General features: G+C 44.2%; 2 protein-coding genes and 2 long non-coding RNA genes across 6 annotated transcripts; 2 read left to right on the top strand and 2 right to left on the bottom strand.

Moving 5' to 3' along the window:
* Positions 1-33,692: 33,692 nt before the first annotated feature.
* FAM180A (family with sequence similarity 180 member A) lies at positions 33,693-51,197 on the top strand. Of its 2 annotated transcripts, XR_014555658.1 has the most exons (4): positions 33,693-33,990; positions 48,098-48,198; positions 49,449-50,037; positions 50,246-51,197. XR_014555658.1 is itself a non-coding variant. In XM_083701006.1 (3 exons), exons 1-3 carry the CDS (start codon positions 33,915-33,917, stop codon positions 49,803-49,805), a joined length of 534 nt encoding a protein of 177 aa, XP_083557132.1. In that variant the 5' UTR covers positions 33,693-33,914; the 3' UTR covers positions 49,806-51,197. The 2 variants fall into 2 exon arrangements, 1 of the variants encoding a protein (XP_083557132.1); XM_083701006.1 differs by having other exon boundaries at positions 49,449-51,197.
* LOC310826322 lies at positions 51,181-64,907 on the bottom strand. Of its 2 annotated transcripts, XR_014555745.1 has the most exons (3): positions 59,691-59,771; positions 56,239-56,297; positions 51,181-52,050 (listed from the first exon to the last, which is right to left on the bottom strand). It is a non-coding gene; the product is annotated as an uncharacterized lncRNA (long non-coding RNA). The 2 variants fall into 2 exon arrangements; XR_014555744.1 differs by lacking the exons at positions 56,239-56,297; positions 59,691-59,771 and adding an exon at positions 64,691-64,907.
* Positions 59,359-99,295, top strand: SLC13A4 (solute carrier family 13 member 4). The gene is made up of 16 exons (XM_083700332.1): positions 59,359-60,120; positions 70,877-71,005; positions 73,395-73,531; positions 74,527-74,708; positions 75,538-75,592; positions 77,759-77,798; positions 80,221-80,298; positions 82,496-82,686; positions 84,328-84,447; positions 89,884-89,985; positions 91,010-91,111; positions 92,130-92,227; positions 93,775-93,905; positions 95,562-95,723; positions 96,736-96,873; positions 97,803-99,295. Exons 1-16 carry the CDS (start codon positions 60,022-60,024, stop codon positions 97,938-97,940), a joined length of 1,902 nt encoding a protein of 633 aa, XP_083556458.1. The 5' UTR covers positions 59,359-60,021; the 3' UTR covers positions 97,941-99,295.
* A 3,967-nt stretch (positions 99,296-103,262) lies between these two features.
* LOC310826292 lies at positions 103,263-116,031 on the bottom strand. The gene is made up of 3 exons (XR_014555691.1): positions 115,778-116,031; positions 105,260-105,313; positions 103,263-103,867 (listed from the first exon to the last, which is right to left on the bottom strand). It is a non-coding gene; the product is annotated as an uncharacterized lncRNA (long non-coding RNA).
* Between the last annotated feature and the right edge of the window lie 28,148 nt (positions 116,032-144,179).

Raw genomic sequence — 144,179 nt, 5'->3', positions numbered from 1 at the left:
TGATCTTGGTGTGAGAAAAAAAGGAGGCAGCCTTGTTTTCATTCCCATCAGTTCTCACCAGCCAGCGCCACACTGCAGGAGGCATTCCTCAGAGCACAGCACTGATAATGATGTGCCTTTTCCTGACTATGAGCTATTGTGTACTGTGCGGAAAGGGAGATCGGCGGAGATTGTTTTCTGCAGTAGGTTTCCTGAGGACAAAAAGAGACACTGTTCCAATTTCTCTCTCCCAAGCCTTCAGCTTGGGAGGGATAGATTTAGGATTTGGAACTTTTAAACAGCTGGAGAAGTTGGGGTGAGACTTCAGTTTTCAACTTGAAAAAACATAAAACCTTTCAATTTATGCTTTCCAAGTACTTAGGCTGTATACACACTAGTGGTTAACCTGACATTCCCACTGCTGGTTTTTGAGCCGATGTAAACATGATGTTAGCCAAGATCCACACGTATCTCAGAGTTTCTGCAGTCTGATGTGGTTTCCCCAAAAAATAGGTTCATTCTGATTTGAAAACTGTCTGCTTTGTCAGTGTGTGGTGAACCCCAGGTGTGTACAAAGGAAATGTTTGGGTGGGAGTGCTCCTAAATCTCTGGCATCAGCAGGGTGTGTGTAATCCCATGTCCTACCTTCCACTTCCTACCTGCACTTTGGGATTATTTCACTTCTGGCGCTCTATTCACCTGCACTCCCCCCCCTCCCCATCCTTGTTGAGAGAGCACCAGAGGACGTATAGTCATTCCTTGGTGACGCATTGTGCTGGGCCTGTGTGAAACGCAGTCCAGGACTGGTCCAGAATCTGAAGGTTCTGATAGGAGTCAGTCTGACAGGGCCAAGGCAGGACATGAGGCAGGAAACCAGGCAAGGGCAGGTACAGGATCTCAGGCAGGATCTGGCTTACAGCAATGTTGCTCCCACAACCTGGGGCGGGGTCTGACAGCCTTTTATCTTTGTTGGGGTAGCGGCCGGTCCTGATCCCCCGGCGACTCACCTCCCTGTTTTGTCCGAAGGCGAGCACTCCTCCTGCGAGTACTCAGGTCTCTCCTTCTCTCAGACCTTAGTCTCTGTATTGGTGTGTTACTAGACCCAGAGGCTGCCTCAGCCTCCCCTGACCCAACCAGTAGTGGAGCAGCTGTAAGTGATGGCCCAACTGAAGACAACAAAGTAATCCCCGCATCTAGAGCCAGTGCAGGCTCAGGCCCCTGACTTGGCCCAGCTGGTGTTTGTTTCAGGGGAACCTGTGCAGACTGGGACTCTTCAGGATCAGGCCCCATACTTGGTTCAGATGATGCCTGAGGCAAAGGATCCGGTGCAGACTGAGACTCCACTGGTTTCGAATCTGAGCCCGAGTCCCAGGCCATCACACACATGCAGTGTGACTGTTTCAATCCTTATTTACTCCCCTCCCACCCCCACCCCTCGCAAGATCAGAAGCATGAAGGAGGGATGGTCTTAGACTGAAGTGAGACTGAGCAACAGGAGGAGCTCCCCATTCACACTTCATAAACACAAGATGAGCCTGGTGGGTTCTCACAGTGGGTTCTCACAGATTCGAGCCCAAGAGCACTCTCTCCTCTTCTGGTTTCCAGCAGCTGGTATTCAGAAGCATCTCAGCCTCCAACTGTTGAGGCAGAGGATAGCCATCATAGCTAATGACCATCAATAGTCCTCTCCTCCATGAAATTGTCTTCTCCTCTTTTAAAGCCATCTAGGTTGACGGCTATCAGTGCCTCCTGGGTGAGGAAGTTTCATTGTTTAACTATGTGCTGTGTGAAGAAGACAAGAATCACAAGAGCACAAGGAAAGCTTCTGTGGGGTGTCAAATGATGATGATGATGATGATGCGAGCAGAGTGGCGCAGCAGAAGCGTGCTGGGCCCATAACCCTATTGTTGGGATACTGCCGGGAAGAGGGGGCATCAGGCAGGCATCAGGCAGGCCACCAGCTGGCTCCAGCCACCGGCCAGCAGCCAGTCTCCCTTGGAGCAGCATCAAACAGCGACACGAGCCTCAGATACGTTTAGAGATCCGTGCACACTCTGTCAGCAGAGTGTGTAAATCATCACACAGCAGATGAGGCAGACAGAGAGATGTGCAAGCATAATGTACAGCATTTTAGTCAGCATAGTTCAGGAACAAAGGAAAACATGTCTGCTTTCCTTTGTCTCCAGCAAAAAACAGAGGTATAGCAAAAGCAACATGCAACGGAAGTTCCCAGTAGACTGTGCTGGAGTAAACAGGCATGTGACACACAGCAGTCATGCCTGACCCTTTTAAGGTGGAATGAAACTATATCCTAACATGGGGAACCAGATTTCTTATTCCTAGGCTTGATCAAATATATATTAGTGGGTACCACAAGCCAGAGGCATTGCTACCTGTCCACCTGGCACTCAGAAAGACCAGGTGATGTACATCCTTTGCCCTTACAAAATGTGGTTCTTTTGGGGGGGTGTTATTGGGTTGGTGTTTTTATTTCGATTATAAATTTTATGGTTTTATATTTTGAAATAATTTTTATTTGATTTTACAAATTAAATTAATTACAGTACCAAATACATATTCATAAAATGAGATTTCTCTGAATCTCAAGACCTCCCCCCATCCCCTCCATGGGTCCTATTGTCAACATTTCCAACTGCATGTTATTTCATAGTCTATGTTTTATATCTAACTATATTGTCCATTGCGTTTGTTACAAGTAAGATTAAAATCCTGCTAATGTTTTCATCTGCTTACAGTGGTCTCTTAAACAAATTATAATGGTTTTATATCTTGATTTTGTTCTGTGAACTGCCCTGAGACAGTATAGGGCATAGGGCAGTATATGAAGTCTAACAACAACAGCAGCTGCTGCTGCAGCAGCTACTATACCTTTAAAACACATTCCAATCTTATTCTCTCTGCCAAAGAATTCTGGACCCTGTAGTTTACCCCTCAATGTTACAATTCCAGCAACCCTAAACAAACTGCACTGCCCAGAATTCTTTGAGGGAAAGACTGTGCTCCAAAGGTATAGTGTGCACACAGCCCCATACTACTGGTGCCAGCATACCTTCCTTTACCTATTTGTTGTGGATCAAAACACAAATCCTGCTTACAGCATGAGTGGGCAAAAGGTGACTGGTAAAATCAGCACCAGATGCCACAACTCTCTGCTTTACAGCTTTGAAAGGAACAAGCATCATATCTAGAATGGCAGCTGAGAATCCAAAACACTGTCTACGCAGACGAGCAGAAAAACAAACCCTTTGACACTTTCTTCAACATCTCACAATGTCATCTGGATCTTTGTCTTGGCCATCAGCAATAACTGGAATGTTCCAAACATTGCCTTTGTCCCGGTCTTCATAGCTAGCAAAACACTATATTGTTTTGAATACCTGTTGAACTTAAGTCTAGAGCGTACGCCAGCAGCCTGAATCTTTTTTTATCAAGGTGTTAATTCGAAACAGCTCCCAAATCTGTAACAGCCACTCAGAGGAATGGTGGCCAAGGGATCAAGGCGTAACCCCTCAACAAGCCTGAAAAATCATCCCCTAGAATGTTAGGCTAGAGCTGTTTCTCTGTTTCTGAGGTGATAAGTTCTGCACTGTGAGTCATTTCACATGGGCGCATGAGGGGCTGGTGCAACATTTGATGCCAATAGCGCATCCTGCATGAAGGCATAGTGCTTCACCAGATGCACTCCATACATTCACAACAAACCCTCCATCTCCCTGGCTAGATTCCCCAACTTTCCCAGCATTCCAAACCCCTTAGCAACAGTTGCCATGCGCGCCCAAAACTGCCTCACCCGTGACAACTTAACATTTGCTAATCTCCTGCTTTCCTCAGGCTAAACTAGCCTCATGAAATATGTGAAATCCAAAACAGAAACATTAAACAAACATCTCATCGCAAACTCGCATGGATAAACATAGATCATCTGCCACACTTGAATTTCCCACAATGCCCCAGAGCAATGCTAAGACAGGAACAGGACTGTGAATTTTAAAAAGATGGGTAGATCCAGCTGCTTGGTGCGGCTTGGAGTCCCTGAGCAGGAAAATAAAATAAATAAAGGGGGAACAGGGGACAGACACCAGCAGTGGGGGCAGCCTTGTAGCCCTTGGCAGTTGCCTAAGGATTGCAAATGTCGAATCAGTGTCTGATATAATAAAGTCACATGGCTGTCATCTTTTGGAAGCGTGGCAGGGCTCCTATGCCTCTTGATAAATTAGTAACTGCATCACAGGAAGCAGTTTTAACAGGCCCAGATTTTCCCAGTATGACAATGCAGTGATGAGGACAAGCCGCATCTTTTAAATTTCTGCATGCCACCCCACTAGTAGAGTCACAGGTTTACTGTCACAGAAACACACACACACAATGATCTCCATATAGAAGAGCTGTAACTGTTCCCTGTCTATTTGAATCAGCTATAGAGTGGGCAAGGTATCTTTTTACATTTTTATTTTCTGCTTCCACTCATAAAACAAGCAAAACATCTCGAGAATACTGAAGACTCTTATCCGAATGGGGAGAAGCCTTTCTTTGTAAAACATCGTGACATTTCAGGGGGTGGATGGGAACAGGGCAAGCATTCCTCACCAGCCAAGCAATCCTTAAAACGTCACATCTTACTTGCCAATGTGGTGAACTAAATTTAAGCTTGGGTGAATGTTGAGAAACTGAGATTCAAACCTCTCTCCTTCTGCATAGCTATGCATAGGACTGCACTCAAACAGAGCAATTCTAAGAAGGATCAGGAACTACTGCCACATCTAAAAGCCTGCCAGATCATTCTGGCTGGGGCAAAAACTGTGGTTAGTCTTGCCAAATTGTCCATCTTGCCAAGTTCTCTGTGGGCACAGCAGGGCGTCTTCAGTTGTAGACAGTCCCACCCCCCAATGACAGACGAGTCCTTCTATCATATCCTTACCCCCCTCCGTCAGGCAACATCAGAGCATCAGGATTGCTCTCCAGAACACATTTTTGCAATATCATCTTGAATTTACCAACGAGCAAGCCTCGTTGAGAGCCAGCGTGGTGTAGTGCTTAAGAGCGGTGGACTCGTAATCTGGGGAACCGGGTTCATGTCTCCGCTCCTCCACATGCAGCTGCTGCGTGACCTTGGGCTAGTCACACTTCTTTAAAAAGTCTCTCAGCCCCACTCACCTCACAGAGTGTTTGTTGTGGGGGACGAAGGGAAAGGAGATTGTTAGCCGCTTTGAGACTCCTTCGGGTAGTGATAAAGCGGGATATCAAATCCAAACTCTTCATCTTCTTCTTCTTATTGCAACCTGAGATGCTGCTCCAACTTTCCTTACCTGTTTCATTAGTGAAAGGAAGAGCCCACCCCAGGTAACCCTTTGAATATTGCGAAGAAACTAGAAAATCGCTACTCCTTCCATTCGACAAAAATGAATAAGGTATGCTATAAATTAACTAATCAGCCCATCGGTAAATAAGCAGATTTATCTAAACTCATTAAAAAAGCTATAAAGAAAATGTTTGATCAGACAGAACAAAAATGATTAGCTTGCTCTTGGATTTGGTGCTGTTGAATTAATTTTGCATGAATAATGATAAAAGAAAATAGAAGTTCAAATTGATTTTTGAGATTATGCCAAGAGTGTCAGACTACTGAACTTTTTAAAATATGTGAATTACTTTCAAAACGAGTACCAAAGCTACTCAGATCATACCAAATTATTTAAGGCATTCAAGAAGTGGGCACACAACTGGCATGTTCTCTCATCTGGGTTTTATTATCACAAGGCGAAAGCTACTGTTTTCTACTCTGGAGAAAATTAGTTACGTCTTGCTTATGGCATTAACACATGGCTTCAGCCGTCTTCTATCATCACAAATGTTTCATTATACAGAAGAATGCAATGTTCATTCTTAATTTTTTATTTTTAAATATATTTTTATTGGGTTTTATGTAACAAATTTGAATTCAAACATTACACATCAACATAATCATTTAGGATTCCCTGACTCCTTTGACTCCCCTCCGCCCTTCCATGGTTACCGTTATCAATCTTTTTTCCCAACTGCCTCCCTTATTTCCTCTATTTTTAAAACAAAAATCCATTTTTACCAATAGTTCTTCATATATTACAAGCATTACTCAAATCCTGCCAAAGTTTTTAGTCGTTTACCGTCTTCTCTTAAGTACATTGTAAATTTGTCCCATTCCATCTTAAAGTTATTCTCTTCCTGGTTTCTGATTTTCCCAGTCAATTTCGGAATTTCGGCATGGTCCATCATCTTCATCAGCCATTCGTCTCTGGTCAGAACTTTATCTTCTTTCCATCTCTGGGCCACTAGTATTTGTGCTGCTGTTGTTGTGTACAAAAATAGTCATTTCTGCTCCTTCAGAATCTCTGCAGCTAAAATACCTAGTAGAAAAGCCTCTGGTTTTTCCCCAAACCCTTTTTTCCAACTCACTGTAAATCATTTCCCACAATGCATTTGTTATCTTGCACATCCACCACATGTGCTGGAACATAACGTTCATTCTTTATAAGCCCTATTCAATCATTCCCTCTCATGCAATTCAAATTGTCAGGGGGAGGGGGTGTCAAACTTTGGTCCTGCCCCTCCATTGTGTTCTCAGAGGCCTGTCTCTGCAGGTCTCCATGTATTCAAGCTGAACTTCTGCAATGGGGAAGCTCTACTTGTGTTTGATTTCTGAATAGATCAGAATCCTGCATGGGTTCTTAACTCTGATTCTAGAACCCTGAATTATCAGGCTGGTGTGAGGGTGACCCACTAAGAAAGAGGACTAAGGACTGTGAAGATTTGAGTTTGGCTCATAGTAGCTCATTATTTTCTGAACTGAAGGGCATTTATTGTTTCTTCCCCAATTCCAGATTTTGACACCTTCACTAATTATTACCACACAGGCATTCATTAGGCAGCCCTTCTTTGCTTTATTATCTTGGGAATCAGTTGTGGCACTATTCAGAATTATGAGAAAGTCATAGACCAACTTGTTCCTTCACAAGTTCAAACTTAATTTTTACAGATGTTCCTACTTTTAAATAGATACATGTTAGGAGACTTGGGGACCTATTTATCAGCTGCTCTTATTTTCTTTGGTGTGGCTTAACAAGCTTCTAAGTAGTTAAAGGATTGTGACCATATGCTGGTTTGTGACAGAAGTTTGCAAAGCTCATATTTCTTGTTTCTCTTATGATCAAAATATGCGTTAACATCTGGAGATTATGGTATTGTGGCAGCCGGGATAAATACTGTAACACAAAAAATGCATGTGAATAGCTGATTTTGCATTTCTCAATTAAAGCTGCATTTTAAACTCTTAGCAACACTTTTCGTATAAATGTTTTAGATCATAATAAAGTTTTGCCGTTCCTGGTGCAGCGATATCTTCTGCTCACTGTAGATTACAATTTTGTCTTGTTTATGTTCTGGCACTATAATAACTGCAGCTGCTGTGATGCTGATATGCTAACAGCTACCCAAGACAACAGTGATTCCCATAACCTCTGGCTTAAATATTTCAGCTGTTATTTTTCCCAGTTCCAAGAAGTGCAAACTTTAATCGATAATAAACTAATAACAGATCAATCTATTAATAGATTAAGAAGTGACAAGGTACAAATGTATAGAATTTTGCATGCTGTGGAGAAGGTGGATCCAGAAAAGTTTTTCTCCCTCATAACACTAGGGACTCAGCTATACATCTGCAAATATAACGTTTTGAGTGTGTTTTAAGTGCATAATGCAAATGTAACACTGGATGGCGATGGTAAGCTAATGGGAAATTCCATATATATTTTAAAGCATTGGGTTTTTTAAAAAATAATAATAATAATTTTCACAGTGATTTTTAAAAATGTCTAGATTCAGACTTCCCAGTAGTGATGTATGGAAGTGAAAGCTGGACCATAAAGAATTGATGCTTTTGAATTATGGTGCTGGAGGAGACTCTTGAGAGTCCCATGGACTGCAAGAAGATCAGACCTACCCATTCTGAAGGAAATCAGCCCTGAGTGCTCACTGGAAGGACAGATCGTGAAGCTGAGGCTCCAATACTTTGGCCACCTCATGAGAAGAGAAGACTCCCTGGAAAAGACCCTGATGTTGGGAAAGATGGAGGGCACAAGGAGAAGTGGACAACAGAGGATGAGATGGTTGGACAGTGTTTTCGAAGCAACCAGCTTGAGTTTGACCAAACTGCGGGAGACAGTGGAAGACAGAAGTGCCTGGCGTGCTCTGGTCCATGGGGTCAAGAAGAGTCGGACACAACTAAACGACTAAACAACAACAACAGATTCAGCCTAAAACTTGTGGACATGCAATGAAGCTGAATGTTGGAAGTTTGGGGACAGACAAAAGAAAGTCCCTCTTCACACAGCACATAGCTAAACCACCAACTTAGGTAAAGGTAAAGGTAAAGGTAAAGGTACGGGCCAGTCTTGCCAGACTCTGGGGTTGGTGCGCCCATCTCACTCAAGAGGCCGGGGGCCAGCGCTGTCCGGAGACACTTCCGGGTCACGTGGCCAGCGTGACATCGCTGCTCTGGCCAGAGCCAGAGCCAGAGCCGCACACGGAAACGCCGTTTACCTTCCCGCTAGTAAGCGGTCCCTATTTATCTACTTGCACCCAGGAGTGCTTTCGAACTGCTAGGTTGGCAGGCGCTGGGACCAAACGACGGGAGCGCACCCCGCCGCAGGGATTCGAACCGCCGACCTTTCGATCGGCAAGCCCTAGGCGCTGAGGTTTTACCCACAGCGCCACCTGCGTCCCTAACCACCAACTTAGATGGCTTTAAAGGGGAATTAGACAGATTCATGGAGGGTGAGGCTAAGAATGGCTACTATGCCATCCACGGTCAGAGGCAGTAAACTTCTGAATAGCTGGGAATCAAAAGTAAGAAGTGTAATAGCTGGTAAGATGTTGCCAGTGTAGCACCATTGCTTTCCTAGCTTCCCAACATAATAGGTCACTAGCGCTTGTCAAGAGAGAGGGGAAGGGTGAGGCCCTGTGTGGTTCATGGCAATGGGAGCACATATATACATACATCATTTTATTTCAAACAAAAAAAAAAATTCCTTCCAGTAGCACCTTAAAGACCAACTAAGTTAGTTCTTGGTATGAGCTTTCGTGTCCATGCACACGAAAGCTCATACCAAGAACTAACTTAGTTGGTCTTTAAGGTGCTACTGGAAGGAATTTTTTTTGTTTTGACTATGGCAGACCAACACGGCTACCTATCTGTAACTGAATCATTTTATTTGCACGTCACCTTTCCATAGTTCAAACTATGCTCAAGGCAGCTCACACCATGAAAACAGTTCATAATTGCAACAGAGCAAAGGAAGTCATAAACAAAAAGTGAAACATCAAAAAACCACAACCAAATTGAAGAATCTCCACATGCCCTATTTTCCCATGTATAAGACAACCTTTCTTCTCCTGAAACTTTTTAGTAATAAATTGGGGGTCGTCTTATACACAGGTTAATATGGTAAGTAAGTGAGGCCTGCAGCCATGGTGGGAGCAGGGAACATCGGCGAGGAGGCTGCTTGCTCACTCTTCTGGGCTTAGGAAGAGTAATTTTGGGCTCCCCAGAATAGGGGTCGTCTTATACATAGGGTCATGTTATACACGGAAAAATACAGTAAATTGTAAGATCTAAAATAAAGATACAAAAAATTAGTATCAATAACAGCAACTGTCCCTCAACAACACCCCCAATCCAATCCAAAAGCATTGGATTGACTATGCCATCACATGCCACACCAGATCAAGCCCTCTGTGCCTCACTCCTCTCTCCCAGTAAGCCCCAGTTGGGAAGCTGGGAGAGCAACATCGCCCTACCTGTGCTGCTTCACTGGTTGCTATCACACTCAGGTCCTGCTTGTAAGCTTCCCACAGGTGTCTGGTTGGCCACTGTGAGAACAAGATGATTGACTAGATGGGTCATTGGCTCTTCTTACATTCTTAAGTAAGTGAGAGGTCCAATGTGGGCCTCCAGGCCTGTTTATCTGGCCCTTGAGACTCTTTCCAGGCCCAAACCACATCCCTCACCAGATCTGCTTTGCACCTTCCTTGAATGCTTTTGCATGGCTGGAATGCAAACCCTCCAAGTGCCCCTATTGTCCAGGGACAGATTTACAGAAGCCGTACCAGTTTCTGATTTGATCCCAGAATGTCCCGCTTTTCCTTAGGATGTCCCTATTTTCATCAGAGGGTATGGAGTTATGTGATCCCCGAGCCAAGGAGATAAGTAACTATACAACTTTTAGAAGACATCTGAAGGCAGCCCTGTATAGGGAAGTATCTTTTTTTAATGTTCAATGTTTTATTATGTTTTTATATATGTTGGAAGCCACCTAGATTGGCTGAGGTAAACCATTCAGGTGGGTGGGATATAAATACAGTGGTACTTTGGTTGTCGAACTTAATCTGTGCCGGGAGTCCGTTTGACTCCTGGAACCATTCGAAAACCAAGGTGCGGCTTCCGATTGGCTGCAGGAGCTTCCTGCACTCAGTCGGAAGCCGTGGAAGCTGCGTCGGACATTCGGCTTCCAAAGAACGTTAGAAAACCAGAACACTTACTTTAGGGTTTTTGGCATTCAGGAGTCAAAACGTATGAGTACCAAGGCATTTGAGAACCAAGGTATGACTGTAACAACATTATTATATTATGTAATACATAAAAGGTAAAGGGACAACTGACCATTATGTCCAGTCATGGCTGACTCTGGGGTTGCGGCACTCATCTCGCTTTATTGGCAGAGGGAGCCGCCGTACAGCTTCCGGGTCATGTGGCCAGCATGACTAACCTGCTTCTGGCGAACCAGAGCAGCGCACAGAAATGCCATTTACCTTCCCACCGGAGCGTGGGACTTGCACTTTGATGTGCTTTCAACTGCTAGATTGGCAGGAGCAGAGACCGAGCAACAGGAGCTCACCCCCTTGTGGGGATTTGAACCACCAACCACCAACCTTCTGATTGGCAAGTCCTAGGCTCTGTGGTTTAACCCACAGCACCACCCGTGTCCCATATTATGTAATAGGACATTCCTATTTGCATCGGAGAAATGTTGGAGGGTATCAGAATGTGCTTACCTGGATGAGGCAGGTATGTGAGCATGTGTAGAAACTAGCCTCTCTCACAGAAGGTTGCCCAGTAAGGAATGCAGACCTTGAGCTGAAGAAAGCTCCCCAACCTACCCTGAAGGCTGGCAGTACTTTTGAATGTCTCGCGTCCCTAAAAGAGCTACTCTGAAATAAGCATTATGACAAGAGAAGCCTAAATGGCATTTGAATCTTTCTTCACTGTGCAGCGATTTCTTTCGCCGCTTTCTATTATCTAGATAAAGCCACACTTTAAATGAAATATGGGAATGACGAGACTATGGAATGCGGATGGGACTTACCAGAGAGATTTGGAAGAAGAAAAAGAAAAAGGCTCCGTTCAGAATCTCAGTCTTTCTGCCATATCAAAGAGCAAAGCAGCAGGCCAGAGGGGGACTCTGCAGCTTCCATTTAAAACACAAGAAGTAAAAGAGCGCTTGAGGGGACACGGCGCTACCATAATATAAATAGCTTTGGCTGCCAGAAGCAAACAGATTGTGGCATATTTGCCATGCTCTCCCTTGTGTTTCTTTGAAACTTGCCACGATGTTCATTTCAAAGAGTCTGCCGGTTGCTAAAATAGCTCCAACAGCCATTTTGTTGGGGGATAGGGTAAACATAAATATAGAGAGGGTAGGGGAGAAGCAGTATTGATTTGTACAAAATTCATGCATCTTATCTGCTTCTGCGAGGTTTCATTTCAGAAACAGTAAGCTGGTCTCAGGTCATGGCTTGAAGGAACATGGGGCCATCACCTTGCTGAAGCTAAGCGAGTCTGGTCAGTGGCTGGCTGGCTGGCTGACCACAAAGGGAACTGCCTGCTTGCCACATGGGGTTCCATGGCAGATGGAAGGTGGGATATAAATGCAACAAACAAACAAACCAAATAGCTCCCCACCATCATATCCACATCTGGTACCAGCTAGACCAAATGGGAACATCTTCTGGAGCTTCTGAAAAATGCTCAGAATCCAATGATTCATGAGACTCACATGTTGTAAAACAGTCATGGAGATTGCTCTCCTAAATGCTCCGGTGGTGCCAATGGCACACAGATGGTACAGCCACAGCAGTATTGTCTCTTGATCATAATGTTTTCAACGGACTGTGAGGGAGTATGTTATATCTAGAGCATAGATGCTGCCAACCCCTTTAAGGCCCAGTCCTATATGGGTCAAGATAATAGTTAATTATTCCTAATGCTAGGGTCCCAAGGGCCCAACTGTCCCCCTCACCCCAATCGTGGTCTGCCTTCTCTCATACTGACAGAGGTTCAGGTATGCTGCACGGCCAATGCAGAAAGATAGCTGAGGGACCATAGCTCTGTGGTCAAAGCCCTGCTTTCATGTGGAAGGTCCCAGGTTCAAGCGCTGTCATTACCTCTGCTGACTTCCCTTCATTGAGAGATTTTAACTAGAGATGCATGTTATTCAGGTCTCAGCTTGGCAACTTTACAAGGAGCCCTGCATGGACGTAAGAAGATTGTTCTCAGTTAGCTTTGACTTTGATAAGGTATTGATCAAAATATGCAAGCAGCCCAGCCCCTGGTCAAAAGAGCATAAAACCCTATTTGGTCTTAGATCAAGATAGATCAAATGTAAAAAATTATAGACCAATCTCTCTACTTAATGTGGATTATAAAATGTTTGCTAATATATTGGCCAACAGGCTGAAGAAGGTTATGTCAGAATATATCCATAAGGACCAGGCAGGTTTTCTGCCTGGAAGACATATGAAAGATAATATTAGGAATATTGTAGATATTTTGGAAAAGTTGGAAGCAAGAAAAAATTGCAAAGCAATGTTAATGTTTATTGATGCGGAGAAGGCCTTTGATAATGTATCTTGGAGTTTTATGACATACAATTTAGAAAGTATTGGGGTTGGTCAAGAGTTTTTAACTGGTATTAATGCGATCTATCATGAACAAAAAGCTAAAATCATAGTAAATAATGTGGTATCAGAGGAAATTAGAATTGAGAAGGTTACCAGGCAAGGGTGCCCACTTTCCCCCCTGCTTTTTATTTCGGTCCTAGAGGTCTTGTTAAGGATGATAAGGAAAGATGAACAAATTAAAGGTATAGTAGTAGGATCCAAACAGTATAAATTAAAAGCCTTTACAGATGATTTGGTGTTGACATTACAAGATCCAGACTCCAATGCAGTAAAAGCACTGGAGACGATACAGGAGTTCAGACAGGTAGCAGGATTTAAGCTAAATAAGAGCAAAACCAAAGTATTAGAGAAAAATCTGGACAATGAGGAAAGGAAATCACTACAAGAAAAGACGGGCCTACTCTTTGTGAAAAAAGTTAAATATCTGGGGGTTAATCTGTCGGTGAAAAATTTGAATTTATATAAAGATAATTATGAGAAATTATGGAATGAAATTAAGAGAGATTTGGTCGAATTTTAAATTGTCATTAATGGGCCAGGTTTCTGTGGTTGAGATGAATGTATTGCCAAAGATGTTGTTTTTGTTTCAAGCCCTCCCAATTATTGATAATGTGAAATGTTTTAAAGAATGGCAAAAAGCTTTATCTAGATTTATCTGGCAGGGGAAAAAACCCAATATTAAATACAAATTACTAACGGATTCAAAAGAAAGAGGGGGATTCTCCCTGCCACATTTGAAGATTTATTTTGAAGCAGCAGCTCTTTGCTGGGTTAAGGAATGGATACAACCAGATGATGCTGATGTTTTAGACTTAGAGGGATGTGACAAACTGGTTGGATGGCATGCTTATTTATGGTATGACAAGGTAAAGGCCCGTAATGGTTTTAAAAATCATGTAATTAGAAAATCTTTAGATAATGTTTGGATAAAATATAAAGATCTCTTAGAGAGGAAAACACCCAGATGGCTTTTGCCAATGGAGGCAAAGGCCCAGAAAAAATCCAACATGGAAACCAAGTGGTTGAGATACTCTGATCTGTTACTGGAAGATAAACAAGGATGTAAATTAAAACCATTTGATCAAATTAAAGATAAAATAAATTGGCTACATTACCACCAGATTAATGAACTGTATAAATTAGATAAGAAAAATGGTTTTGCCTCACAAAAAACTAAGTTGGAAACAAAGCTGTTGGACTCTAAAGTTAAAAATCTGTCTAAAATGTATAATTTATTGTTGGAATGGCATACAAAGGATGAACAAGTTACCGGTAAATCTGTGATGATAGACTGGGCAAGAGATGTGGGACATAATATAATGTTTGAAGACTGGGAAAGGTTGTGGAGGAAAGGGATCAAGTTCACTGCATGTACGGTGTTAAAGAAGAAGAAGAAGAAGAAGAAGAAGAAGAAGAAGAAGAAGAAGAAGAAGAAGAAGAAGAAGAAGAGTCTCAAAGCGGCTAACATTCTCCTTTCCCTTCCTCCCCCACAACAAACACTCTGTGAGGTGAGTGGGGCTGAGAGACTTCACAGAAGTGTGACTGGCCCAAGGTCACCCAGCAGCTGCATGTGGAGGAGCGGAGACACGAACCCAGTTCCCCAGATTAGGAGACTACCGCTCTTAACCACTACACCACACTGGCTCTCGGAAAGGGAAATATTATGAAGATGATGTATAGATGGTACTTGACTCCTGTAAAACTAGCAAAGATATATCATAATAGTGGCAATCTATGTTGGAAAAATAAAGAAAAAGAGGGTACCTTTTATCATATGTGGTGGACCTGTCCCAAGGTGAAAGACTTCTGGGAGAAGATTTATAATGAATTTGAAAAAATGTTGAAATATACATTTATTAAGAAACCAGAGGCCTTTCCTCTTGGAATAGTAGGTTTGGAATTGCCAAAAAAAGATGTTAGATTGTTTTTGTATGCCACAACTGCAGCTAGAATTTTGTTAGCTAAGAATTGGAAATCACAAGAAGTCCTGACAGTGGAGGAATGGCTGATGAAGATGATGGACTTTTCGGAGCTAGCCGACCTGACTGAAAGAGTCCGCAACCAGGAGGAGGAGGAGTACCAGGAGGAATGGATGAAATTCAAAGACTATTTAGTTAACTATGCTAAGATAACTTAATTGGAAAAACGTGCAAATACCAGATAGTCTTAGGATTTAATTATGTGATGTTAGAGAATAATATGTTTAAAGTCAAAATGAAAACAAAATAAGATGTTAAGTGATTAAGTTAATTTTATGAGAAAATTGGTTTTGGAAAATTGTTACAATGATATTCATTGAAATTCAGCCAGGGGGATTTGAGGAAGTCAGTTAACAATGTTACTAAAATTGGATCAAGTACAGTTAAGATGTATGTTTATTTGTTCAAAAACTTTCAAAAACCAATAATTTTTTTTTGAAAAAAAATAAAAATAAAGCCCTATTTGGTCTTGTTTAGGATGATCTTCCCTTGAACCTTGTTCAAGACACGTTTTACAAAGCTTTCCAACAATCCACCCCCTGCTGCAGAGTTTGCTTAGCAAATTGCCTTGACTTGACGCTAAACTCTTCCCTCTTTTAAACAAACAAACAAATTAAATCGCCAGCATTATTTCACCAGTCCTAATATACTAGAAATGTGCGCCAAAGTTCAACTTCTCCTTTAATGGGGATGCAGTGTAAATAAAAGATGGCCTTCGGCTCCTTTGCATAGCCCAGCTGTTAACTAATGCGAGAGATTAAAATGTGTTTAGGGGCGCTGAGCAAACACCAGATTAAATGCTGCTATGCTGTCCGTTGAAAGTCTTTTCAGCAGCGAGGTGCTTCCGCTGTTGCTTTGACAAGGTTCTCTTTGGGTCAGAGGCCAGACTTCATTTAGTGATCCCCAGGCAGAAGGTTTCCAAGCAACTGGAAATTAATGTATCCACACTGGGTTCTTAAATAAAAGGGCATGTAAAGATGAAAACATGGGACTCGCACTGGAGATTTTCACTTCTGTGTTCAATAATATTGTTGTTACCACTTTTAGTGACACTAAATGCTTGCTGCTGGGTTTTAGTACTTGTTAGCATATGATGATGAGGATGAGGATGATGATGATGATGATGAGATGGGAAGGTTGCCCATCTAGGAGAAGGAAAACTCTGATTCTAAATGTCCACTGCCTTATGCTCTTGGGCAACATGTGTTCAATGTCTCTCATCCCATAGTTGGCCCACTTTCTTTTCCATACCCTCCAACATTCCTCAGATGAAAATAGGGGCATTTCTCACTCCCCAACAATTGACCCACCTTGACTGCCCTTTTTTTGCCCCTGCCTCCAGCAGAGCATTTCCTATCAGAAGATGGACAAGTCTCACCACCACTATACCAATGGGGCACAGCACACATGCCCTCCACTGTCCAGAGAAATCCCAATGTTATTTTATTTTCTTCTTCTAAATCGTTTTGTAAATCTTCTAATTTACAAAAAGAAAAACACACACCAATAAAAAGAAATTTAGAAAGGGGCAAGATTAGTTGCAGTTGCACAAACCATGAAAAAGATCAAGACTCCTTGTGCTCCGCTCCACTCCCCTCTTTCTTCCACCCCAGGGTGCCCTGCCCTCTGCCTGCATCTCAAAACCCGGGGCATCATGTCAGGCTGGGCCATGGCAGCAGCTTCTCTTCCTCCTCACCCGCTAAATAGCAGCCACTATGAGCTGCCCAAGGGAGGAGGCCTGCAGTGGAAGCCATGGAGAGGCCACAGAATGGGGCCACCGCTGCTAGGGCAGAAGTGCCGGCTCATCCTCTTCTCCAAGCTCGGCGGCGGTGGCAGCACTGATGGGGAAAATAGAGATATTCTGGGATGAAATCAGAAGCCAGGATGGTTTTCGTAGTTGCGTGGCAAGATCCTCAAGCCGACCCCCCATTAGGGTAAATATTTAGGGTAAATAAATTCACACAGACACCTTGTTTAAGGTTTTTGGGCAATATTTTGGCCACAACTTTACTGATTACAGGAATGAGAGTGGTATTGGCTTAGGCATTGGCAAGACTATATCTGACTCCTGCCCCCTTTGCAGGAAGTCTGTAAGGGTAAACCACCCAAAGGGAAATTGCTTCAGGGGAACCCACCTGTTCCCAGAGGCCTGCCATGGCCCTCACCCTCAATAGGACAGGAACCAGGCCCCGGCTTCCTTTAACAGAATACCTTTGAAAATGGAGGGGCCGACCTCCCCTCCCCCATTCACCATAAGCCAATGCCTAACCGCCACACGAGCCAATCGCTCACCGCCAATACCCTCACTCCCACAACCAATCTAATAAACTTTTTACAATTCCAGTCAGCCATACATCACTACCGCCATCCAACAGGCGCACACCATCCACCCTAAACAGGGCCGCATTTCTGAAAGCAATTGCTGGGTGCAGAATCAGCCTGCCACCCAAAGCAAGCACCCTCCGAATATCAGTGCGATCAACACGCCTTCTGGCTCTGTCCATAGCAACTGGGCATGAACTCTTGCTCCATGTGCGCCTTGCCAGGAGCTGCGACCAAAAAATGGTTGTGGCAGGAAGGACCGTCACTAGCTCCTCCAAGTCTTTGACAATTCGAGTCCGCAAGTCCAAGCTCGTAAAACCAGGCAAATCATTTTCACATTGGAGGGGATGCTGCCAAGTCACTTGCAGCTTTTTTTCTGGATTCAAGCAGCAATACTTCTTGGGGAAAACAGGATAAGAAAAGCAGGGGCAGAGCAAGGTGGGTGCGGTGGGTGCAGTTCGCCCCAGGTGTCACCTCCAAGGGGGTGACAAAATGCTGTGCAGCACTCAACATCTATGAGAGACGCTGTGGCTTTGGCATGTACAGGCTTTTGTTGTTGTTCTTTAGTCGTTTAGTCGTGTCCGACTCTTCGTGACCCCATGGACCAGAGCACGCCAGGCACTCCTGTCTTCCACTGCCTCCCGCAGTTTGGTCAAACTCATGCTAGTAGCTTTGAGAACATTGTCCAACCATCTTGTCCTCTGTCGTCCCCTTCTCCTTGTGCCCTCCATCTTTCCTAACATCAGGATCTTTTCCAGGGAGTCTTCTCTTCTCATGAGGTGGCTAAAGTATTGGAGTCTCAGCTTCAAGATCTGTCCTTCCATTGAGCACTCAGGGCTGATTTCCTTAAGAATGGATAGGTATGATCTTCTTGCAGTCCATGGGACTCTCAAGGGTCTCCTCCAGCACCGTAATTCAAAAGCATCAATTCTTTGGAGATCAGCCTTCTTTATGGTCCAGCTCTCACTTCCATACTGGAGTGGCTTGCCAGTTCCTACTCTAGGTGGATCACATTTGGTCAAAACTCTCCACTATGACCTGTCCATCTTGGGTTCCCTGCTTGGCATAGTTCATAGCTTCTCTGAGTTATGCAAGCCCCTTCGCCACGGCAAGGCAGTGATCCATGAAGGGGTATGTGCAGGCTACCTGCTGCCAAAACGGTCCTTTTGCCGGCTCCCCCTCTGAAATATACTCAGAGTCGCATAGTGATTTCATGCTCTTTATTCAGCTCATAGTGGTGAGGAGGAATGAATGAAAGTCCCCTCAAAGTATCTGCTTTATATACATTATTTACACAATGGGCTGCACATGATTGGCTAATTCCGGAATTCTACTGTAAGCCAATCAGGTTGTGGATTCACTTCTATCTGGAGCATGACTGGGTGGTTCCTGCTAACCAATCATACTGCTGCATTGTTCTAGGACCAATCAGACTGCTGCATTCTGAATCCTATTGTTCTAGGACCAGACTGCTGCCTTTTGGAGCCTATTGTTCTAGGACCAATCAGACTGCTGCAGTTTGGATCCTATTCAACTCAGTACATAACACCCTCAGCTGTAGGGCAGCCGGCAGACTCCTCGTTGCAAGGCATGCGATCTATGCAAAACAAAGCTCAACAGCTCTGGCTCCCCCCCCCCCCAAATGAAATAAGGTCAAAACATTTTTACAGGTAAAAATAAATAAAATTTCAATGTGGAGGGGGTGATAAGAAATTTTTCGCACTGGGTACCACCTGACCTTGTTACACCACTGAAGAAAAGTGGAGGTTATTATTATTTCTCTTTTTTACTGTGCCTGCTTTCTTGCTCAGAGATGACAGCTAAACATGCAGCAACAACAAGAGGAAAGAGCAGAAGAAGGGCCAGGAGACTTCTGTAATAGTTGGCAGTGGGCCCCTTACTGGAGTGTGGGCCTCAATCATGCCAACCTTTGCTACCAGTCCTTTCCTGCTTAGAATCATAGAATCATAGAATCATAGAGTTGGAAGAGACCACAAGGACCATCGAGTCCAACCCCCTGCCAAGCAGGAAACACCATCAGAGCACTCCTGACATATGGTTGTCAAGCCTCTGCTTAAAGACCTCCAAAGAAGGAGACTCCACCACACTCCTTGGCAGCAAATTCCACTGTCGAACAGCTCTTACTGTCAGGAAGTTCTTCCTAATGCTTAGGTGGAATCTTCTTTCTTGTAGTTTGGATCCATTGCTCCGTGTCCACTTCTCTGGAGCAGCAGAAAACAACCTTTCTCCCTCCTCTATGTGACATCCTTTTATATATTTGAACATGGCTATCATATCACCCCTTAACCTCCTCTTCTCCAGGCTAAACATGCCCAGCTCCCTTAGCCGTTCCTCATAAGGCATCGTTTCCAGGCCTTTGACCATTTTGGTTGCCCTCCTCTGGACACGTTCCAGTTTGTCAGTGTCCTTCTTGAACTGTGGTGCCCAGAACTGGACACAGTACTCCAGGTGAGGTCTGACCAGAGCAGAATACAGTGGCACTATTACTTCCCTTGATCTAGATGCTATACTCCTATTGATGCAGCCCAGAATTGCATTGGCTTTTTTAGCTGCCGCGTCACACTGTTGGCTCATGTCCAGTTTGTGGTCAACCAAGACTCCTAGATCCTTTTCACATGTACTGCTCTCAAGCCAGGTGTCCCCCATCTTGTATTTGTGCCTCTCATTATTTTTTTTGCCCAAGTGCAATACTTTACATTTTTCCCTGTTAAAATTCATCTTGTTTGTTTTGGCCCAGTTCTCTAATCTGTCAAGGTCGTTTTGAAGTGTGATCCTGTCCTCTGGGGTGTTAGCCACCCCCACCCCCCCGTTTGGTGCCATCTGCAAATTTGATGGGAGGCTGATAGTGGATACTTGTTCCTGTCTAAGCAGCTGCTGCATGAAGTTTTCTCAATGTGGACTATTGCTTTTCTTCACTGCTGTGACATCATATCCTGCTTTGGGAGGGGAAGCAGCTCACGGGTAGAGCAACTACTTTGCATGCAGATGGTCCCAGGTTCAATCCTCTAAAAGAGACTCTTGCCTGAACCCTTGGTTTCATATGTGGTGGACCTGTAAAAGGGCAAAAGAGTATTGGGAAATAGTTTATAATGAATTGGAAAAAATGTTTAAAAGCACTTTTCCAAACAAAACAATACCCAGAGTCCTTTCTGTTGGGGATAATTCCCAGGTGTCAAAAAAAGGTTATTTATATACAGTGGTACCTCAGGTTAAGAACTTAATTCATTCTGGAGATCCATTCTTAACCTGAAACTGTTCTTAACCTGAAGCACCACTTTAGCTAATGGGGCTTCTGCTACCAGCACGCTGCTGCCACCCAATTTTTGTTCTCAACCTGAAGAAAAGTTCTTAACCCAAGGTACTATTTCTGGGTTAGCGGAGTCTGTAACCTGGAGCATCTGTAACCTGAAGCATCTGTAACCCGAAGAACCACTGTATGCCACTACTGCGGCCCGTGTTTCGTTATCCCAAAGATGGAAAATGAGTGAGGTCTCAACCAAAGAAGAATGGCAACTTAAACTGATGGAATATGCACAGCGTGCAGACCTAACACATAGAATAAGAGAACAATAAGAACATACATTTAAAGAAGATTTGAAAAGGTTTATTGAATATATGGGGGGAAATTGTGTACATTTGAAAACATTGGCAGCATTAAGATAAATTCAGATGTCAATGCACTGCAACTCCCAGCAGCCTCAGCCAGGGATGATGAAAGTTCCGCCACATCTGGAGGGCCAGAGATTCTCCTAGCAGTTCTGTGGACAATCCTGATTGAGATGAACCAAAGCTCTGACTCAGTAAGGCAGCTTCCTTCATACTGTAGGGAGCCCTGTGCAGAGAGAAAATGAGCCCTCCAGAAAATAAAGGAGTGAAACCTCCTTTATATGGGTGTCTTAATTAGTTTTTAAACAAGTGCATTCTTCCTACTCATTGTGAGCACTAAAATTTAGGGAGTTTACGAAGTTCCAGACAACAGACAAATAATTCATTCTCTTCACCATGGTCTTGTCTCACCAGAGTGCACTTTAAGGTGACTTCTTGTCAAAGGGATAAGATAAATTTTACTGCAGTCATTTGTTCTCTGGCATCCTGAATGACAAAGGGCAACTCATGTTTTCCAGCTAAACAAAACTGCTGAAGTTCAGGAAATGCTACGTATCCATTGTGAATTATAACATGTTTGTGGAATCCAGTTGTTTCAGAGGTTTTCAGTAAATTGCAAAAAAATGTTCTTTGTGTGGTCTGAGCAGGAATATCCCCTCCCCTAAAATTATATTTATTATTTATTTATTTACTTTCTCCCCTCCTTTCTCCCTGATTTGTAAGGCAACTTACAAATAAAAACAAGAACTGCTAAAAACAGGAAAACTGATCATTAAAATACAATTAAACATTGATAGAATTAAACTACATACATATATAAACCATTTAAAACATACCAATGTACAGTGGTACCTCGGGTTACAAGCGCTTCAGGTTACAGGCGCTTCAGGTTACAGACTCTGCTAACCCAGAAATAATACCTCGGGTTAAGAACTTTGCTTCAGGATGAGAACAGAAATTGCACGGTGGAGGTGCAGCAGCAGTGGGAGGCCCCATTAGCTAAAATGGTACCTCAGGTTAAGAACAGTTTCAGGTTAAGAACGGACCTCCAGAACGAATTAAGTTCTTAACCTGAGGTACCACTGTATTATTATTGCTCAAAATGATTCCACAGCAGCCATTTTAAAAGGAGATGTGCATTTTCCAAATCTTAATTTCAACTAGTTTTAGTAATTGAGTTTGGGTCCATTCACTGGGGTCTGAATAGAGACAATGGGTTTCCTGTCCTGCCACATACGTTAAAACATTTAGCTAGGCTAAAATGATTATGTTAGCACCTATTACTGCTATTATTGAATATTCTCTATGGCTATACACCAAGGCTGCTGTCCCATACACACTTTCCTGGGCTGTATACACTCTATACATTTAAAGCACATTTAAAGCATATGGCTCCCTCCCAAAGAATTATGGGAACTATAGTTCACCCTTCTTCATAGAGCTACAATTCCCAACACCCTTAAACAAAGTACTGTTGGCTTTTCTATGGTAAGGACAAATTCTGATTTATTTCTTTTTTTTAAAAAAAAACAACGTACTTCCGCGTAGTGCAAATTCATATGCAACCTGCGTGCTTTTACTTTGCTTTATTCCATTTTGCAGCTTTATTTCAGCCTTCTCCTTGTGTCCTCAGCACTCTACTCTGAAGTAGCATCATTTTCTCTTGGTTTATCAGCTCCATTTACGCCGTCCTCCCAGTAGGTTGTTCCCATCAGTAAGAGCTCTGGTGCTGTATAAAAGGCTTCAGTGACAGCAGTCCATAGTTTGTCTGGGAGAAAATTGGAACTTCAGAAGTATTATCTTGCCGGAACATATGCTTGTGCCTATTTTATCTCTCAAGTTCTTTCCCGTTTCTAGCTATTAAAGACAGGAGAATAGGCACACTCTTCATGGCAAGGACGGGACAAAAGAACCCATTGTTTTGGATGCATAACCTGTGAATCTTGCAAAGTGCCCTTCTAAATGCTGGGCTCCTCCACCCTCTTGCAATGGAGAAGTAGCTCAGCTGTTGGTGTTTTCCGCTGGGCTTACTGTCAAAATAAAAAATAAGAAGGCAAGATAGGAGATGAAATAGAATGGGAGGGAGGAAAGAAGGGATCATCCTTCTTTAATTTATAATTTCAAAAAGGATTATGTTAAATTCCCTTTCCTTTCTCGGTTTGCTAATGTTTATAGTTAATCTCACTTTCAGAATAGCTGGCATCTGCTGTAGCGTAATCCCTCTCTCGCGTTCTCTGCCCCCCCCCCTTTAAATAAAATATAGACATCCATTCTTGAAAGGTAGAAGACGGAACGTTGTTGCTTTAATTCTTCTTCACTTGCTTCCAAGGAAAGGTTTGTGCAAACAGTTGTAAGAAAGTGAAAGGCAGAGCAGCCATAATGCCTGCTGTTTAGATGCTGATGAAAACAGAGCCAGATGTAACTCTTCTTAAATTCTGACATCTAGGATGGGGTAGGGAACCTTAGGCACACAAGAAGAAGAAGAAGAAGAAGAAGAAGAAGAAGAAGAAGAAGAAGAAGAAGAAGAAGAAGAAGAGTAGTAGTTTGGATTTGATATCCCGCTTTATCACTACCTAAAGGAATCTCAAAGCGGCTAATATTCTCCTTTCCCTTCCTCCCCCACAACAAACACTCTGTGAGGTGAGTGGGGCTGAGAGACTTCAGAGAAGTGTGACTAGCCCAAGGTCACCCAGCAGCTGTATGTGGAGGAGTGGAGATGCGAACCCGGTTCCCCAGAGTCTATCGCTCTTATCCACTACACCACACTGGCTCTCAAATTAGATGTCTCTACATCTCTCTGCCTGTCCCTTGGGTTTCAGGCAGATAACATTCCCAATTCTTCCTTGAGATTGCCAGGATTGAACCTGTGATCTTCTACATGCAAAGTATGTGCTTAGCCACTAAAATATGGCCACTTCTCACAATTTTGTTTTATGGTTAAACGAGAGCATGAAAAAACACTGCATTCTCTCCTTAAATATCACATCCTGAACTTGCAGAGTACAGTTGTGGAGAAGAGCAGAACCCACCCAGTCCTGCCTGCCACATCATCCATGAGCCAAAATCTAATATTGAAATGCTGGCGTTTCAGCAGAATGTCTAAATCCGAGATGAGTGCTGAAAGCATGCAAAGAAAAGATCAAAAACGAAAAGAAGCAGCAGAGAAGGCGAGGCAGGTCAGACAAGATGTGTCCTTCCATGTTTGACATGTTCAAGGATGCCTTTAGCTACCACAAACGGTGTGGACGTTAGCAATGCTCCATCCAGCTATGTATGTGCTTAATGCAGGGGCAAAAACAAGGCAGGTATTTTCTCTTCTTTCCATTGCTTTGGAAAGGCTAGGCTGGAAGAGGCTTGGAGAGGAGACAGAGAGGATGTATATTAAGAAAAATGATCATGCAGACACACCCCTGAAATGTGAAAGGTATTTTAGTGTCCTGCCAAAAAAATGCATAGCAACACCCAATGAACACTCGTTCATTCACTCTTCTAACTAATGCCCAAATGAGTAAATCTTCTCTGAGAGTTTAATGTATAGCTCCTGAAAACGTTATGGTAACCTTAGAGCAGAGATGGAGAACCTGTGGTCATCTTGGTGTTGTTGAAACCCTACCATCCTTGACCTTGACCATTAGTCATGGTAGCCACAGGCTGCCCAACCCTGTGTTAGAGTGAGCACACTATGCCACACATATTTCAAGTTTCACAAAGGACGAGCTTTCCCCCAGTAAGACCGTGCAAAGGATTTGCTGCTCGTATTCTAGACTGTATGGTTTGTATTTGTACATATGCACATACAGTTGAAATACATAGCTTCAAGCATTTACATATATCTCTGCAATTGGTTTCAGTCTTCTAGATGACCCAAATCATTACCGTCCATGTAATTGAGAGCCAGTGTGGTGTAGTGGTTAGAGTGTCAGACTAGGACCTGGGAAATCAAAGTTCAAATTTCCACTCAGCCCTGAAGCTCACTGGGTAACCTTGGGCCCATCACCACCTCTCAGCCTAATATCCTTCATGGAGTTGCTGTTGGTATTAAATGAGGAAGGGGTGAACCATTTAGGCCACTGTGGACTCGTGGGAGAAAAGGGTGAGCTATAAATGCAACCAGCCAGTCAATCAAATTTTCTTGTGGCAAACTAGCATGCCATGGTAAACCCTCTGAAGAATTACTGCTCTGTGCTGAGAGTGTGACAACTGTTTATTTGGGTGTATAACAGAACAATCTCAATCTAGTGTAGACTGTAAATTCTCTGGAGCAGCGACCATGCTGTTTCTGAGCTCTGTGAAACACCCTGTTGGCAGTACTATTCAAGGCATTTGCTTCAACCCTGACACCATCTTCCCCATCCTCACACTTAGCATCTCCTGTTGTTGTTGTTGTTGTTGTAGTAGTTGTTGTTTTCCCCTTGAGGCTGAAAAAGTCAAACTAACCAACCTAATTGTTGATAATCTGGCCACAGGCTGCTGCTGCTGTTCAACCTGGTTTCACTGCTACAGAAAAGGCACCACTTTGTATGTCTTTACAGTATCAAATCCCATTCACTTTTAAGGGTCCGACCTCCTTTCTTTGGATTCTTTTAAATAATAAAAAAAAACCCTGCTTGATAGCATTTACTGAAAAGACACGCTGGTGCTCTTCTGAAGAATTAATCATATATGCTTCATCTGTGAACATTTGGAGTGCTGGTTGTTGACTTTGCAAGCTGCAAGGCAGGAAATTCTTCACATTGTTGACCTTCCTTTATGATTCTAGCAGCATTTTGTGGCATGGAGCTTCGTCTGATTTGTTTTGGAACATGTTCCCTCCATAATATCCCTAGCAGCCTTCTCTTTTATTTAGTGATGGGTTGTGGCCTCAAAGTTTGGATTGGCTCTTGGCCACTGGATTCTTGCTAGGGGGCTGTGGAAGATCCCAAGTAGCAGATTTGCACTTCAGAACTTAGAAACCTCCATACACAAAAACAAGGGGGACTGTCACCGTCCCAGTGGATACAGAGACGGGAGTGATCGTCACAGGATGCAAGACGCAAGCAGCAGTCCGTGTCTTAGCCAGACTTTCCCAACCAGATGTCCTGCCTGAATTCATGGAGAGACGCAGCTAGTCAGTACAGACGATACAGAGCTAGATAGACCAATTGTTTGCCATCACATAAGGCAGCAACCTGCATTCCTATGTTCCACTTCCCAGTGATGGCAACCTGGCTGGCATATGTGTGATCACTGCACAGACACTCCCAACTACCTGGAGTTTGTGGGCCATCAAGGTGGCTTGAAGAATCCTCCCTACATATTGAAGAACTGTCCCAACAAGGATACAAAACAAAAAATGTTCAAAGGGCGTTCCGATCCCTTCAGCTTCTTAGGAGTTCTTGTACAGTAGTACCTCGGGATAACAACTTAATTCATTTGGATGTCCATTCTTAACCTGTAACTGTTCTTAACCTGAGGTACCACTTTAGCTAATGGGGCCTCCCGCTGCCGCTGTGCCGCCACCACACAATTTCTGTTCTCATCCTGAAGCAAAGTTCTTAACCTGAGGTACTGTTTCTAGGTTAGCAGAGTCTGTAACCTGAAGTGTCTGTAACCTGAAGCGTCTGTAACCCAAGGTACCACTGTATGAGCTTCCCAGCTTCTCCCTCAACATATAAACACTTACTGCAAGCAACTTTAGGCTGAGACCAAAAACAACAACAACCAAGAGCCCCTGGTTACTAACAGGATTCAGCTGCCAATCATCTGTTTTTCAAGTAACTTTTCCTTGGAAGTCTGTGAGCCATCCTTTTAAGGGGTGAAAAGTTGCCTTTGGGCTGATTAAAGGCATCTGGAGGGTGTGGGGATCCTCTTCCCAGTGTATATTCAGCCAAGCTGATGCTGCTGGAAGAGGTACAGCTAATCAAGCCAGTGCAAAAACACAGGAGTCCTGGGTTTGAGTCGTGGCTTAACCTCAAAGGCTGGGAACATATTTCATCACAAGGCCTGCATTTTCTAGTCTTCCAGAGGCAGTGGGTGGTGTAGGAGGGCTTCCACTCCTCACACACACACCTCTCCAGCCTTCCAGGCAAGCAAGAGGCATTAATGCAACTCAATAACACATTTCAGTATGTCAAACCGCTTGAGAGGTGCGGAGGAGGATCAAGACTAGTGAAAGTTGTGGCCTCTGGAGAGAAGGAGTAGCTTGGGGAGGAGGTTTTAGAATGGTCTTCTGTGGGAGGTAGTGGACTCTCCTTCCTTGGATGTTTTTAAGCTCAAGTTGGATGGCCATCTGTCATGGATGCTTTAGCTGAAATTCCAGCATTGCAGGGAGTTGGACTTGATGAGTTTTGGGGTCACTTCCAACTCTACAATTCTATAATTCTATGAGAGAGCTCAAAGGGCCAGTGAGAGAAGCCCAGAGGGGTGCATTTGGCCCCTGGGCCTTAGCGTTTTCTCACCCCAGCTTTTCAAAGTCATTATCATAAATCAGGCTTCCTCAAACTCGGCCCTCCAGATGTTTTTGGCCTACAACTCCCATGATCCCTAGCTAGCAGGACCAGTGGTCAGGGATGGTGGGAATTGTAGTCTCAGAACATCTGGAGGGCTGAGTTTGAGGAAGCCTGTCATAAATGATTTGATTGTGGGGAGCGCAGAGAGAGGAAATGCAGCAGCAAAATCAGACACCTTCATCTGCCCCAGCTACAACTAAACATGTCTCTCCTGTATCAGTCTCTACTGCCACTTGGGTTGTATGTTTTCCTGAAAGTCATTCAGACAGGCATACCCTCTAATCAGAGTGATGTAACTAACACAGTACCAACCATATCTGACCCAGATAAAGCAATAGTTAAGTTTAATTATAGTTAGGGGCAATTGACCCCCTTTTTCAGCAGCCTGCATTCCTGAGAATTCGGTGATGCTTTGCACCGCACCCAGCTTATATTTGACACTGGTAGAGCTAGAAGAAGCACCTTGTCCAAGGTAGCACCTGGAGATTATGCCCGGTTTTAGGTCTCAGGTTCAGTATCCAGCAACTTCAGGTGTCCCCTGCTTGAAACCCTGGGCATTTGCTGCCAGTCAGTGCGGTATTGAGTTTGATGGACCAACAGACTAACTCAGCATAAGGCAGCTCTCTATGTTCTGTCGTTGATGCAAAATGTGAGTCCAGAATTGTACAGTGGCACAATCTGACCAAGACACCTTTGCTATAGCTCTTAACCATCTAAATAAGGCATAGCGGGCTTTTGATCTGCAGGCCCAATCTTGCCCACCACGGCTCTTTAACCAGCACTCTCCCCAAGGCACAGACCCTTCCAGTGTCCCATTCGTCAGGGGCCTACATAGCAGGCTTCCTTGTTTCAATACTGTGTGCCAAAACATTCCAGGCAGCAGCAGGAAGCAGCAAAGTCTCTCTGAGATACCCATGTGAGATCTCCCTTCCTTCTACTCCTCCTCCTCCTCCTCCTCCCATGCCGAGATAGTATGAGATGCTGTCTGAGGCATGTCATTGCTCTGTTCTCCCCCAGTGGCATATAAGGAGAGGGTGCAGCTGGGGGAGGCTGAACACACAGCTGAGAGCAACTGACTTTGATGCCTAGAGACAGAAGCATACCAGACCCATGAACCACCATGGAAAAGGGAAACAGATTTCAAGTGGGGAATGTGCTCAACTGATAAGAGGACTGAAGTTAACTCCATGATTAGAGGAGCGGAATTGTAAGGGCTTCTGTAACTTAAAACACTGTGCTTGATAAGTGGCAGTGCCCTATAGTAAGAAGAGTCCTCAACTTTTTCCAGGAGGAACAAAGGACTGACCAGAACCTTCCAGTGAATAATAGGGCTCTGAGGTCATGTCGAGCCTAAACAAAACCATTTTACTGAAGGGAATGCACTGAGAAATCTCACGGATAGCATCCCAGGAAGTAACCCGGAAGCATCTGGGTCCATAATATAAGACCTTAGTCTAGACCAGCCTTTCTTAACCTTGGGTTCTTGAAGTTCCTGAAGTACATCATCCCTGGCCACTGTCCGCTGACTAGGGATCATGGGAGTTGGAGGGACCCAAGGCTGAGAAAGCTGGTCTAGACTGAGATGCCTTAGAGAACTACCTTTCCCAGGTTCTCTGATGACTGAACACTGCTAGGAACATAGAAAGAGCCTTCTGGATCAAGCCAGTAGCCCATCTAGTCTAGTATCTTGTTTTCACAATGGCCAGTCAGATGCCTATGGGAAGCCCATATGCAGGACCCCTCCTGCAGTTTCCAGCAAATGGTATTCAGAAGGATGCTGCCTCCAGCAGTAAAGGCAGACCATCAGGGTTAGTAGCGCTTTAGTGGCGCTGAAACAGCAATCTAGTTACCAGGGAGGGAGAGTTATCCCACCAGTTTCCAAAGACACCTTTCTGATTCCCTACTGGTGTCTTGGCCTCCAGATGGATTTGAGAGAAGCAGGCTGGCAGCAATGACAGGTGAACCCCAACATGGGCCAGGCCTAAATTTGAAAGGGTCTGGGTTTGTTCCATATCGGGATGAACCTTCTTGAACTAGGAGAAGGTTGTTTGTACTCCAAACAACCTATCCAGCTTTCCAACAAGCAAATGACTGTTTTTTGCTTCTGTAACTTGGTCAGCTCACAGAATAGCTCCCAAATTTCCAAACATCTGGGAAAGAGTTCAGTGTGCTAAGCAGAGATGAGTTCTGTCTTTGGGAGGTTGGATCAAACCTCTTAAAGAAGGGACTCCTGGAGGCATCTCAAAAATTTATCACCAGCATCCAAGAGATTGTCAGCCTGGATTTAGGGTGTACTTTCTTATGTACAAGTAGCTGGTACTATTAAATGTGTTCCAGTTACACTGACACTCCAAAGTGGTCTATACTTAGCAATTAAAGAGCCACAGAGGAATTGAAGAATTAGAGGCTTCCTTTCAAGGCGCTGCTAACTATTGTTTATGCAGCCTTAAAACCACAAAGCCCATGATGCAACTTGACCAGGAATGCACAGGATTGAGTGCAAGTTCATGCCATTAAGATATTTAAGAAATTTTGTGTGTGGATAAGAGCACGAGGCCTTTGATTAAAGAATGCAACTGAGAACACATTGGAGGCATGGAGACACAATGGGAAACAGATGAAATTGAAAATGGCAGATGAGCCTGGAGACATGAACTGGAAATGAAATTCATCTATGACCAAGTACACCACTGTACCAACCTATCCACTTTTTCTGACAAAAGAACAAAGACACACTCACTTCTGAAAAGCAACAGGTAAAGAATGTTGGAGTTTGGTATATATCATCACAGTAGAGTGCAGAAATAGAGAGTCTAGTAAGAGTGTTGGCTGAAAGAATAAAGAAGATCTATTCCTCATGGCAAACAAAGTAATTCTGTGCATAAGCTTACAGGTGGCTAATATGGAGTCAATAGGTTAACACTAACGCTTGCTAACACCAATGGACGTGGAGAAGAAGTAGGAAGGAAGGAAGCCTGAGAAGGCCACATATCAACAAGTAGTTCTTTAAGGAAGAATCTACAAGAAAAGGATAAGCCACCTTTCTGTCTATTGCCCCCAATAGGTTCAGGTAACTTATTTCAAACGTTGTTGCTTTCCTCATAACTAAGGAAGGTGCCTTGCTTGTTTCTCAAGGGCTCCAAGAAGATGAGGAGAGGCCATAGCTCAGTGGTGGAGCAGGTGATTTTTGCAAGCAGAAGGTCCAAGATTCAACCCTCAGTGTCTCAAGCTAAAAAAGAGAGAGAGATCAGGTAGCAATTGATGAGAAAGACCTCTGCTTAAGACCTTGGGGAATAGGCAGTGCTGGACCAAAACAGGCAAATAGTCTGATTTAATATAACTAAAAGCAATCCTATTTGCAAGGAGCTCAAAGTGGCATCCAGGAAGGTAGAAGAGCCAAACCTGGTTAACTGCAGCCATAGAACTACACCAAGTGCCTATGGACCATTTTTTAACCTGATGGTTCTTAAAAGGCATGTCTTATGGATGTGATCTGGAACGAACTACACTAGCATCACGTGGCTTGCTGGGACCATTGATGCATTCACACACGTCTATTTACACTGGCTCCATGCAAAGGGAAACGTTCTCCTTCTTGTATTTTTAGCTGCAATGACTTCATGCTTCCAGAGCTGCATTTCCTTCATTAAAATGTACACACCTCGTTGAGGATTCCCCAAATAGAACAGTGCCGCAAGACTATATGCTAAGCGGAGTCGCCAGGCAACGGCTGCATCAAGAGACTGAAGGCTCATTCACCAGAGGGTGTTTCCAAAGTAGCTCTTGGCCCAAGGATGGTTTCGCCTGTTTACATGGTGCTGCCAACACCGATCAAGCTACGTGCGCAGCATGTGCTGGAGGCTTGGTGAAGGCAGGAGCTTTTTTCATGTACAAGGCATTTTCTGTGTGAATGCCAGGTATCCACAGCATAGTGTTAGAGGGAGGGCCCAACTAGGACCTGGGAGACTGGGGTTCAGCTCCCCGCTCAGCTGTAAAGCTCATGGGGTGACCTTGGGCCAGTCACTATCTCTTCGTCTAGCTCACAGGATTCTTGTGAGGTGAAAATGAAAATGGGGAGAACCATGCATTGCACCTTGAGCTGCTTGGGGTGACCACAGCTGTATGTTCCACTGATTAAATTTTATATTGATTGTTCTGGTATATTCTTATACTGTATGGTGTTTCGGTGTTTTTATCTTATCTTTTATCTTAAACGGCACATAAGTGCTAAATCAGGCACAGGCAAACTCTGGCCCTCCAGATGTTTGGGACTACAATTCCCATCATCCCTGACCACTGGTCCTGTTAGCTAGGAATGATGGGAATTGTAGTCCCAAACATCTGGAGGGCCAGAGTTTGCCTATGCCTGTGCTAAATGAAATAGTGGTGAGCAGTGGTGGCTTCCCCTTTCCGCCCCTGTTTTTTAACAGGGGGGAAATGTAGCTAGACTGCTGCTTGGGACAACAGCAGCAGCACAACGCTTCTCAGTAGCCAGCATAGGGCACCCTCCTCAGCTGAATCTCTGTAGAAGGATGGCAGACCAGGAGTAGGCACCAACACAATTCAGATTTGTGGCATCTGCTTTGGTTCCTACTAGAACCATGAGGCCCACCAACCAGTGGCGTAGCGTGGGTTGTCAGCACCCGGGGCAAGGCAAGTAATTTGCACCCCCTAACCCGTGGATTTGCGCCCCCTAACCCATGGATTTGCGCCCCCTAACCCTAACCCCCAAATGTGGCGCCCGGTGCAGCCGGCCCCCCTGCACCCCCCACGCTACACCACTGCCACCAACTGGAGCCAAATGCAAAATTGTGGCCCAGCTGGGTTGCATTCGACTAACTGCTACTCAGAGTAAACCCACTGAAATTAATGGAGCAACATTACTCTTGGCTATTAATTTCAGTGGGTCTACACCACAGACGGTTCTTATTAAGAAGGAAGGGTGAGGGTGCCTCTGAATACATACTCACCCAGGGAATTTGTGATCAGGGCAGTATACAGTATACTTTCCCCAGCAATCTAATCTGGGGGAGAAGGTGCGGGGAGTTTTGGTTTGTTGCTGTTGTTAGAGAATAGGGAGTCAGAAGGCCTTGCCAATCTAACAAACATCACCCAGAGATTTACCAGTAGATCCCAATCTATGTTCTGCCAGGCTAGACTCTGGACAGCGTGTCAACAATCTTTACAACTGCCTCTACAAAAATTGGTTAAGATCCAGGCACTGTTTGTACTCTGCACTGAAAGGGAAATAAAAATTATGCCACAAGGTAATCACATGGTTTCAAGAAAAGCAACCTTCCTCTGCTTCATGTGTATATTTTGCACATAATAAACATGTACGGCTGTTGTCATGCAGCAGTTCACTAGGCCCCTGACTCATGGTGCTGTGAATGACATCAAGATGGCAGACTGGGTTCTCAGAGATGCTGCACTATCAGAGGCTGAGGAGGAGTGAACTAGAGATGGAGGCTTATTATTTCCTATAGAATTCGCCAAAAATCTGCAGGGGGTGTCTAAATCCATTTTCATAATGGCACTTAACATTTGCAGTAATCTAGCCCTGGGTTACCAATGAAGTGCCCACCCAAAGTTGTTGGAATACAGTTCCCATTATCCCTAGTCAGCATGGCCAATGGACAGAACTACAATGGAAATTGTAGTTCAACACACACACCCAAAAATCTGGAGGGTGCTATGAATTCAATGGGAGAGAATTAAGCCTTGCTTAAAGATGTGCCAGCAAAACCAGCAAATCTATAAGCACTTAACTTTGGCTGGATCATGCTCATTCTTCAAACTGCATGCTGTGAGAATATGAATGTGGTCTCACTAAAAGCTCACTACATCTTCCATAAATGTGTCCGGTTTGTTATTACATATTGTTTTACAAGAGCATCAATCCAAGTCAAGGATTGACTTCTACACACCTTCCACCCAGTAGTGACCTGATTGGCTAAAGTCTTTTCCAATGTTCTCTGTAAAATAAATTGGCACAGAGAAAACAGAACATTCTCTCAATGAGCACGACCCACTCCCTCATTTATGCATCCAATATGTCACTCCAAGAGCTCAGGCTTTGATCACGAGGACATGCGTATAGCAGACTGCAACCCTAAAGATTTAATAGTGCTCCTTAATACAGCTACTTGTGTCTGTTGACACAGGGAAATTCCAACTGGCCTGACTACTGAATGGAACTGAAATACAAAAATGTAATGATATTTATATACCCCCACAGCTGCCAGCAAACTCACATGCGTCATGAGTCATTCCAGATGTGGATATAAAACAGAGCCCGTCTGTGCAAATGAATTCCCTGATCCCAAAGAGACTTGGTTTAAGGCGAGGTGCCGCTAGTTTGTCAGGAAAAAAATTGCGCTCAGCAAGTTTTTCCTGCTACCAGGAGGGAAGAGAAGAATTTGCTGGCTGTTACAGATACAAGGAGAAGGTTGGGAAGAAAGGCCTAACCTATAGGCACTGCTAGGGCACTATTTTTGGACAATCAAGGATGCACTTGAAGACGGTGCTGCTGCTATTGTTATATTACAATGCTCATGCCACTGTGCCTCCCAGGTGGAACCGAGGTAAGAGTTATAAATATAAATTGCTTACAGTAGAGAAACAGAGGTGTTGCACAGGAGAGATCAATTGAGGGCTCCCTCTCCCCATCTCCCTCTACCAGCTCTTGAGAGTGGTCTGCATATTTGTTTGTTTGCTTGTGTTCGTCTATTCCCATCCACTTCATACAACAGCCCCCTGTTTTCTTTCTTGCAAAAAATTAACTTTAACATAGATTCTCTTCCAGCTGTAAAAGGTGGACATTGAAACCACAGGGTCCCTATCTGGAATTCAGTCCTGTAAACGAACACTACTAATTGGTCTCATATGTTTTTACATGGACTCTGTTCACACAAACAGAAACCCTGCAAGCCAAAGACCTGAACTGAATTTTTTTTGCTACGTTCAACCACATGCAGCTGTGCATTTGAGTCTGGTTGATTTTAAACACATTGCGGTGGAATCCTATCTTGAGCTCTGCTTTTACTCGCAATGTAAAGGGAAATTAAGGAAGAATGGTTGATTCCTCTTTTAAAGAAATGTTGGTGTGCCTCTTTTATTTCAGCTTAACTTCACACGCACCCGGCTGCGACCATTATTTATTATATGTATATTTATTATACGTATATCACCATTCTTTTATTGATCTCAAAGAAGCTTGCAAAACCAGAGCCAGAACCGCTTAGCTTCAGCAAGGGCCATGTGCCTTTAAACCCAGCTCTGGGCCTCATCTTATCTTAGGAAAGCTAAGTAGCAGCATTTCTTAAAAGAGGAGTGTATATTATTCATCCACCTCTATTCATATAATACCGCAGTAGCTTAGAAGCAACTTCCCTATAGCTTCATCCTATGTCACCACCTAGGTGTGAGCACAGAAAGGCAGGCAATGGCCCTGATACATTGCACCTTAAAATCATCGACTATAGCATTGCCCCATTTGATGACACCAGAGCAATACTCCAGATTGGCTCCTGTTGTGGGTGCTGGTTGCAAAAACTGTGCTGTTGTGGCAAACCTTGTACTCCATCTAATACATTCACTTGCTGATGTACTTGAGCTGTCCCAAAGGAGGACTCCAGAAAGCTTCTGGAGTTCTTCTGGGAATTTAAAAAGGGAGTTTAAAAATGGATAATACTTTTTCACTATTGAAAGTGGAGATGTAACCACCTAGGTGTGAGCGCAGAAAAAAGGCAAGGCTAAATTGGGATAGAGCCATACAACTCCCCTGACATAATCTTCCATTTTTCTCAACCTGGTGCCCTGCAGATACTATGGACTAGAACTCCCACCAGCCTCAGTCGCCAATGACCATTATTTGCAGAACATACAGCATGGACTAGTTGGGGGGAAGGTTGATCGACATATTATTAAGATGCTGCTGCAATCCTGTATAATTGGGACCAGGTGGGACATGAATCTGCCCCAGAATGCTTACATGCAAAGTGGTGGTACAGAATGCATTGTATGCCAGCGAACCAACAGAATCATTCAATGCTTCTCAAAGCTTATCCTGCTGTGTTGCTTATTGCTATCAGTTCCAATAAGAAAAGTTGATTTACTTCTGAACGCATAGTACCAAAGACATTTGCACCAGGTAGCCAAAATAACTCTTGGTTATGGTGTGCAAGCTCCCCAGCCCTGCCTCTGTGCGTCCATTCACCTGCCACATAACAATTTCTCATGGCACTGATACATCACACCTTAAAATGATCAGCTATAGCATAGAAAGCTTCTGGAGTTCTTCTGGGAGTTTAAAAATGGGAGTTTAAAAATGGGTAAAACTTTTTTACTTTTAAAAGTGGAGATGTCGGAATGAGAACTTTTTACTTAATCCAGGTTCAGCCTGGGTTGTTACCATCACATACCTGTAAAAAAATAAATCTGTAGCAACCCAGAGATCTAGATTCCTTTCTAGGTTATCCAGAAATCAGTCAGGCCAGACACATGTGTAGAAGATGAATAAGTGATATGCAGGAGCCATGCTGCTTAACACACATGAGTCAGTGTTCTCCGTGCCAGTTGGGTGGCCATGAACCAATTTGGGGAGCCTGCTGGGGAGCTAGCCTGGTTAGCTTTGGCTCCATCAATGGCTCTTCTGGTGACTCACTGACAGACAGACAGTTTTTTTTGCCAAGAAATTCTGAACGGAGGAAGGAGATCCAGCAGTTGGGGCTCTCACACCAGGGGCGGCGACTTATAAAAAATATTGGGGGGGCGGGGGCCCATACCGACTTATAAAAAATATTGGGGGGGCCCAAGACCTCCAAACCACTGCTGCTGGGGGAACGAAAGGGGCGAGCCCCGGGCTGCCCCGACCTTAAGTGAACCTGTGAGGGCCCGCCCTTTGCGGCAGCCGATTGGCTGCCGCTGTGGGCGGTGAATATTAATGAGCTAGGGGGAATCCCCGCTTCTGGCGGGGCTGACGCCAGCCCCGCGAGATTGTTGATGGGTCGAGAGCCCGCAACCCCACCCCCTCTCTAGATCGGGAGTGGCTTTGTTTTAACTCATTACTGAATGTATTTTAAAAGGTAACTATCGTCAAACAAGGAAAATAAAAAATACCAACATAATTTTGTGATTTTACAAAGCATAATATAACTAATAATTTTCTTAAATTATTGGGGGGTGGAGCCTCCCCAAACGAATTTTTGAGGGGGCTCGGGCCCCCTCAGGCCCCATGGAGTCGGCGCCTATGTCTCACACTTGAGTACAGGGATGGGAAACCATTTTCAGCCTATGGGCTGCATTCCTTTCTGGGCATTTTTCCAGGGAACCATGCTGTTGGGGGGTGGGGCCAGATGCAAAAGTGGGCAGGGAGACAAAGGTCAGTTTCCCCTTTGTAGCACAGGCTGGTTTCTACACCCACCCACCCACCACACCATCCCGTACCCCTCAACCATCTTGACTTGAGCCAGACATCTCAGAATTACAGGAGCCATCCTGGCTTCTGATTGGATCCTGGAATGTCCCGGGTTTTTGGTCCAGCGCTCTGGTGCAAGTCAGCTGGCTCCCGTGAAAACTCAGGGGGGGGGGAATATGAGCATCCTGGTTTTGATCAGTGAGATGTTGGAGGGTTTGCCATCCAGTTAAGCCAAAAACAGGATCAGAGTCCAAGGTCACGGGCTGGTCAGGCCAACCACTCCCCACAATCTCAAGGAGGATGCAGAGTCGGGGCACTGATGTGTATGAGCTGGGGAGACTCCCAAGGGCCACATTTGCCCCCTGGAACTGAGATCCTACTTCCCTTCCTGAGTGCACAGCAAGGATGGCATGGGTGGCCTTCACAAGAGTTGTGGTGCGCTTGGCAGTTGCATGGTGCTAAAGTATATTCTTTATTTTTAATACATTCATATCTCACCTTTTCTCCAAAAAGCTCAAGGGGGAATGCATAATTTTCTTCCTCCCCATTTTATCCTCACAACAACCCTGTAAAGGTAGATTAGCCTGAGAATGACAGGCCCAGGATCACCCAGCGAGCTTCTTGGCTGTGTGGTAATTTGAACCCTGGACTCCCAAGTCCTAGTTCAACACTCCAACCACTGCGCCACCATCTGGCAAGCAGACTGGGCCTCTCGTTCAGTGGCAGGGGCTAAAAGCCTCCCTTTTGACACTGCTTGTCTCTAAGGAATATTAGCAGGACCCCTTCAATTGTCACTCCATATCACTCCCAGTGTTGGGGTACCGTACACGTTCATTTCTTAGGGTTATTGAGGATTTGTGAGAATCATTTAGGGGAAAAAACAAGCATGGTAACTTATTTGTGTGTTGCACTGTTTATGGAGGCAGGCAGATGAGCACTTGCAATAATCATCTTGCTCATCTACAGGGGGCCGGATCCATCTCTACTCACGTGCAAGAACCAATGGCCCCAAATAGGAATGCCTGACCCCGTCTGCATGAACAGGCACATCCGGAGACGTAGATTGGGAAGCAGATGACTTTCAGCTGGATGTGCTTCTGTGTCCTCAGATCCCCCTTAGAGAACTGGATATTTAACTAACGGGAGTTTCCCTTTTCATTTCTGCTGGGATCAAAATGTTCCACTGTGTTCGAAAAAGCTCCCTGGAAATGTTTAGAGCTTGGTATGGAATATGGCAATATCTGGTTCATTTTGCTGGTGATTAATAGTGGGGGCATTGTTAAGGGGTGGCCAGGAGCCAGATTGCTTTCCCTTCCCCACTTTTTAAAGTAAAATGTTGCTTACAGGGCAACTGATCACCCTGCAAACCTCAAGGCCAAAGAGACCCCAGTTTCTTTAAGGTGCCCAAAGGCATCTATGCTTGTAAATTAGCATATTCCAGATGGCATTTTACCAGGAGTCCTTTAAACACTGCTAGGTAATAGGGAAAGTTAGGTTCATGGGTTACTTCAAGGTCATTGTGGCTAAAATGAAAAAAAAGAAGTCTGTAATAATGTCCTAACCTGTTTGATCTCTCTGCTGTTATTTGGCGCTGGGTCTGTGTTTGCTTTGATTGCACTGTCTGTAATGGAGAAGAAAAACGCTTCTTATCCAAGATTGTTGGGACTGCCCCAAAATCCGCAGGTTTTCGAGAGAACTTTGGCTTACAGCACAAGTTTAATTTGTAATATTTTTTAATTAAAAGAGAGAAAGCCTTTGCCTGATTTGGATTTTGAAACAAATCTGTCCATAGAATTATACAGTTTTATGGGGTACCGTAGGTCAACTAGTCCAACTCCCTGCTTGTTACGGGAAACCCAGAGATAGAGAGATGACACCCTTTAGGTGTCACAAGATGGCAACTTCCATCATTCTTGTCCATTGGTTGTGCTGGTTGGGACTTGTGAAAGTTAGAGTCCAATAACATCTAGAGGACCACAACTGCTGCCCAGCGCCATTCCACTTGAAGACCTCCAATGAGAGAGTCCACACACTCATTCACTCGCTAGCTAGAGATGGGCGACTCTGTCAACTTCATTTCCCCCTTGGTTTCTCATTTTTCTAATCTCAAAATTCAGTTCTCTGCACTTCCATATCACTTTGTGGGGTGGGGGCGGGGGGGTGGATTTAGTCCTCATGAAAACCCTTCGCCTTTTCCATGCAAATTTCTCCTAATATAAACATTTTTGTATGCACTTTCCCCTGTGAACTTTGAAGGATAGCTGTGTCTCAGAGAATGCAGATCTGGCATAGCCGTGTTCACACATTGTTTCTGAGAATTTTGGCAGGTTCCCCTTTCAATGCAAACTGGATCAAATTTCACCCCTCCCCCCATCCCTACCGCTGGGTAATTGTTTCCATTGTCCATACTGCTTTTTTGCTGTTATCTTACTGTTCAGCTGAAATCTGTCATCCTGGAATTTAAGCTCCTTAGATCATGCTCTGTTCCTTGGGGCAACAGAGAACAAACAAGTCTTTGCCCTCTTTCTAGGTGGAATCCTTTGGAGGGTTGGGACTAAATGATCCTTAGGGATCCCTTCCAACTCTATGATTCTATGATTCAGGTATCCAAAGTGCCTACACGCGAGTAGGACCCTGGCAGAGACACATGCCCGACTGGCATGTTCTCTCCCTCCTGGTCTTTCGTTCGGGAGCTTCAAAAGCTTTCTTCAGCCTGAGCATCTCAGCGACCAATGCCTACCGACACAGGCACACTTAAGGATCCGCAGAGTTTTTGCAGCATTGCGTGACAGACATCAGCAACTCAGCATTTTGGCTAATCTAGTTTATTTACATATAAACACACACGGAGCACTGCAACATGGCCCCCTCTCTTTCTAGCATCAGACAGCAGAGAGAAAAAAGACAAAGAACACTAGTCCCACTTCACAGAACACAGTAACACAAACATCCTGTCTCTGTCACTTTCCACTTTGTGGAGTCAAAACATATACCGTCATGTGATAGACAAAAATCCCGTGACTGCAATCATGGAGCAGAAGAAGAAGAAGAGTTTGGATTTGATATCCTGCTTTATCACTACCCTAAGGAGTCTCAAAGCGGCTAACAATCTCCTTTCCCTTCCTCCCCCACAACAAACACCCCATGAGGTGAGTGGAGCTGAGAGACTTCAGAGAAGTGTGACTAGCCCAAGGTCACCCAGCAGCTGCATGTGGAGGAGCGGAGACACGAACCCGGTTCCCCAGATTACGAGACTACCGCTCTTAACCACTACACCACACTGGCTCTTAACCACTGCACCTCACTGGAGCAGGAATTCTAACAGTTCCACCTCACCCTGCTCCACTTCTCCAGGTTAAACATACTGAGCTCCTTTCCCTCCTTTCCCTCTTCACAGGATTTCTTTTCCAATTTCCATCTTTGTTGACCTCCTTTGGACCACTTTTTCTACATCAAAGATGGGGAGCTTGTAACCCCCAGATGTTATTGGATTACCTCTCCCATCAGCCCCTGCTCTATGTCCTTCTCAAAGTACAGTGCCCTTATTTATTCCAAGCTGGTTGCTGAATCAATGAGACATCGTGGCTTGGTTGCAGTGCAGTGTGGGGAAGAGGCAGGTGGGATATTATTATCCCCCATATTTTTAGTGGCCAAAATTTGGTGCAGCACTAATTTGAACACTTAAAAATGTACTTCTTCCTCTGTGTGGCTCCCCCCCCCCTCCCCAAGAAGCTGTAAACGAACAATAATTATCCATTGTCAGTTGAATCAGGGCAGGATATATTAAGGACAGATGTCTGTAACGAGCCATATGCAGCATTCTCCATGGAATGAGGACTATACGGTCAGTGACATCTGAAAAAATGGGTTGCCTGCACACGGCAAATCCAGCTAATTATTAACATTTAGGGTTCATTGTGAATAAGTGCAGCATGAAATAACCACAGAGATGTGGTAGATATTTTTGGAACGACTTGTCTGCCAATCCTGGCTAGGGTTGCCAAATGTCAAGGTTTTAGCCTCCTTCTCAGTGTCCCTAGGAAAAGGAATAAAATCTCAAGAAGAAGCTGTTTTTTCTCAGGCCATCTCTATCCCAACCAACCATTCGGCTGGTTCAAGTATCCTGAAGCTTTGCAAAAAGGTTACATTAGGCTAAAATGCAGTCAAAGCAGTGTATATTTGGACTAGGTTTGCACTAAAATGCAGATGTATTTTCACAAAGGCTTTTTTTAAAATTGCAAACTGATGTGGAAATGTGGAGGATTGAATTTAAGACTGGAAAAAGAAGAGACAGGGAGCAACCTAAACTGTCAGATTTGCCCATCTTTATGTGGCAAGATGATTGTCAGATTTACTCACCCCTATCTGAATCATAGAATCATAAACTTTTAGGGAACTCTGAGGGTCATCTAGTTCAACCCCTGCAATGCAGGAATCTCAACTAAAGGATCCATGTCAGATGGCCAGCCAATCTCTGCTTTAAAACCACATGGGAATAAGATCACCCATCCCACTGAATTCAGCAGGAATTACCTCTGAGTGGACAGAGTTAGTCCTGCACTTTTAGTCTGGATCTAACCCCAGTTCAGTCTGGAACAAACCCAATACCTCTAATTCCACATAAATGCAAATATTCACAGACACTTACAGAAGCTTCTTGTCTACAGGATCACACTTTTGACTTGCCTGAGGTTATGATTATCTTTTCCACAGCTCTGCCCCAAGAATAAAAACAAATCATGCCCAGCTAGAATTGGCACTCAGCAAAGTTCCATAGACCAGTTAATATTCCAATTCATTTTTAAATAAGAGTACTGCTTTCTAAGATTATGAAAGAGCTGAATTCATATAAACAGCTGTACAGTAGACTCTTTTTGCAGCACAAAATCTGCTCCTCCTCCTTCTAGAGGGAGAAGAGGGAGTGATTCCACCCTCAATAGCCCAGGCTGCTGACCACTCCCTTCTCAAACCCACCTAAGGGCAATTTTTGCCAGACGCATGAGAGCCTGAGGGCTCTTAGCCATTAGGCTCATTGCCAGGGCCTCACCTTCTTTAAGAGGAAAAGAGCAGAGAACACTGTAATGAGAGCAGCATTTGGAGAGATCGCTTGTTCTCTGTCTGGAGTCTGGCTTTATGTCATGTTCTCTGAAGAGATCATTTGGTGGAGCTTGGTTTTCCTTTCTAGACTTCCTGGAAAATGGGGGCACCCCACCCTTAATTCCATGATGGCGGGGCTCATCTGCTGAGCCAAACTGCCCCGTGATGTCAACAACCTGCTTGGAATGAATTCCTTACAGTGAAATAATTTTGCATACATCTGTGCTGTTTCAAAGGATTTGCAGCACAATCCTACGTATTTTTCGCTCTATAGGATGCACTTTTCCCCCTCCAAAAATTAAGGGGAAATGTGTGTGCGTCCTATGGAGCGAATGCAGGCTCCTTGGCTTCAGCGATAGCAACATGAATCCTCCGAAGCGCAGAGGGAGCGCTCCCTCCGCGCTCTGGAGGCTTCACATTGCTTTTGCTGAAGCCTGGAGAGCGAAAGGGGTTGGTGCGCACCAACCCCTCTCACTCTCCAGGCTGCAGGGATAGCTGCCTGAAGCCTTGGGAGCGCAGCACGAGTTCCCGCTGCGCTCCGCAGGCTTCGGATTCCTTTTGCTGAAGCTGGGAAGAGCAAGACTCTCCTGGCTTCAGCAGAGAGGGAGAGCTCTGCAGCGCTCCTTCAGCCAAGCGGGAGGAGAAATGGAAGGGGCTCTGTTTCTCCTGCTGCTTCGCTGAAGGGGCGCTGAGCTGAGAGGGGGAGAAATTTTTTTTCTTGTTCTCCCCCTCTAAAACCAGGTGCATGCTATGGTCTGGTGCATCCTATCGAGCGAAAAATATGGTAATTCAGTCGGGCTTATACCCAGGTAAGTGGAGTTGGGGCCTCATCTTTAAATCTGCATCTTCAGATTTCAAAGCATTCTACAAATTGTAGCTGTGATTGAATTTGGGAAGGACGCGGGATAATTCTCCCCCTCCCTCTTCCATTCTCCGTCCTTTGAAAGGATATTGCATGATCACTTCATCTAATAGCAATTTAGGTGTACTTACCATATTTTTCACTCTATAAGATGCACCCAACCATAAGACACACCTAGTTTTTAGAGGAGGAAAACAAGAAACAAGAAAGTAACGCAAAGCCTCTTGAGTGAAGAGGGAGGAGTGCTCTGGCTGCGCTCAAGAGGCTTTGTGTGGCTATCCCTGAAGTCAGAAGAGCAAGAGGGATTGCTATACACCGATCCCTCTTGCTCTTCTGGCTTCAGTGATAGTTGCACAGCCTGCGTTCACTCCATAAGACGCACACACATTTCCCCTTACTTTTTAGGAGGGAAAAGTGCGTATTATAGAGCAAAAAATATGGTAGGTAATTTGAGACTCTGGGCTTAATGGCCTCTCTTTAGATTAGGGATGGGGAACCTATGGCCCTCCAGATCTGGCTGGACTACAGCTCCCATTGTCCCTGGCCACTGCTGCATTACATCACTTCCTTCAAATGTGGCACACCAGCCCTGCCTGTTGCATTCAGCGGACCCTCTTGCCCATTCTGCTGACTGGGTTCCTGGGCTTGTGCTCCCAAATCCTGCTCTGGCAGCATCAGCAGACATAGAAACACATTTTTGCTAGTCAGGACCAGTTCCTGCATTCTGTTTCTTAGAAGCATTAACTTCTAAGCAAAACAATTGCCTTTTTAAAATAAATGACTAGCTTCCCGCTCCAGACACCCTGTTCATCGAGCATTCATTCCGATTTGCTTGCGCAAATCGGGATGAATGCTCGATGAACAGAGATGAGATTATATGCAGTATTTATTGAGCATTTGTTCTGATTTGTTTGCTGAGTGGTTATATGGCAATGAGCATTTGTCCTTCATTCATTTTGATTTGCTTGCAAGGTGTTTATGCCTGTTGGTCATTCAGTCATTCCACACTTTTCAGTGCATGCCCCTGTCGTTCTCCAAACTGCAAAGAAGCCTGATTCTTTTTGAAAGTGGATTTGTTGTGCTAGAGCAAGAGAGCAATTTAATCTATTTTGAGTGTGGAAAACCAAAGTTTTGGTGTGTGGATGAATCCTTTCTGCAAAATAGTGACAGTCTAGAGGCACCCCAGCAAAATGCCTATAATCTATGACATAATACCAGTGAGATCACGGTCAGGGCGCTTACCACCTAGTGCTCAGAGTGGAAGGTAGATTTATCTTCCCCATGGGAGTGAAAATCAACTGTCCTTTCTCCCATATAAGAAAAAGAAAATGGATGTATTTTGGGGTGCCATACTGCAACATTTACATTCTGATCCAAGAGGTGCAGTTAAAGGCAGTTAGCATTGGAATTTGCAATGGTCAGATTCTGTCACTGTGCCAACACAAATAGTGGAGGCCATGTCAACAGCCCCCACCTGAAAGTACTGTCTGATGCAACCAGCATCTCCATGTGATGCCCATCAGGAAGAGTGGCCAGTTGTCCTCTTTCATGCTGGCTTCCCACTGCTTGTCTTCTTTCGCTGCGTGCCTAGCAGGCAGCAAAGCCAGTGCACCTTGAATTAAGCAATTTCCCAGGGCCATTTGAGGATTCACATGGTGCACAGCACAGCAGCGGGCTGACAGTGGCTGCAGCAGGATGAAGTGTGGGCTTGCTTTCGAATTGAAAGCACCCACTATGCCTTCGCCCACTGACCACCTCCTTCCATAGTAGAAAGAAACAAACCAGAGCTGGTCTACGTTATTGTGCAAGCTACACCTGATGTTGCTAGACTCTAAATCCTATCAGCCCTGGTCATTGGCCATGTTGGATGGGCTTGATGGGAGTTGGAGTCCACCAAAGTAAGGGTAACCACTGGTTCCCAATCCCTACTTTAGCAGGCTTGTTCGATCTGCCTACAGGCAGACATTCCTTATAGTATGGATGTGGAACCTATGGCTATCTGGATGCTCTTGAACTCCGAACCCCATCAGTTCCAGATAGCATGACTGAGGGAGGTTCTTCAACAACACCTGGAGGGTCAGACATCTGGTTAAAATATTAGAACAGTAAGAAAACCACCAAGAAGCAGTGGGGTCAGGGCACAGCAGAAGGGCACAGCCAGGTTCAGTCCCTGCCCTCCCCAATTAACATAGGGATTAGCAGCTGGTGATGGGAAAGACTATATACTGGAGATCCCAGAAAGCCATTGCAAGTCAAAGTAACTGCTGCTTCCCACATTGTTTTTGCTGCAATAGAAAGTGACCAGCACTGAAGTGAGCTCTCTGGGATGCAATCTTGGGCATCATGTGTGGAGGTCTTGGGTTGCCCAGACAGCAAGACTCTTTGGACTCTTTGGACTCATTGATGTGGTCCAGAGCATTAATTGTGCTGAGAGTTTCCCAGTTCGATGTATTTTGAAATCCAGTCCTATGCTGGATCAGGGATCTCCTGTCTCCCAAGCAGTCACAATTACTGTATATGATATGAGTCGGAGGCATCATTAAAATAAATTAGTGCATGTTGAGATGAAATAATTGTTTTACATAAACTCCTCCAGGGAAAGAAGATGGGGATGGCAAATCGCATTAATCCTGCCATCCTATTCTCTGATACGGAACAAGTGTCACAGCTCTGCGTTGGTGTAGGGGGAAGCCGAGTCAGCAGAAAAGTTTCTGCGTGGTTTTGTAAACACTGCACCAAATATTGTCGGTACATCTTTCTCCATCTCAAGACCGTTTTTGTTTTTGCACGATTTGCAAAATGAATCACTGGCAATTGGTGATGATGCATTTACTGAGTAAAGCCTGAGTAAAGCAAGCTAACGAAACAATAAACCACGTGCATAAATAGGAGGCGATAGAAGTCTTAATGTGCCCAGTGGCCTAGGATGGAAGGGCATGAGATTTTCAAGATCGCCTTTCGGCAGCAATAAAATAAAAGCCATAAATAATTAGAGAGCTAGGGAATACCCAACAATTCCGGGAGCAAATCAGAAACTGGGATGGCTTCTGTAAATCGGGGGCTGTCCCTGGAAAATAGAGACACTTAGAGGGTCTGGAAACGGTGGCATGAAAGGAAATCTGTGTGAGCCCTTAGTCATTTCACAATGGATTAATTCATCTATCCCTCAGGAACAGACCTTTCCATGAGCTATGTTCCCCAAAGAATGGTGTTTTAAAAGTTATTAATTTGATCATTGTAGCCTGGATCCCTGCCAGAGGTTGTTTAGCAAATAAACATTGTAACTGTTGGGTGATTGAAGTTTTAATTACTAAGCAATTAACACTTCAAGATTTCAAGGCAGAACATTGTGCAAAAGGTGCTGCAGCTTAGGCAGGAGGGAAGGGAATGCAAAGGAGAGCAGAACCTAAAAGGAATGGAGGAGGAGGAGAAATGGAGGCCTGGATTGCAACCCCCTTCCTCACAGGGACATTGTGGGGATGACATGGTGTGGGGGATGGATGGACATTGATCAACCTGAATTATTTCTACTCCAACATCCTGTTTTCTCAGTGGCCAACCAGATATATAAAGGATAATAAAAAAGGACTTCTGATTTAAAGATCTCACCTCCATAGAGTAGGTCCAAAGAGTGAAAAACAATGGGCAAAATCTTTAACCCCCTACAGGAGATAGAGATGGCCATCAATTTGGATGGCTCTAAAAGAGGATTGGGAAAATTAATTGAGGATAAGGCTGTTGACAGCCAGTAGTCATGACAACCAAGCTCTGCCTCCAGGCTGAAAGGCAGTCATGCTTTTGAATGCCAGCTGTTTGAAACCGCTGGGTGGAAGAGGGAGTGCTCTTTCGCTCAGATCCCGCATGTGTGCTTCCTACAGGCATCTGGTTGGCCACTGTGAGAACAAGATGCTGTTAGAATTCCTGCTCCATGACTGCAGTCATGGGATTTTTGTCTATCACATGACGGTATATGTTTTGACTCCACAGAGTGGGAAGTGACGGAGACAGGATGCTTGTGTTACTGTGTTCCGTGAAGTGGGACTTGTGGGAGCCATGAAGCCATGGCAGAGGCTTGTAGTGCCGCATGGTGCCTTGCTGACCTCGGTGACCGGCATGTCCGTGCTTTGCAGTGTATTGAGTGTATTGACCTTATATGGAGTTGTGTTCCCGCTGGGCAGTAATACCTTATATGGTGATGAGTGTTGTAAAGCCATTATCAGGCAATGTGATGTAGGGCATTGGCAGATGGCCACGGAGGCTGTTAGAGGGAGGAGAGTATAATAAAAATACTGGAGAGGAGGAAAGTTCGAGCTGAGCTGCCCTCCACCCTGAAGATACTCGCTGCCTCTGTGTTTTTTCTTTCTATGCTGCTCACCACTGTTGACGGCTGGTTTCCGTCAGGGACTAATGTCCTTTGTCCTTTTTCTCTTTGCTGTCTGATGCTAGAGAGAGAGGGAGCCATGTTGCAGTGCTCCGTGTGTGTTTATATGTAAATAAAGTAGATTAGCCAAAATGCTGAGTTGCTGAGGTCTGTCACACAATGCTGCGAAGACTCTGCAGATCCCTAAGTGTGCCGGTGTCGGTTGGCATCGGTCGCTGTGATGTTCAGGCAGAAGAAAGCTTTTGAAGCTCTCGAACTATCGACCAAGAGGGAGGGAACATGCCAGTCGGGCATGTGTCTCTACCAGGGTCCTACGTGAGTGTAGGCTGAACTCCTGACAGATGCTAGACTAGATGGGCCATTGGCCTGATCTAGCAGAACATTATGTTCATATGTTCTTACTGTGCGCCCATCAGCAGGGGTGAGGAACCTCAGGCCTGGATGAAGTGAATGAGGCCCCCTGCCTTGTCCATCTGGCCCTCAGAATTCTCCACCGGCCACACACCCCTCTCCTCAAGCACACCCCTCAATGCCTCTTGTTACACACCCCAATTGTTTTTGCCTGGCAGGAATGTGTCCTTGAACTCCCATAATGCCTTGTGCTCAGAGGGGAATTTGGGCCTCAGACTGAATAATCTTCCCCATTAGAACAAGAAAGAAAGTATTGGAATATGGTGTTAGAAGGAAGGAACAGAATGGCTAAAAAGGGAGCGATTATTTCAGTTTGAGCCAAGGCTTCTCAGAGCTCAGATACCAGATTTATTATCAATGCCGGGCAGAAGTTCAAAAGGTATGGTTTAAATGAAAGGCTGCATTTCTGCCTGATGAGCAGCAGCTCTGAAAAACAGCAGCCCTACCAGGCTGGGGTGAGTAGCGGGGGCAGCTGCACAGTGAGCGCAACAGCTTCTTTCTTATCTCTCCCTTCCTCCCCAGCGATGCTCTTCCCATCCGCTCAGCGAGTGAAGAGGTCTTCAGCAGCTCTCCTCAACCCAGTGCTTCAGAAGTCTCAGGATGATGTGGACCTTCTGTTTGAGGTTCAGTATACACCAGAGAACCATCTTTCTGTGTAGAAATATACCAGATATGACAATATCTTCAAGGCAGCACAGAGAATAAGGAGCTTGGTGCAGAGCGGTGTCGGACAGCCTGGTAGGACAGAAGCACTTGTTGACTTACTGCTGTTTACAAAGGGAACGGGTGAGGTGGCAGAGCACAAATGCACTGGCAAAGCCAACCTGGTGCTCCCGCCAGTGTGTTTGCACCATGCTGCCTTCCTGCTGTTTCACCCATCCTCCTCCTCTCAGTAACCAGCAGTGACTCACCTGCTCTATGCAACTGGCGGAAAGATGCCATGGCATTTATTTGCAGGCTTTTGCTCTCATGTTTAAGAGCAGCCATCCACGCTGCTGAAATAAAGTTACAGGCATTAGGGGGAAAACCCTGAAGAATCCGTTTACTGTGATTAGAGAATATGGAAAGGCTCTCTCCCACATCAAATATAGAATCACAGAATCACTGTGAAGTTGTCACTGTCAATCTGCAGCTTCCTTGCTGAATCCAGTAAGCATGCTTAAAGTTGTCACCATAAAGCAGGAATAGGGAACCATCGTCCCGCACAGCCTGCAAATGTCCCGGAAAAAACAGGACATCCCGTTTTCTCACGCGAGAGCATAGCAACCATTTTGGGTGCTGTGACTCATACAGGAACATGGGTGGGAAGACACACGTCTTGGGATTCCAAGATGTTGTTGTTGTTTTGAATATTTTATTAGTTGAATATAAGAACAACATATAATCAAATACAAGCAATTTAATACAGTGGGATTCCAAGATATTGATGGGTATGCACCCCTGGCTATTGGCTATGCTGGCAGGGGCTGATGGGAATTGAAGTGCAACAACATGTGGAAAGCCATAGGTTCTGTGGCCCAGCCCCAGAGCAATATTTTAACAGAAATCGTAGACCAAGTAGATGGTGGGTTAGATGCTGGCTTCAGAAGAACGTGGTCTCAGACACAGCTGAGCGATGGACTACAGCTGTAAGGGCTGCTGACCTGCCTCCTGCCATTTTATTTTTAAACTAATCAGTCCCTTTGTCTGCTTTATGTTCCAATAAAAACAATCTAAATTTAACCTAAATGTTATGCATTGTTCCTGTGGGAGGCTGGCTGGGTTCTCCCAAACAGCAAATGAGCCAAGTTTTGTTTGGAAGGTACCACTCCAAAATACGGTTGCCTTTTGGGACAACTTTGCCTCATTTCTCCTCTGTGTGTTTCTGCCCCAGCTTCTTCTAAGTGAGCTGCAGATCAACGATGACCTGAAGATCTCTGTCAAAGACGAGGAGCTGGCTTCGATGAGGAAGGCGACTGCATTTGACACTCTCTGCAATGACATCATCCCTAAAAGCATCACGGACATTCGCCGACTGAATGCCAGGCTGCTGGGCCACCCTGGGGTGCTGAAGAAAGAAGATTTCGAAAGGACAGTGTTGACCATGGTCTACACAGCCTATAGGGCAGCTCAGTCCCAAGGTCACCAGAAAGACACGTGGGCTGAATCCTTTGTGGGTCTCTACAAGGCCCTGAAGCACGACTTGACATTCTCAACCAGCCAGACGTCCTCATCTCAACGGACTTTGTAGTCCAGAAATTTACTTTAATAGGAAGCACATCTGCCTCTTTGCTTTGTTTTTCTATGTATATAAAAAGTTTAGGACTGCAGGCGTGGAAAGATTCTTTATTCTCTAGCTCCTCCTAGAGGGCACCTGTTGAAAAATCTTTTACATGCTTCTGAAATTTCTCCTTGTCTCAATTTCTCCCTGGATTTTGGGAGTTACAAATTGCCTGTGCCTGCTTCTGAAATGGAACCAATGAGTTAAGAATCCTCCTTTCTTATTCTTTTCTCCTTTAAATAATCCAAATTTTGTATGAAGCACAGTGAATGCAGAGTTTTCCGCAGCCTTTCATGGAGATAAGTGATTTCCCCAAAGCTCCGATCAGATTAGTTTGGAAATTAACTGAGTTCTCCCAGAAGGAAAAATGAGACACCTTACTTTTTTTCCTTTTTTTTTTTTTTTTGCAGAGCCAGTCTGAGGACTCAAAACACCTCATCTCGGTCCTGCCAGCCTGCTGTCTCCCAAAACTCTCCTTGCAAGCTGAGCTCAACCCCCAGACACACTTCATTTTCTTTGTCTGACAATCAGTGACCAAATGGGGAGGGCATAGGAGAGAAGGGAATATTGCTCTGTTTCCTTGTTCCCTCCCCAACCTTATTCACATATTACTTCTCTGTAGAGTGCTAATATCCTGGAGTCCCATCCCAGGCTAGGCCTGCTTCAGTTTGTTTCTTATTTTAATGCAAGCCTGCCTGGTTCACATTTTCTGAAACGATGCACCAGACTGCCCTTAAAATTGGGTAAGTGAGAAAGTGGGAGAAACCAAAATGGACAGATGCACCAATCTGTCCATCCCAGCTGACATTAATTTATATAAAGAACCAAGGACAGTTCTCTGGCACCCAACATGCCCCTTTGTTTTCAGATACTATGGTAGCCGCAAAGCCCAAAACACCACAGCACACATTTTCTCTCCCGCTCACTGGCACGTGGAATTAGTATAAACCATGCAAAATCTGTATAGAGAAAATTAATGTCCATAGACTTATACATCAAGATCAGTTAACTTTTAGGGTACCCTCATTTTACTTTAAGTAAACGACTCATTGGTTCTTTGATATTCCCTCTTGTTACTCCCTCTAGGTTTATGTGAATGTGCATACAAAGTGTGGCAGTTGCTTTGATACACATACATCCAGGGTCAAAAAGCCTCAGAGTTGTTTGTGCAAACAGTATTGCAGGACATTTTTAAGCATGTCTATTCAGGATCATCCTGTTGTATTTTATGGGTCTTTGCCCCTCATAAGTGTGCATAGAATTGCAGCCTTATTTTTTTTTCCCTGACTTGAAAACTGGTGAATGTTTGGGATCCACGGTGGAGAAAATACCCATTCAATAAAAATCTCATTGATGAATTCATTAGCTTTTCAGCAGGGAATAATAGGGTTATGCATTGGCTCTGTGTGCACCTCAAGTAATGAGGCAAATTGGGTGATACAGGACCCGATATCATGCTCCTGGGTTAGATCAGGCTATTAACAGGTGAATTAGGGAATCTCCAGGGAAGTAGTTCTGTTGCCTCGGTTCCCCCATCCCAAAAAAGTTCTGTGCATGACCTTCTTTTCCTTTCCTTTCCTTTCCTGAAAAATGAAATCAAGTTGAATGGTAAAATGTCTAGCACTTGAGAGGAGAGGGAATATATAGGAGAGGGGAGATGGGAGATCTTTCATTTTGATGGACATTTTGATTATCTTTTAATCAGTGAATTATTTTCCCAGTGCACTTCGCTGTCAGTGATTTAGAGGAGGAATGTTGAAGTAAACATGCGGTCTGCCTTTCTCCTCCATATTCTGGCTGCAAGAACAGGGCATAAGTAGTAGGGTTAGACTACTGGGGTCTAAGAAAATAATCCCTTTTCCTAACAAACCATCAGAAATCATAGTGCCCTCTCTTTTTTCTTCAAGAGGGGTACTTCTAGGAAGTGAGGAGTGGGGAGAAAAAACAGTGACTTTTCCATTTTGTTATAACAAGATAAAATCACCTAGTATGATAGCCCCTGGACCTATCTGTCCGAACTTTGACAGGTTACTTGTGTCCCCATTTCTCAAATGGATTGCCCTGATCAAATTAAGGGAGGGAATGTGATTTTTTGTTTTCCCACCTGAAAATGGTAGTCTGACCTTGTAGGAGAACTGCTGTAGCTACCTGTCAGAAATTTGGCAGTATTTGTTCCTTCAGAAGTGGGAACTGTGCCTGCAATTTGCATCCACTCCTGGAATAAAATAAAACAGTTAAATACTTTATTTCTTTCAGACAACAAACAAACAACAAACCACCTGAAATGTTCCCTGCATGGAAACCCCTGGATGGATCTGTTTGAACTTTGGCAGACTTGATCCATTCTGCAAGGGCTATTTGGCCTACAAATTACATCCACTTGTGTGAAAAGAAGTCATAGCTGCTTTTAGATTTCCCATTCTAGTCAATGGGGGCTAAACAGAGCTTTGGACATAACAGGTCAGATATTAAAGGAATGGGGAGATAATCCCACAATTTCTGCAAATTAAACGAGGAACCTTAGCAACAGTGGCTTTTGAAGCCCCTTGGCACAAAAATGGTGGAGAGTCAGCATTTATTTTCTAGGAACACTAATATTTATATATATCTCCAAAAACAGAGCACTCGCAGTCAGACTGAAAGGGCCCAAGCAGCGTCAACGTCCTGGTATGGCTCCAAGCCTAGAGCTGACTCTGTGTGGGCTCAGACATCTGTTCAGCAATGGCAGATCAAAGATTCTACTAGCTGTGTAATTACACCATTCCTGGCTGTTCCTGTCCTGTGTTTGAGTAACTCTGTGGCGTGAGTCATAATTTTGCTGCATCCCTGCAGAATGAATAGTTTAGTTTAGGTCACATTTGGTCAGCCAGTCAGAGAACCAACAGCAGGCAGCTCATCTTGTTTGACATGCAGCGGGGAAAGGAATCCGACTACATGTGTGTAGCAGGACCACATCTGTGTCACGGGACTCCAGTGATGGGACAGCATGCTCCATTGGATCTCAGAGAGTAAAATACCAGTTTGGAGGTGCCAGGCAGAAACAGCTCTGCCCTCTCACTCCTCGTCACCACTCTGCTCGGCTTCTGTTCACCGTCCACTCAAACTAATGCAACAACATGCCATTGCCACCAAGTGTCACACTGAATAGACCAGCAATGTCGAACCAGTTGACTGTGGTCACCTGGTAGATCGCCAGGGTTCTCCAGATGCATCGTGGGAGTGAAAAAAGAGATTGTCTGTTTGCTCCTGAGCGATCGTGACGTGCCCGGCTCCCAGCGCCATGTTTCATTGGCGCCACTTGTATTCCCCTCATCTGTGGTAGAGTGGGGGAAGGAGGGATGGTTGTGGACTGCTTGGTGAGTGATTTTATGCAACCCTTTCTTAAATAAAGCTCAACAACTCTGAGCAATGACAATGGGTAGATCACTGCCAGTTTTATTATACAGTCATACCTCATGTTACGTCCGCTTCATGTTACGTTCTTTCAGGTTACATCCCGCAGTGACCCAGAAGTATTGGAAAAGGTTACTTCTGGGTTTCACCGCTCGCGCATGCGCAGAGGTGCAAAATGATGTCACGCACATGCGCAGAAGTGACGAATCACAACCTGCGCATGTGCAGATGCACCGCTGAGGGTGGCATTCTTTTCATGTTGCGAAGGGGCCTCTGGAACGGATCCCATTCGCAACCAGAGGTACCACTGTACAGTGGTACCTCGGGTTACATACGCTTCAGGTTACAGACTCCACTAACCCAGAAATAGTGCTTCAGGTTAAGAACTTTGCTTCAGGATGAGAACAGAAATCGTGCTCCGGCGGCACAGCGGCAGCAGGGGGCCCCATTAGCTAAAGTGGTGCTTGAGGTTAAGAACAGTTTCAGGTTAAGTACAGACCTCCGGAACAAATTAAGTACTTAACCCGAGGTACCACTGTACTGGGAGTAGATCGCATCTCTATAGATTTGGATGTGCCTGGAGTAGACCAATGCAGCTGTTCACACATTGCCTGCTGGAATGTACAGCCTGCCAGGGATAATTGTGCCTCTGCCTGCCCACTTGGTTAGGGGGGTCTTTCCTAAACCTATTTCAAAAAGTAAAAACCAGGAAACCACCCAAATTGTTGAGCTTTTCTTTACAAAAACGCCAAAAAAAAAAAACCACACCAAACCACCTCGGTTTCTCGGTTTACTTCCCAAAGATCCAGGACAAACCACTGCCTTCTGGAAATTCTCACTGGATTACCAGAGAGGGATGGATAACAGAGAAATGGTGAAAGTAACCAGGAAGATCAGAAACCAAGCAGATTATAAATTTAATAAAGAATGGGAAAAATTTATAAGTCACTTAAAAGAAGACTGTAAGCAATGAAAAACATTGGCAGGATTTTTTTAAAAAACACCACTTGCAATCTAACAAGAACTATGGTATGAATTGAGTTCATACGATGCAGTTGGAAAATAACTATGGAACCCATGGAGGGGAAATAGAGGGAAGTCTAGGGATTCAGAGAATCCTATTTGCATATAATTATAATCTACATGTGAATGCAAATGTTAAATGTAAAACTGAATAATAATAATAATAATAATAATAATAATAATAATAATAATAGAAATTCCCCTTGGATGTCACTTTCCCCTTTGAAATCCTGGTAATGTCTGGGATTTCAGTCCTACCTAAACATGCTGTCTGTGGTGCATTGGAAGAAGGCAGTTAGGAGAGACAGACAGCCCAGGTCAGCAGAATACAAGAATCGCCACCACTAGGGTGCTGACTCTGCTGAAACTGCTCCATAGACCTGAGATTAGCTGCCTAGATGCCAGATTGTTGTGCGTAGGAATTCAGAGGTGTCGAAGCGACTGCAAGTGTTCCCATTGACAATAAAGAGCTAACTCTTTGCCATGTGTACTCCTTGGCTGCGAAGCGCCATTCCCTTCTAGGCAATCTTACAGGGAGTCACATGCCAGTGCTGGGCAGGGCCAGAGCCAAAGGTAGACCGAGCAACACATGTATATTTTAAACTCATACAACCCCTCTATCCCCCATTGAGGAAAGCAAGAGGCATTATCAAAGTTCTAGGACACATTCCGGACGGACAAAAACACTTGGGGGGGGGCAAAGAAGGGGGAGAGCACCAAGGTCCAGAGAGAGGGGGGGGCATTTGGCCTTCAGGCCTGGGCTTCATCACCCCTTCTTTATATAGAGAGCCATGTTAAACTCTAAAGCACATTTCCCAGCACAGTGGGATTTCTCCCACAGTCAAAATGGAGTGTTGTTGATTTAAGAGCCGGCGTTGCTAGCTCTCTGAATAATACATATACAAACAAAGCATAAAACACCCTCAGGCTCCCAGTGGATCAATGAACCTTAGAAATAACTCTTACAACCCTCTGCTTCTTGCTTGTAAAATAGAGCTTTGTAGGCTTCCACTCTCCTCTTTTACTGTGGGTAATGTCAGAAGCACAAAATATGGGAATGACATCCATAAAGGTCTATTTTATTTACTAAAGCATCTCTAATGAAGAAGCAAAACACCCGTGCTTTGAGGCATGCTTGAATTCAAGGTACATTTATCAGTGGAGATAAGCAACAAGGCCAGCAGAAAGTGCACACAAGGTATTAAAAAGCCCTTATCACCACCATCTAATTTAGTTTTCTTTTTAAAAGAAAAGTCTTTCCAGGTGCTCAGGAAAACTAGGGAGGTAACCAGGAGATAATGAACTGGTCACCAAGCATATCCTTAGAGCAGGAATGCAGGCATACCCTCCAACATTTCTCCAATTAAAATAGAGGCGTCCCATTCCATAATGATAATTTTACTATTTATACCCCACACAACTGATTGGGTTGCCGCAGCCACTCTGGGCAGCTTCCAACATATATAAAAACATGACAAAATATTAAATATTGGGGGGGGGACATTCCCTACACAGGATTGCCTTCAAATGGCTTGGGAGCTGAACAACTCCATCCCCTCCAACATTTCTCCAATGAAAATAGGGGAAAGTGGGACATTCTGGGATCTAACCAGAAACTGGGATGGCTTCTCTAAATCAGGGACGTCCCTGAAAAATAGGAACACCTGGAGGGTCTGGAAATATAGAACTTAGGGAAGGGAATTCCACAGAGGCTATCTTGTCCAAAATCCAGAAATGGCATTAGCAGGCTTAAGTTACAGAAAGATAAATGTCAGCTGAATGTTGTAAGATACTTCTTGATGGTAAGAGTCACTTGACAATGGAACCAACTATCTAAAGCATTGGTCTTAGATTAGTGGGTGGACCGACTACCAGATCATGGCCTGATCTAAGGCGTGTTGCAACAGCAGCATCTCTCTCCCTATCCCCAAATGCATTTCTGGGTTAAAAGTGGATCCCACGTCAGAAAAGGCCAAAGACTACTGACATAGAGGGATGATGAGCTGTCCGGTGCTGGAAGTCTTCAGGTAGGTTCCTCTGGATTTCCTACTTTGAGAAGAAGCATGCACACGAGATGACAATGATGCAGCTAACCTTCAGTCAAAAGATGCCGATTTTACTCAAAAACAACAACACATTTGCAACGTGCCCCAGATTCTGGCCATTAATGCAGTTGCACACATAATTCAGGCAGCAAGCACAGAACCAAGAAAGCTCACCCAGAATTTTATTTTATTTTTAATTCCAGTCAGTTGAAAACAACCCTAATTTCAAGTTTCACTGATTTCTAACTAAATGCCAGTCCTCTATGAACTCATCTACTCATTGCTTGGGAGTGGGGGAGTCACTTTCAAAATATATTAGTACTTTTCCTCTTTGGAATGGGGAGGTTTACTACTTCACATCTTTTTGCTATGAACTGTTTTTTAAACCTTTCTTCTTTGGTACATTAAAAACCTCTGGCACATGAACAAAGAAGGAAGCCATTAAGGGAGTCGCAAGTCTCATTTATGCATATATACATTTAATAAATTCATTGGTTTACATGATTTTTATCCCACTCTCCAGCCAGAAAAGGCTCCCAGAGGTGGAAAGTCATTGCCCTCAAGTTGTTGTTGTTGTTTAGTCGTTTAGTCGTGTCCGACTCTTCGTGACCCCATGGACCAGAGCACGCCAGGCACTTCTGTCTTCCACTGCCTCCCGCAGTTTGGTCAAACTCAAGCTGGTAGCTTCGAAAACACTGTCCAACCATCTCATCCTCTGTCGTCCCCTTCTCCTTGTGCCCTCCATCTTTCCCAACATCAGGATCTTTTCCAGGGAGTCTTCTCTTCTCATGAGGTGGACAAAGTATTGGAGCCTCAGCTTCAGGATCTGTACTTCCAGTGAGCATTCAGGGCTGATTTCCTTGAGAATGGATGCGTTTGATCTTCTTGCAGTCCATGGGACTCTCAGGAGTCTCTTCCAGCACCATAATTCAAAAGCATCAATTCTTCGGCGATCAGCCTTCTTTATGGTCCAGCTCTCACTTCCATACATCACTACAGGGAAAACCATAGCTTTTACTATATGGACCTTTGCTGGCAAGTGCCCTCAAGTAGGGTTGGGCAAATCCGTCACTTTTGGTTTCTCTCACTCTCTCACTTTTCCAATCTTCAATTCCATTCTTCACCTTTTTGCATCAGTTTGCTTTTTTAAAAAGAAAAAGAAAAAGTTCTCAAGAAAATTCACCAGCATTTCTGTGGAAATTTCTCATCACATACACATTTCTGCATGCAATTTTCTCTAATATACACATTTCTCCTAGGCATAGTCTTCCTGCAAAATTCAGAAAAGTTCAAATTTTGATCAGGGACTGTGTTTCAGTTCACATTCTGTTTCAAAAAGAGAGAAAGAGAGAATCAGGTAGATTCACCTTTGCATGTGAACTGAATTGAATTTCTCCTCCATCCCGGCCTACATCCCACACTCAGGCTAGGAATGAGTAAATTTCAGGGTAACAGGCAAAGTGTGGTGTAGCCATTAAATAAATCAAAAATAAAAGCTAGCTAGGTTTTTTCAGTAGCATTACTAAGCGTGTGTAAACAGGACTCAAGCTCTGGAAGGAAGGCAAACCCATCCCTCAAGGGGTGAACTGCAGTTGACTCCATGCACCAGGGTTCAGTGTACTTTCAAGCCCATCGGAATATAGGAAGCTCTCATACTGAGTCAGACCACTGGTCCATGTAGATCAGTATTGTCTACACTGGCGGGCAGCAGTTCTCCAAGGTATCATGCTGGGCACATTCCCAGCCGAACCTGGAAATGTTGGGGATTAAACCTGCAAAAGCACATGCCCTCTAACATTTCTCCGGTGAAAATAGGGATGTCCCATTCCATAATGATAATTTTACTATTTATACCCCACACGTCTTTGCCCCAGCCACTCTGGGCAGCTTTCAATATATATAAAAACATAATAAAACATTAACCATTAAAAAAACACCTCCCTATGCAGTAGTACCTCGGGTTACATACGCTTCAGGTTACATACGTTTCAGGTTACAGACTCCGCTAACCCAGAAATAGTGCTTCAGGTTAAGAACTTTGCTTCAGGATGAGAACAGAAATTGTACTCTGGCGGCAGCAGGAGGCCCCATTAGCTAAAGTGGTGCTTCAGGTTAAGAACAGTTTCAGGTTAAGAACGGACCTCCAGAACGAATTAAGTACTTAACCCAAGGTACCAGTGTGGTGTAGTGGTTAAGAGCGGTAGTCTTGTAATCTGGGGAACCGGGTTCGCGTCTCCGCTCCTCCACATGCAGCTGCTGGGTGACCTTGGGCCAGTCGCACTTCTCTGAAGTCTCTCAGCCCCACTCACCTCACAGAGTGCTTGTTGAGGGGGAGGAAGGGAAAGGAGAATGTTAGCCGCTTTGAGACTCCTGAAGGGGAGTGAAAGGCGGGATATCAAATCCAAACTCTTCCTCTTCTTCTTCTTCTTCTACCACTGTACAGGATTGCCTTCAGATGGCTCGGGCATCAGATAACTCCATACCCTCCAACATTTCTCCAATGAAAATAGGGACGTCCTAAGGAAAAGTGGGACATTCCGGGATCAAATCAGAAACTGGGATGGCTTCTCTAAATCAGGGATGTCCCTGGAAAATAGGGTCTGAAAGCAGGTGCTCTACCACTGAGTTGTGGCCCTTCGTCAAATATTTCTCTACTATAATCGTCTCCCACAGAGACTGAACTGCTTGAGAACATGAGGCAGGAGCCAAAGGTTACAGAACGATACGGCCCCTGACTAATATTTATTATGGGCACCACTATTTGCACAGGCCTGCTTTATCGGTTTTAATGGCTAAAGTTGCAACTGGTGAACAACGTGAGGTAAAAAGTGAATCATTTCGCATTGCCAGTGGGGAGTTTATATTTTCACAGCCATTCCTTGGCCTTGAAGCAGTCACACTGCCCAGCAGCTGAGGTGGGTGGTGGGGCCAGGGGTTGAGGGGAGGGAGGGAATAGCACTTGTCTTGGAAGGATATTGGTTTCCTCCAATGCCATCCTCTTAGCAGGCGGAGCCGGGGCTCCTTTCCATCCCTCCCATTGGTGAGCTGCAATAGGTCGGGACTTCCCCTCAAGTTTTTTCTCAAGATGAAGGTAATCTGTGTAAGAATTGCTTCTCTGTGCATTCCCTGAGAACTGCTGATCTGAGGGTAGGGAGGGAAAGGAGCAGAAAGATAATCTTTAAGCAGTTGAGAAATGTTACAGGAAAGAATGCAAAAAGCATAAAGGGAGAGTGAGGGAGAGAAAATAGTTTTTTTTTTAAGCTGTGGATTTTCTTCCCTATTTTAATTTGTGCTAAACTGAATGCTAACTCTTTAGTTGAGGTGCACCTGAAAGTGGGCATACCTGCAAGAAGAAGAAAGCGAGGCTCAAGAAAACGTTTGGGTTTCTGCCTACCTGATTCATACTCCAAGCAAACAAACGTGATGCGAGGCGAAAAGAAAATGGACTCCACGGAGGCCGCCTGGTGATTTTCCTGGTGGTGGTCAGAAGCAAGAACATTATGTTCCTCAGACACTTATGGTGCGATGGTCATGAGGAGGCACTAGGCAGTCCTACATAAAGGCAGAGACTCTCCAATGCATTTCGCAACGTCCCCTTGAAGGAGAAAAGAAGCAAGAGCCGCCAATCACTCTTCCGTAGAAGGAGGGAACCATTTTCCCAGGGCTGGAGGAAGACCCTGAGGATTCCCATTGGGTCATCAAGGAGATACACCAGGAACAGAAGGATGACAGTAGTCAAGGAGCTGCTCCGTGCCAGAAACCTGTTGCTGGTTATCCTGATTCCACTCTTGTTGCTTCCTTTGCCTCTCTTATATCCCAGCAGTGTAAGTACTTTGCTTCCCCGCCCTCTCATTTTCACCATAACTGGATTGGGAGCCAGTCTGGTATAGTGGTTAGAGTGCTGGACCAGAACCAGGATTCATCCCATTTCCTCTTAGCCATGAAACTCACTGGGTGACCTGGGAGCCAGTCACTCAAGCTCAGCCTAGCCTACCTTCACAGGGTTGTATTGAGGGAAGAGGAGAAATATTTATGCCACCTTTCCTTGTAGGAAAGGTGGGTTATAACTGTGATAAATAAATTAATGTGCTCAAGAGTTAGCAGGCCAACTAGGCAAAGCATTCTTGGCAAGCGTAGTATGTATGGTGTATGCAGGGGAGCAGGGAGAGTTGCGGTGCAATCCTTTACTCAGAAGTAAGCCCTATTGAATAAGTGGGGTTCGAATGCAACATTAAGGTGGCAGCCCCTTTGCCTCCGTTGCATGGGAACTCCATAGGACGCAACTCAGCCTTGATTATTTATTTCATTGATGAATCACTTCTCGAAGCAACTTCGCAATGCAACAAAAACATCTCTAAGACAATTGTGTGTGCAAAAGTAGTTAAAACAGTTGTATATATAAAAACAAAAACAGTTTTAAATATATAAATTAAATTCTTATAGCAAATTGTTCTGGATTCCAGCTTTACTCCAATGAAAATGATGCTGTTTCCAGGGTGGACTCATAGAAATGTAAAGTTGGAAGGGGATCAAAGAACCCTTGACAGATGACTATCCAAGCTTTGTTTAGAATCCTCCACTGAAGGAGGCAGTCCGTTCCACTGCCAAACAGCTCTTACAGTCAGAAAATTCTTTCTTGTAATTTGGATCCATTGGTTCAGGTCCTTTGGAGAAGCAGAAAACAAGCTTACTCCATCATCCATGTGACAGCCCTTCAGATATTTGAAGACGTTATAGAGCTTTGAGGATGGAATGCTCAGGAGGTCTTTGGTTGTTGAAGCTAAGTGATGCTTGTACTATATTCTAGGTCACCCTTTCTTAGCCTTGGCTCCCCAGATGTTGTTGGACTACAACTCCCACCATCCCTAGCTAGCAGGGATGATGGGAGTTGTAGTCCAACAACATCTGGGGACCCAAGGTTGAGAAAGGCTGCTCAAGGTTGAGGCCATGTGGTGTTAATGTGTCCCACGTTGTTGGATATGTTGCATTATCCGTAGCTTCTCAGAAATGCTCAGCAAACTTGCTTGACGTGCTGTTTGATGCTTTCATTGTCTGCCAGCCTATCTATTTATCTATCATCTACAAGCTAAAACAAATATATAAACACATTTTCAGATCCAATACTGAGACTCACTTGTAATGAGAAAAAATGTGCTCTGTACATGCCCAGAAACATGCTGTGATTACATGCAGGACTGAGCTGCCATGTGGCTTTTTCCAATTAAGTCCTGTTTACAGTCTTGGATTCTAAATTTAAATATGCAGCTGTGAGTGCAAAAATACATGAGGAGAGGGAAACAGTTCTCCTTGGTCTCCTGTGATAATCTTAATCAAAGAATTGAAGCTGAGTTGCATTATCATTTGAACTGAAGGAAAAGGCAGATGAAATTTCCTCATTAATTTTGGAGACGAGTTTCCTTTCGCAAATGAATTTGCACTGCCGCAAATGCTCTCTAGGAAGGCAGCATCGCTAACTTGGCGGTGTTTGTTTTAATGAAGTCGAGTTGCACCTTTTGATTAATTTGTTTGCAACTTGTTTAATTAATGGTGTCCCCTTGTTTATCAGGGTTGGAGTGAACAAATGAACAAATTGGCAAATTAGGCAAAGTCGAAGTCAGCTAAAACAAATTTCAACCTCATTAAACAAGTAAACGAAGAGCGAGGCAAAGGAAGATAAATGAGGTTTTTTTCCTTTCCTTTTGCCTCTCTTGAGCTGACAAGAGTTAAGCAATTACAAGCTTACAGACCTGGTGCGATGATGAAGATGGAATGACGGCATGATGAATTTAAAAAATCAAATTAGCCAGCAGGTAGTTACTTAATATAGAACTAAATAAGGGATGGGCAAGTCTGCTTCCAGTCCATTTTACTTTTGTATGCTTTTGCCCACAATTCTGTTCCATTCCTGCATTAATCTGCATTTCATATTCATATTTAAATGTGTATTTTCCTCTGAAAATATCTTTTGAAATTGGGAGTGGCAAACCATTTTCAAGCTCAAGGGCTGCATTCCCTCCTGGGCAATGTTCTGAGGGCCACATATGAGTGGTAGGCGGGGCCAGAGGAAAAAGTGGGTGGGGCAAGCAGGGAAAATTTTACCTTTGCACAGTAGGCTAGTTTCACCCAGCCCTCTGTCTCCTCCACCTGAACAAGCAGTGGGCATTACCAGTGCTTAAGGGCACATTCCAGCCTGGCAAAAGCATTCAGGGTGCAAAGCAGAGCTAATAAGTGGGATGGCCCAGAGAGAGGGGGTTGGTGGCCTTGGGAGGGTTACGAGGGACAGAGGCAGAGGCCTACAGGGCCACCATGACTTAAATGCATATTTTGCTATATTTAAACCTCTGAGAACTGCATCACAAAATTTGGAGAAATGCAAAATCTAGTGGATTGCTATGGGCTGATCTGCACCTTAGTCCGTAGAGTTACAGAACAGGAAATTCCATATACTTATTTCATGGAAACATTTATACGCTTCCCTTCCAATGCCCACGAATCACTCATGATGCCCCACATACAGCTTAAAATCACAATTTTAGATCAGTGGGAAAACAGCTGTTTGAAACACCCAAAGAATAGTTAAAATCAGCCACAAGCTGGAAACCAGCTTAAAGCACATGCCAATATTCCACATGCCTGGATAGATTTGCCGAAACATAATTGCTTTTAGCAGGTGCTGAAAAGATTACAGTGAAGGTGCCTGCCTCAGTTTCCAAAGTGCAGGCGCAGCAACACCAAAAGAGAGATTTCTTGCAACTGCTGAATGAGTATTGTGTGAAACCTGTAACAGTTCCAAAGGGGTTTGAGTGGGCATGCATGGAGTAAAGCAATCCTGCAGGTAAACTGTGACAGGCTTTATATACTAGTAGTAACACCTTTGAACTTGGCCAAGCAGCAGACTGACAACCAGTGCGGGTTTCTGGACTGAGGTGCTCAATGCTCAACCTCCCCTTGTTCTTTGGCTGCAGCAGTTGGTTGTCAGGGATATAGTGCCCCTGCAGATGGAAGTTCTCTTTGGCTATCAATGCAGAGAAGTGGTAATAAACCTCTTCTCTGTGGTTTTGTGAATTCATGGAATTGTCTGAAGCTGTGCCGATGAGAGTGGAAGGGCACCAGGTTGGAAAAGATGGCCTTAGGATTGGGAACCGTAACTCAAGTCAGAAACATCATGCTATTAAATGTGCTTGATCCGATTCAATTCAACTATAGGCCTTGGTACCTCTCTTTCTCACTCCCTGCTCACTTTAATTCTTTTGTAAAAGCCTAAAAATTCAATTTAACCATTCCTGGTTTTTCTCCAGTTTTCTCCATGCATGTCTCTCTTGCGCAGAGCAAAACACAAGATGGATGTTTGCACGCTTTGCTCTCAGAGCTTTCTACAAGCTCCACTCATATCTCCATCCAGACATGCAAGAGATATTATTATACTTCAAGGACACATTCCAGCCAAACAAACACACTTGAGAAAGTTGCAGGGCAGGGACAGTGTGTATTTTTATGTTGTGGACTGTCCCATGCTCTTTGGATAAAGGATGATACAATATAAATAATATAATATACAGTAAACCCACAACTTACGTGCCTTTAACTCGTGTGCATTCAGCTTTACATGCTTGGCAAAAAAAAAAAAAAGATTAAAGGGGACGAGGCTGGCAACGACTTTGGCAATCCCACCCATTATTGAACCCAATATGTTTTGATGATATGCGATTTTGGCTTTAGGCACAATCCCCAGAATGTAATTCCCAGATAAATTGCAGGGCTTCCTGTTATATTATGTGTTATATTAGGGGTTATGTAGATTTGCAAAAATGTGTATATTAGGGGAAATTGCTTACCGTATTATTATTTATTAAATTTCACCCAAAGACCACAGGGCAGTTGACAACATAAAAGCACAAAAATACACAACATAGTAACAAACAAAAACAATAAACAAAATGCAGAATGATGCAGAAATGTTGAGAGCTGAACTTGGGAGAAATGAGAAACTGAAATGAACAGATGGCCATCTGCCATGGGTTCGTTAGTTGAGAGTCCTGCATTGTAGGGGGTTGGACTAGGTTTTCTTCCAACTCTACAGTTCTATGAAATAGGCAGATTCTCTCATGCTGAATGATAAGGCATCGAACCAGCACCCAGGTATCCCATGTGTCCACTGGTTTCCAAAACACCATCTTTAGAAGTGAAACACAGCTGCAGTGCTCCCCTCCCTCTGGAGGATCATAAGCTGCAGTTTAGAATGACTAATCAAACTGATCCTTTTGTGTTCTGCACAAAGAATCGAAGCACAGACAATAATTTAACATTGCGTAACTCAATCAGAAAGAAAACCCTGCGGTCTTTCTCGGTGGATCAAGTGGAATGGAAAGAAATTAGCACAGAGTGCCTACTCACAACAAGCTGGCTTCTAAGCACTTCTTCATTAAATAGCCCAGTTATCCGATAGCCTAGTTACTTGATCATTAAATAGCCCCACAGAGGCCGATTATGGTTTAGCTGAGATTAATAAAACGACTGTTGTGAATCACTTTTCTTCCTGACGGCTTGCCAGTCAGCCCTTGGCTGTTAGTCATCATGTCTGCATGGCATCTTGAGGTCCAAAAGTAGTGTGGCAGTGGGCAGCTGCTGCTGTGAAGAGACAATGGGAGAGGTTTATTGTCCTCATGCCCTGACTGTGAGCTTCCTGGAAGAACCTGATTAGATGCTGTGGGAATGAGATGGTCAATGGTTTGGTCTGATGTAGGAATGTAGGAAGCTGCCTTATACAGAGTCAAACCACTGGCACATCTAGTATTGTCTATGTTGATGGACTGCAGCTTCCCCAGGTTTCAGGCAGGAGTCCTTCCCAATTGTCCTTCCCAAATCTGGAGGTGCCAGAACCAGGGACCTTCTGCATGCAAGACCACTCTACCACTGAGCTTCAGTCCTTCCATGTAAGAGGATTCTTTATTATTATTATTATTATTATTATTATTATTATTATTATTATTATTATTACCTTTAACCATAGCCGTTCTAAAGCTGCTCAAAAAACCAGCCACAATGTGTTGATTAAAACCTGAGAAAATGTAGCTCTTTAAACCACCTGCCTATATTATATGAAGCAGGTGCCAGGCAAATGTCATTTTACATGATCTTAAAACACCCGCAGTCCATATAGGTTCTCTGCAGACAGGTTTGTGAGGCTGGTGGGAGAGCTTTGCTTTCTTCTTCCCTTACCTATGAAAAGAAGGAAGACAGACCAGGTTTCTTCCATTCACGATTCTTCTAAGCCCAGTTAGTCATTCTGAACTAGCCAGATCCCAAATATTATTGAATCACATCTCAAGAAGTAGCTCCACCTGGGATTTCCGGTGATACTATCACTAGACGTCTGGTGACCAATAGAAAAAGTTTTGAATCTTTATGCTGGGGCTGCCATATTAATTACAAAAACACAAAAAAGCAAGATTTTTTAATTGACTTGCCTAAAATCCAGGACAAAGCACCACCTTTCAGAAATCACCCCCCCCCCATGTCAATTTCGCCTTTGAAATCCTGGACCTATGGCAGCCCTACTTTATACTGGATAGTACGGTAGTAGGGGTCTTCTTATGTTTAGCCACTTTGATACTTGCTTTGGTTTATTGTTTCATTTTTGACATTCATAAGCTGCTTTGCTAGTAGAATATCCATTCTTTACATACGAAAGATGCATACCTTAAGCCTCATTTAAATCTGTTCTTAAAATCCATGTCTGCAAAGTCTTTCCTGGCTAAATGAATCTTTCCTCTCCCCTGAGTATCTGTTGCCACTTAATGAGCCCCTTGATCCATTCTCAGTCACATCCAACCTCTAACCTTATCCTCCCTCTTTGGGGTGGGGGGGCAGGGGGGTGCTTCCGCAACAGCGTGGCAGGAGAATGGATCCTTCACCTTTGCACCCCTCTGCTCTCAAGTTCTAGGCGTTTCCCCACTCAGTTTAGTTTCATTTCCCAGAAAAGAAGGTGAGGGGATGAGATGAGGCAACATTCAAGACTTGAAGCATCACCTCTCCCCACGTGAACCAACCGAGACCTTACAATCATCATATGTGTATCATATGCCTTGGAAGGTCAGGAGGGTGTCAACATGACAAAAGGCCTTCTCAGTGGTAGCTTCCTGCTTGTGGAATGCTCTCCCTGGGGAGACTCGCCTGGCACCATCATTACGTAGCTTGAGGCCATGCATGAAAATGTTTCTTTATTGTCAGGCCTTCGGCTCTTAATTATCTATGGCCTGGTGGGGGTGGGATGTTTTAATCCTGTCTTTAAATAAAAGGATTGTCTGTTATATATTTTTTCTTTTATGTCAGTTTCAATGTATGTGTTTGTTTATATATTGTAAGTCCATTCTGGCGAAAAAGCAACTGTTGAATTTAATTTGTCGTAATAATAATAATATTGTCTTGAAAGATGGGGAATCTCTGATCCTCCAAAATGGTTCTAGCTAACAGTACCACCTAACTGAGCAATGTGAGAGTTTGCCCAGAAGCACCCAGATTTGCCTCATTATTTGAGGGACACACAGAATTGATGCACACCCACCTCCTAGAATCTGCACTATAACTGCAGAGAATTCATTCAGCTCCTCTGCCCTATTTTAGCACACCCTTCACTCCCTTGTCATCTAGCGGTCCAGATGCTTCCCTGCTTCTGATTCATTGTTGGTCTTCATGCTTTGATTTAGTGCGGTTTGCACAGTGCAAAGGTGGCTTGTGAATATTTTTGAATAAAGCTGTTTACATTCAAAATATCTTTCCGCTTGCCTTAAGGTCAGCTTGCGCTCCTTCGGCCAGATTTTTGTGTTCCTCTTTTGTTTTCCTTTTTCACTCTTCAAACAGCGAACCTCCATCCCATCGCTGAACTCCATATGACAAATTGCTCTGGAGCCCCTCTCCGATTTCAATTTTTTGCAGAAGAGTCAGAGAGTGCTGTTTGGAAAACAAGCAGAATATTCTGCGGCATGCACAGCTCTAAGCCATGTGCTTTCCTGAATCGCAGCCAGTGTAAATATCCTGCCACATAGCCAAGTCATCAATGCTAGCAGTGAGTTGAAAAGATCAGAGGAAGAAATGTCTGCAGCAAATAATTTATATTCCCTGCTGTGTGTTTTGGGGATAATCTTCATCAGATGTACACTGATGGCGTATCATCACCATCAGTTGTGGACATGTAGCGGGAGTTCCCACTGAATTTCACTTAAATGGGAAACATGGATAGCTTTAAAAGACAAATTCATGGAGGATAAAGGATAATGGTGGCTACTAGTCATGGTGGCTGTGCCCTGTCTCCTTGTTGAGGGCAGAAATGCCTATAAATACCAGTTGCTGGAAATCGCAGGAGGGCAAAGGGCAACAGTTTGGCGAATGTGAGAACAGAATGCTGGACTAGATGGGCCAGCACACTCTTCTCAGATACTGCTGAGCTACGACTCCCATCATTTTGGACTATTGACCATACTGGCAGGGCGGCACTGCTTGCCCATCCCTGACTTGAAGGTTCCTGTTCAGATGAAAAATCTGAGGGAAACAAAGACACTTAAACAGCAAAATGTCTTGAGGGCAGTAGGAAAGAATCCTGTAGATCCTTGATGGTCACTAAGGACTCAGATATACAGCTGCAAATCAAACGTTTTAAGTGTGTTGCAAAGTGCAATATAGAAATGTGACACTAGGTGGCGATGGTTAGCTATGGCAAATACAATATATTATTCAAAATGGTGTTGTTGTTGTTTTTTAAAAAAAGCATTGCCACAGCGTGTGTTTTTTATATGTGTGTAGATTCCACCTAAGTTTTGCCCTGAAGCCCAGGGCAAATTTGGAATTTCCTGCTTGGTTGTGAAACTTCTGAGGATTATTGAGACAAAGTGGAGGAAGGATTTCAGTGACACTAGTGACATATCTTAGGGATGCTCTGCACATCCTTAACCTGGTTAGCATTCCATAAGGATAGAGTCAGGTGCTCTGGAGTGAAATGGCAATTGTTTAAATCAGTCTTCCCCAAATTGGTGCCCTCCAAAAATTTTGGACTCTGAGTTATAGAATGATCTCCTTAGCCTTATTTTGAGTGCAGTCCTATTCATTTGTTCAATTTCCATCCTTCCTATGTTTTTATATATGCTATAAGCTCCCCAGAGTGAATGGGGAAACCCAGCCAAATGGGCAGAATATTATTATTATTATTATTATTATTATTATTATTATTATTATTATTTCCATCAATCTGTGCTCAAGGTGGCCAACAGCTGCAAAATATAAAGCAAAAACACTAGAAAATTACCAAAAACTGGCAGAGGAAAGCATACCTAAAACCAACAAAAACATCCAATACACAGAATAAACAGCAATTTATTTACGATGTCCACAAATGATCAGCTTCAAGCTGGTGGGAAGCTGCCAGTCAGAGCAAACAATAGTGGACTAGATGGACAAATAACCTGAATCAGTAGAAGGCATTCCTGCCAGTTTATTAAACATCCATTGCGTTTGGCCCATTGACTGCATTCTCTTAAACTGGGGAGAATGGGGCAACCCATGATTTTCACACGCTTTTATTTCATGCATGCATATCAGAGCTTGGGGTCACAGCAACTGCCAATTCTAATTGCTTCTGCTTCTACAGGCACTTGAGAAATGGCCTCTGTTCTTTAATACAGTCAGATCCCCTAACGAAGGAATAATAATGGACCCTGTGCTGGAGAGCTTAACCGTTTGAATCAGAGTTACATAATGGCTAAGTACCAAAACAAAGTTACAGATGGAAGATTATAGTACCTTTCCAAGAATGGCTGTGTGCATGTCTAAAGCTGCAGCCACTAGAGCAGCCTGGCCTGGTTTTTCATCTACACAAGCGATGAAGCCAGTTTCTTCTGTCTGGACCAGGATAAAGGTGGTGATGATGTTGGGAGAGATGGGCGCCCCTTAGCAAGTGGATTGCACACCAGAAACTCTCCTTTCTACACAGGTGCATCAATGCAGACTGAAGGAGCATCTCTCCCTATATAATCCTGCCAGGGCTTTCAAGTTGGTTTGGAAAGTTCTTTCAGCAATGCTGGCATAGAAGGAACTGTAACTCAATGGAGAGTCTTCTCAGCAATAGCAGCCAGTTATCAAATACCCAAGGGACGCGGGTGGCGCTGTGGGTAAAACCTCAGTGCCTAGGACTTGCTGATCGTATGGTCGGCGGTTCGAATGCCCACAGCGGGGTGAGCTCCCGTCTTTCGGTCCCAGCTCCTGCCCACCTAACAGTTCGAAAGCACCCCTAAGTGCAAGTAGATAAATAGGTACCGCTTTATAGCAGGAAGGTAAACGGCGTTTCCGTGTGCTGCGCTGGTGCTGGCTTGCCAGAGCAGCTTCGTCATGCTGGCCACGTGACCCGGAAGTGTCTTCGGACAGCGCTGGCTCCCGGCCTCTTAAGTGAGATGAGCGCACAACCCTAGAGTCGGACACGACTGGCCCGTACGGGCAGGGGTACCTTTACCTTTATCAAATACCCACCCCACAGCACTTAGGTTATATATTCTTTTTGGCAACCAAATGAAGACTGTCTTCTTCCACCTGGTCTTCTGTGTGGGCAGTTCCAAGCCGAAGAGATACTTGAGTTATATACGGAATAGATACAGATGTTCAAGTTTATTGGGTTTGACACTGCTGTAACCCACCCTGAAGTCTGAGTGATGAGGGGCAGGATTTAAATCACCTAATCAGTGATGGCCAAATTTGCCCTCCAGCTGTTTTGGGACTAGAACTCCTATCATCCCTAGCTAACAGGACCAGTGGTCAGGGATGATGGGAATTGTAGTCCCAAAACAGCTAGGGGGCCAAGTTTGGCCATCACTGACCTAAATAAATAAACAATAAACCCCCTGAGCAATTTGCCTGCAACAGATCTTCAGTCCTTCTTCCATCCACAGCACCATCAGCCCTGAATAATTTGCCTGGTAAGTAACTCCCCTAAACATGCCGAGTAAGTAGATAGGAATGCCTTGTAGCAATAAATTAGAGGATGCTCTCAGTTGGTTGTGCAATGTCTATTTATTGTCCTTGCATTTGGACCTGCAGGTTCTGTTTCTTTTAAACACTGTATAATTTGGATTGGCGGATTATTCTATTGATTGCTGTGTAAACTGACTTGCAACCATCTACAGTGGTACTTGGTAGTGGAACAGCTTGGCTCCAGAACAAAATGGCTCCTGAACGCCACAAACCTGGATGTGGGTGTTCCGGTTTGCGAACGTTTTTCGGAAGCCAAATCTCCGAAGCAGCTTCCACGGCTTCTGATTGAGTGCAAGAAGCTCCTATAGCCAAACAGAAACTGCACCTTGATTTTCGAACCATTTCAGGAGTCGAACGGACTCCCAAAAGGGATTAAATTTGAGAACCAAGGTACCACTGTATAGCAAAAAGCATTCTATAAATATTGGAAATCAACCAATCAATAAGCCATGTCTAGCTTCCACTGATAGCCTTTTCCTCCATGAAGTTGCCTAAGCCATCACTGTACCCTGTGAGAGAGAATGCCGTTGCTTCCCTACAGCTCAATTGCTCCTCTCTTTCTTTCAGGAAGCCTCGTGTGGCTATGTGCTGATCGTGACGGCAGTGTACTGGGTTTCAGAGGCAGTGCCACTTGGGGCAGCAGCCCTTGTTCCTGCTTTCCTCTATCCACTGTTTGGAGTCATGAAATCCAGCGAGGTCAGACTTACGTGTACTTTTCTTATCCATGCTACTGGGGCCTGAGTCACCTGTGCATGCAGGTCCTTCAAATAATTGCAGGGCGGACATAAGGAAGATGGAGAAGCTGTGCTCTCTGTTGGGCAGGGATAGAACCAGTGGGCAGAAATGGCAAGGAATCAGATTTTGGCTGAACATTAGGTAAAAGGTAAAGGTAAAGGTACCCCTGCCCGTACGGGCCAGTCTTGACAGACTCTGGGGTTGTGCGCCCATCTCACTCAAGAGGCCAGGGGCCAGCGCTGTCCGGAGACACTTCCGGGTCACGTGGCCAGCGTGACATCGCTGCTCTGGCGAGCCAGAGCCGCACACGGAAACGCCGTTTACCTTCCCGCTGGTAAGCGGTCCCTATTTATCTACTTGCACCCGGAGGTGCTTTCGAACTGCTAGGTTGGCAGGCGCTGGGACCGAGCAGCGGGAGCGCACCCCGCCGCAGGGATTCGAACCGCCGACCGTTCGATCGGCAAGTCCTAGGCGCTGAGGCTTTAACCCACAGCGCCACCTGCGTCCCCTAAACATTAGGAGCAACCCCCTAATGTTCTGAGTTATCTGGCAGGGCAACAAATTGCCTCAGGAGGAAGAGAAAGAGCTGTCTGCTGCAGGTATTTAAACATTGACCAGGGAGTAGAAATACTGAGCCTGTAGCCTGCATTGCAGATCTTGCACTGAGCACGGGAGCTGGGTTAATTGATCTCTTTAATGTTGTGATTCTATTATGTCGGATCATTCCTTGACTTTGTATTTGAAGGTTGGGGCCAACTGTATTACTTTCTCCCTGGGACTGGGGAGCAGCAGACACGCACATGTCGCTTTTCGGCACATAACACCTGCTTTTACGACTAAGTAATGTGCACTGCAAAATTCATGCTCCTTGACTAATCTGTATTTTTGGACAGAGCAAAGAACACTTCATTCATTATTTACATCGTGTTTATGCTTCCCATTAACAACAAGTTCTCAGAGTAGAGTTTCCTTTAAAAAATATGTGCAAATGCAACATGAAAATAGAGTTGAAAAGGTTCCTCACAGACACTTTCATGTTCTTTTCTCTCTCTTCTTGGCTTGTGTCTGCATCATAACCTTTCTCTCCGACCTCCACCCCAACCCCTGGTTAGCACATGCAACCATTGTTTTAATAAGCGTACTCTTGAATGGAAAGAAAAGAATCCATGTCAACCAGAAGCACAAAAGCCTTTATTATTCCACTTTATCCCTTTCATACTTCTTTGCAGCGTGGCAGATACAAAGACTAATGTTCTTACAAGCACAAGGCTCTGTGCAATAGGCAGCAGGTTTCCCCAGCTTGAATGGGGAGAAAACCTTCATCATGCTTTCCATTTTACCATAGTGACTTGGCCCTGATTTTCCGGAACTGCCATGTGCTGAGGCTGCTGAGGCTGGATCCACACCTTTCCTTCAGAGCACATTTAAAGCACATGGCTTCCCCCCAGAATCTTGGGAACTGTAGTTTGACAAGGATGCTGGGAATTGGAAATCTGTGAGGGGTAAACAATAGGTCCCAGGATTCTTGTGGGGGGATGCAATGTACTTTACATGTGTAGTGTGTACGCAGTCTCAGTTTTTTGGGGGGAAAGCTGCCAAAACATTGTCAGCATCCTTATTTGGTAGCCAGTTCACACGTTGCCAGCAATGGCCTGGGCGTCCCTGGGGCATGGGTGGCTCTGCAGATTTGCTGATTGGATTTATGGATGACTTTCCATAAGTCCTAAAGCAGTTTCCAAGAATGTAATACAGGAATGAAAATGCATATTAAAAAAATATTTGCTGGCACCGAAATGATGACAAAGTTGACACTGGGTAGGCCTTCCCGTAGAGAGAATTCCATAAATCGGGGGCTACCAAAGAAAAGGCCTGTTCTCTTCAACGGCCCTTTGTGGTGACTCACAGAGAAGGGCTTCAGATGATGATTTCAGGGTTTGGGCAGGTTTATATGAAGAAAGGCAGCATTTTAGATATTGGGGTTGGAAGCTTATTAAGACTCTAAAGGTCACTTTGGGGGCCTGTTTCTTGAGGATTTCTTAAAAAAAATAAATCAGAAATTGTTGCAGAAACATGGAGAGCTGATTTTAAGACTGGAAGAATGAGAAATTGAAAGATACCCAAACCAGGAGATTTCTCCAGCTCTAGACAGAAGTCTAATTCTGCTGTGGTTTATGAATCAGACTGAACAGGGGACATAGGGGACAGGGGGAAAATAAAAATGATTGAAAGTCTAGGCAGGGACAGGAAAAAGCTTTTTCTAGCTGTTTCTACACCTGCTCCTGGGATGTTTCTCTGCCAGCAGTCAGCTCTCCCTAGAGGTTTATCAACCCTTACCTCGTCTTTTCTGCAGGTGGCTGCTGAATACATCAAGAATACCACCTTGCTCCTCATGGGTGTAATTTGTGTGGCAGCCTCTGTTGAGAAATGGAATCTGCACAAACGGATCGCCTTGCGCATGGTGATGATGGCCGGAGCGAAACCAGGCATGTGAGTGAACCTGCTTTTTCACAGCATGGAGGGAAAGAGGAAGATTATCACGGGCCCTCCAGCAGCAGGTGGAGTCACTTCGCCTTCTGCTCCTTCAGGCTGCTGCTCAGCAGGTGAAGCCGACTCCTGGCCCATGACAGGAAGAGGGAGAGGGAGGGAGAGCAGTTGAACAGAAAGACACAGCACTGTCATTAAAGTGTCAAGTGGTGCTTATTAGCCAGCGAGAGCACTGCTTCAGGAGCCCAGTGGGCTGACAGAATGCAAGGCGCACACTTAATAAATAAGTCACTAGGTTTCCAGATACATCACTAGGACAAGTGTGGAGTCTGCTTCAACAGGATGAAAATATTCTTCCCTTCCTCTTCCTGCCAACTTCTTCTCTCTTTCATCCATCATCTTACTGCTTTGTTAATTCTGGTTTAATTTCTGCTCTCAGTTCATCTAGATCAGGGTGACTGGGGCAACCCAGCCAGTTGGGGAGGGTAATAATCATGATGATGATGATGATGATGATTCTAGCCCATAGGTCATTTGTAGTCCCTCAGACTCCCCTTTCTGGCCCTCAGGACTCTTTCCAGGCCACGCTCCCCTTGAACTGTGTGATAATGTCCCTTGCTTCCCTGAATGGAGAGTCGTGTATTTGTGTGTCGGACCTCCAACTTTTGCATGGCTCAAGTGTAGCCTACTGTGCAAAGGAAAGAGCCACAACTGTTGCTGCAACCACTTTTAGCTCTGGCCCATCCCACCCTTGGGTTTGCCCCCCGAAGGATGACCCACAAGGGAGGGCAACCCTTAACTTGGACAGGGCTACCCACCCTGGCCTCTTTCCTCTTTGACACCTCTTTAAGTTGTGCAGGGCAAGTTCATGATTTCACTCAGAGCTTCCGGAAATCCCCACCCAGCCCCATTTCATTCTAAGTCACATGCATCTAAACTAGGCTTTCCTTCGTGAATCTGCAGTTTCCCCCAAAGGGCTTTCCTTTCCCGTTCTCTAGGCTGCTCCTTTGCTTCATGTGCTGCACGACTGTCTTGTCCATGTGGCTTTCCAACACGTCCACCACAGCCATGGTGATGCCCATTGTAGAAGCAGTGCTGCAGGAGTTAGTGAATGCCGAAGATGACCGCGAGATGAATGGTACCGCTGGCAACACCATCCTGGAAGAACGGGAGACTATAGGTACATGATGGTGACACCCACTTCTGTTCATTTATTTATAAGCATTTACAATCCGCTTCACGTTCCAAAAATCTCTAAGCAGTCGGTGTGCGGCCGGTCTAAAAAATCAAGCAATATATTATTATAACAGAAACAATAATGCAAACGCATCTGTTTTCCATGCAAGAAGCTCAGCCCTCTGACTCTCCAGGTAGGGCTGAGGGACAACCTGGACTGAAGCCCTGGACGGCCTCTGCCAATCAATGTGGGCGATACTCAGCTAGGTGGACCAATGGTCCGACTCGGTATAAGGCAGCTTAATGTGTTACTGCGCAAAACTAATGAAATGGCAGTATAAAAACACCCACACAAAAGCAAACAGAACAGAAATTCAGAGGACTCGAGACTTGTAAAACTGGATCCAAATTGGGAAAGCCCAGGCAAAAAGTCAAGTCTTTATAAGATGTCTGGAGCTGTTCCACATATGGCAAAGGGAAGGACATTTCACAGTGCAGGGGCAACAGCAGGAAATGCTCATTTTGGGGTCACCACTCTATGATATTCTGTAGGGTGTAGTGCCATGAGTATAATTTCCCTAGATGAACTAAATGAACGAACAGGTCTATATAAGGATAAGCAATCTTTGAAATAATTTAACACTCCCTTGTTCATTTCATTTGATTTGATTTGATTTTTTTAGAAACTCATAATTATATTTATCTTATTTAAATGCATTTTTAAGCAGGGAGGGAAGGGTTGAAGGCTAAGTCCAATCCTAGCGTACAAAAATTCTGAAATGCATATGGGAGAAACAGACGCCACCACTCCACCCCTTTTTCTCCTGCTACAGGTCTCGGCGAAAAGCGCGGGCAAACGTCCCTGGAGCTCTTTTTCATCAACGAGGAGTAAGAATGAAGCCCGTCCAGCTCTAATGGACATTTGAACCCTTTCAGGTCACAATGAGATAAAATATAAAAGCAGGACCAGCAAATGGCATGATCACAAAGATTTTATTTTATTTTAAGGGTTTTTAGATGTTAAGGGAATATATAATGGGATGTATAACATGAAGCAGACACACTTAGGAATGGTTTGTAGTAGTGGTGGTGGCTGGAAATTTGTGTGCAGAGTGGCATTTCATTTGTTACATATATTTAGGCACCAGGTGAAAACACTCCCCTTTTCCCCAGCCTTTGGCTAATTAAACAATCTATGGCATTTCAGACTGGGGGGTGGGGTATCATTTTTGTATGTTACTACCTTATGTATTTTATTTTATTTTATTTATTTATTGTATTGTAAACCACCCTGTGATGCTTGGATGAAGGGTGATATAGACATTTAATCAACAGCAAAAATTATTATTATTATTATTATTATTATTATTATTATTATTATTTCAAGTGGAAATTAAGGCTGTGTACACACTATACTTTTAAAGCACATTCAAAGCACACACCCCAAACAATCATTCTGGGCCCTGTAATTCACCCCTCACAAAGTTACAATTCCCAGCAACCCTTAACAAACCTCAGACTTCTTTGAGGGAGGGAAATGTGCTTCCAATGTGCTTTAAAGGTATAGTGTAGATGCAGCCAAGTAATTTGCTTTTCTTTCACATCATTTGCTTATTTTAGAGCTTTTGTAGTCTGCCCATTGCCAGAAGGTCCCAGGGTGGTGAATGCATACATATGAATGCCTACAGTCAGTATATACATTATGTGTTTGTGGTGGCAAACACCAATTGGCTGGGCTGGTGGGATGACTTGGAGGGCTCAGTTTGCTTATAGAATGAAGCAGTTTGCAGTCAAGCTTCTCTGAGCACAGGGACAATTGTCAGTTGGACTAAAACCTCCCACAGGTGATTGCCAAAGATGGGAGGTTGAAATCCTGAGAGATGCACAGAAGCTAAGTACTAGCTCACTGGTTCCCCTTCCCATGGGCCTTATCTTGATTCCAAAAGCCCACTCTCCCATTCTCTTTAAAGATGACTTACCAATCAGCGTACGGAACACCGAAAGCCCAGGAGAAGTGTTATGTACTGAGTTGAATAGGATCCAAACTGCAGCAGTCTGATTGGTCCTAGAACAATAGGATCCAAATTGCAGCAGTCTGATTGGTCCTAGAACAATAGGATTCAGAATGCAGCAGTCTGATTGGTCCTAGAACAATGCAGCAATATGATTGGTTGGCAGGAACTACCCAATCATGCTCCAGATAGAAGTGAATCCACAACCTGATTGGCTTACAGTAGAATTCCAGAATTAGCCAATCATGTGCAGCCCATTGTGTAAATAATGTATATAAAGCAGATACTTTGAGGGGACATTCATTCATTCCTCCTCACCACTATGAGCTGAATAAAGAGCATGAAATCACTTTGCGACTCTGAGTATATTTCAAGAAGAATGAAGAAATGAAACCAGTCCTCCTTTCTCCCTTTCTCTTGCCCAGGCAAGCTCCTCACTCACCATACTGGCAAGCTCCTCACTCACCATACTGGTTCTGTGCAGCAGGCTAAGAACCAGAGCTAGGCAAACAGAAGCAAAGCTATGGCATCTCTCATATTTCAACCTGTGACTTTCCTGTAAAATAAAGAGGTGGTGCCATGGACATATCTCTAACCTACCAATCTAGGGAAGTTCATATAAAGCTATGGTCTTCTTCAAAGAAGCCTGGGAACTATGGTATAAGGGTTTATTATGATGTTAGTCTCAGTGGTGAGGAAACTGGTGCAGGGCAACTCCTTCCTGCCATGTCCACCAACATTGGAAGCCCCACTCCACATGAAGCAACTGGTTTCCCATTCCAGCATTGTACCTTCTCAGAACTGGACAACACTTGGGTGAAAAGAAAAGCCACACTGTTCTTACAGTGGTGATCTGGCTTGAACCAAGTCTCTACTCTGCCAGGAAACTCCTTTGGGCCAATCATTGTCAGCCTAGCCTTCGTTACTGGGTAGTTGTGAGCATAGAATTGGATGACCCCATCTAGAATGCCATATTTCATTTGCATGGTATGCAATTGTACAGCGGCAAATCAACATTAATTATCCTCTCTTTTTTTTGCAGTGCTACAACTGCTGACCTCAGCTCTCTGATGCATTCGAAGGTATATTTTTGTAGGCTGAATCCACTCTGTAAAATAACAAGTTGATTCTACAGAAAGCAACACAGGATTGCATGGTTTTCTTCCATTTAATGGGTCTGGAGGAGCACAACATTCTATGCTTAGAGGAATGCTGCACTTCTGTTCTGCTTACAGAGGTCTGATGTGGCTGCATGCACAGCGCAGGCCTGTAGTGTGAATCAGGGGGAGACCAGAGGTCAGTGGTAGAACCCACTTGCTTGGCATTCAAAAGCTCCCAGGTGCAGTCTCCATCATCTCCAGCCAGGGCTGCAAAAGACCCCTGCCCAAAGCCCTGAAAAGTCACTGCCAATCAATATAGAGAGAAAAATACCAAGCAAGATGGGCCGAGAGGATTGGTGAAGAAGATATTTGTTTGCCTTTTAGGGAGAAATGACTTGATTTGAGAACAAAACTGACATACCTGGCCTCCCGTAAGGATCAGTGACCTGACTTGGTCTAACGCAATTTCTTAGGTGCCTTGATATCTTCCCCAGGTTGTGCTACAGTTTTACTTTAGGTCGGGGGGCATCAACTGATTAATGGGGTGTTACTACCATTGTGGAGTTAGAATGTGTTGGTGGTTTCCAATTCCCATGTTCACATACAAAACTTGATCTCTTAGTACTTAATGAATTAACAGATGAATATACGAATTACCCCCATTGAAATTTATCGTGTTTGAGGTTATGTAAACGCTCTCATTAGCAAGCCTTCAGGTACCACAAAGCTTGAGAGAGAAAGCCAGTTACGCAATGTTTTTATTGGACCGGCTAACATTGCATTCACTTGGGAGTAACGCCTTTCATATTCCCCCTTCCTTTGGGTCAAGCAGTGTGCATTAATGTGTGGGTAGATTGATTTACCACTGGTCAGGGAACTGAATCTGATTCCTCCTGAAGCCTCTGATCCTAATGTACAGGGAATGTGTTAACAATCCTTCTAATCCACTAACCAAACCATCCACAAATGGAAGCATTTTTTCTCATAGGCAGTGATTGCTCTTTGGAGATGGGGGAGGGCAGGGGAACCTCTCTTGTTGTGAGTCACCAGGTGTTTAAGGTTTCAGATGATCAAGTGACAACCTGATAATTACAATACTTAACATTGGGTATTAGGTGACTACATAAGCAGTGGTTCTGTGAGGGGGCTGGCAAAAGCTGATTTTCGAAAGAATTGTACTAGCAAACACTTGAAGGTGGCTTAATCCTGTCCCCATTAGCACTCCACTTCTAGATCCCTTGGTGCTTAAAAGTAGAGATGCCTGCTTAAGTTATAATTTAAACCCACATGTAGAATTTTAATACAAAATGCAAACATATCTCCTGAAGCATGGGAAAGGAAGTAACTTTTGAAGAGCAGTCAGTTTCTTTGTACCTTTTCTATTTCGGGCAAAAGTGGAGAAAGGATGTTCTGATGCTGGCTGTCTCATGCCCTGTCCACACCTGAGAGAAAAAACGCCCCCTTCAGAAGCATGGGATGTCTTGCCAACCCATGCATTACATAAAATTATTGCGCTCACACAACCCCTCCTCCTCTCATGCACTTTGATTCACCCACTGACTTCCTGGTCAATGTGGCTGCATGGTGTGCATTAAGAATAACATTTTATTTGGCCCTAATTGTTTGGTAAGTGTTGTCTTGACTTGAAAAGACCTAAAAGGTAAAGGTAAAGGTACCCCTGCCCGTACGGGCCAGTCTTGACAGACTCTGGGGTTGTGCGCCCATCTCACTCAAGAGGCCAGGGGCCAGCGCTGTCCGAAGACACTTCCGGGTCACGTGGCCAGTGTGACATCGCTGCTCTGGCGAGCCAGAGCTGCACACGGAATCGCCGTTTACCTTTCCGCTAGAAAGCGGTCCCTATTTATCTACTTGCACCCGAGGGTGCTTTAGAACTGCTAGGTTGGCAGGCACTGGGACCGAGCAACGGGAGCGCACCCCGCCGCGGGGATTCGAACCGCCGACCTTTCGATCGGCAAGCCCTAGGCGCTGAGGCTTTTACCCACAGCGCCACCCACGTGAAAAGACCTACTCTACATCAAAACTTATTTTTTACTGGATCAGGCGGCAGCTTTGATAGTGTTTCTGTAATTGCACCAGTGGCGAAGCTGCATGCTCTGGCACCGGGGGCGGAGAGCAGGCTGGTGCGTAGCTGGTGTGTGTCCTGGGGGGTGTGGCGTGTGTCCCGGGCGTGTGGCACCTGGCGTGGTGGGGTACCCCCTGATGGTGCAGGGGAGCAGTGCGCTCCCCCACCCCCGTTCTTCCACCAGTGAATTGCACAGAATATTTCCGATAACATGAAATATCCACACAGGAATTTCAAACTGGCTTCCATCCAACTGGTGTCCTGGAATGGCACTGAAAGAGTTGTTTTCTAATAAAGGGGGATTTCTCTTCCTATATATAGAACATGAACGGCGTACACATGATTGCCAACACAATTGGAACTGTGAGCTCCAAAACCAACGGGCAGCATCTGCCTCAGGTAAGAACATTCTCCGCTATTGAGAGAGACAATGAATAACCCCAGGTTCATTTATTACCATTGCTTGGAAAAAGCAGAACATTTGATGACAGGGACTGTTTGTGTTTGTGGCCTACTTGCTCTGTTCCTGCCACGGCAACTATGCAGTTCGAAAGCTGTCCCTAGGGGTCCAGGATAGGAACATTCAGCTTAGCATGGGAGCTGTCCAGTGCAGAGCCCCAGGGAGCACAGCAAGACAGATGTTGTTTCAGCGATGCTTCGGCTGTGCATGGGAAGCTTAATCTGTATTGTGGCCCTACCTTACCTGACCTATCTTCAGCATAGCTGTCAACTTTTCCCTTTTCTTGCGAGGAATCCTATTCAGAATAAGGGAATTTCCCTTTAAAAAAGGAAAACGTTGACAGCTATGAACTTCAGAGTCCTGATCCAGAACATGTGCCTTTAGAGCCCTGCTTCCTCCTCATGCATAAGACTCGGGAATGTTTGAGATGCTGCCAAAGAAGCACTGTGCTTCCAGCTCTGTTCTCCAGCTCTTTTCCTTCCCTTGGACCTCTGTACCTCGGAGTGATCCTGCAGGGTACGAAGCAGGGTGATGAAACCAGTGAGGGCAACTTGCTTCTTCCAACCCTATTATTATTTATTAAAGTGGTTAGTCACTTTATCTTGCCCAAGGCAACCCAAAGCGACTTGTAAACAAGCAAACAGACAACAACCCCCCACATAAATACATTAAAACCAAAGGGGAATAGAAATACATCAAAAACATCACACCCAGCATCTGACAGTATCCTCAAGCAGGACACCGCCCTGGGTGATGATATTGGAAGGGTTCTTGGTGCCTGCTGACTCCCTTTTCACCCTGGCAAGCACTAAGCTGCTTGTCCAAAGTTTCATTCATTTCTGGTCTGATCCCACCAGGAAAGTGGTGGGATATGCCACTACTTTTCATGTGCACAATACTCCTACTATTTCTTAATATTAAACAGTCTATCATAAAGTGATATTTCCCTCAGTGTGTAGGGCTGGATCCTGACTTGACAAAGTGCCCTGTTGCAGGGTTCTCCTGTGTTGATAACCCCACCCTTCTTTGACTTAAGTTGTGGCTGTAACAGTGTTCCTAATTAGTCATCAACACCAGATGATTTGTCTGTCATATACTATAGTGTCACTCTTCAGCGTTGTGGAGAACTAAAATGGCAGCTGGAAGACTCAGTCACCCAGTGTTGATCAGACTAAAATATTTTAAAGGAGACCCATTTCAATGTCAGCCCCTACTGAAGTGTTGAGGCTCATGTGGCGCTAGGCTTGGCTTGCATCCCATTTGAGAGATGAATGTTAGATTGAGAGAATGAGAGAGCAATTTGCCCAAGACCATTCCAGACATGATTAATTTGAGGCGGAAAGTCTGCCAACTATTGCCCTGGACTTCTCACGTGACTTGAGGATTATGAGCTCCCAACAAAACCCGTCTGAACTGAATCTTTCCCGCAAGGCTGCAGCCTGATTACTGTTGAGCCTTTATTTCTGTCACTGACGAAGCAGTTTTCAGGGAACTGGAGAAGACACCTGTTCTGAATCTTTCTAGTTCTTAGAGAAAATAAGCTGTCTGCAGAACACAGGCATCCTGGTACACAGAAAGCATATTTATCAACCCATCAATGAAGCTCAGAGAGCCCTTTCTGCTCTTAACTTAGCTTCAGTGGAAACTTCCAGTTAAACCCTTTCACCAATACTCATAGCCATTCCTATTTCAGTGTGAATTAAACCATTTATGCTTAACAATATCTGCCCTGTGATTTTCTGCAGTGCTGGTTGGTGTGGACCGCCCTGCATTTTGCTTTCAATTTAAAAATGTACAGTGGTACCTCAGGTTACATACACTTCAGGTTACATACGCTTCATGTTACAGACTTTGCTAACCCAGAAATAGTGCTTCAGGTTAAGAACTTTGCTTCAGGATGAGAACAGAAATTGTGCTCCTGTGGCGCGGCGGCAGCAGGAGGCCCCATTAGCTAAAGTGGTGCTTCAGGTTAAGAACAGTTTCAGGTTAAGAACAGACCTCCGGAACAAATTAAGTACTTAACCCAAGGTACCACACTGTACACCCTGCTTTTCACGGTGTAGGTCTCAAAGCAGCTTACAACACCCAAGAGTCACAATATACAAACATGTGTTAAATGATGTGGTTTCTTTACAGGCTCAGATCCTTGTTCTGCCACCTCAGCCTCAAAGTTTAGACCTAAGCAGTAAGCCTCGGTACCCAACCAAGCATGATCAGATGGTCTGCAAGTGCCTCTCATTGAGCATCTCCTACGCGGCAACCATTGGGGGACTCACAACCATCATAGGCACCTCCACAAACCTCATCTTCCTGGAGTATTTCAACAAGTGAGTAATGCATGCGCAGTGCACATTTAGCAAGACCAGTGTATAGACCTGGCAACCTGGTGTGGTTACAAGCCATCTGAAGTGAATGGCAGGAGTTGGCAATGCAGGTGAGCTGTGCACAAGCAAGCTGCCAGCTAGCTCTGCTGAGGCTCTTTTTATTAGCACAATATGCAAATCCAGTCAGATACATTTTGGACTGTGACCTTTACACATCTTCCAATCCCGAGATCGTGGGGTGGTACAAAGTTATTTTGGCACCTGTTTCCACTGCGTCATATTCCCCTTGAACAATGTATGATGAAGGAGACAAAGGCATGGCAGACCACCAAAAGAGCAAAGGTTAAATAGAGGGCCTGGTGTTCTATGGCTTGTCTGCGGGTGGAAGTGTGCTCCACACCCGGCGGTCATTCCTTCACCATGGAGCTGGTTCCTGGTGACCCTTATAACAGCCCTGAAAGGAAGCAAAGACAGTCCCCGTATAACAGATGATGAGCAAAGACTGAGAAATAGTGACCTGCTTCAGGCTCCTCAAAAGAGAGTTCTCGCTGAAGTACACATTTGAACCGGCAGACTTTGTCACTGCTTTTTTAACCATACCCTAGATGGAACAGGCTTCTTTTTTCATTTCTATTTACGCTCTTCTCTAATTCTTTATCACTACAGGCTCTGGAATTAAAGGGGAGGTGGCGGCGGGGGGGGGGATCTTTTTGTTTCTGGGACGGCTCCATCTGTTCTAGTGATTTGTTCCCCCTGCAAAGTAATAATCTTCCAAGTGCAACATCATTATGCTTTTTAATGTAGCAAATTATGTTAACAATAGATGGGAAATTAATGAAGCCAAAGGCATGCCTAAACTACTTCAAAAGAAAAACGATCTGATTTTATGAATATTTTCATGCAAATTTACTGTTTAACGATTAGCAGGGGGGGGAGAGGAGGAGGGAATAAAATGCCTGAGAGGGGAAAACAGAATTTAAGGACGGTGCTCTGAATTCCCCCCGCCCCCTCAAGATCTCTTATATAGAGTTCTCCACAATGGAACCTATTGTGTTTGCTCAGCCAACCAAAGAGCCAAAACTTGCTATCTCTCAGGTTACCCTGAAGGCCATTTCACAGATTACACATCCAAGGCTGAAACTCGGTGTTATGGCCCATGCTTGGCATGCAAAAGGAGCCAGGTTCAATCCAGGTAGGACTGGGAAAGATTTATGGAGAGTCGGAGTCACCAATACGGAGCAAAATTAACTAATGCTCTGACTTCTCTATTATGGAACTTACGTCAAGGGAGTTCTGCATAGCAACTTCCTTATCCTTCTGATGCTGGCAGATGAAGACTTTTCATAGAATAATAAAATTGTAGAGTTGGAAGGGATCCTGAGGATCGCCTAGTCCAACCCCCTGCAATGCAGCTGTCCCATATGGGGATCAAACCTGCAACCTTGGTGCTATTAGCACCATGCTCTAACCAACTGAGCTATACTAATCTTTTTGGGGGCTGTTCGTTTGTTTACTTGGTATTTTAAAGGCATCCTAAAGCAGGCAGTACACAAGGTGAACTTGAAAAGGGAAAAGCATCGTATAGGTCCCTGATGCTGCCTGAAAAAGCATACTACAAAGTGGCTGTTTTTGATTTCCTTACAGCCATTATCCCAATGCTGAAGTGGTGAATTTTGGAACCTGGTTCTTACTCAGCTTACCCATCTCCCTCATCATGCTGGTGCTGACCTGGTTTTGGATGCATTGGCTTTTCCTTGGATGCAAGTAAGTGGGGTCTGCAAGATCTTCGTAAAAGCTCAGCACAGCTCAGCAGTAGAGCATATGTTTTGCATGCAGAAGCTCACAGAAACGTCCACCATTTTGCATCATTGGATGTCCAATACTTTTGTCATGGGAAGACATCTAATGGAGCTGAATGTTGGGAGATTCATGCATACTTAAACCATGGAACTCACTCCCACAAGAGGCAGTAATAGCCACTGTCGTAGTCCTGTGCTGCCAGCCACAGCAGAGCTCAGTGGAGGGAGAAACCAGCCAGCCAGCTGTGTCTCAGGGGGGAACTTGCCTGAAGGCAGAGTCTGTATACAAGGTCCAGTCCAGTCCTAAGGTCAGGACTACAACTCCCATCACCCCTAGCTAGCAAGGCCAGAGCTCAGGGATGATGGGAGCTGTAGTCCAACAACATCTGGAGACAACGCCCATCATCCCTGAGCTCTGGCCTTGCTAGCTAGGGGTGATGGGAGTTGTAGTTCAACAACATCTGGGGACCAACAAGTTGAGAAAGGCCAATGTAGTCAGACGGTCCAGGGGTCAAGAAAGCTGAGGGTCCAAGGTCACAAGAAGCAAGAAGCAGCAAGGTTTGGCCAGTAATGACAAATGTTGTTTCCAGCAACTGAATGAGGCTCGAAACCCTGCTTAAGAAAGCTGGAGCCAGTTGGTTCTCACTAGGAGCAAGAAGGCTGATCAGTAGCGGGTGGAGTCACTTTGCCTCCTGCTCCTGCTCAGCAGATGAAGGTGACTCCTGGCCCATGACAACCACTAACTTAGCTTGCTTTAAAAGAGGATTAGACAAATTCATGGAGGAGAGGGCTATTAATGGCTAGTTCCCATGAAGGAGGCTAAGCTCTGGTCCCACTGTCAGAGGCAGTATGCCTCTAAATACCAGTTGCTAGGAATCGCAGGAGGGAAGCATGCTGTTGTTCCCAGGTCCTGTTTGTTGGCTTTTCACGGGCACCATGTGCTTGCAAAAGTGCAGCTTTGTTCTGGTTGACTGTTGAGATGCTCATGTATCCTTGCTCCTCAGATGAAAGATTGGAAGGTATCTAAGGTAGGACCTTGTCTGCGTTGGCACCCACTCTTTGGAATTCTTTGCCAAATGATATCTGCCTAGCAACTTCCTTGTCCTCATGTTGTTGGCAGGTGAAGATTTCCCTTAGAACCATAGAACTGTAGAGTTGGAAGGGACCATGAGGCTCCTCTACTCCAACCCCTGCAATTCAGGAATCTTTTGCCCAATGTGGGGCTCATGACCCTGAGTTTATTAATCAATTATATTTGGAGGTTTTATTTTTTTTAAAAAAAACCAGAGCCTTCTGTTCTTCAAGTCACATTGAGAACTATGCTAAATAAAGAAATAGTTTTCATGCTAGTACATGAATAGCTGGAAGATGTTAAAAACCTCTGGTTGCCCCTGGCTTTTTCTGGCATTAAATATGGATCTGTTCCATGTGCTTTACCATTCAGTCCCATAAGTTGTCTGTTCCCTAGCAAAAAAGGGGGGGCTATAGTAAATCAGAAATAATTTAAAATCCTACGACAAGTCCTAACATGATCCACAGTTCTTTCACAAAGAGCATTTGCATTCCACATTACAGTTCCAAATATTCTCTCTAACGAGGGTTGGTTTTTTTAAAAAATCCGTAAGGGAATTAAAGTGTTAGCAACCTATTATGAAACATTAGTGGATTCTGAGGCTCATTAATCTCTGACTCCTGCTTACTGCAGTTCATTCAGGAATATATTCCCCTGGAAACCTGATGCTGCAATAGTTCAAGAGGAGGGAATATGTGAAGACACCAAAGACTATTCTTTCTGACCTAGACAGTGGGTCAAAAGTGTAGGACAAAGCAAGGGAGAAGATGGGGGCAAGAAGGTCTTCTGGAACAGGGTTTGTTTGAGCAGAAGCTTGATTCGTATCGTGACAGTGTCAGGGTTTGGTGAGATGCCCCTGTGCCATCCTGGCATTGCCAGCATCAACCCAACCCAATGTGGCTGTGGGCACTGTCATTTATGAATGACATCATGGGGAAGAAATTCAATTCAGTTCATATTTGAATGTGAATCGACCTAATTCATAGTCATCCTTAAAAATTTGCCCTTCTCTGAATATTGCAATGCAGTTCTCCGGTCAGGCAAACATATACAAAAATGCATATGCTGGGTAAACTGGGCATAAAAAATTGTGCATGCATACAAACATGCATTATATTAAGGAAAATTGCTTGCAAAAACTTTTCATGAGAACTTAAAAAGAATTTGCAAACTCATGTGGAAAACTAAATTTAAGGCTAGGAAAATGAGAAACTGAGTGAAACCAGAATTGACAGATTTGCTCCTTCCTACCTCAGATTGACTTAGATAACAACAAGAGGCTTTGGAATTGTCACAAGTATGTAGAGGGCAGAGCCAGAGGTGAGGCCAGACCCCTTTAAAGAGGAAAGGGAAACTGAAGGGCAGGAGGCAAGAGAGAGTGAATGCAGCACAAGAAGAAGTCAGGCTAGGCAGGTTAGGAGAAAGAAGACTGGGACGCCCTGCTTGATTCACCTGCCACCCAGAGATCAGGCAAAGAAACCTGGACCTTGCATGGCAATACCCAGAATTGAAGATGATGAGCCCTAGTTGAGTAGGTAAGTGCTGAGAACCACATAATTAAACTACAACTATTGCACCATAGGGATGTGGGTGGCACCATGGGTTAAAACACAGAGCCTAGGACTTGCCAATCAGAAGGTCAGTGGTTCGAATCCCTGCAACGGGGTGAGCTCCCGTTGCTTGGTCAATGCTCCTGCCAACCTAGTAGTTTGAAAGCATGAAGTGCAAGTAGATAAATAGGTACCGCTCCGGCGGGAAAGTAAACAGCGCTTCTGTGCGTTGCTCTGGTTCACCAGAAGCGGCTTAGTCATGCTGGCCACATGACCCGGAAGCTGTACGCCGGCTCCCTCGGCCAGTAAAGCGAGATGAGCGCTGCAACCCCACAGTTGTCACCATTAGGGTCAGGGGTTCCTTTACCTTACCTATTTTACCTATAAGTGATATGTAATGGCCACCAACTTGGGTGATTTAAAGAAAGGATTAGACAAATTCATGGAGGATAAGGCTATTGGAGTCTACTAGACATGATAGCTAGGTTCTGCTTCCATTGTTGGACACAGTAGGCCTCTGGGTACCATTTCCTGGCAATCGCAGGTGAAGAGTGTGCTGTTGTGCTCACTTCCTGCTTGCAGTATCTGGTGGATCACTGTGAGAACAGGATGCTGAACTAGATTGGCCCTTAGTCTGATCCAGCAGCTTCTTTTTATGTTCCGTGTCCTTGTCCCCAGGTACTTTGTGTAACTGGATTTCAGCCCTTGGTTCCACAAAATTAGCCAACTTTGTGGGAGGCTGCATCAAGGGCAACTTTTCCTTGGTTCCAGCTGCTCTTTGCAGCATGGAGGAGCAGGGGTTGTGGTGGAATCCTGCTTGGAGAAGTACAAAGAGGTACAAAAACAAAGACGCACCAGAGGAGGAAGCTACCCTGTAAATAGGGTCACTCCTGTGAAGCTTCAAAACTAGCCAAGACTTGATTCCCTGGTGCTGTTGATTCAGAGAAATGAATATATATTTTCTGGCTGTGAGGCTAGGAGATAGAATGTCTTGGCTCTCCCAAAGGATGACTTGTTTCCCAATAAGTTGTGCGCTCAGAAAGAAGGACACATGAAGCTGTGTCATCCCACGTTGTTGCTCAGTGGTAGCCAACATGGTTTCCTCCTGATGGCTGGACTGCAACTCCCATCATCTCTGACCATTGACTATGCTGGCTGAGACTAATGGCAGTTGGAGTCTGACAGTTTCCGTGTTGGCTATCCCTGCTCTAGCCCTTTGTTGTTTGCTCTGACCAGCAGTGGCTCTTGAAGGTCTCCAGTAGAAGTCCTTCTCATTGTCTGCTCCATGACCATTTAAGTGGAAATCAAACTTGGGGGTTTCTTCATGCAAAACATGTGCTCTGCTACTGAGCTGCCCCTTTCCTGAGGAGGCTAAAGAGCAAGAACAGGTTTATCGTGAATGGAGAAGCATTGTCGATTCCGTGAGTCACTTGACCGATTGCTGAGTCAGTGGAGTTTGGAGAATAACAGCGGCATTATGTTTGAAGTTCTGCCTTTTGGCCAGCTGCATCAGCAGTATTCAAGAACTGCGGCCAGCTGGCTTGATGTACTTTCTTCTGATAAGCTGCTACTGCTGCGGTAGAGTCTTGTTGCTAGAGTCCTGACCTGAGTGCTGTGGGGCTTACTGTGATATGCCCTTTGCTCAGGTGCAGATTGCACCAGCTTTTCATGCTGGGTTCAGAACCATTTCTTGCAAAACACAGGTGGTAGAGATGTAGGGGCCAGCTCATTTTAGCTCAGAGGTGAGGAATCTCTGGCCCTCCAGATGATATTGGATGCACTGCCTTCAGTGTTGACTATCGGCTGCTGTGTCTGGGGCTGGTGGGAGCTGGACTCCAAGAACATCTGAAAAGCCATCCCTGTTTCAGTATGCTTTTAGTTAAGGTGCTGGGCTGGGTATTTTAATCACTTAAATTATTGGTAGCCAACATGTTAGTCAGATGTTGTTGAACTACAACTCCCATCATCCTTTGGTTGCTAGTCATGCAAATACATGTAATATAAGGGGCTGGATTGGTGATGCTGGACCACAACTCCCATTATTCCCAACCATTGGTCAGACTGGCTGGGGCAAGGGGAGCTGGGAATCCAAAAACATCTGAAAAGCACCACATTGACTACCCCTGGTTTAAGTGGTTATCTCTGTAATTGTTAAAATATGTTTTTAGGTGTGTTTTATGTTTTCATCATGTGTGAGAGATACATCAGGAGGGCTTGCCCTGAAATATTGGGAATGAGCAAAGAAACAAATTAAAGTTTGCCAACAGCAAAAACCCCTGCCTTATTTTGTGCAGATCATCTACAGAAGTGTTGTCATCCATGCTTCACTTTGGGGATGTGATAGTCTTTGCGTAAAAGTACACTGTATATTGCACACTGCTCTGCAAATTCCATTTATTTCTGTGGGATATCTGCAAGAGATTTTCTTAGTTTATTCACAGTTTTTCCTTACATGCCCATGATCCCTGACTTTTGGGCACATTGGCTAAGACTGATGGGAGTTGTAGTCCAGCAACTTCTGGAAGGCCACAGGTTCCCCACCTGTGAAGAGAAACCACATTTCAGTGGAAACTATGCAGAAGGGGATCTACCCCCGTTTATTTTCACTATCACCCAAAAATGGTACAGTTTGGGTGGGTTTGAGAGAGGGATTGTAATTGGCTCACCTTTATCCAGTATATGGATTTCAAGTTGAGTGATGAAAATAGAGAATATTTGGTGCAAACCGAGTTATACAACTCTAATTGCTTTCTGTTTCCATGCCTCACATTATTTTCAGTTTTAAAGAGACATGTTCACTAAGCAAGAAGAAGAAGACCAGACGGGAAGAGATGTCTGAGAAGAGAATCCAGGAAGAATATGAGAAACTGGGAAATATTAGGTAAAATCATAGAGTCATAGCTTTGGAAAGGACATTAAACATCACCAGGTTTAGCACTCACAGCATTCTGTCTAGTTTCTGCTTAAATGTCTACAGAAAGGAGAGATCCACCACCTCCCGAGTCAGTCTGTCAAACAGCTCCTATCAGTAGGAAGTTTCTCTTGAGCTTCAGCCACAATCTGCTTCCCTTCCATTTTCACCCAAGGGGAAGGGCTGTAGCTCAGTGGTAGAGCACCTGCTTTGCATTCAAAAGGTCCCAAGTTCAATCCCCGGCATCTCTAGGTAGGACTGAGCATTTTCCTTGTTTGGAACTTTGGAAAGCCATTGCCAAGTAGCGGAGAAAATACTGTGTTCAATGAACCAATGGTCTGGCTAGGTATACAGGAACTGCCTTTGTTACCTCTTGAGTCTGTTCTGTCTTCTAGTCCTTTAAATATTTGAAGAACTGTATAGGTTTTGCTTCTCATGCATGGGCATCGGAGAATTTGATTCGATTTGCATTTAAAGGCAAAGTTATATAATTTGTACTTTCTATAACATTACATGAAGCAAAACTCAGGTGTTCTTTGAAGTTCACACTTCTCTGAATTTTGCAGTACAGTTCTCCAGCCAAGCAGAAATGCATGTATCAAGTTAGAGTGCAGCTAGAAAAGCATATAATTAACATTATGAACATGACATACAAAAATGCATTATATTAGGGGAACCTGCTTTGTAGAAACGATCATACTAGAAAAGAATTGCTTACAAAAAGTGCATATTAGAATAAATTATGATGGATTTTCAGGCAGACTCTTTACTTTGAAAAAAATCATAAACTAATGTGGAGAATTTAAGATTGGGAAAATGAGAAACTGAGAGGATGGAAAAATTGCCCGTTGCTACACATGCACAGCTGTCAACTGAGGAGCTGAGTGTTTGTTTTTTTAACTAAAAAAAAACACGCTAATTGCTAATCGGTAAAATCTTTCTTTATTGGCCTCTCTAGTATTAAATGTTTCCCCTTGTCCCATTTCCTTTCTAGTTATCCAGAATGGGTGACAGCGTTCTTTTTCATCTTGATGACTTTGCTCTGGTTTACAAGGGAGCCTGGATTTGTCCCAGGCTGGTCGTCCTTCTTTGGAAAGTAAGTTCCTACTTCATAGCAATAACTTTTCCAAGTGGAGTTGGGAGGGGCAGTGTGGGTGAGAAGGACCCGTGTGATATTTGGTGCAATATTTAATACTGAAATGTCAATGAGGCCTCCTGTGCCACATTTGACATCAGGCAAACACCCCACCACCACTGAGAGCATTCTATTGTAACTATCCAACCTCCCAAAATTTCAACACCTCTTGCGATGGTTTGACCCCTTTCCATTTTAACAGTTCAAATTCTACAAGCACCCTCCATATCTCCTCAGAATCATTTCTCCTGCATATTCTCCATCTAACCTTAATGACACATTTTAATTTATCATTAATAGATGTATCCCACACCTCTTAATACCATTCTTCCATTTAAATTATGCTTGCCCCTTCCACTTCCTAGCTATAATAATGCGTGCAGCTGTCAATAAATTTGTGGACAAGTCCTTCGGTCTATGCTGCACTTAAGCCATTTATGGTGATAAATGCGCTGGCACAGCTTACAAGCGTAGTTTTTCAGTTTTTCTGAGGATACATATGTGAAGCTTCAGCCCCAAATATCTGAAGGACCATCTCCTTCCCTCCAGACCCCCTCAGGTTGTAAGATTTGAGACCTTTGTTGTTGTACCACCTTCAGAGATTTGAGGGGTGACAGCTCTGGAGAGGGCATCTTTTGGGGCTTCCCCCATGCTGTGGTATTCCCTCCCCACAGAGGTAGATTTGGCACCTTCGTTTTGTAGTTTTCCTAGCATTTTGAAGACACATCTCTTTGTCATGGCCTTTGACACTTGAGATATATATTAGGACCCACCCTGGTGTTACTGTTCCTATAACATGTATAAAAAATGTGGCATGGTGTTTTGGGGATGCAACATGGAGTCTAAGAACTGCAAGAACATGAGCAGCATGCCAGTAGAACTTGCAACAAGCCATTAAGAGGAAACAGGAGGAGCCACACAGATCTCTGCTGCCTGTTTTCCCTGCCTTCTATAAACAACTCCCATGTCTTTTCCCTAGGAAAGGCTATCGGACCGATGCCACAGTCTCTGTTTTCCTTGGGTTCCTCCTCTTCTTGATTCCAGCAAAGAAGCCATGCTTTGGAAAGAAGGGGAAAGGTATGAGGGACTCAAACATAAGAGCACTCAACACATTTTGTATTAGCTCCTTTCGTCTCCAGCCACACACAAAGTACCTGCAGGGGACACACAACAGTGAGCTTCAGATAATACTTGTTTCCAGATTGGCTCCCATTGGGAGCATTTGCGTAACATACGTAGGTAAGAGGCAATGATGTATGATGATTAACCACATGGGGGCAATTCCAGCCATTTGCATTCTAGTTTGCTTGTGAACTCTGAGGCTTTCTTGAAAACTGGCTGTCAGATGATGGTGTGGTTGCTCGAGAGTAAACAGGCAAGACTCCGACCTGTCTTTTCCAGACTTTATTCTTCGTGCAAACTATTTACAGTGAAGAGCGTTGTAAGTTCATGTCTGGCTCAGTCGCTAGCAGAATCTGGGAGTGGTCGGTTTTTGTACCTCCCCCAGTATAAAAGTCACATCGCCCCCAACCTTTTCCATCCCTCCCTGCACCAGAGCCTACTGCACAGAATGGGCGCTGGCAGGGGTGAATTTCCCGCCTCTCTGGTTTGCTCAGCTTGGTGTTGAGGCTCTCCCTAGCATCCCCTGGTCACTGCACCTCTTCTCCACTGGAGCTGGGGCTTTCCTCCTCACCAGAAGAGGAACTGCTTCGCAAGATTTTTGGAGGCTCCCTGTAACACAACTGCCCTTCCATCTCTTGCCTCTGAGCTGATGGCAGTTCCCTGACACTGGCCTTACCTAAAATGATGCCCTCCTGATGTTTGGGACTACAACTCCCATCAACCCCAGCATCATACAACCATGCTGGCTAAGCTATATGGGAGTTGTAGTCCAAAACATTGGGTAAGGCTGCTGTAAAAGAAGGTAGTGGTCTTCTGCTAGATTAATAAATTCTTACTTTTTATAGGAGGGCCAGACTTCTTTCCCTGAAGCTTTTCTTTTCACTAGACTCTGGCTGGGGTCAGCTTCCATTTTCTCAGCTCTTTTCTCCCATCAACCTCCCTTCCCAATATATAGCATCAAAGGCCAGGTTAAAGAGGTGTATCTTCAGCATATTGCAGAAGCTAAAGGTCTAAACAAACCTTTTGGTGGTGGTGGGGGGATTCCACAATTTAGGGGCTGCCTCTTCCTTACCTCAGATTCTCCAGGCTTGTTTCAGCTGGGCATGATCACAGTTTGCTTCACACACTCACTTCAACAAATTGAAAGCATAACAGGAACAACAATTTGCCCCTCAGAAGAAAATGTTGGCCTTTTGCGACTGCTAAGTGAGACTACTTTTAACCCAAGCCTTCTTTTTCGGCACATCCTCAGTGTAAGTGGTTTCATATAGGCTTCAGTTTCTAACAAGATTTGTGGGTTTTGTTTTTTTTAAAAAAAAAAAAGTTCAGAGCAAGCAAGCAATGCAGAGGGAGGATGTCTTCATTCCTGTCAGTCCTGTTCCAGGACTCTGTGTTTCTTTGTGAACATTTCCTGACAATGTGTTCCACGCCAATCTGAGTTTGCAAAAGAACCTGGGGAAATGACAATTTTATTTTTCTATGTGTGTTTTCCTTTGATGCAGGAGATGTTCCGAATTCCACCAGTGTTAACGCAGGGGAACCAATAATCACCTGGAAGGACTTTGAGAAAACCATGCCCTGGGAGATTGTCGTCTTGGTTGGAGGAGGTTATGCTTTAGCAGCTGGATGCAAGGTAACACCATTATCCCCAGATAACCCCCTGTGCTATAAAACTGGGATCCACACAGGTCAGAGCTCCTTAACAATGATGCATCTCTCTTCAAAAGAATGCTGTTTTATCTCAGGTCACACACCCCCTAGTCACTCAGTTTCACTCTCCCTGGTGCCCCTAAGGTAGTATTCTTTGAGCTTCCTCCCTCTCTCTTTTTCTCCTTCCTGTTCTACAGATGTCCCTATGACACTGGACTGACATTATATGGCTGGATGACTTTCACTGTAATATTGGGGCCTAGTCACAGTTAGAGATGAAGTGAATTCAGCACTGCAGTGAATTCCCTGCAGTTGGAAATCCTCACCCCATTTTGAGACCCTCGGTCCCTCCCGAATTTAGGAGTGGGTCAAAAACATTGATTTAGTTCTATTAATTTGTACACCACCCTTCATCATGTTGACATGATTTCCAGGATGGGTTCCAGCAATACATAAAAATGCATTGAGCAAAATTTATAAATGAATGTTAATGCAATCCACTTAGTAAAATCACAATAGACCAAAAGCATGATGCCAAAGAATTCCTGGTGGCTGCAGGAAGACCCCAGGCTCAATCCTTAGTTTATTTTTATTTATTTATTATTTTATTTTATTTATTAGATTTATATACCACCCATCATACGATCTTAGGGCGATTCACAGAATAAAATACAGGATAAAAACAAGTAAATAGCTAAAACTAAACAGCAAAACAAAACCCCCCACTTCCCTACTCTACTCTGAAGGCAAGATTAACATAAGCATACTGAAGTGGAAGCAACATGAAGATCATTTCTTTCAGCAATCTCCCGTTAGGATGAGAGATCCCCCACTCACTATTCTGAACCACTTTTTAAAAAATAAAAAATGCAAGAGTGCACTATACTAAGAGCACACATACAGTTTTGCAGAAATTGATTACTGTACAGGGATTGCCAAATCAGAATTGTAGGGTCATCTTAAATTTATGAGGAAAACCTACTTGGGGAACAAAAGTTCTTGTGAGCATTTTAATCTAAATATAATCATTGCTGCAATTATTAAGAAAACTATAGTAACCAATGTCTTTTCTCTGGCTTCTGGCCCATGTAAACTCTCTTTCTCCACCAGGCATCAAGCCCACTGCCTCCTCTTGCTCCATGACAGGAAGGTATCGAAGAAAGTATCTCCAAGCAGGGCATTTGGAAGGTGGGGGCAGAGATGAGAGAAAGCCCCATTGTGTTATTGAGGGTCCTTGTGCTATCTTCTGCTAATTTAGCAGAACCCAGACCACATAGCCCAACTTGGTACAGTGGTACCTCGGGTTAAGAACTTAATTCGTTCTGGAGGTCCATTCTTAACCTGAAACTGTTCTTAACCTGAGGTACCACTATAGCTAATGGAGCCTCCTGCTGCAGCCACGCCGCCACTGCATGATTTCTGTTCTCAATCTGAAGTAAAGTTCTTAACCCGAGGTACTATTTCTGGGTTAGCAGTCTGTAACCTGAAACATCTGTAACCTGAGGTACCACTGTATTCAGTTATATGTGTATTCAGTTATATATTCCTGCAGAGTAGTGAGACTGATGTCGTGAAAAGATGCTGATGGACTGGAGATGTCCAACTTCAGTTTTTTTCACCCAATGTCTTTCCCCCACAGACTTCCGGCCTTTCCACATGGATTGGGCGACAAATGTTATCCCTGAGTAGCCTTCCCTCTTGGGCTGTCAGTCTGTTGGCCTGTGTCCTGGTCTCCATAGTAACAGAGTTTGTTAGTAACCCAGCAACTATAACCATCTTCCTACCTATTTTATGCAGCATGGTGAGTACAGACTTTGGATCAATTTATTATCAATCAATCACCTAGTTACAGATATGTCTCAAGGCAACTTGCAGACATGTCTTTAAAACAGCTAAAATGGTTTTTAAAACAGTACAAATACAACTGAAAAATAAGTTTGAAAACAATACAAAATGAAAACCCTAAAACGTGCTGAAACAAACTTATTATTGCAGAGTAATCCTATACGTGCGTACCTAAAAGTAAGCGCTCTCAGGTAATTGGATATAAGATTGCTGCCTTAGTCTTGGAATCAGCAACCTCTTAGGACCCATAAGCTGTTGTGGACACTACAAAATACCCATTTCACAGAAGAAAAATGGATGGTGCTCAACCGCCCCTCCCAAATAGAAGGCAAAACACCAAGTCCCCTCACACAAAACAAATAAAACACAGACCAAAAAAAGTAACGTTCTGCCCCCAACCTAAGGCAACCCCTCCCCCAGGGCAAACAACCAGAACCTGCACCCCCGCCAGCCCAAATTTTAAAAATGAAAGGACAAGGGGACTTGGGTGCAGTGGTGCCTACAGGTACCACTTTGGAGGCCTTGATCTAATACTCGATCCACTAAGGGATGTGGGTGGTGCTGTGGTCTAAACCACTGAACCTCTTGGGCTTGCTGATCAGAAGGTCAGCAGTTTGAATCCCCATGATGGGGTGAGCCCCCTTTGCTCAGTCCCAGCTCCTGCCAACCTAGCAGGTTGAAAGCACACCAGTGCAGGTAGATAAATAGGTACAGCTGCAGCAGTAAGGTAAACAACATTTCTGTGCGATCTGGTTTCCATTGTGCCAGAATCGGTTTGCTCATGCTGGCCACATGACCCGGAAAGCTGTCTGTGGACAAATGCCGGCTCCCTTGGCCTGAAAGTGAGATGCGCACCGCAACCCTGTAGTTGCCTTTGACCGTCCAGGGGTCCTTTACCTTTTACCTTATTCTATCTACTACCTGACATATCTACTACAAATGCTCATATCTCCCCTTTCTCTTTCCAGTCAGAAACTCTACAAATCAACCCTCTGTACACCCTGATCCCTGTCACCATGTGCATCTCTTTTGCGGTGATGCTGCCAGTGGGCAACCCCCCAAATGCCATTGTCTTCAATTATGGGCACTGCCAGATCAAAGATATGGTAAGTACCAAGAGTGATGCATCCGGAATGATCAGTGATCAAATTGGTTAGATAAGGGGCAGTGATAATAATCACTTAACACTGCAACTGTTTTGTTGTAGTGCTTAAATGATGGTTTCCCCCCAAATTTGAAACTGGGTAGCATATTTCATTTCAATTGTGAGTTCAGATTGGATGTCAACATTTCTGTGAATTGCACAAGGAGTGTGCTTGAGGAATCTTCAATGGGGACCAAGGAAGAGCCTCTTACCTCTGTACAGTAGGGTAAATAATTTCACACAAGTGCCAAAGGTTTCTGTGCATGCACCCCCTCCACCCTCCATTCAGATATTATCCCAGTTCTGTTACATGTGTATGTCGGAACCCACATGCCCATGACCCCAACACGCACTTCTACAAGAGCAACAAAAACACTAGCATAGAGACAGGCATGTGTTGGTTTAAATGCATGCATACCTTTTACCTTGGGTCTGAGGTTTCCTGAAGTAAGGCAAAACTTAAGAGTCAGGTTCTCAGCCAGGTGTTGTGCAGAATGAGTTACCTGGCTATGGCACAAAGGCAAAACCAAGAGAATTACCCTGCCCCATTATCAGCAGCTTCATCAATGAAGTTACTAGCACAATTTACAAGCAGACTGAATCAGATGGAGAAGGGCCAAAGGAAGGTGTGGTTGTGGATGTGCTTGTGTTAAAATGTGGAAAACCACCACAGTACAAAAGAGATTTCTCACCTGCTCTAGGATGAACTGAAATCTCAGCACCCCTTGCTAACGTTGAGGATTTTGTCCAGACCATTTTAGAAAAATGATTAATCTCATAATTTCATTGAAGGCATGTCTACCTGTATCCCTTGCTACCTTGAGAGGAGAAGTCCTGCCTTAACTGATGACAATTAATGTGGTCTGTTTCCCTTGTTTTTTTCATTCATAGATCAAAGCTGGCTTTGGTGTCAATCTGATTGGCCTAGTGGTTGTTACAGTGGCAATAAATACTTGGGGAATTAGACTTTTTCACTTGGATAAGTTTCCAGACTGGGCAGCAGCCAGCAATGTCACTGGTCCATCATAGTCAGCGTCCACAGAACTTGCTGGCTCACAGCAAGTTGGGAGCAAAATATTTGCACAGCTGTTAAGAAAGGAAAACACTTGAGTGTATATTTGTTCCATTAACCTGAACTAAGTAAGAAGTAACTCTGTTGGAGGCTTCCCTAACGATCACCATATCTCTGCCATCTGGTACTGAAGGGGTTGGGAAAAGCATGCATTATTCTTGTCTTTCAGCAATACCATGGAATTGCTTTGATCCCTCACTCCCCCGTCTTTTCCACAGAAAACCCATCTTTGTTCTACAGAACACTTGATACATAAATCACAGCGCCCACAGTCCCAACATCCAAAGTGTGTTTTGAAGACTGTATCTATATGTATATATCTATAGAACATTTTTTTAAAAAGAAAAAGTTAAAAGTTGTATGTGGAGTTATTTATTTGGTAACAAGGAAGAACCAATTAGATCAGCCAATTGCTCAAGCCCGGAGGGTTATCTGCACAGCTGCCCTTTGGTCCAGGGAGAAGACCAGGTCCATGGTAGACCAGGGTTCAAATCCCACCTCGGCTGTGAAGCTCACTGAGTAATCTTGGGCCGGTCATTGTACCTCAGTCTAACTTAACTTAACAGGGTTCTTGCAATGATAAAACGAAGAGGGGAAAGAACCATATAGGCCACCTGGAGCTCCCTGGAAGAAAGGCAGGGCATAAATGTTATAATAAATTAAACAGAAAAACAGCCAGAGGGCACCAGGCTGCATTATGCACTCTTGCGATGGAGTGTTACCAAACTGCTAGCATGAAGAAGGAACCCAGTGATAGAGAAAGCTGGGGAGGCAGATATCCAGCCTCTGGCTAATTATTTACCACATTCTCCAACTTTGATGCTTATCTGCCTTCTGTGGCAGATGATGTTTTTTCAAGTAAAACTTGAAAGCCTCATCAATACCACATTCACTTGCCAGAGCAAGGAGCATCCTTCAGATGCCTGGCACTCTTGCAGATGATGCATCATTCCTGTTCTAAATATATATATACATTCCTAGATCTCTGTTCTCCTTCCACTACACTACACTACGGGGGCAGCCTTGAGGTGGCAAACCAGACTCCCAGAGAGAACACTTGACACCTGAATCTCTCCCAAACTAAATACCAGGCCTCTACAATAGGCATATTATTTTAATAACTGATGTAACCAGAAACTCTTGGATGTGTACAGAAATAGAGCCTTTGTTAACGACAGTAACTGTACTAGGATCAGGTTTTTTTTGTGGGGAGGGTTCCCTATTAAAGGGGGAGGGCTCCTCTGACACTAATAAAAATGTCTATGCTGTAGAAATTGCTTGTGAATAAAATAAATTATTCAAGCTTCGGAAATTATTGTGATCTGTAGACATATTAATGGAGATGTTGAAAGCCTGAGTGAGTACTCTGCGGCAGTGCTTTCCCCCCTAGAAAAATAGGTGCCGGTATTCACCGTGAAGCTGTTACACAGTAAGTGCCAAACTTTTTAACAAAACAAAAAAGAAAGGTGCCGGTACTGCGTACCATCTTGTACCCCCTTTGGGGGGAGCACTGCTCTACGGCCCTCTGTGGAGATGACATAGCAGTGCCACAAGCCTCCACATGTAGAGATGGATGGCTTGGCAAGTGACGGAGACCCAGTTCACACTTCACCTCATCATCTTGGGATCCACTTCCCCTACAGTGACTTCTTCCCACACTATTCCAGCAGCATGTAGTACTAGCACCAGAGAGACCCCGGTTTAAATGGCCACTCAGGCATGAGCACACTCAGTAGGTCAAGGGTTCCCCAATTGGGGCTGTGAGATTCATTCTGTTGGTCTATGGCATGTCTGTGACCAGAAGGGAGTTGGCAGTCATGATGGGAGAAGTAGAAGTGGCCACCCACTGAGTTGTTAATTTAAGTGGATGATTGACAACAAAGAAAATTCTCTGCACATATAGACCAAGTTGCAAACAAACAACAAAATGGAAAACAGCTAAACTAGTAATGTCTTGAGCAATATACAGGAAAGCAACTGAATTAGAATTGCCTTGGGTAATTTATTAGGACACTTGTTTTGATTATCCCAAAGTTAAAGAGGCAATTCCAGGGCAAACCATTTCCAGATTCAAAAGTCCTGTCCCAGCTGGACACAGAATGTCACCGTTTTTGCCCAAATATATTATATATGTTCTATTAAGTGCATCTGAAATAATTTTACCATTCTGCTAAAAGAGAGAGAGAAGTGGATTTGAGCACCGAATTAGCTTCAGTGTGACAACTGTACGTTATTGATTGTTTATAATGCCACAGCTCCATTAAAACAGCAAGTTTTTATCTGATGTTTGGAGTGTGGCAGGAACAAGATGATCTCTCATATTCCATTTAGTTCAAAGAAAAAGGACTATCTCCCACCAGCCCCAGTGAGTCAATAAATATGGGTGGAAAGAATGGTCATCCAATAGCATCTAGAGGGCCACAACCTCAATTCTAGAATTCATGTTAGGAGAAGAATGAGAGCAGAGCAAATCGGAGAATTAACTAGCTTACGGGTGGAGAAGTTGTGGCCCTCTAGATGCTATTGGATGACCAATGTTTGGATGCCTCAGTTTGCTACAGCTTCCAAGTCCTTCAGCTTCATTGGTATCTTTTCCTCATTCAGATGCATTCATAAAACATGCAAAGTAACTCGGACATGACAGTACAGATGGAAGCATTCAGGCCTGGGATTTGCAGTGTTTTAGGAACAGAGGCTGATAGGAAGTTGCCAATACCCTGAGTTAGACTACTGGCCCGTCTAGTCAGCCATGTCTACACTTCTTGGTAGTGGTTGTTCTTCAGGATTTCAGAGTGAGTTCTTTCTCATCCTTACCTGGAAATGCCATAAACTAAAGGATGAGTTCTTTCTCATCCTTACCTGGAAATGCCATAAACTAAACCTGGGACCTTCTTTGCAGAAAGCACACCAAGCCAGAACCTTTCCATCATTAGCAATGACTAAGGCTATTTTACGGATTCCCAAATACACTCCTAAACCTTGGTCAAAGACAGCAGAAAAAGAACCTTCATACAGCCAAGTATCCTCTTTTACTACATTATAAGCTGTCCTGAGTATTGCTATAAAGTACTGTTTCTACCAATACCTCTTGCTAGACCCTCAGATGAAAAATCACAGCATGGGAAAAACTGGTGTTCGTATAGACCTACATTTATTTTAGTTTTTAATTATCTTAACTGCTATTTTTTTTAAGTATAACAACAAACATACATATCCTCAACCCTGCCTGCTCCCTTTCTTGCTTTGAATGCATGTGATTTCAGCCACAAATTCAGCACTGACATTTTACATCTCCATTGCCTCCCTTTTCATAGAAATGGGCATTGCCAATAGACTAGAAGAGAAGCATACCTATTTCGGATTTCTAAGTAGACAAACATCCCTGGTATTACAATTTTGTTTGTTTTCTTGCAATGAGGAGCAATGTGGAACCACTCTTCAACGAAACTGGTAACATTAAGAGCACCTACTCTATAGAGCCCAGGTTCAGTTCTTGGCATGTCCAGGTAGCGCTGGGAATGCCCCCTGCCTGAAACCCTGGAGAGCTGCTGCCAGTCAGTGTAGACAATATTCAGCTAGATGGACCACGGGTTGGGAGAATCTCTGCCTGCAGGCATGGAAGTAGATGGAGGTTTATGCTAATCCTGGTCTGTGTTTGCTACTACTTGAACCTTCATAATTATGTCAACACCACAGACCAGGGTGCCCTTCCCAAATAGTTCTGGCACTTCTGAAACCCATTAGCGACTTTTGAAAGCCATCACCACTGATGTACAAAGGATTGCAGATCTCGAAAGAGATGTAAGAAGTCCGCTCAATTCACATTAATGGGTACTGACATCAGAATGTCTCTTGGCTTTGTTTAGAACCAGCTTTGTTTGCCTGAAAGTTAATTGCTTGGCAGATCTGAATAAGCAGGAACCTTAAAAATGAGGTTGGGGCAACCCCTCTGTTTTTCCTTGTACTGTATACAGAATGGACACTCTGCATTTCTGGGAAAGGAAGCAAAAACATTCTTTGATAAAAATGCCTGTGAAGGAATTCAAGTTCTTTTAGCCCAAAAAAATCTCATCTGAAAGGATTTCACACACACACACACACACCATGACCACCCAGATGTTTTCAAGAAGTCCATGAGAACAGCAACAATGGCTACAGAGATGGCAAGACTCTGGTTGCACTCGGGCTTCTGTGATGGGATCTTTGGAGCCAGAGAGTGGAAACAATAAGTCCGTGGGATAGGGAGCAATGACACCATGGGTTAGTCCTATCTGGGGCTGATCCTGGGTGCAGTTCCCCTTCTGACGTGGAGTCCTCAACCTCACCCACTGAAGGAGCATTTGCCCCCAGCATCATCACACTCACACATACTTCATCCTCCCTCTAGGGAGGAATTGTCAGAGTTCAAGGACACATTCCAGCCAAGAAGTTGATATGGGAACAAAGGTGTGGGAAGAGCACCAAAGAGGCCACATTTAACTCTCAGGCCTCAGGCTCCACACCCCCGACTTCCAATGTACCCATGCTAATGCCTCAGAAATCTGTCCAGTGGAATGCAACCCATGAGTTTCCATGGTGACTGCTGCAGAGAGGGATCCCATGGACCACCTTGATGCAGATACCCTCCCAATTGTATGTACAACTTTGGGAAGGGGCAAGCATGGGCTGAACAAGCATGGGCCCTGTATTCCCAGTTCACACAGTATTAACTGCATGTAAATGAATGTATGAATAGTGGACACTCGTTCATTAGGGTGAATGAGGCACTGCTCTGCCCACCTCAGTCTGCTCTCACCCCCTCATACCTGCTAACTTGCCACATATCTCGGGAGAGGCACCCTTATGGAACTCAGCAGAGAGCAGACCAGGGACAAAACAAGAATTAGGCCACATTCACACCATGCATTTAAAGCACTGTTAGGCCACTTTAAACAGCCATGGCTTCCCCCAAAGCATTCTGGGAGCTGCACTTTGTTTACTGGTGTTGAGAGTCGTCAAATTCTCCTCAAAGAGTTACAATTCTCAAAGTAGTTTGACAGACAATTCCTCTTCACAGGGAACAACTTTGTTATTGGGCATGTTGTAAGACTTTTAAAAAAGCAACCAATGCTGAATCTAAGGAGCAACCATACAAAATGCCTGAGAGAAGAAAATGGGTGAAAGCAAGACCAAAAACTATTTCAGAGTTCTGTGATTTGCTCAATAATTCACACTCCTTTTGCATGGAAAATACACAGCACAAGAATCAACAAGGTTAAAATAAAAAAAAAGCCTCTCACTTCAGAGGGGGGAAAGAGAGGAGGATTTTTATACGTGATTTAGTATGTTACAAATAGGTTGTACAAAAAAATACTGAATTAATTTTAAAAATACCATTAAAAATCTTTGGATGCTAATTCCTGACACATTTTAATTTCTTTCATGAGTCACTTCTACAGCCAGACCATTACTGATTGTCACACTGGAATAATTAATTTCATTACTCTACTCCGAAATCAAATTAATACTGAATAGAAAATATTATTGAAAACAAACACTGAGAACAATAGTCCAATCTCTCAGTCTCTCCCTGCATGGTTTTTCTTATTACACATGGGGTAAAGAGAAAGAAAGAAAAATAAGTCAAATATCCAGAAAGTGCTAGAAGGTCCCTTGGATGTGGTGACACTTCAGCCTGAGGGCAGCTTGGTTTTTCAAGACTATACATCTGGAGGAAATCCAGAAAAGCCACATGAAGGTTTGGCATCTGCGACCTAGTGGCAAAACTACATGATCTACATTTAATACAGAGACAGCTAGGCAAACATCATTTGTCGTTCGGAGGCTTCTTTCTAGCTTCCACGTCTCTCTTGATGTCTTCAATCTTCTTTGAAATGTTCGGAACCTATTTGAAAACACAACAGGATATCAGAATCTTCTACTGTTCACAGAATTCCTTGTCTCTGGCATGGCGATACCATCATTAGGCCAACCAAAATGTCACAATGCAGTGAGCAAGCTTTCTATTTACCATATTTTTTGCTCTATAAGACTCACTTTTTCCCTCCTAAAAAGTAAAGGGAAATGTGTGTGTGTCTTATGGAGCGAATGCAGGCTGCACAGCTATCCCAGAAGCCAGAACAGCAAGAGGGATTGCTGCTTTCGCTGCACAGCGATCCCTCTTGTTGTTCTGGCTTCTGAGATTCAGAATATTTTTTTTATTGTTTTCTTCCTCCAAAAATTAGGTGTGTCTTATGGTCTGGTGCATCTTATAGAGCGGAAAATACGGTATCTTTATCAGTCTGTGTGGTAAGAAAAGCTGGGTGTTTGGCGGGTGGGCAGGGGGAAGAGAATTATTGTTTGGTTCTGAAACCCTACAACAGGGCTCTCTCTTTCCATCTCACTTTTGTTCTGATGTTCTATACGTAGTATGCTTAGTGTTAGGGTTTACACTTATTATAAGTTATTTTAAGTTTAAGTTAAGTCTGCTGCAACTGGATTTCTTATGGACAGTGCCAATCCTGAATGTATTGGATTTGTGACCATTATGCTCATTTGCCTTCAGCAGCAGTAAAGCTCTACTGGATGAAATACAATTGCCTCTGGTCTATTTTTGGGGAATCCTGCAACGTGTTTAAGTTGTTACTCTGCTAACTATACATTGGAATTTGCTCTGGATTATATTGAGTAGAATTTCAATGACATTGCGAACCTTTTTGGGCCAGCAGAAGCACTGGGATTTTGAGAAACTGCTGTGGGCACCTGTTACAAAATGGCTGCTGTGGAGGCTACATCACACAAAATGGCTGCCAACTCTAAAAGGGCAGAAAAAGATACTGCACAATGAAATGGTGTGGGCATGCCTCCATTTATCAATTGTGTGAGGGGGGAAGCACCTACATCAGGTCCTGCTTGTGGGCTTCATCTGGATGGCCACTGTGAGATGTTAGATTACATAGACCACTGGCCTGATCCAGCAGGCCCTTCTTATCTTTTTATGTGTGTTAGATAAGGGTCAATGCAGCTGACTCTGTTTTTGGACTCTCCATAGGGGTATGGAGGGGTATGGAGGGGTCTGTCATGATGGGATCCTGCACTTCAAAATTTGCTGACAGACAACTGGTACTGACCTTTAAAATATATCAGATTAACGAGGAAACAGGACAGAGTGGATTTCTAAGTGAACATGTGAAAATAGTATGAACCATAACATGGATCTGCCTTAGCACAAAACTGCAACCCCATAAACAATGTTAATAGAAGCTCAGCAATAGGAAACTAGCAAAATAATACTTACATCATAGTTCTGGGCCAGATACATCCCAACTACATTGCCAAGTGCAAAACCAACCTAAAGAAGAAATAAAAAGGATAGACAAGGTATATACTTTTCTCCCATCTGGTGAATGTGCTTAAGGACACAGCTTCTTTTCCATTAAGCTTTTTTAAAACAAAAACAAAAAAAAACAACTTTTTGCCAGTTTCAAAACAAACCTGATACTCATTAAAGTGTTTGTCACATTCTCAGCTGCTGGTTTTTGCCAAGTGGTTTCTGCTGCTCATAATGCTTGCTTCGGAAGTTAAGCTACGTAGCAAATACTGAAATTAATTCCTTCAGTCATGATTTTCAGTACAAATGCAGGAATTTTGCAAATTTCCTAGCACTTGACAAGCGCCAGGGGATTTTTTTCATGGGAGTGGTGATGTTATGTAACATGCTAAAGGCACTGGAGGGGGTCCCCCTCCTTCTCCTTACTGCCATTGCTGCTTGCAAAGGAGAAAGTGAACAATGGCCGCTGCTTCCTCTTTGCTGCAATTGTCTCTCACTAACTCATCCACTCCGGGCTGGAGCACAGGCGATCAAAGGGGTGCCAATAATTAAAGTGAGGGATAGTAGAGCAGGCAGGGTCTCTGTGGTGGGCCCCTTCCCAGGTTATGGATCTTGGTGGACGTCCAACCATGACATGCCCTGACCCCTGACACTGGATACAATATGACTGCATGCCCACTATGAAATTGTCATAGATCTAGGATGGGGAACCACAGACTCAGAGGCCAACTGTGGCCTTCAAGACTCTTGTCCCAACCACCACTGGTATATGGCCCTCAAAAGACTACCCATGAAGAAATGTGGACCTCAGGCTGAAAAAGATTCTGAAACCCTGACTTGAGACAGACTAAACGTTTATCCTAACCCAGCAGTGACCACTCTATGCAAAAGGGTTTTTGTTTTTCCCAATCCAGCATCTGAGAGCTTGGGCCTCGTAAACCTCTTCCATCTGGATGATAAAGTCCTCAAATCTTGCAATGTTAAATGGATAAATAAATGTGTCGCCAAGTGGTGAAAATATTTCAATGCCTGTGGTTGCTGGTTTAACCACAAGGGGATCTATTTTTCAGCCACAAAAGAAATGCAGATTTTATTGCCACTGGGTGTAGAAAGAGCTGTGGAATAAACAAATATGTACAGTAAAGTTAAAATTGCCTTAAACAATTAAACTTGGAAAAGTGGGGACACGATTTCAGTAGCTGAGAATTCATATATCACACTTTGTAGGAGCTAGTCAATCTAGTGCTTGCAACAGGAGAGCAAAGCCAATTTCGGATTGTGTGCTCCATGAAAAACGCGGTTTCACAACCCCTTTGGCCCAAGGTCACCTAGAAGCTTCATGGCTGCATGGGGTTTTGAATTGTGGTCATCTGGGTCCTGGTCCAGCACTCTCAACCACTACACCAGATTGGCTTGAAGAAATTGTAGGTTATAAACCATACATGTTACCCTCACGCTAGGCACCTAAATGCCTCTCCAGTCATCATCTGAGAAGAACAAGTATGCAGTGAAGTCCTCACTCACTTCTAGTTCAAGATTTTAGGGACTGGGGTTGGCAATAGCATCTTAACACGTGGGTGGAAGGAGGAGGCTAGGCTAGAGGAAGATGGGAACTTCTCTTTCTGCCCACATTCACTTGATTGCATTGTGCCGCTTCCCCTCTGGAGATTCTGGTGCCACCACTTCTTAATCTGCTGCCATTAGGTGCTGGGAGAAACTGCCTTCAAATGGGGTTTCTTCCCACCTTGCTAGAGTATCATTTCTCCCAGCAAGGAATGAAGTGGTCATCCTCCAAGTCCTTGGCAGGAGTGGAAGAACAAGAGGCAGCATTTGGGTCAGAGGAGAAATAAGGGGAGGTGACAGGAAGTGTGCCTCCTCTCCCAACAATGTCTCAGGGCAGAACAGATTTTAAAAATGTCAGATTGCTAGCAAACAATCTGCCTAACCCTTAAAATCTTGCACATAAAGTTGCTTGTGGATTGGAGCTTGGTGTGCCAATATCGGAATGCCAACTTTAAGAAATAATAATTAAGTATGACTTGTTTCCTAATTAACATCCGGCTACTAGGCAGCAAGCACGCAACAGAATAATAAAGAGAGCTGGCGTCTTCTGTCATGGTCATAAAACACATACTTTGGGGGAAAATACCTTGATTTAGAAGGTTCTATGGAAAATTAAAAACTGGTTGCTCACTTTTCCATACCATCAGTTATTAACTTAAGATATCACTTTTCGGGAGGATGGTACGTTGCACTTATTTTCGTCAATTGGCACATTAACAGGCAACATTCTTGTTGTGCATTTTCTTGTACGGGTTAAATTTTACTTGAAAAGCTAACAAAGCTTCTGCCCGCCCCCGCCCCCCATGTGGGTGTTTTGATATTAATTAATTAACACATGCTACATGCAGCTAAATAGTATTTAATACTAATTTCAGTGCTACACAAAGATAAACATGGTCTAATACTCATTTCAGTGCTGAAAGTCAAACAAACAGGTTGCATGGCCATGTGCTTGATAATAGCTCCTATAAAACTGCCTTGTTTTTTAAAAAAATGAGTTTGTATTACATCCATTTTACTTTGTGTAATATGGTAAAGGTAAAGGGACCCCGACCGTTAAGTCCAGTCGTGATAGACTCTGGGGTTGCGGCACTCATCTCACTTTATTGGCCAAGGGAGCCGGCGTACAGCTTCCGGGTCATGTGGCCAGCATGACTAAGCTGCTTCTGGCGAACCAGAGCAGCGCACAGAAACGCCGTTTACCTTCCCGCCGAAGCGGTACCTATTTATCTACTTGCACTTTGACGTGCTTTCAAACTGCTAGGTTGGCAGGAGCAGGGACTGAGCAACGGGAGCTCACCCTGTCGCAGGGATTCGAACCGCCGACCTTCTGATCGGCAAGTTCTAGGCTCTGTGGTTTAACCCACGGCGCCACCCGTGTCCCATTGTGTAATATGTTATTTTATGCATATATGCGACTTTTGCTACCCTTGAAGATGCTCTGCGTGTATATGTATGAATGAAGCCAGTTTGAGGACGGTGCCGGAACTTGAGTCTGATTGTCCTGCTACAGCTCTCAAAAACACCCCTAGTGGCTTGCATGGTCTGGTGGTCACTTACGAATCACAGTCTCAGGACAGTCCAGGACACAATGGCCAATTTCCAAACAAAAAAAGCCATCCTCTTTCATACAGCAAAACCAACCCTCTTGAGTTTCAAAAGTAAAATAGGTTGTTGTTTTTCAAGTCACTGGCTTCTTTTTACAGTCACATTAAACAAAGAACATTGCCTTGTTTATGATTTGCTGGACTTCGCTGCATATGAATGTGCAGTCACAAAACACACAGTGTACCCCAAAGTTATTTGCTGCATTCCTTGCTCTGAAATAGTGCAGTGCCTGAAAGAGGCCAAGAGACATTTAGTCTAGCTGGAAGCTGAGACATCATTTGCATCCAACTCTTCTCAAAAAATGCTTCACATCGACACCGTGTCTCTTTTAACTAACATCCTAACAAGATTTCCATTTCATGATCCAGCTCCATCCATATATATATATATATATATATATATATATATATATATCCCTACTCTTAATCCAAACTGCTGCTCCTTGCCCATCCAGCATTTCAGTACATCTGTCCTAATTTATCTTGGTTCCAACACAGTCATGCTTACCATTCCACTCTTAGAAAACAGATTTATGGACCTCAGTGTCCTGCTTCGCTTGCCATGTATTTGCGGGTATCGAGGGGTGTGGTGTGGGAACAGATTGCATCTCAAAAGCCGCACCCACTCACTCCTCCTTCCACCCCTCCCCAACTCTTTTGCTTTCAGGCCAACGGAACATAAAATGCGTACCGGCACCATTCCATTGATTGGTGGTCGGAAAAATTGACTGCTCTGAGGCAGTTGCTGGAGCATGTCAACGGGCAAAGCTAACCACAGATCAAATATCTATATGACAACAACATGGTCTCAGCTGGCTCTGTCTATTTTAGGCGTGGGGAAAACTTTGGCCACCCAGATGTGGCTGAACTACAACTCCCAGCAGCCAGGGAAGAGGGGAATTGTTGTTCATTGACATCCGGTTTATTTGGACACACCTATCTTCATGTTGATGGGACATGGGTGGTGCTGTGGGTTAAACCACAGAGCCTAGGACTTGCTGATCAGAAGGTCGGTGGTTCGAATCCCCTTGACGGGGTGAGCTCCCGTTGCTCAGTCCCAGCTCCTGTCCACCTAGCAGTTCGAAAGCACGTCAAAGTGCAAGTAGATAAATAGGAACCGCTCCGGCGGGAAGGTAAATGGCGTTTCCATGTGCTGCTCTGGTTCGCCAGAAGCAGCTTAGTCATGCTGGCCACAAGACCCGGAAGCTGTATGCCGGCTCCCTCGGCCAATAAAGCGAGATGAGCACCGCAACCCCAGAGTCAGTCACGGTCAGGGGTCCCTTTATCTTCATGTTAAGAACATAAGAATAGTAAGCTAGATCAGGCCAGTGGTTAATTTTGGCCCAGTTCTCCATTCTGTTAAGGCCATCTTGCATCCTGATTCTGTGTTCCGTGGCATTCTGTGTCAGGTGAAGCCTGGTAACAGAGCATGCAGATGGGGAAAGGGGTGGTGTTTCTATTTGGCAAGCTGCGATGCTTTGTGCAAATGGAAAGTTCATCACAACACAACACTAAATCCCACCCTCAGAGTTTAGGGTAGTGGCAACCATGTACTCTGGCACATTTATTTTGGAGTTCATAAAAGGTCAGTTCCTGAAGCAATATACCCTCCCCCTGTGGGGCCTACACACAGCTCATTTTCCGATATTTTAAAGTACTTTTTACTTGCTGTGGCATCTGCAAGTGGATTTAAATAGTCTTAGGAGGGAAAAAGCTGGCAGCCCGTTTGACAATCGGCAATTTGCATGCCAAGTGAGGACTGCAAAACATTGGCTGGAATGTATAGGGCTTCCCACAGTTATCCTAATTTTATGCATAGTCCTTTAAAAAAGCACATAGTTACTTTGGTCTTTTGAAAAACAAAAGCCCTGTTTATGAGATTATCCCTTTATCTGCCTGCAACAGTCTTAACTAGGAAGGAGCAGAGTCCCGACACTGTATGTTACCAAAACAGGGAAGGGAAGGCAAGGCTGAATATGTCAGCTTTTCCCTCTTCCATTCTTCCGGTTCTCAAACACTAATCAGAAAGTCTTCTAGAGAAGTGATTTTTATTGTGGATTTGCAATGCAAGAGAACATCAGACATCTACTCCATCAAAGAAGAATACTTAAGGATGCCCTGTCTGTTGCGAGTCTTATCTGTCATTTTGTCAGAGGAATAAGAGACAAAGCCAGAGAAATAAGAGACGTCCTTCGAACGATTCCGACTTTGCTTTGGATTGTGAAGCATTAAAAAAAGAAAATCAATAGCAACAACAACAAAAGGCCGGCTCTCAACAAAGATCAGCATCTGAGCTAGGTAGCTGTATAAATAAAAGAGAAAAACAAATTAAAGTCTGATTTACTGTAAAATTACACAAACACCCGCAATAATTTAATTAAAAGTCTGGACTTGGAATTAAATATGGACACGGGATGCCGTTTACAACAGCCTTCCCTAGTCTGGTTGTCCTCCAGATGTTTGGGACCATAGACCCCATCAAAGCCAGCTAGCATGACCAATGGTCAGATGCAGTCCAAAAAACACCTGGAGGAACCTGGTTAGAGAAAGTAGCTTTAAAGGTTGCAAGACTCTCTAAGCATGTCTCTGAGCCACAATCACCAGGAGCATCACATACAAAGCCCAACAAAAAACAGAACTTTAACATGTAGACCCTCCACACAGAGCAAATTTATTAAAATTGGACAGAGAGATGTGCTGCCTGGGGGCTGATTTGTAGGATTGTGATTTCCAAACTGTGCTGCAAGAAGATAGTAAGATCACCTCCCAGGGAAAGCCTAGGTGAACAGATGAGTTTAAAGTAGGTACCTAAATGCCAGTAACTACCGTATTTTTCGCTCTATTGGACGCAGTTTTTCCCCTCCAAAAATTGAGGGGAAATGTGTGTGCGTCCTATGGAGCGAATGCAGGCTTGTGCCTCTCCGGCAGGGAGAGGTTGTGCACAGCCTGTACGCTGCTCTTTGGGGCTGGGGGGGGGGGTATTATTTTTATTGATTTCCCCGTCTAAAAACTAGGTGCGCCCTATGGTCCGGTGCACCCTATGGAGCAAAAAATACGGTAGGTACTCGTCTGATGTTCACTGGGAGTGCATTTCAAAGGGAATGTGCCGCCACACCCAAAGCACAGATTGCCCAAACTTCAAAAACCTACTGCGCATCAGTTTGCCATCCTATGCGTCTTCCATGGAACTCTTGCACATTTTAGAGGATGCTGGAGGGCGCAGACCAACTGTTCATTCTACACCCCCATTTCCGGACTGTTTTAGCTGATTAAGACATATTTTATTCTACTTCCCTGTATTTTCAGGAATCCTTTTTAATGGTTATGTTGAGATTATGTTGCTTGGGCATCTGGTTGGCCACTGTGAAAACAGGAAGGTGGACTAGGTGGACCCCTGGCCTGATCCAGCAGGCTCATCTCATGGTTGCCTTGGGCCAGTCACTCACTCTCAGCCTGATCTACCTCGCAGGATTGCGGCAAGGACATAGGATGCTGCCTTAGACTGAGTCAGAGCACTGGTCCATCTAGCTCAGTATGGTCTATCTATGCTGACCAGCAGTCGCTTTCAATGGTTTCAGACGGCTGTATCTCCCAACCATATGTGGAGGTGCCAAAGACTGAACTAGAGACCAGAATACAAAACATGTTCTCTTCCACTGACCTATGGCCTTTTGTGTCCCGAGTTCCCAGGAGGAAGGGTGGAATGCAATTCAATTGCCTCTTGTACTCCGGGATCTGTGTTCAAGCACACAGAATGTCTTTCAATAAGAAACCCGGTAGCTCTGTTTATGGGACCATGGGCCTAATGTTTACTGGAAAGGAGACATGTGAACCTCTGAACTTTACATGCACCTTACTAATGCCTGATCAAAATATAGCCAAAGCTCAGAAAGCAAACATCTGTGTGGCACTGTATTTCAAGAAGTGTAAGAATCAGGGATGTCATAAGCTGCCCAAGGGAGTCCCAGGAATACAGCAGGAACAATCCAGTGGAAAATTAAAGCACGTATTTCCATTTCAATGGGACAGTTAAGCATATGCTTGATCCCTCCCAACAGAAATGGCTTTAAAGTGCTTATGTGGCCGGCTCAAGGGTGGCTAGGATTAGTATTCTGAGCCATTATAGAAGATCTTGACAGGGAGGTGAGTAATCAGGTGATTGAAGGGAATCTCTGGCCTGCCTGGACTATAATGGCCAACCAGCAGACATCCAGACTTCTACTGACTATGGATAGCTCATTCGGTAGAGCATAAGACTCTTAATCTCAGGGTCATGGGTTTCAGCCCCACATTGGGTAAAAGATTCCTGCATCACAGGGGGTTGGTCTAGATGACCCTCATGGTCCCTTCCAACTCTACAAGTCTGTGATTCCGGTTCTCAATGTTTCACTTGAAAATGCTGGAAAGTTGTTCAGCTCTTGGTGCAGATGCCCTGGCCAGAAACCATTCCGTCTCCAGCATCCCACCTTTCCTTTTTAACACAGCACTGGAGCAAGCAGTAGTTGTTTTGCAATAGGGTAGCAACTATGCATCACGACAAACAGCAAGAGAGAACACCAAAGTGCGTAAGATTTGCATTTGCTAATATATATGTAATACAGTGGACACTCGGGTTGCGAACGTGATCCGTGCGGGAGGCACGTTTGCAACCTGCAGCATTCGCAACCCGCAGCGCCGCGTCTGTGCACGCGCAGGTTGCGATTTGGTGCTTCTGCACATGCGCCGAAACCTGGAAGTAACCCGTTCTGGTACTTCTGGGTTTTGGTGCATCGGTAACCCAAGGTATGACTGTACATTATTTGCAGTGCACTGATACATGTGGCTGATTTACCTATCCACATGAGGGTGTGACTACATTTCTGAACCAATATTTAGAAATTTGAAGTTTCATTAATTCAACATCCAGGTTGAAACATAAGGAAAAACTCTGTCGGATCTGGCCATAGGTCTATCTACTCTGTCATCCTGTTCTCAGTGGGCAACCAGTTGCCAGCAGGAAGCCTGCAAGCAAACAGGACCAGAGCACAACAGCCCTCTCCCGAAGGACTTGAGACGACATGCACAGAATTATGCTGTTCAGTCCCACTGATTTCAAATGGGGATTATTCCCAGGTACGTGGGTCTAGGATTGCAGCAGCAGCAGCTCAGTGAAACAAACAGGAGAAGAGTGGAAGGCATGCACCTTATCAGGCATGAAACGAGTTGAACTTTGGATATGGTATGGGTATCTTGTTTTTCTAGAGACAGCTAAAAAAAGAAAAAGGAAACCCACAAGCTTGGGAACTTCTGGTATGTTGTGGGCACTAACAACCACTGGCCCAGCAAACTGCCTCACTGTGTCACAGGGATAAATATGTCAAAATGCATCAACAAATATCAGGCACTAAACCAAAACACTTAAGCAAAACTGGTGCAAAGATATTGTTGCATCAATCTAAAAGGAAACTGCATAGGCCCCCAAATGGATCATAGTCCTGGGAATCTCAAGGGGAAATTTGACAGGCACTTAGTAATTGTGTTGGTCCCCAATAATGAGGAATGCACTGTTAAAATGGTGGAACACCCAGTTTTGAGATGCGCTATTGAACACATCAGGCATGATCTAGCCTACTGCAGCAACCAGCAGGGCAGAGGTGGGGAATCTATAGCCCTCCAGACACTGTTGGGACTACAGCTCCCATCATCCCTCACTTCTGGCCATGCTGGCTGGGGCTGATGGGAAATGAAGTTCAGCAACATCTGGAGACCCACAGGTCCAATAGTTCCAAAATATATACAGGACACATTTAAATGGCTTTATTTGAAACAACCACCAGTGTTGTTTTCTGAGATATGTTAAGGGGTTGTACGGCTTCTGGAAAGCGTAGTCAGGCTGCATGAAATAGATAGCTTAAGGCAGAGGGCATACAAAGATGACAGTGTGGGAAAGCAGCTTGATTTGTTTGAAAAGACAAAATAAGCCCAGGAATGTATCAAGAAGGTGCTAGGAACAGCCAAGGGGAGATGTCTGCTATCTTGATGCCCTGCTTGTGAGCTTCCAAAGACATCACTAATGGAAAGAAAACATTAGGCTGGCCAGACCTTCCTCAGAGCAGTTATTCCGCCCTTATGATTCGTAAGTGGAACAGAAGAGCACATAACCCGTGTGAAATGATGCTGAGAAAATACTGAACAGTGTGATTACAACAGCAGTTTACAGACACTGCCAAATAGATGCCATATTACTGAGCTGCTGTCAGCTGCCACAAATGTGGGTCAGGAGAAAGCTTTCATCCTTAGAACAATTGGGATGGGGAAACATTAGACGCCTCTGTTTTTGTCTCTGTTTGTTTGTAAGTTGCTTTGAGTTGGCCTGGGCAAGACAAAAGTGACCAACAAATTTAATAAACAACAGACCTTGGGCGTGGGAAGGGATATACAGTGGTACTTCGGGTTACAGACGCTTCAGGTTAGACTCCGCTAACCCAGAAATAGTACCTCGGGTTAAGAACTTGCTTCAAGATGAGAACAGAAATCGTGCTCCAGTGGCGCGGCGGCAGCGGGAGGCCCCATTAGCTAAAGCGGTACCTCAGGTTAAGAACAGTTTCAGATTAAGAACGGACCTCCGGAAGAAATTAAGTTCTTAACCCAAGGTACCACTGTATAAGTTTCCAGGCTCACAACACAACCTTCTTTGTGTATCTACTCAGAAGTTTGAAGTCAGAGGGACACACTCCCAAATAAATGTTTTACGGTGCAATCCTACACACACCTACCCCACTGCTTTTCTTGGGGTTTACTCCCACTTACAGGCTTGCCCTCTCGATGCCTTAGTTTATTCCTCTGCTCATTTAAAAGGTGGGGGGTGTCTTTCGTAGGCAAACCACCCTCTTTCTCTTCTAGAGGCCCAACGTGACTGCAAATTCGCCTCTCTTCCTCTGCCCTCAGTAGATCGCGGGATTAACTGGTCGAAATCCGGGTGGCCGAAATCGGTAAGAGTTTCTTGACTCCCACTCTGTTTTACAGTGGCAGCGACAGAGAGACCTTCCCAACTAATAAAAGGAAGACAGTTAACCGAGGGGACACTTTACCCTGAAAGCACCGCGAGTTGAGTTCAAGTTCTGGAACGGAAAACGGGGATCTGTGCCCATTCTAACTATGTGCTCTTTTGCGCTCGGCCCTGGTTGGGGGATCTGAGCAATATATATATATATATATATAGAGAGAGAGAGAGAGAGAGAGAGAGAGAGAGATCCAAAGGGCACCTTCGATCCTGACGCCTGCCCGTCCCTGCTCCGAGCCAACCCAGCCTCTGCGCCCCTGAGAAAAGACTCACCAAAAACTGAAACATGGTGCCTGCGCGCAGCCGCCTTTTTCCGCCCCTCCGTTTCCAGTTGGAGAGCCTCAGGCGCAGCACAGAGCATCTTCTCTTCCGGGTGCCCGCCTCCCAACCCAGCTCCGGCTTCCCTCACTGGCTGAGCCTTTAGACGGGCCTCTCAAGAGCCCTATCCGGGGCGCTGCTTGCTCTCGGCGGCGCGCACCTTAGGCAGCCTCGCTTCCTCCTTTCTCCGCCCTGGTAGCTCCGGGAGGGGAGGGAAGCGCGCGCAGGCTGATGATTCAGCGGCGAAGGTGGCGCTTGGCTAAGCTCAGCTGCTTCCGTTACGTTGCTTGGCCAGGACCTCCATGCACGCAATTCCCAGGCTTGCATCCTGGGGAGGAAGTTGCTTGGGTGCTGCTGGCGCAGTGATTTGACTTCACCCCCCCAGAGGCGCACGGCATCGCCTCTGGAGACAGACGGATACCAACATCAACAGGGAGGTCTACAATATAAAAACGCAAAAATGCACAACAGTAACAATCATAATGATACGCGCGCACACACACACCAGTTTAAAAATCCATAGATGGTTTAGTTAGCCAAAGGGCTGGGAGAAGAGGAATGTTTTTGCCTGCTGCCTAATGAAGACGCTGCCAGGTGAGCCTCCCTGGGGAGAGGATTCCACAAGCAGGGAGCCAGCCTTCATCAGTTTGGTGGTTCATTTTCAGAACTTTTCCCAACTCTTACAACTGCCTTTTTGAAGCGAGGTGACCAGAACTGCATCCATGCAATCCATGCAATCTGTTGTTGTTTAGCCGTGTCCGACTCTTTGTGACCCCATGGATCAGAGCACGCCAGGCTCTCCTGTCTTCCACTGCCTCCAGCATTTTGGTCAAACTCATGTTGGTAGCTTTGAGAACACTGTCCAACCATCTCGTCCTCTGTCGTCCCCTTCACCTTGTGCCATCCATCTTTCCCAACATCAGGGTCTTTCCCAGGGAGTCTTCTCTTCTCATGAGGTGGCCAAAGTATTGGAGCCTCAGCTTCAGAATCTATCCTATACAGTGCTACCTCAGGTTACATACACTTCAGGTTACATACGCTTCAGGTTACAGACTCCGCTAACCCAGAAATAGTACCTCAGGTTAAGAACTTTGCTTCAGGATGAGAACAGAAATTGTGCTCCAGCGGTGCAGCAGGAGGCCCCATTAGCTAAAGTGGTGCTTCAGGTTAAGAACAGTTTCAGGTTAAGAACGGACCTCCGGAACGAATTAAGTACTTAACCCAAGGTACCACTGTCATTATATGTTTGTGTGTTTCTGTTAACAATGTGCTTTACTGTCCCAATCAAGGAACTTGTTAAAAATAAAAGTTTTTTGTAATTGTAGAATGACAAACAATGCCATTTTGCTGAGGACAGAATAAAGTGTTTGTGTGTGTGTGTGTGTTTTGTTCCACCACTACATTCCACAAATCTCCCATTTTTGAATGGAAGTAGCCTTGCTACTTCAACAAAGTTGAATGAGTCAATGGAGGGCACAGAGGAATTTAGTTGTTATTATAGCTGATAAACAGGATTCATGTATCAAAATGGTCATGTTTTGTCTTAGCTGTTAGAAATGCATTCAAGTTTGTTGAATAATGAAATTTTACAAAACAAACACAAGATGGCACCAGAGACCCACATTAGTGGATTTTTCTCAGTGGAGATACTTTATTCATTTAATGACCACAGAAACGGAGTAATAATCTCCAATCTACAGGGGGCAAATTTGAACATTTTCCCATCCAGCTATATACCTGTGACTCTCAAGGAATTTTTGGACTCCAACTCCCATCAACCCCTTTCATTTCATGCTTACATTTCCTTCAGTAATTGATATAAGCAAACTTTGTAAATAAACCTAGCACAATGACATTTTGGGCAATGGAAGCTAGATGGCAATGTTTCCCTTTGAAAATAGTTTAATCATTCCTCCACAATAATTAGGAACATGTTCAGCTTTTTCAAGTTCTGGGGTTTTTTGTTTGTTTTGCAATTCACATACATGGATGGTAAAGTGTAATAACAGCTGAAATATGTTGTGCTTTCCTTCCCAAAGCCACACCAGACTTTCTGTTTATTCTGGAACAGGAGACTTTGTTCTGCCGGCTTCCTTGAACCTAGCAGATCAATAACTCTGGTATTCAGCGACACATCACTGAAGTGACTTAGCAAATGTGCAGATCCCTCTGGGGAAATTTCACTGGTCTTATGCAAAGTGATTTGGTATTTTTCCAAATTCCTCAGGTGGTATTCATCTGAAGAACCCCCCCCCACACACACACACACTTTATACTTTGGTTTTGGCTGGTATTTGATTGGCAATGTTCACCTTACACCCATGAAATTATTTATCCAGGTTGGCCTTTAACTGCGGAGAAGGACAAAAGGCTCAGTGGTAGAGCACATGCTTTGAATGCAGAAGGTCTCCGGGTAGGGATGGGACAGAACCCACTCTGAAACATTGGAGACCCACTGCCAGTCAGGATGTGCAATATTTAGACTTCCGGGTTGGCGCCATCGCCGAATGGCGGACTCCCTCCGAGCTCCGGAGGGAGCCGGCTTGGCAGGGGCTGGGTCCTACCGCACCGGCGATGCGGGGACCCTTAAAAACCACGGCCAGAGGAGGCCGTGGACATGGAGACTCGGCTGGCACCGTTAGCGCTCTCCCGACTCGTGAAGGAGCCTTTTTAAAGGCTACGGATCGGGTGCCGGGGAGAAGCGTGGTGCTTTGAGTTCTCTGCTATCCCTGCCGAGCGCAGCCGCATGCCATCCGGCGGAGAGCGCTGACTTCTTCTATTGAAAATTCGGCTCTAAAGAAGAACCCGTGAGTAATTGGAATATGGACTAAAAAAAAGGGGATAAATTTTTAAAATTCGGAGCGAACGGGGGAGGCGGAAAAAAGGAAGTCAGCCCACCCCTAAATTGTAGAAGAGCCAAAACAAAGGACTGGACAACTAAGATCGAGTGTAACCTTATCTTGCCGAATCAGCAACTTCGCGAGGGAAAATTATAAGATTGAGCTGGAGGAGAAAAGTGGAATTGTTTTAAAAAAGCAATCCCCCCCCGGAATCCCTGGAGCGATTCGTGAAACTGCCTGGAGAAAAGCGATGGAGGTTTTGACAGCTGTCAAAGAGCTGTCAAAAAGGAAGATTAAAATAGAGATTTTGTTATGAGGACTTTGCCGGTTATATTTGTTATAAATTGAATATAAACTGTTTTAAATATCGGTCAACAAGCTACTTGGTCTGGTGGATGTGATTCTGGAAGGGAACTTTGCTACTGCAATCCATCTAGAGGAGCCGAGGGATATTGCATGTGTTTTTCACAGGAAACTTGAACAGTTGAATGGAACTTTTAATCTCCTGGGAAACTGCAGGAATGGAACATTATTTTGTCTACAGAGGTCTACACACTACAGGAAACAATGGAACTATTTGTTGGAAAATGAAAGGAATATGATGTAATGCTTTGCTCTATGAATAACAAGCCTCTGCAGAGACACTAGAAACTTTTGGAAAAAGAACATTTCTGTGGGAGAACAGAGAAATAAAAAGGAGGAGAATGATTGACAAGAACAAGGAAATAACAAGAACTGGACAGAACTGGGGGAACATTTGGGATATTCAGGTTTGACAAGCTTATGGATACAAAATTGGAGTTTTTACTCCTGGATATAAAAACCTGGATAGAAGAAATGGGCCCTTATTTGATAGACTCCTTCTACGATTGGACATCCGTAATAAAAGACTGGCAAAGAACCTGAGGGACATAGTGTAATGTGGGAACTCCAGGAAGATATTAGAAGTGGAGGGATAGGTGAAACGCAAAGGGGAAAGAGGGGAGGGAAAATTGGAATCCAAAGGCTGTAAAATTACTATTCATATTTATCTTATTTCCATCTGTACTATGTTTGAAAGGGGGAAACTCGTGGAAGGGTATAGATCGATCTTAGGGGATGGGAATTTGGATAAATTGGGTTATTGATGATGAGTGTAATTTGGGGATAAGAACTTGTTGAATTTAATTGCTTATTTGGAAGATTTGGAACACAAGAGGGGGTAGGGAGGGGAAGTCCTAGTTATTGGCAAAAAGTTTATAGATTGGATTTAATTTGTTTTGATTTGTTTTAATTTGGAAAACCTTAATAAAAATTATTATAAAAAAAAAAGGATGTGCAATATTTAGCTAGATGAACCAAAGATGATCTTACGTTCCTGTTTAAATCAGTCCTTATTTAAGAGGAAGGGCTGTAACTTAGGAGCAGGGCATCTGCTTTGCATGCCAAAAGTCCCAGGCTCAATCCCTGATGTCTCCAGGTGCAAGATCACCTTACATGTACCCACTTGACCATTTAGATCAGGCATAGGCAAACTCGGCCCTCCAGATGTTTTGGGACTACAACTCCCATCATCCCTAGCTAACAGGACCAGTGGTCAGGGATTATGGGAATTGTAGTCCCAAAAACATCTGGAGGGCCAAGTTTGCCTATGCCTGATTCAGATCAACAGAATTGGCACTACAAGTGCCACATAATTCTCATTCAACATTTGTAAGAACTCGATCATTGGGCAGCCCCTGCACTTTGGAACTCCCTGCCTATTGAGATTAAGCAGGCTCCTTCACCATAATCTTTTCGGTGCCTGCTAAAAACCTTCCCGTTTAGACAAGCCTACCCAGATGCTTAGAAAGCTGAGGTTATTTTAATCTGTTTTAGTATTCTAACTTTTGTATGTTTTGCAGTAGGGTTGTAAAATCTGTTTCGATTTTATTGCCTTGTCTTTTTGTAAACCGCTTTGAGGTTTGTTTTTACAATTCAGTGGCTTATAAAGTTAATGAAATAAAATAAAGAAAAAACGAACCAATATGCCTCTGCTAGGCAATGTAGCATTACTGAGGTAGGTGTGCAGATTCCTTTTTCCAGCAGCAAATCATTATGAGCATAGGGTGGTACAATTTCTACAATTTCTTTAATTGCTCCAGCATCAAGATCCAGTATCAGGCATTTCAAAGATGCTGCAACTTGACCCAACATAATAAATGGACTGGTCCCCTCTGTTCTGCTCCAGAGTCCACTTTTCTTCTGGCTGTGCAAAGCAAATAACTGATCTCGGAAGTACCATATTCTCAGTTTGGTATTGCCACAGGCAGTTTTCTATTTTGTTTTGCTCATCTGACTTTTTCTTTCTTTCTGCCACCAGCTTAACTGTGCATCCCCCCCCTCATGCATATTAAAACTGTGCTTTGTGGCAGGGGATGGGGGGAGCAGTTGAGAATGCAATTATGCACACAATTGGATCAGCAAGGAAGAGTGTGTGCGCTCATGGTTGCCAAAAATTAAATTTAGTTTGCTGTCTCCCTCCATGAGCTGAAAAATACAATAAAAACAGACTATTTCCTGCCTTTTCATGCAACCCAAAATCTGCCTGAGGTAGCTACCTCACTCTGCCTAACAGCAGAGCTGGGCCTGAGAAGGAGTCCCTGGGAAGGACTTCCTTGCATGAGATGTGTGGTCTTCCCAAGCTATCATGTTTTGTCCTATATGCTTGATTATTCTTTGTTTCTACATCCTGGTTTGGTCCTTGTAAAAAAGACTCCTGCATTGCAGAGTTTGGACTAGATGAGCCTCGTGGTCCCTCCAACGCTACAATTCTACAATTCTATGACTCTATGATTCTACAGGCTTCTACACAGTGGTTTCTGAACATTTTGGAAGTCGAATGGACTTCTGGAACCGATTCCGTTCGACTTCCGAGGTACCACTGTACTTCTTAGGAAGCAGGAAGAAGTGCTCTAAGATCTCCTAGCCATGGCACCACGCTAGATTTCTGTTTATTCCTTTTTGCAAAGACAAACGGTCCTTTGCTTTTGGACCTTCCTACACCAGCGCTGCCCTAGAAAGTAAAAATGCTTCTAAGTGTGGGGGGGCAGAGGGGAGTTTGTTTATTCATTTATAACCTGCTTAACATTCAAGCAAAGTCTCTAAGCGGTATACAAATCTCAATATAGAATAGCAGCAATGTTATTACTAACCATATCATTTTGATGAAACAAAATACAAATTTAGCAACCACATTCCATGGTCAGAGAAAGCCTGGGCAAATAAATGGGTGTAAAACCAATCATAGAAGGAGCATCTCCTATGGCAGAAGGGAGAGCTGTCCAATGTTTGTGTGCGCTCCCCTCCACTGTGTGTGCAGGTGCTGGCATGCGGATCTTGGGTGAAGCTTCAATGTGGCCCTCAAAGCACTCTAGTAAGCTGGGGGAAAATGGAGTTCAGCTACGTTTGGCTCAGATGGTTCATGAATTGTGGATATCTGATGCAGAAGAACCATAGGAACACAGGAAACTGTCTTATGCAGAGTTGGACAATTGGTCCATCTAGCTCATTCTTGTCAACACTGACTGGCAGTGATTCTTTGGGATTTCAAGGGAGAGTTCTGCCTGGAGATGCTGGGGACTGAACCTAGGAACTCCTCCTCCATGTGATGTAGAAGCTCTATCACTCAGCTGCAGCCCCTCCCCAGCAAAAGGGGGATACAATTTTTTTTTTTACAATTCAGAGCTATGTTGTTGTTGTTTTGAATATTTTTATTAGGAATTTCAACATAACAAATTATCAAAAACATATCATCCTCATTCCCCCCCCCCATTTCCCCCTCCCTCCTCCCAAAAAAGAAAAAACCACCCACCCCCCAGACTTTCCTCAGCTCCTTTCTCTGGTTTTTCAGCACATTTTAATTTCTGCTTTTTATAAAATTGTAAAGATCCTTAATTTATCTATCTATATATTAACAATAAGAAGTTTGTGGATATTTATTCAAAACCTGCTCAGGAATCCAGTTCAGTTCATTTTGCTGTTTCTTTAAGTACTTTGTAAAAGGTTCCCATTCTTCTTTAAACAACTCAGAGCTATGTTGGACCCCACAGAGCCAGTCATCAGATGCAGAGAATTCAGTCAAGTATCGCATAAAAGGAGCACAGATACTGTCAAGTTACTGCAAGAACCAACTGACTGTGACTCAGCCAACTTCACCAAAGCTTTGCTGCCTTCCTAGAAGATCTGAAAAGTCTGGAACCTCTATAGCTGCTTCAAAGGCAAGTCTGGATTGTTGGATATGCTCTCCAAGTTGCAAAACTGCTTGGAAAGTAGCTACATAATCCAAGTGGCTAAAATTTGTTCACTGGAGTTGCATGGGACCATAGGCGGTGCGTGGTTTTTTAACAGTAGCCATGCAACCTCAAATTGAACATGAAGATTTATTAGTGATGCAGCAGAAACTAGGCACAATTATCAGCAAGCTGGGAACTGAGATCTGCGTATCAACGGAATGAAAGCAAGCGGGCTTCAATTGTGATTTTATTTTATTTCATTTTATTTTGGCAGCACAGCATCCATAAGAGCTTCGCATTCGCTCGCTGCCTGGTGCGAAGTCACTGCAGGTTTCCAAATGCACTCAACACAACCCGACAGCCTTGTGCAATTCAGGGTTCAGCTTATAATGAGCCTTATTGTATTGTGCAGCATGAGTTACATTTCCAAAGTCCTTGCCCCTGAGTAATTTTCTCATCACACTGTGAAGCCCTGTGTTCTCGGTATCATTCTGTTTCTATTAACCAAAATATGTTATCATCTAAGCACTTAGCAGTTGGATTCATCAGGATGTATGTATATAAAACTTTTGATTGACCAAGCAAGTGCGCTGATTAATCTGGCGCGCACACACACACATGTTCACAGAACTACAGATGACAAGCATGATCTTAGAAGAGGTGCATGTGCCCTTCTCTCTCAAACAGGAGGAAAAAGCTCTTTTGTGACATCTTAACTGACTGACGAGGGATGCAGGTGGCGCTGTGGGTTAAACCACAGAGCCTAGGACTTGCTGATCAGAAGGTCGGCGGTTCGAATCCCCACGATGGGGTGAGCTCCCGTTGCTCGGTCCCTGCTCCTGCCCACCTAGCAGTTCGAAAGCACGTTAAAATGCAAATAGATAAATAGGTACCGCTCCGGCGGGAAGGTAAACGGCGTCTCCGTGCGCTGTTCTGGTTCGCCAGAAGCAGCTTAGTCATGCTGGCCACATGACCCAGAAGGTGCACATCGGCTCCCTCGGCCAATAAAGCGAGATGAGCACCACAACCCCAGAGTCGGCCACGACTGGACCTAATGGACCTTTAACTGACTGAATGTTCACAAGCATCGTTACCTGAACAGTCATAGTCTGCATTGCATGCATAGTGTGTTCACTTCCCAACGTCTCCAGATAGGGCAAAGAGGGTGGGTCCTCTACCTGAAATCCTGGAGATTTGCTGCCATGCCATATGGGCAATACTAAACTAGACAGACCAGCAGCCGGATGCGGTATAAGGCATCTTCAGCAGCATGAAGTTTGCTTAACTTCCAACCATATTGATAAGCTATAACAAAAAATATTAAATTGTCAGGGGGGAAAATCACTTATTGGTGGTCCCTGGCTTTTACCAGGGACTGAGCCTTTAGTGTGGCAGGTCCTACCCTGTGGAACCCCTTGCCAATAGAGGTCCATCCATGCCCATTTTCAGATGCCACCTAAAAACTATCATTCAGACAGACCTTTGGAACCTGAGATTATTTGCCAACTAGCTCTTACTGAGATGTCTGACACTTTCATTGCAAGGTGGTGGTTTGAGTCTTGCGATAGCTTACAGGAAGGTGCAGTTTATAAATATCTAAATGAAACAATAACAGCATATACCCCAGGTTTCAACATTTTGTTTCTGGGAACAATTCAGAGTTGTTGGTGTGCACTTTTCAAAGCCCTGAATGGCATAGATTCCGGGTACTTTTCTCCCAAATTATGCTGCCTGCTTGCAAAGATCTGTTGGAAATCCTTTCTTTGTATTTGTAATCACGGAAGCACAAGTGAGCAGAAGAGGAGGAGGAAGAGGCCATCTCAGTGGCTGCTCTCAGATGGCAGAACACCTTGACCCAAGAAATGCAGCTGACTTAACAGTGTTCTGAGAATTGTTGAAGAAATTCTTGTTTTATGAAGGAGACAGTGGGTCATAGCAGTATGTTAGTCCTACTCAGAGTAGAGCACTTGAAATGAACGGATGTGCCTAACTTATGCCTGCTAATTTCAACAGGTCGACTCTGGGTTGCATCCTACTAAATTCTACTCGGTGTGATTTATGATTTAATTTTAGTAGCTCGCCTTGTCTCTCTTACTGGCTGTTTCGTTTTATTATTTTATTTGTTAAGTTATATATGGCCTGCCAACCCATCACAATAGTTCTCAGGGTGACAAATCTCTCTGCACAGGTCGGACAGGCAATACTTAATTGCTGCAAAGCAAAGAGGAAATAAACCCAAATAAAAGAGAGAGAAAACCCTTCCTAATGAAGCACAGTTAACACTTTCACGTGTGGAATAACAAAGGGTCTCTGAATGACCTTGTGTAAGAGCATTTGGCATCCACTCTTATGACATAAATCTTAAATAATAAGCTTTTTCTCTTTAACAAAAAGGCACCTGCTCTCTCAAGGTTGCTTGAGACAAGGTTGCACAGGGCAGATAGGGAGAAGCAATTAGTCCATTCCATGTATTTATACACAATAGACAACACAGTAGTTGCTAGTTAGAGTTTGGTATAATTATTTTGTTAAGAATAATAATTTTAAAAGTACAGATTTTAGCTTCAAAGCCTATTTTCCAAAATGATATGTATTTTCAAAGATGATGGTACAGTCGTACCTTGGAAGTCAAATGGAAACCATTCCGGAAGTCTGTTTGACTTCTAAAATGTTTGAAAACCAAAGTGCGGCTTCTGATTGGCTGCAGGAAGCTCCTGAGGCCAATCGGAAGCCGTGGAAGCCCCGTCGGATGTTCAGCTTCCAAAAACAGTTCACAAACTGGAACAGTCACTTCCGGGTTTGCGGCATTCGGGAGCCAAAACAATTGAGAACTAAGCTGTTCAAAAACCAAGGTATGACTGTACTTGATTTATTTCAATATACTGTATCTTGAAGAATTTATATGTTACATGTCTGTCTTCAGCTAGCTCCTACCTGCCTGGCTCTTCAGAATATGTTTTTTGAAAAAACAACAACAACAATGCTATAATCCTATGCCTTTTTATAGCTGCAGGTGAGTTAGCAGAGGATTTCAACCTGCAGGCCTATACCCATTTAACCTGGAAGTTACCTTCACTGAATATATTAGGAATTCTTTCTGAGTAGAGATGTATAGAATTGTGCTGCAATGACTGATATAGTCTTTCCATTCAAAGCTGCAGGCCAGGGGTCAGAATAACTTCCTAATACCCAATGTATGGGTTTTATACTGATGCACGTCACCCCAATCTCTGAGTGGTGGGAGATTCCAGGGTTTCCAGATGCTGACCCAGGGCCTGACACAAAACCCCACACATACATTAAGCAAATTAGAAACATCGCCTCCCGACCCCACCCCCACTCACCTTTCTCCCCTCCTTCTCTCCGCCCCCCCTTTCTTCCTAATGTAACCTAATGTCTCAACAAATGAAACTGACCTATGGAAAATGTAACTTGAAAAAAGAGACATTGTGCACACCTTTGTAAACCAATAAAACTTTAACAATAATAATAAAACATTGAAAAAAGAGAGCTTATTACACCAAACAGCACTCTAATGTCTCTTGTCCAGTCATACAACTATCTGACTTCTTCTAAGACATCTGAAGGCAGCCCTGTTTAGGGAGGCTTTTAATATTTGATGAATTATTGTATTTTAATATTTTGCTGGAAGCCACCCAGAGTGGCTGGGGAAACCCAGCCAGATGAGCGGGGTATAAATAATATGTTGTTGTTGTTGTTATACAAGCAGAATTGTACAGAAACATGTTTGCTTCCTCAGGAAAATTGCTAGGAAATTTACCAGACGAAAAAATATGATGAGCTGGATTTGGGCAATGTATAGTACATACGCATTTGATCCAAACTGTTTGCGAGCACACTCTGAGTCACAGGTGAAAATTAACCATAATATGAAATCTCCACATCAGTAATAGAACCAGAAGCTGAGTATTGTTCTTGCCAAGTAAAGTGGTGAAGCCATCAGAAAAGTGCTGTGGCGTCACTGTAAACCTTTGCTAAGTGTCATCTTGATGATTCATCATGGCGGCGGCCGGGGCTTCTGGGAGTTGTGATCCAAAGCATTTGGAGAGTTCCAGACTGGCAAAGCCTGTCAGAACTGGCTGAATCTGAACATTTCTTCAGGAAATACTGAAAATCTTTGAGGGTGTAAATTTTTACAGCTACATACTCTAAGAAACCTCAACTAATTATTTCTTTATTTGACACACCTCTAAATATTAAGCGCGAGGCCCTGGGAGGGTCATTAAGTAAGAATTCATTTCATTGCTGTTTGTCCTGACATGTCAGTTCTGAGTGACTCGTAACATAGCAACAGGCTGCAGCTTTTCATTATCTTCATAATCTGCTACCTTTCTAACATCTGAAGGTGACATTTAAGTCAGGCTGAGCTTTGTTTTTAAGCTGGCAAAAGCTTTACTCTTCTTATCTGAAGCACGGAGCAGGTTTTGAGCAGGCTCATCACCCAAGGCAAACTCGCTGTGCTTACAAAACAGCTTAAAATAATACTGATATTAAGATGAAGGAGGATAAAATATAATTACACTTAAAAAATAGCAATTATGAGGCCAGCAGGAGTGCGGCAAGATTAGACCATTTTTGCCTTCCAGGTCTACAAACCCAAATTAATTTCTGCCTATCGTATCCAGTGAAAATATTTAAACAGAGGGCAAAGGCACATAAAACCCTGAGAAACTTGAGTAGCAGAATTAATTAGCTGGATTCACAAAACGAGGACACATAATGCTTGATAAATGGTGAGATTTTGGCTTCGGGAACAGTTTACCAATCATAATTTATGTAATTCAAGTGGGACACTGTGCAGGAAAGGACAAACCAGGTGGAAAATGAAGGGGGAGAGGTTTATGATTTAAAGAGCTAGAGCAAAAATCATGAAGGGTTTGAGTAAGCCAGGAAATGTTTGAAAAGCTCAGTTTAACTTCTGACTGGCATATTTAATGTCCCAGAGGAAATCTAACTTGCGGCATTCCTGTATGGCTCAGCATGAAAATCTTTGGAGCTATGAGCTATGCTACTGAGGATAACAAACATTCGGATGGTTCTATCCAGATATGGAAGGCTCGCATGTGGGGAATTTAAATGATGTTCCTCCTAACTGCTGCCATGGGCTGCCATACATATGGATTTTCCTGGACATTTTTGTGATTTTCACCCGGACACTGCTTGTGGCTGCAGTATTCCGGATATGTCCGGGAAATTCCGGACTTTTGGCAACCCTCCCTAACTGGCGGTGGTGGGGGGCAAGTGTCACTAGTTTTGGGTCCCAGCAGCTGCCCAAGGGGGCACACCCTTCGAGTGTCCTTATTTTCCAGGAACAGAAGCCGCCCAGTTTCTGATTTGATTATGGAATATCCTTAGGATGTCTCTATTTTCATCAAACTGTAATTTGTAATTTGATGAAGAGCAGCTTTTTGAGTTGTGGTAGACTAAGAGATTGAGAGAGAGAGTAATCGACCCGCTGAGTGAATTAAGAGCATATGGTCTTACATGGCAGCATTTGTAAACAGGCCAGGCCTTTATTATTATTATTATTATTATTATTAATAATAATAATAAAACAGAACACTAAAAACAGAATAAAACTTCAAACATTAAAAATTTCCCTAAACTTCTCTCCCCACTCCCCCATTTCCTTCATTGTATAATGCAAGTTATGTTTTTATACCCCATTTATAATTTTCCCCAGTTCATTTACTCCCAGGTTTTTTGGCCTTTTAGACTCCATCATCAACAGCTCCATGTTGTATTTACATTATTTTGTTGTTAATGTGCATTTTTCTTTTTTCCGTTTTTTGTCTGCTTTTGATGTTAAGAAAAAAAATATTTTTAAAAAAGAGCATTTTTCTTGGTTGCTTTTTATGCATCATAACTACGTTCATTCTTGTCCTGTATTCGCCCATTCTGCTTCTGTTTGTCTTCTGCCCAAACTAGTACATAATTTGTCTATCTGCTGTAGCAAAATTATGGAATTAACGTAAATTACATTGCTATTATGTTATTCCATCTGATTCCTTTCATGGCAAAGAAAACACAATGCAAATTGGGGAAATATTATCAGTTTCATAGCATTTGCAGGCCGAAAGCAGCAGCAGTGAATACCCATCACATTCACTGGATTGAGTTCCAGACATGGGGCAAACCAGTGAACACTGGGCTCTATCCACTCCCATTTGGGTTTCTGTCAGATTTCTATGACATTCCCTAGGAATGAAGATGTCCCTGAGGAATACTCATGATACCTCAGCCACAGGAGAGTGCTTTGCACTGTGACATTTTAAGCAGACTCTCTGGATGACAATTGGCATGTTGTACCAGAGATGAGGAACTTATGGTTCTCCAGATGTTGCTAGATGCTACCTTCTATTGACCCTAGTCAGTATGGCCATTTGTTGGAAATTATGGGAGTTGTAGTCAAACAACATCTGGAGGTTCAAAAGTTCCTCAGCCCTTGTTAAAAGATTGGCAGACACTGATCTTATCTATTAAGTACTGGAATATCACTCTTCAAGATCAGAGGCAACCATATTTGTTTTGCAACCATATTTGTTTTGTAGTGAGATTGTGATCGTTTTCGCACCCATCATTTGTTTTAGTTTTTAAAATAAAAAGCTTTTTTTTAAAAAAAAAGATTTTAAAAGACTATAGTTTGATTCCTGGGGAATGCGTTGTGTATGCAGCAGTGTTGCTTACCTTGAGAAAAGACATGTAGATCACCCAGATGTGCTCATAACTCCTGAGTAATTAAAAAATCACTTCTAATTAATAAAGCGTGACAGGAAGAGCAAAGGGCTGCAGGGAAGCAGGCAGCTTTGCAGACGTTAACAATGCACAACAGGATTCTGATGGGATCGTAATTATGAGCCACAGGGAAAGTTGCAGCTGGTGAAGCAAGCATGCCCTTGTATTCAAAGAAACAACCCACTTGTAGTTTTGTACATCGTGGACATGTGGATCTGTTGGCGCAGGATAGCAAAAATATTCAGTATTTGCAGACACAGTAGACCAGGACTGAGGGGGGGGGGAGGTCAAGGAAAAGTAGCTTGAGAATGCATTAAACAAAATGTCCATGTCATAAAGAACATGTTTTTAATTGGACAATTCAGAAATGTATTGTGAAAGCCTGATTCCAAACTGAGTGAGCTGTTGGTGTTATGTTCTGAAGTTCTTACCCTGGGCCAGCAGGGGGATACTGTAGATAGTTCAGGTCCACATATGCAAATAAGGGATCGAAAGTAACGTTCAGTGATTGGATAGTTACAGAAAGTTGTTACAGTTACGTTGCATTGGATCTCTATATAAGCAGGCTGGCTGAACCCTTCAGTTCAGTTCTGTTCCGACCTGTGAATAAACAAGAGGTGTTTGGAGGATCGCTGTGTCGTCTGATATGTTCACTCACAACTTTCCATTGAGGGATGAGAATTGCAGGTGTGTTTCTTGTATTTGGAGCCATCTTGACTCTCCCCTCCAAAGTGCTGTTCTTGGGGGCCAGTTGTTGTCCTGGTGTCACTGTCTGGTTCTTCCAAGTAAAACTTGGAAGGATGAAAGCAGAATCTTCAGTCACATTGACACCCTACATTTAGGGCATTCGCCATAGTGGTGGCTTCCCCCCAAGAATCCTGGGAACTGTAGTTCGTTAAAAGTACCAAGAGATGCTCAGAGACCGCTCACAGAGCTACAGTTCCCAGCACCCTTAATGAACTGCATTTCCCAGGATTCTGGTGGGGAAGCCATGACAGTTAAAGTGATATAATAATGCTTTAAATGAGGACGTGGCTGTGGTCTGGGTCCTGATAGGGATGTCAGAAGCCCTCATTTTCTGTTCTGCTCTGTATGTGTTGCATGCAGCATGGTTTCTGTTCCGTTGCTGTCCATCCATCTCCAAAAACCACATTATTCATCTCGCTGTCCGTATTCACAATTGCAAAATTTGGGGGGAAAAGATGCCACATTCTCAAAAGTTGGCAAAATTTCAAGCAGCCGCTTGGAAGCAGCCCTGTTAAAAGGGCCTTCAAAGCCATTCCAGAACTCACTCTTATTTCCACCTTGTATTCTTTTGCTCTCTCAAAGCATCTTTGTCAAAATGATGTCTCCTCAGATTCAGCGGACTAGAATAAAACCATGTAGCAATCCCACAGCAATCACACTGGATGGCAAAAAGAAATACTACCCAAAACAGTTGCCTGTCTGGGATCACTGATGCAGAATATCACATCTCGCAGGCTTTCGTTCATGAACATCATGAATCTATTTTTTTTGCTTTCTAGTTCCCTGTCAAAGTGTCTTTGTGCCATTACTATATACAAGCAAAGGTCTTGCTCCAAGCATGCTTTTAAATCCTTTTGGTTCTTATTGCAAACAATCAATAAGGACTCTTTGAAGTCTGGGATGATCTCAGTCTAACCTTACATCCCCCCGCACCCTTGTGAAAGCAGAGAATAGCTTCTGCTCTGAAATAGTTGTTCCAACGTAGATTTATTGGATGAAAGAGCTTGGTCTGCTTATGGTGTTTCAATTAATCGGTTATTATTGCCCAGCTGTACAGCATTGCTTTCTAAGATTTGTGCAAAACCATACATGACTGACAGCTCAGAGTAAGGTTACCAGATTTTTTTTCAATGAATCCGGGGACACTTTAAATAAATAAATAAATAAATAAATAAATAAATAAATAAATACTACACGTTCGGAACTTTGATGCTGCAGTGATGGTAGTGGCAGGGGGCAGCTGCCACCTTGACCTCAACCGCCACGTTTCCCCTTCCTCTGAGGCTTCTATCTCCTTTCTCCATGAGCCTGGGCAGCCCCTGAGTTGTTGGTTCTTCAGTGGCGGTGGTGGGGAGCGGTGCGCAGTGGGTCAGGCACGGAAGGCGGAGAAGGAGGGCCGAGAGCAGCAGCGGTGAGGCCATCGAAGCATCCCCAATCCCATTCCTACTTGCGTGTAAGCAGGAGGGGGCGGGGATCCCTCAGCTGGGAAGGGAGAGATCGCTGCCCCGCTCCTGCTTGCATGCAAGTAGGAGTTGGGAGACTGCTCCACTAGGCAGCATGAAGCCTCCCTTCACAGCTTAGTTGCTGGGGTCAAGGAAGGTGGAGGCAGCCCGGAAGCTGCATCTTAGAGCCCCTGCACCACCATCATATGGGGACAGCCGAGCAGCTCCTGAAGCCAGCCAGAGCCAACTGCTCCAGACTGCTGAGACTGCTGCTGCTGCTGCGTTTCCCGGGGATATTAGATGAAATCCGGGGACATTCTGGGGATGGAATTTATACGGGGACTTATTCGCAAATCCGGGGACTGTCCCTGGGAAATGGGGACATCTGGTAGCTCAGAGCTCAGAGGCTCAAAATGAGATCTGGCTGCAAGGTAAGGGACAGGCAGTTGAGGTTTCTGAAGCATTTCCCATGTGTCAGGGGCAGGAGTGTGTTCCATACATCACTGGGAACAGCCTAGGGCTGGCACTACCGTGAGCCTTTCCAAGGCAATCAGCTCAAGCAGCATTCTGGGAGGGGTGTCAGATTTAGATCTGGCTGCTGCACCTCCCTCCCTGCCCCCTTCCTGCTTGCTTGCCATAACAATTCTTCCTTCTCCCTGGGGCAGTTCCTTCATCTATGCACATCCTTTCCTATCTTCCATTCAGGCAAGTGCTCGTGTGACGCCACTTCATCGCCCCCTCCCCAAAACACTTCCCCTTTCCGCTGACCGGCCTCTCTCCTCCTTTGCAGCAAGGCTTGCTGGCTGGAGACTGCAGCTGCTCTCCTGTGAAGCTGGGCGTCTGTCTGCCCACCAAGAGGAAGCTATTCACACTGAAAGAGGTACGGAAAGGAAGGGGAAAGAAGACACCGTGAAATGGGAAGGAGAAATGCAACAGGGACAAACTGGAGAAGGGAAATGTGGGGTATCTCTTTAACAAACTTGGCACAAGAGTTCCCAAGTTTCAGGAGTATCTTCATCGATGTTTGGATGCTGTCCGCCATTTTAAATCAAGCTGGCAGACCCAAATGTGCCTTTGGCGTTACTTCAGCCATTTTTGGCATAGCACAATCACACGATCCATTTGAAAACCAGATTTTTTATTTATTTATTTGCTTATGTTTGGTGGCAGAGGATGTGCCTGACATCAGCTTCGGCTTGGGGTCTAGCTGCAGCCATATCTCGACAGGGATAGCCTAACTTCTGTGCTCTAATAACCTCTAGGTTAGATTACTGCAGCGTGAAGCTGCCGCTGTGAGAGGTCCAGAGGGCGACACCACTAGAACGGGCCTTTCCTGTGGTGGCTCCCTGCTTGTGCAATGTTCTCCCAAGGAAGGCTCACCTGGCGCCTTCATTACATATCTTTAGGCACCAGCAAAAGCATTCCTCTTCTCCCTGGACTTTGGCTGATTAAGCAATCTATGGTCTTTTAAACTGTGAAGCGATTATTATAAGTATTAGTATTAGTATTATTGCTGCTACGTTGTTATTATTATTGCTGCTATTTTTGTGTTTTTTATATTGTAAACTGCCTTGTGATCCTCGCATGAAGAGTGGTATAGAAACATAATAGATAATAAATAAAAATCTGTCCCTTTTCTTTTCTCCGTCTCTCTACAGTCTGCACTTTGGCTAGCAATCAGGTCAACATGGATCTTTTATATTTAGACACATCTTCAAAACACTGCGCCTTTTAGCAATAAACATGTCCAAAGACTGACAAGAAGAGGAGCTAATATTGTATTTCCTTATTAAGATGCATCTGCTTGAAAAGCCCAGGGTCTTCGATCTGTCAAGGCTCTCCCCTGAGACATCGAGGAAAAGCCTAGCTAAGCCATGATGACTTATTGCAGAGGTTAAAACCTGCAAAATGTAGTCAGACAGAGTATTGTTGCCTTGAGAATGTCTTTGGCTATATTAAATGGGTGTACAAGGAAAGCTTACTGAGAATTCGAAGTCCTTCTCCAGAAACCCAGAGCTAAGCCCTTGATTATTATATTGTGCTGCCTGCTCTTTTGACAGCAATTTCACTGGCTTTCATTTCAGAAAAAGTCATGCAGATAACAATATGTTAAGAGCTGCTGGAAAGTTTTTGCACAGCTGTTTGGAGTTCTAGTCCACTGGGATCATTTAATAAGTAATCTCTGCGTCTCAAATTTTAAAAAAATTCTTTCCTTTCTTTCTTTTACTAAGAAGTCCAGCTACTCAGCGTATTACAGAAACTCAAGGCAGATTTGCACTTGATGTCTCCCATATTGACTCGGTTCCTTTTATTTTAAAGAGGCAGGCATGCATGCCTTTTCTATTTGACAAGGTGTGCAACACTTTGAAGTCACCACCTCTGGGCACTTCTTCTCTAGAGCAGAAAGTTAATGAATCATAATTGTAGAGTTGGAAGGGGGTCATCTAGTGCAACCCCCTCCAGTGCTGGACTCTTAGCTAAACCACCCATGGCAGATGGGTCCTACCCTCCTGGGCAGGAGGAAACAAGCTTGCTCCATCTTCCATGTGCTGGCCCTTTAGATATTTGAAGATGGCTATCATATCTCCTCTCAGTCTTCTCTTTTCCAGGCTATATCCTATGTGCCCTTTGCAGGTAGGTGAATCAGCTGATCACAGCAACTCCCTTTGGGCTGAGCTAGGTCTTCACCTGCCCCACACCTGATGTCATACACAGCAGTCCTTTTAACAAAATTGTTAACAGTACAACAGATCCAGAAAAGAAATCAGGACCGACACAGAAGCAGTAGAGACAGGGAAAGTAGCAGAGTCATCAAAGAAGGTTGGTTGCGTTCCAAATGCCTGGTTAAATGGAAAAGTTATTACCTTATGCCTAAGTGATACCAACATGGGGCAACTGAATGTCACATAATCATGGGGCCACCACCAAGATATCCCTGCCTCATGTTGCCACTTACCCAGGAGAAACTAAGGCTGGGGAAACAAGCAGGGCATCTCCAACATACCTTAATAGCTAAAAGACATTTTCTCTGGTACATGACTCACCCAGTTGCTTACCATTAGGCCAGAAAAAGAAGACAGGCAGGAGGCACTCCAGAAGCAGTGGCTCCCCAGCAGAGTGTGCTTTTCCACTGAGAGTGTGGCTTAGATTACTAGCTCCAGCATGCCCAGCTCCTCCTGACAGCTCCAATGGCCTCACACCCATAGAGAGACCCTAAAAACGTGCAGTTGTGTTGATCCAGGTAGAAAGATAGACCTGTAGGTGCTTCATTCCAGCAGGCAGTTACATTTTAACTATGGCTGCAATGAAAGCACATGACTTGCCCCAAAGAATCCTGGGAGCTGTAGTTTGCTATGGGTGCTTGAAATTGCAACTCTGTGTAGCATAAGCCCCCAGGATTCTTTAGGGCAAGTTATGCACTTTAAACGTTTGGTGTGTTTGCTGCTTCTGTCCTGGCTTATCAATTGTAATCATCTATCTATCTATCATCTATCTATCTATCTATCTATCTATCTATCTATCTATCTATCTATCATCTATCATTATCATCTATCTATCTATCATCTATCTATCTATCATCTATCTATCTATATCTATCTATATCTATATCTATCATCTATCTATCATCTATCATCTATCTATCATCTCTGTAAAGGTTTTGATTTAGATGTTCTATTTTTAAAAATGTGTTCTTTTAACCCTCCTCCCGTCTCAGAATCTCTTGCAGCAGGTCAAATTTCTGGAGCTTTTGGAGTTATCTTTTTCCCTTACTGTAGCCTATTGGCAACATAATATTTTGCATTTGGAGAACAAGCACCAGATTCTCCTGACTATTTGCATGCTTGTTTTGGATTGGGTGGGGGGGGGTGACCCTACACTGCTCAGCTGAAGGCAGAGGAGGGAATAATGTGGCGTCTGAGGTCTGTGCATGGCATTTGTACAAATCGAATTGGACATACTGTTTTCTCCAGATGTAAAGCCCAGTCATAAATTACATTTGACCAGGCTAACTTCCTGACTTTTCATTAATAACTTTGAAGGAAACTAAAAAGAATCCCATCAGGCATTGAGGAAGGAATTGGGGGGGGGGGAGAGGAAAGCATCCATGCAAAAAATGAAATACACAATTCTCTTCTCTTCTAAGAATGGGAAATAAAAACCTCCTCCTTCCACTTCCCTCTTGCCTTCCTTGGTAGTGATCTGGAATCCAATAAGCAGCAGAGGTCTCCTACTTCAAACTGCAGCAGTTTGGTGGGAACGTCTAATGGCAACCAGGAAATTGAGCTGCAAACACACCTCAGCCTTACAATTTCTCATCTGAAAATTTTCTGTAAAGGGCGGGGGGTGGAGGGGGACTGAAGGACCTGGCTGTAGCGCCAAGTGTTACAGCTAAAAGAATCATGCATGATAAATCAAGAGAAGTTGTTCCAGATGACTAATTCATACAGATACCTGATAGCAGTGAAATGAAGTTTCTGTATGAATTCCTGCTCCCCCAGGGACAACAACTTGATTTGTGCTGGAGATCATCACCTGCTGCCTGAAATAGGTTTTGGATGGCAAAACATTGCTTCTGCCATCCTCGGTTTTCAGTAAACAAAGAGGCAATCAGCCCCACATCTATCTTGTGATGAGAGTTGGCAATGATTGTGTCTCTGGACGACATGACCATTTTGATATACTACTGTGTCATGGCAAGTGGAGTTGAATGTTTTCGTCTGGTAATCTAAATGGTGTGATACAGACACCGGCATATCTCCAGTACAGTGGTACCTCTGGTTATGATCTTCATTTGTTCTGGAGGTCCGTTCTTAACCTGAAACCATTCTTAACCTGAGATACCACTTTAGCTAATGGGGCCTCCTGCTGCCGCCATGCCACCAGCACACTATTTCTGTTCTCATCCTTAGGTAAAGTTCATAACCTGAGGTACTACTTCCGGGTTAGCGGAGTCTGTAACCCGAAGTGTTTGTAACCCGAGGTGTTTGTAACCCAAGGTACCACTGTATGTGCAATGGGTGCATCTCAGGACGTCTTGCTCCTTGCACGTTGCGAAGGGGCCAAAACCCCATGTAGTACAGAATTCTTGGGTCCAAGCTATTTGAGAGACTCTATTCCTTCATACGAACCTGCCCAGGTTATTCCTCCATTGCAGAGAGTTGGACCCTTGAGGTCCCTTCCAACTCTAAAATTCTATGATTCTATGAGATCTTCAGAGGAGACCCTTCTCTGGGCCCGGCCACCATCATAGGCATGCTTGGTAGGGACACAGGAGAAAATATGATGGAACACAACATACAAAAACAAAACCAGCAAAGATATCCATAAGAACATTGTTGAATTATGACTGGGTTAAAAAGAAAATTCATGGTCCAAAGGCCTGTCCAGACAAGGACGTCTTCAAGAGACATCCGAAAGAAAGTAAAGATGGTTCTCATTGAACCTCTACAGGTAGGGAGTTCCACAGGACAGGACCTGTCACACGAAAAGCTTGACCCTAGTGATGATCAGCTGGACTTTGGGGTTACGAGGAACAACCAGAAGTGTCCCATCGGAGAATCTCAGTGATCAAGATGGAGCATAAGGAACCAGCTGGTCCTCAAAGTAATTTGGACCCAAGTTTTCTTGGGCTTTGAACCTGGCTTGATAGCAAATTGGAAGCCAGTGCAGCTCTCTCAGCTTGTGATGAGCTGATGAATTTTGAAATGTTGGTACTCTTTCCTCCATTAGAGGGCTGTAGCGCTCAAGAACATCTTCTTTGTGTCTTGGTGCTTTTTTACATGCTTTGATTGCCTTTGCCAAGGACTTTTTAATTAGTGTTATGAATGTGATCAGGTCATGTCCAATTGTGTTGCCATCTCACCAAGTGGAAGCAACTGTACTATTCATCGCCAACACTGGGGCTGCCTATAAACAGGGATTGAACAGGAAACATTGGAGATAGTCTACACTGCTGAACTGTTAGGCTAGGGTTTGGTTGGTTGTTTTTGTTTGTTTTTTAAGATTCTGCTTAGAGATTTCCCCTTGAAGCAAGAATGAGTTTCTCAAATACATGGGTCAACGCTGGCAAACATTGGGGTCCTTCCTCAGGTATGAGGAATTCCAAGTGAAAAGAGTTTTGATATGACTGTGCTATGTGTATTTGTTTCATTTGTAAAAGTTGCATTCATATTTGTTAGAGATTGGGAAGAGAGATTTTTGTGGAAGGGCCTAGGTCAGCTGCAGAGCACATGCATTGCATTCAGAAGTCCTAGATTCAGCACTTGGTGTCTCCAGGTAGAGCTGAGCAAAGACACCGGCCTGAAACCCTGGAGAGCTGCTGTCAGTCAGTGTTGACAATACTGAGCTAGATAGACCACAGATCTGACTCTGTGCAAAGCACCTTGTGTAGATGTTGGAGAATTGCTTTATCTCTCAGGAGAATGTGTTGCAGTCCTAAGTTGCCACGGCAGGAAGAGCAAAAACTTGCTGTTTGTCCCTGGCATGGCACTATTCTTTGAGTCTTTCCCAGCTGTTATATTTACTCAGACTCAAGACAAAACGAAAGCAAATGTTTTGCCTTAGCCTTCTTTGTTCATTTTAGTTGGTACTCCAGGGACCTACTGCAGTTCTGAATGAAATGTTTATTGTTTCTGCAAGGGCTACAATGAAAAAAGAACCAAAAACAACACAGTGCCCGGCATGTTCTGTCGTTGATTGTTTTTCTTTCCTGCTTCTTTTATGTCAATTTGCAGAATTCTATTTTTGCTAGTCACCAAGCATAGGGAGTTTTTATTCCTGTTTTTGCTTGCTTGCTTGCTTGTTTTGTTGCATATTTCTTCCAGCTGACCACAGAATCTTTTTCTTTGTATCAAAGCGTAAGCACTGGGCCACGTTTGATGCAATTAGTTCACGCCATTGCAACCCGGGCTCCAAATTCAGTCTACTGTTAGTGATGCATAAGTCTTTGTAGACTGCTTTCCCACATCATTGAAGTTTGTTCAGTTTTATCATCCCCAAAAGCAGCCAGTGAAGTGGCTTGCTAGTATGAACCACTGGCCAACACTGCAGGGCGATTGAGGAAGGGGAAATGAATTGCCATCTTTAAAAGAAACCAGGAGGTGGCAGAGTGCTGTCTCAATCAGCTCCATGCAAGTGCACCTTTTCTGGATAGCGAGGTGCCCCTTGTCATAGATTGATGACATCAGCAAGAGCAGCTAGACAATTAGTTGCACAGTGCTCCCTGATTGGCCTCCTGCACCAATTGCAATCTCTCTCTCTTTAAAAAATGCCTCTTCCCTCTTTGACCCCTAGACCTCTCTGGCTCTCCAACCTCGACAGGTTCAGAGGAAAGGAGTAGATGTCATTGCAGATTATCCTGGGGAGTGGGGAAAATGTAGGCATGTGTATAGCAGCACATGGCATCTACCAATGTGGGATGAGGGTGAGGCAATTACGTTGGGTGAGGCAATTGGTGTTGTGGGATCCATTGTAAATAGGAATATTAGAGTGGTCCCAAAAGCAAGGCTACTGCAGGAAATTTTTAAGGAACATTGTAGGGACTAGGAGGAAGCAAGGACATGGAGAAGCCACCTGCTCCATTGGGACTTGAGATGCACAAGGGATAAGGCTACATAAGGTAAAGTATCTTCTAGAATGGTCATGCCAGGTAAAGGTCACATCTACACTACACATGGAAAGCATATAGCTTCCCCCAAAGAGCCCTGGGACTGGTAGTTTGTTGAGGGTCCTGGAGGTTGTAGCGCTGTGGGAGGTAAAATACTGTCCTTAAGATTCTCTGGGGAAGCCCTGTGCTTTAAATGTCTGGCATGAATGGTGTGGACGTCTCAGCAAGGTCATGTCAGACAATGTCAGATTCTGGAGAGTGTGCCCTGACTTGTAATACACATTCAGATCCAGCACCATGGAAAGTTCCCAGTAAGCACTGCTAGGTGTGTTTTCTCTAGTGCTGCTGTACCATAAATGTATCCCTCTTTCCCCCTACAAACCACCCTCCATCAGTGAATGAGAAAAGCAACTACATTCAAAAACTATCAAAAGGGTAGATAAAATTTCAGTGAAATTCCCACTAGTGGGGTGTGCTTAGGAGAATCTTTTCTGTCGTTCCTTCTACAACGTCCCATCTACATCTTTCCGTCTCGTTAGCGGTTCGTACTCTGCTGCCTTCCCGGGTGTCCACTCTTCAATGAGACATTTCCTTCCATGTGGTATTTTCACATCAATAAGCACAGGCAGTTGGGGAGGCTGCAAAGTGCTGGCAGAAATGCTTACTGGGAAGAGAAAAAGGGAGACGATGAAATATTGGTCTTCCTGTTGACAGTTCAGACCCATTGGATTACATCCAAACTAGCCAGCTTCCTAGTTGCAGTTGTGTGTATTAAAGTGAAATGGACTGAATTCCATATGGTTGACCGGCAATAATAATAATAATAATAATAATAATAAATAATTTTATTTATACCCCGTTCTCCCTGGCCAGAGCCGGGCTCAGGGCAGCTAACAGCAGTAAAATTACAGTAAAAACATAATAGGAGGGGGGGACTATTTAAAATACAGGATAAATGCAATTTAAAATGCAGCCTCAATTTAAAAGTAGCCCATAGATCAAAACCATAAGGGGAGGGAAACATAAGGGTCAGACTGAGTCCAAACCAAAGGCCAGGCAGAACAGCTCTGTCTTGCAGGCCCTGCGGTAAGATGTCAAGTCCCTCAGGGCTCTAGTCTTTGTGACAGAGCATTCCATCAAGTCGGGGCCAGTACTGAAAAGGCCCTGGCCCTAGTTGAGAACAATCTAACCACCTTGCAAAATGTTGTCATTTGTGGACCTTAAGGTCCTCCGTGGGGCATACCAGGAGATGGAATGAAAGCAGGGAGGAAAGGAAAGAGACAGCTGGTTGCCAATTCTGAGTTAAAAGTACTGAGTCAAATTACAAATATGTTTTCTTAGGGCAGGGCAGGGGAGTAGGGCTACCCTAAAACGCTGGAGAGCCACTGCCAACCAGTGTGATCAATCCTGAGCAAGGTGGATCAATGGTCTGACTCAGTATAAGGCAGGTTCCTAAGCACCTTTCTGTAGGAAGCTGTTTTTTTGAAAGCAGCTGGTCATTATCATTTAAATCACTTTACTCACTGGTTCTCTTTCCTGCAAAAGAAAAAGCATTTGAGAGACGGAATGTCCTGTACTCTTGTTTGATCCATCCAGTTCCTGTGGAGTCTATTAAACCTGGTAGCCTGAACTTATAAAAGGTATAATTTCCTACTTATCTGTATGCAGTAAATGCTGGGTGGGTGACCAAGCTTGTTCTTCAAAATCCCTGCTTACTTTCAGATAAAGCAGAGGGCAGGTGTGCATCAGAGAAGATGGATGCCAACTCATGTCTTATAAATGGGAGATCACAACTTTTTTCCAAGAAATGTACCGGTAAAAGGTCAGCTGTGGAAGGATTTTATTAGATGATGATGATGGGGGACAATTCGAATTTCATCAAAGTGATGGCTTATTGCTTATATTCCTTTTGGGGGAGAATTGGTTGGGATGATGTGAACATCTAGCATACTAAGTTTGCATTGCTCACCTGCCTTCCTCTGGCAGCAACTTCAGTCTACAGATATTGCGCTTATCTCTCACTATCCTTTGATGTTTCTGCAATCTAGTCTCGAGTCATGTAAGAGCTTGGGGCGGTACTCACCAAATTGGTATGGAGGCCCTTGCAGAGAATTACACAATCCTTTCATTTGTCGGTGACCTTTGCAGCAAAAGTGGAGCCTGCTGCTTATTTGCCAATAAACTTTTGTTAGCATCAGCTCATGTGCTAATGTACAGTGTCTTGACAAGAGGTCTCAATTGTTTAGCTACAGTTTTCTCATTACCTGTTTCTTATTTAAACATGCCAAAAGAACTAGCTTGCATCAGTTGACTCAGTCACAATGGTGTAAATTGCCTTTTAGTTCACTGAACTTGTTTTTTTCAGGCATCACATTTTCCATCCTTGAATGGAACTGCTCCAGCAAAAATATAATTCTACAAGTATCTCAGCTAGCACTATTAGCTTGAAAATGATCTGCATTTTATTCCACTGTGGAGTAAGGAACCCAGGCATCTTTCTTTATCAAAATAGGGATATCGAAGCATTATGATGCCATACCTTCCAACGTTCCCATGATGAAAATCGGGACACATTTCTTTGATGCTGCGCACTTGCAGGAACCAGATAACTCTTGTGAGAGCGCAGCACCACTGCAAACACCAGCACCAGATACAAGTGCCGGTTCATCCTCTTCCCCAAGCTCTTCTTCGAGCTCAGCGGTGGTGGTGCTGGAGGGGAAAAACAGGAACATTCCTGGATCAAATCAGAAGCTGGCGTGGCTTTTGTAATTCCAGGATGTCCCAGGAAAATCAGAACACTTGAAGGGTATGCAGTGCTTCCTGAAAAGAGGTTGAGCCTTTGCTATTGTCATTGGGAACATGCGGTTGTAACTGTGTGGCATGTGATTGTAATCAGGAACATGTGATTGTAACTGCGTACCAAGTGATTGTAATTGGATAGCATATTCAAGAGCCTCTTGGCCACATGTCACCAATGTGGCACTCACAGGCACTAGCATGGCCCTGGTACCTCCTATGGTGCCCATGAAAAGTCTCGATAAATAGCCCTCAAAATCCCCACTGAGCAAGAAACTGTTTACTCTTCTTTGCACTGGCCTAGCCTCTCCCACCAGACATGTCAGAATTGGACTCCCACCCTCCAATTTGTTCTGAATGCAGGAGAGATGCCCACAGCTGGTCTTTGTGAGTGGCTAATAAAGGTGCATTTTCCCCCATTGATGGAGCAAGTGAGGAGCCATGTCTGAACCATTCTGAGCTCCTGTCTCTTTTTCTGCTCTTTTAGATGTGGCAGTCATTTTGTTGTTGTTACATCACACCCCATGGCGCCTGTTTTCAAACAAGCCATGCCCCCATGGCTGCCATCCAGTGCCCACAGCACTTTATGAAAATTCCAAATATACCCATTGGCCCCAAAGGTTGTCAGCCCTGTTCTAGACGCCTCATGTAGAAGGGAGTGTCTTGAAGAGGAGAGTCTGGAGCGCTCTTTGGAACTGAACTCAATAGACCCCCAAGTTAAAGGAGTGGTGCCAGGCTTTTGCTCAGTCCTTGGGCTGAGTGCAACCTCTGCAGGAAGATGTCATACAATTCCCATTGGGGATAAGAAAATACTGGGTCCAATTCAGGGCCGGATTTAGGTTTGATGAGGCTCTTTATAGGTAATGGGGCCCTTTATATGTCCAGCTGTCCTTTGTCAACAACAAATTGCCACTGTTTTTTGTGTTGATTATATGCTATATGGTAATTTATGGACCTAATAGGTATCTAAAGCCATTTGCACATAACAAAATATCTATTTTATCAAAGTAATTGTTGAAATGAAATACAATTAAGAAGAAGTATATTAACAGTGAAATAATTATTAAGCTCTAACTTAAAATGATTGGGGGCCCATTGTTTACATCATAGGAGCCTACACCACACAAACCCCTATTGCTGTATGTAGGTTTTATTTTATTTGGTTTTTTATCTTATATTATGGAAATGTACATCCAGTTTTTTTCCTCTTAAAAATTTTTGGGGGTCCCCCAAAAGAGTTGGGCCCGAAGCTATAGCTTGTTTAGCTTATAAGTAAATCCGGCACTGGTCCAGTTCATGGCTGCGTCCTGAGGTGTTACAGCTTGAAGGAGAGTGTAACAACAAACAAAAGTTGAGAAGCAGCTGTACCTGTTGAAGGTCTGCCTTGCCAGGCTGTTGCCCTACCTGGAGTTCCTTCAGAGGTATTATGGGACAGGGCAAGGTGAGTGGCGCTCACAGCTTGTTCTGCTCTCTGACCCTCTGTGGCTGCCTCACTCTGCCTAATGATAGTACTGGTTCTCAGCTGTGATAGTGGGATCTTCTGAAACTTGTCAAGGTGATCCATAAACCCACTTCTGTCCACTGGCTTATCTGACTTGTGCCAGCAGTGAAATGTTTGTGCTTTATGCTGCTATTTAATCTATGTGGGGAGTCAGATGTGCAGCTGTGAATCAACTGGCTTCCACAGCTTCGTGTTGGCAGGCAATAATCACCTTTGCTCATACTTGTGGCCTCCTTCTTTGGTTGCTTTTCACCAGGGTCAAAAGTGACAGCCTTCGACAATGAAATCAGCAGGTAGTTTAAAGGTATCACTTAAAGAGGAGATAGAGGGCTGGATTAAGCATTGGCAATCAAAATGTGTGCTCCAAATGGAGTAAAAGCACATCAGTAGCATCTTAAAAAGGACAGACATCACCT

The sequence above is a fragment of the Podarcis gaigeae genome (assembly GCF_964106915.1).
Source record: "Podarcis gaigeae genome assembly, chromosome: 10".
NCBI classification, from domain to species: domain Eukaryota; kingdom Metazoa; phylum Chordata; class Lepidosauria; order Squamata; family Lacertidae; genus Podarcis; species Podarcis gaigeae.
Note: the sequence above shows the minus strand (reverse complement) of the source record. Positions and strands in the feature narration are given on the sequence as shown.

Excerpts from the sequence above, each read along its gene's own strand:
- SLC13A4 (XM_083700332.1), top strand. The coding sequence starts at position 60,022 with ATGACAGTAGTCAAGGAGCTGCTCCGTGCCAGAAACCTGTTGCTGGTT. Across the intron at positions 71,006-73,394 it reads GAGTCATGAAATCCAGCGAG|GTGGCTGCTGAATACATCAA; the intron begins GTCAGACTTACG and ends TCTTTTCTGCAG. Across the intron at positions 89,986-91,009 it reads GAGAAACTGGGAAATATTAG|TTATCCAGAATGGGTGACAG; the intron begins GTAAAATCATAG and ends TTTCCTTTCTAG.
- FAM180A (XM_083701006.1), top strand. The coding sequence starts at position 33,915 with ATGCACTTGAAGACGGTGCTGCTGCTATTGTTATATTACAATGCTCAT. Across the intron at positions 33,991-48,097 it reads GCCTCCCAGGTGGAACCGAG|CGATGCTCTTCCCATCCGCT; the intron begins GTAAGAGTTATA and ends CTTCCTCCCCAG. Across the intron at positions 48,199-49,448 it reads ATGTGGACCTTCTGTTTGAG|CTTCTTCTAAGTGAGCTGCA; the intron begins GTTCAGTATACA and ends TTTCTGCCCCAG.